Below are 144,179 nucleotides of genomic sequence, written 5' to 3'. Positions count from 1 at the left end.
AGGGAGATTATTTTGGTATACCATTTTGAATAAAATTACTCCTAATGAGGACTGGTATGGCCTCATCTTAGCATTTATATTTAATGTAGTAATTTTAGTAACTATCACATCTAAGGCTGAATCTGCTGGGTCTGTTTTTGTCTGTATTGTGTCTTGATATATGTGTGTATAGATTGAATTATTTTAACTTCTGTCTAATAAAATTTATATGTGTATTAAATTTATGGGTCATATATGCCTTCTTAGTGCTCTATAGGGGATGTGTTCTATCTATTTGAAGGGACCCTATCTATATAGTGTGAGGGCATCTTTATGGTTATACTATATTTGCTCATTTTGTTTTTGTTCTAGGCTTTGTCTGTTAATGGCCACAGTGTGAATGTGCACCTAACAGGTGTGGCGGCCCATTATGCAGCTTTGCTTTAGTTCTTTGTACATATAGGGGCTTGACCGCTCCTTTTTGGGCTGTGCATCTTGTTTATATAGCTTTACACAGGCAGATGTGAAACAGTCAGGTCTGTGTCCTGCTTTGCCCCTGTCTATTTTGAGGTCTTCTGACACATAGCTATATGAACTAAGAGTTAGCATTCATCTTGATTGGGTCCACCTTGTCATGGTGGGATGGCTCTTACGATTTTTTTAATTAAAATAGTGTAAACTAAGTCCCCTATGTTATTTACATGTAATATTACTATTTGTTAATTTATTTATTTAGCGCAGGGTATTTCAGCATTGCTTTTATATTGGGTTTTGACTATTAATGGTCACAGTGTGAATGTGCACCTAAACATTGCAAATATACCAACTGGTGTGCAATTAGGAAACAAATAACTTACTCTTCCTCATTATAACAGATGTGAACAAATTGAATAAAACCTTAATTATAATTCTGATCAAGTGCAAAATTTATGTTCTTCCATTTCTACATAAATTTCAGATTGTCAGATGGCTGAACAGGCCACCTAGGAATTAAACATTATACTTATTGATACAAAGAACACTGATTTAAACAAGACATCATGCAGTCATATTAAATATTACATTAAATTAATTTGCAAATAAAAAATAAAATCAATATTACATACAAAAGCATACTTCAAATTTGTTGCAGAAATCTAGAAATGTACCACCAATATGGTAACAGCTAAGGACACAAGTGCACAGCAACCTGTGCTTACCTGAAGAAAAAAAAGTAAACAAAGAAAAACAAAATAGTATATTGCTGCAAATAACATACAAACATGACAAATAGAAATGATCAAATCTCTCAAGATTTGAATTTGCCAAATTGCATGAATTTTATAAGAAAATTTGAAGTTATTTGTTGCAAATTGAATTTTTCTTTTATTCTCTGGGGGCTTTTCAGACTCCAGAGCAAAATAAACATAGGAGACATGAAAGACTGGATGGCAGGCTGCATGGGCAGTGAGAATGGTCAGCAGTGAGGTATTATCATTAGTATTTTTTTTAAATGTTTGCCTGGAGAATATGATTTTTTGTAAAATCCGAGGAGAATTCAGTAACACTGAAATAATCAAACGACTAACCAATAAAAATCAATGTAAGAGAAGTTATAAATACAAATATTTGAATGGGTTTTCAAAAAAATCCTGTCCCCCAATTCAGTTTTTTTTTTTTTTAAAACAAACAAACAAACTGTGGTTTCCTCACCATTCCCGGGTCCAGCACTGAGTCTCTGCCATTGCCCTGGTATTTGTTGATTGGTTAATCTATAGGTTATTAGCGTTCTGATCCTGCCCTGTGCTGGCACTTAGACCCTTGCTGCTGGGGGGAAATGAACTTAATTCCTCCCGGTAGCGTTCCGGTTTCAGTCATGTGGATGGTGCCTGTTCGGGGGGCTAGAGCTGTCGATCTCTATACACAGACACACAAAGCTGTGACTGAACCTTACCACCCCTGTAACTGAAGCTGGAATGCTTCCAGGGGGAATAAAGTTCAAGTAGGTCAGCACGTTGGCTCAGTGGTTCGCACTGCAGTCTTGCAGCGCTGGGGTCCTGGGTTCAAATCCCTTCAAGGACAACATCTGTAAGGAGTTTGTATGTTCTGCCCATGTTTGTGTGGGTTTCATCCCTCCCAGACTTAAAAATAGGTATCATATACTGTTTTTTTTGTTATGAATTTTATATTTTTGAATAATATCTAAAAATATACAAATATATACTGATACATTGATATTTTACATGAATATTTTATGTTTGTATTTTATGTTGATGACACATGGAATTAATTTTGTTAGTCAAGTTTGGATGTATCGCTAGAATAGCTTTTCCTATAGCTGTTTGATTGTCATAGGTAACAACACTAGATTACCCCAGTGACCCCATCGCTGTTTATTGAAGATTTCTTCAGGTATTGCTTTGTTTAGAAAGACTGATGTATTCAGGCTTCTTACTCCTAGTGTAGAACTGATGATTCCCAGATGGCAAAGCAGAAGCATTATTTTTTTTGGATATCTGTCTGGACAACAAAAGTAAAAGAAAATGTGGTGAATCATGTAAGAGAGGTGTCATTTGGGGTGAAGACCTCTGGGAATGCCAAATATTTCAAAGACAGACTTAAAAAGTTGAGTAAAAAATGAAGACTTTAGGCTGAGAGCTGAAAATAAGAGTAAACATTAAGCCAGATTATTTATTATGAGTAATTAAATGTTACTTCATTTTGTTATTCCCCGGCCTCTCCTCTCTGTCAATCTCTTCACTGGCTCCCCATTGCCCAGAGACTCCAGTTCAAAACCCTAACCATGACATACAAAGCCATTCACAACCTGTCTCCTCCATATATCTCCGACCTAGTCTCCCGTTACATACCTGCACGCAACCTCCGATCCTCACAAGATCTCCTGCTCTACTCCCCTCTTATCTCCTCCTCCCACAACCGTATACAAGATTTCTCCCGTGCTTCCGCCCTACTCTGGAACTCTCTACCCCAACGTATCAGACTCTCGCCTACCGTGGAAACCTTCAAAAAGGAACCTGAAGACCCACCTCTTCCGACAAGCCTACAACCTGCAGTAACCACCGCTCCACCATACCGCTGCACGACCAGCTCTACCCTCACCTACTGTATCCTCACCCATCCCTCGTAGATTGTGAGCCCTCGCGGGCAGGGTCCTCGCTCCGCCTGTACCAGTCGCTGTCACATTGTGTTCAAGATTATTGAAATTGTTCTTGTATTATACCCCCTTTTTCACATGTAAAGCGCCATGGAATAAATGGCGCTATAATAATAAATAATAATAATAATAATAATTTTGTGAGTGAACTATTATTACATAGTAAATAAAGAGTGGTTGAATTACCTATTTAAATGTACTTTAGAGAGAATATGTAACCCCTTTTAAAAATGCATAGCCTATAGTGTTGAGTGAGCATGCTCGACACTGCTCGGTACTTGCCCGAGCATCTCACTATTCGGGATGTTCGGCGAGCACCGAGCACTTTCGGGTTACTCGGGCGGGAGCTCGGTTCTCTGCCCTGCATGTTTGGCGCTCTTTACAGAGCCAATGAACATGCAGGAATTGCCAGCCAGTCACTGTAATGCCGCAGCCATGTTGGTTGTGGGAATTACAGTGATTGACTGGCCGCACAGCGTCACCTCGAGTATTTAAAACCGGGCGCCGCCATCTTGGACACAGTCGCTCCGGATCAGACAGTGTAGGGAGAGTGCTGCTGAGCTAGGGAGAGATTTATACTGCGAAAAAGGTAGTATAGGGTCTCTAAAGCCTGCAAAATCAAACGAACAGTCCTTCTGAGGACTAATATCCATCCCAGATATCAGGCAGGCAGGATGTTAAGGAGACGCAGTGGTTATACCAACAAACACTGCATTACAGTCCTGTGTGCTGCTGTTGCTGAAATTGCTAGACTTAGCCCCAGGTCTCAGAGGCCAGGAAAAATCCTTTTTTTTTCATCTAAATCCTCTTTTTTTTTTCCTCAGTCAGACTGTACAAATACCAGTCATATTAACCTTTTGGTATCCCCCCCCCCCAAAAAAGAAAAATTGAGTGTGTCTGTGAGTGTTCAGACACAAATATATCTGTTTAAAAGAGTCTGGCTTCGGCCAGATAACTAGAACTGTGGTTTTGCAGTTCCACAGTTCAAATCTCTGTATTATCCACTTTTTTGCCTTTTTTCCATAAAAAAAAAACAGTTTGAGTGTCTCGCTGACTGTTCAGACACAAATATATCTGTTTAAAAAAGTCTGGCATATGCCAGGAAATTAAAACTGTGGTTTTCCTCTTCCACGGTTCAAATCTGGGTGTAATCCACCTTTTTGCCTTTTTTACATAAAAAAAAACAGTTTGAGTGTCTCGCTGACTGATCAGACACAAATATATCTGTTTAAAGGATTCTGGTGTAGGCCAGAGAACTAGAACTGTGGTTTTCCTCTTCCACGGTTCAAATCTGGGTGTAATCCACCTTTTTGCCTTTTTTTACCAAAAAAAAAACAGTTTGAGTGTCTCGCTGACTGTTCAGACGCAAATATATCTGTTTAAAAGATTCTGGTGTAGGCCCGAAAAATAGAACTGTGGTTTTGCAGTTCCACGGGTCAAATCTCTGTATTATCCTACTTTTGGCATTTTTTGCGGTAAAAAAAACTGTAATAGTGTCTCCCTGACTGTTCAGAAACAAATATATCTGTTTGAAAGATTCTGGTGTACGCCACATAGCTATAACTGTGGTTTTGCAGTACCACGGGTCAAATCTCTGTATTATCCTGCTTTTGGCATTTTTTGCCATAAAAAAAAGTGTACTAGAGAACTAGAACTGTGGATTTCCTCTTCCACGGTTCTAATCTCCTTTTTATTACCCTTTTGTCATTGATAGTGCGAGTGTAAGCTATTTTACTTAATTTACAATGGGCAAGGCGCGTGGCAAGGGACGTGGAACTGGACGTTCTGGTGATCGTGCGTGCAGAGGACGGGGCCGTGGCCAATGTGAAAATGTGCCACAACCAACAGCCACATCTTCTCGCTCCCAGTTCTTGACCGAATTACTAGGGAAGCACACAACAACAGCACTATTGCGAACTGATCAGTGTGAACAGGTTATTAATTGTATAGCAGATAATACTTCCAGTCACCTGGGCACCACCACCACACGGTCAAGTCTTAGTAGCCATGAGTCTCGACCGCATACTCCTCCTCACCCTGATGCTCCTTCCTCCCACCATGCCGAGCGTCATCAGACAGCAACTGATCCCACAGTTGGACACTCTGAAGAGCTGTTCACTGGTCCATTTCCATATTTGGGCCCCTTGCCTGCTCCGCTTGAAGTGGTGGAAGAGGAGATCCCATGTAGCGATGGCCAAATATTTGAACAGCCACGGCCACAGGAAGGCGACTTTGGCAATTTGTCACAAAAGGTGTATGATGACGAGACACAATTGCCACGAAGTGAGGAGGAGGACCGTGGTGCGGAAGTGGAAAAGGAGGAGGTGGTGGATGATCTAGCAACTGACCCAACATGGCAGGACGCCAGCAGCACACAGGGGGAGGGAGGCAGAGAACCCCAACAGACAGGAAGAAGCAGTGTGGTGGCCGCAGACAGAAGGCGGTCAACTGTTCCCCGTAACACCAACACGAGGGACGTTGCCAGTAAAACCCGTAGGTCTTCCAGAGTCTGGAATTTTTTTAAAGACTCTGCTAATAACCCCAAAAAGGCCATTTGTACCACCTGCCAGGCCAGCATCAGCAGGGGTGACAAAACTTCCAGCCTGACCACCACCAGCATGATCAGGCACCTGTCAGCAAAGCATCCGACTTTGTGGGGCGAACCCCAGGGTCCATGACCAGTGTCAGCGCGTGTCACCACTGCTTCTTCCGCTGTTGTGCGTGTAAGAGAACCCCCTGTTGTGTGTGTAAGGCAATCCCCTGTCCATACTGCATGCAAAGATGCCCCCTCCTCTCAGTCTTCACTTGTTATGGCAGTTTCTCAAGAAACAGCATCAACGTCCACGTCCCACCGCAGCGTTCAATTGTCCATATCCCAGACCTTTGAACAAAAGCACAAATTCGCAGCCAACGCCCCACAGGCCACAGTCCTAAATTTGCACATTTCACGACTGCTTGCGTTGGAAATGCTGCCTTTTAGGCTGGTGGAGACGGAATCCTTCCGCAACCTTATGGCGGTGGCCGTCCCTCGGTACTCGGTCCCCAGCCGACACTATTTTGCCCGGTGTGCTATCCCCGCACTACACAAGCACATGTCCCAAAACATCTTGCGTGCCCTCAGCAACGCAGCTACTGGGAGAGTCCACCTGACAACGGACACGTGGACAAGTGCTTGTGGGCAGGGATGGTACATCTCCCTGACGGCACACAGGGTAAACATAGTGGAAGCCGGGACCCAGTCGGACCTTGGGACAGAACACATCCTCCCCACACCAAGGATTGCGGGCCCTATATCAGTCAGAGTTGCCCCCACAGTGTACAGCTCCTGCGCATCATCCTCCTCCTCCTCCTCATGTTCAGCCTCCATCTCAGCTATCACCACATCAGTTACAAGCTGGAAGCACTGCAGTACTGCCTCAGCCAAGCGGCAACAGTCTGTGCTGAAACTCATAAGCTTAGGTGATAAACCTCACATTGCTTGTGAGTTGTGCACAGCTGTGAAAGAGCAGGCAGATCTGTGGCTGAGACCGCTGAACCTACATCCAGGCATGGTCGTGTGTAACAATGGCCGTAACCTGGTGGCTGCTCTGAGGCGAGATCACACATGTACCATGCCTGGCTCATGTGCTTAACCTTGTGGTTCAGCGGATTCTTAAATCGTACCCCGAGTAGCCAGATCTGCTCGTCAAAGTACGCCGCCTGTCAGCTCATTTTCGGAAGTCAGCTACAGCTTCCGCCGCCCTTGCTGTGTTGCAGCTGCGTTTGCAGCTTCCGGCACACCGACTGGTGTGTGATGTCCCCACACGTTGGAACTCTACCCTCCACATATTGCAAAGGATTTGTGAGCAGAAGAGAGCAGCTGTGGAGTACCAGCATCAACAAGGCCGTCGGTATTCAGTTCAGACTTCACACATAAAACCTCAGGAGTGGACCTGTATGTCTGACATATGTACCATCCTGACAAACTTTGAGGAGTTCACCAAGAGGTGAGTGGTGATGACGCCATCATTAGCGTCAGCATCCCACTTGTCTGTCTTTTGCAACGCTCTCTGCAGAGAATTAAAGAGGAGGCATTGCAGCCAGAGTATGATCAGATGGATCAAGAAGCTATAGCGGGCGATTACACACAGCCCAGCCTCATCTCATCCCAACGTGCATCGGGGGACAATGAGGGAGAGGAGGAGGAGGAGGAAGAACAGGAGCTGGTATCATGCGCTGTAGACGGTAGTACCTGTACAACTGTCATTCCATCGGTTCAGCGGGTGTGGCCTGAGGACAGGGGGGAGGAGGAGGAGGAGGAGAGCATGGTCAATCGTCATCTTGGTGAGGACACGGAAGTCTTTCCCGTTACCAGTCTGGCACACATGTCTGACTTTATGTTAAGCTGCCTTAACCGTGACCCTCGCGTTGTCAAAATGTTGGGTGACAGTCATTACTGGTTGGTGACACTTTTAGACCCCCACTACAAGGAGTACTTTCACTCTCTTATTCCTGAGGTGGAGAGGTCTACAAAAATGGGGCAGTCCCAAAAGGCCCTTGGTGCAGAACTGTTAAAAAAATTCCCATCTGAACACTCTAATGGCAAAGGTCACAGTTCGTTGCCCAACCAAGACGTACAGGTGAGAGAGACGCAACTCCAATACAGCAGAGGCAGGGGAACACTATTAACGTTCTGGGACAGTTTTCTGAGACCCGCCCAGCTTACAGGCCCTGAGGCATGGGATACCTGGTGAGGGAGTACCTTGCCGACCGCACCAGCATCCTCCGTGATTCCTCTGTGCCTTTTAATTATTGGGTATCCAAGCTGGACACTTGGAATGAACTCGTTCTGTACGCCTTGGAGGTCCTGGCCTGCCCTGCTGCTAGCGTGTTATCAGAGCTTGTTTTTAGTGCCGCTGGGGGAATTATAACTGATAAGTGCACTCGCCTGTCAACTGACAATGCTGACAAGCTGACCCATATCAAAATGAACAAGGGCTGGATTGGGGCAGACTTCTCATCACCACCAAATGACAGCAGAGTAACATAAAGTCAAATCCACTGTGTTATTTTGGGAAGTGTATTCCCATGCACCGCTTCACACCCACACATGGGTATACGCTTCCTCATTTCGGCTGTTTTTTGCTCTTCTCCTTATCCTCAGCCACCACCACCACTATACCACCAGGGTGACCATGGTCCGTGTTGCCAGCATTGCATGTTCCTCCATCCTAATTTTTGGCAGCTTTTGCTTGGAAGGCATAGGCAAAGACTATGGGAGACCCACTCCCCAATAATGGGAATAATGTTTTTAATATGCTGTGCTGCATGGCTCTTGTAAGGGACATTGCAAGTTCCTCTGTCCTAATTTTTGGCAGCTTTTGCTTGGAAGGCATAGGCAAAGACTATGGGAGTCCCACTCCCCAATAATGGGAATAATGTTTTTAATATGCTGATTTGCATGGCTCTTGTAAGGGGCATTGCAAGTTCCTCCGTCCTAATTTTTGGCAGCTTTTGCTTGGAAGGCATAGGCAAGGACTATGGGAGACCCACTCCCCAATAATGGGAATAATGTTTTTAATATGCTGTACTGCATGGCTCTTGTAAGGGGCATTAAAATCGTCTTGTTAAGCTACTGTGACCTCCACGTCTCTTCCAAGGGGCATTGATATTCTCGTTTTATTCCACTGTGACCTCCACGTCTCTTCCTAGGGGCATTAAAACTATCTTGTTAAACCACTCTGAACTCCACGTGTCTTCCAAGGGGCATTAAAATCGTCTTGTTAAGCTACTGTGACTTCCACGTCTCTTCCAAGTATCATTGATATTGTCTTTTTATTCCACTGGGACCTCCACCACTCTTCCAAGGAGCATTGACATTGTCTTTTTATTCCACTGCGACCTCCACCACTCTTCCAAGGGGCATTGATATTGTCTTTTTATTCCACTGTAACCTCTGCCACTCTTCCAAGGGGCATTGATATTGTTTTTTTATTCCACTGGGACCTCCACCACTTTTCCTAGTAGCAGTGATATTGTCTTTTTATTCCACTGAGACCTCCACGTCTCTTCTAAGGGGCGTTAAAACCGTCTTGTTAAGCTACTATGACCTCCACAGCTCTTCCAAGGGGCATTGAAATGTTGTTTTTAATTACCTTTAACCTCCACGACTCTTCCAACGGGCATTGCATTTCCTGCTAATTTTAGTCAGCTTTTGCTTTTCAATGCATAGCCGAACACTAAGGGAGACCCACTCCCCAATAATGGGTAGAAGGTTTTTAGTACGCTGTAATCCACGTCTGTTTCAAGGGGCATTGCAGTTCCTCATAATTTTTCGAAAGCCTTCCATTCTCTGCTTAGGCCAACAGTGCACAGGAGACCCAGTTACTATAAATGGAAAAAACGGTTTAGTTAAGGCCCTCTGACCTCCATGTCACTTCCAAGGGGCATTGGAGTGCCTCGAAATTTTTGGTAGGCATTGCACTCACTGTATGCCCTATAACTGTGTAGCCGAACCACTCCTTTTGGTACAGAAACATATCCTACAAGACATGTGTAGTTCGGGGTGTGTATCTGCCTGATGGAGCGCTCCCAGGGTCACAAGGAATGATTATCCTAAAAAGGATTTTCTTCTTCAAAAGATTTATTCAAGTTCATAAATAGATAAAACTGATATATAAAACAACGCGTTTCGGCTATTACAATAAAATATATATAGCCTTCCTCAGGTCTAATGTAAGAGAGTCAATAGTGGTGGTTATATATTCACTGCAAAACCTACCTAATGAAATAATTATCATAATCACATGTAAATTGGTTTTAGTTGGAACACCCAAGTCCCATTCTATAGAGACTCAGCTTTCTCAGAGTTAGGATTTTCCAACATTTCCCTCTGATTGTAAAATAAACACATTGTGTAAAATATGTTGATTGTAAAACAGCTAAACTTGTCATAATAAAATTTTAGTAGGTATTATACTTTCTCCTTCCCTTTCTTTCATTTCCCTTTCCCTTTCTTTCCCTTTAAAAGGGGAAAATAAATGCATTGGTAGTTTTTTTTTTACGCGTTTTTTTTATGCGTTTTTTTTTTTTGCCTTCCATTCTACTACCTCTAGCATACATATTAATGTGAATGAAACTCCCCTTATATCTGGCTTTATGAATAGATCCTTTTATTAATATACCTATTGAATGAAACTCTTCTTATATTTGGGTTTATGAATAGATCTTTCTACCAATGCATTTATTTTCCCTTTTTAAAGGGAAAGAAAGGGAAAGGAAAGAAAGGGAAGGAGAAAGTATAATACCTTCTCTACTAAAATTTTATTATGACAAGTTTAGCTGTTTTACAATCAACATATTTTACACAATGTGTTTATTTTACAATCAGAGGGAAATGTTGGAAAATCCTAACTCTGAGAAAGCTGAGTCTCTATAGAATGGGACTTGGGTGTTCCAACTAAAACCAATTTACATGTGATTAGGATAATTATTTCATTAGGTAGGTTTTGCAGTGACTATATAACAACCACTATTGACTCTCTTACATTAGACCTGAGGAAGGCTATATATCTTTTATTGTAATAGCCGAAACGCGTTGTTTTATATATCAGTTTTATCTATTTATGAACTTGAATAAATCTTTTGAAGAAGAAAATCCATTTTTGGATAATCATTCTTTGTGACCCTGGGAGCGCTCCATCAGCCGGATACACACTCCGAACTTTACTCTTACGGACTCCAGCTGGGAGATCCTTTTAATCCGGATAGAAGCTGCATACCGGTGGGACCAGCTATCCACATTAGACCAGAATTGGTTGATAAGCCTTGGTACAAGATCTGCTAAAGGTGACCAGTTCATTTTTCTTCTGTTCCCATATATATATACACATCTACACTTAGATCTGCGCATGTTTTTTGTTTCTTCCCCCACTAGACCTACAGCCCTGGGGTCAAATACATTGAATCTACAAGACATGTGTGGTTGACTGGCCTACTATTGATGTGAATGGTCTCTGTTCCTCCTGCTCTTTCTCCTTTGCCACCACCTCATCCATCATTCATCAGCTGAAGCTTTGTTTTAATGGGAGTCATAGAACTGGGATAATAGCAGGAAAACATCCAGCAATCCTCAGAGGAGGTAGAATATGCGCCAAAACGTTGACCACCTCAGGCCTAGCCGCTACTACATACATGCGCTTGCATTCCAAGGAACAGAAAGCTAAGGAGATGGATGGCCTCATGATCATGAATAATTTACTAGTTGTGTTGGAGGCCGACCACTGCTGCTGTCTACCTTCTGAACTTTGAGTTGAAGCCTGATTGACCCAGGACCCGCAATCCTCTATGTCTGGAGGACGTGTTGCATCCCAGTGTCCAACTGTGTCCCGGCTTCCACAATATTAACCCAGTGTGAAGGCGTCAGTGAGATGGACCATCCCTTGCCACATTCAATTGTCCACGTGTTTGTGGTTAGGCTGTCCTTCCACTAAATGCATTGGGGAGGGCACAGGTAATGTTTTGGTATGCACGCTTGTGTATAAGGTGCATCGGGACTAATAGGGGCGGCTGGGGACCGAGTATGGACACCCGGCCGCCCCCAGGTGGCTGGGGACTGAGTGTGGACACCCGGCCACCGGGTGGCTGGGGACTGAGTATGGATAACAAAGAAAATGATGGCACTTCCACTTCAAGAAATAGGTGTGAACAGGTGCCTACTAAGAGGAGCTACGTCCATACACAATGAACAAATAACGTAGCACACTGTAATACTGAGTATGTAAATATGAAATATGAATAGAATAACTGCTGTAAAAAATAGAAATAAATGAAAAATTTTTTGAAAAATTTTTGGCGCATGAAAATATGAAGTATGAAATATGAATAGCATTGTTGCTGTAGAAATAAATGAGAAATCTTAGCGCATAAATTGGCCAATTCATGTGTACCTGACAGCCGCGGTAAGGCGTTTCTCAATGTCAGGACCTAACAATGTGAATACCTCTCTAAGAGACCTCCGTCTGCTTATGTGTGGGAAAGTCAGATCCTGATGCATTTAAAACCACCTGCGGCATGGGGGTGGGGGTGGAGTGCTCAGTCAATGCTAAATCTAGTAACAAAGAAAATGACGGCACTTCCACTTCAAGAAATAGGTGTGAACAGGTGCCTACTAAGAGGAGCTACCTCCATATACAATGAACAAATAACTTAGCATACTGTAATACTGAGTATGTATATATGAAATATGAATTGCATAACTGCTGTAAAAAATAGAAATGAATGAAAAAATTTTTGACATTTTTTTGGCGCATGTAAATATGAAGTATGAAATATGAATAGCATTGCTGCTGTAGAAATAAATGAGAAATCTTAGCGCATAAATTGGCCAATTCATGTGTACCTGACAGCCGCGGTAAGGCGTTTCTCGATGTCAGGACCTAACAATGTGAATACCTCTCTAAGAGACCTCCGTCTGCTTATGTGTGGGAAAGTCAGATCCTGATGCATTTAAAACCACCTGCGGCATGGGGGTGGGGGTGGAGTGCTCAGTCAATGCTAAATCTAGGAATGGGGGAGGTACAATTGAACACTGCCCTGGGACAAGGACTTGCACGGGGATAGTTGCAAGCCTGCATATTCTGATGCGGCAAGGATCACTTCTGATGGGCACACTTTTAGGCAGTGATCTGGGTGTCAGAGAAGCTTCTAGGGGTCTTCCCCAGGCTGTTCCCATGTCTTTTCAGCACTATATGCATGTGTCACACAACACATGGCCAGATAAGGTTGTAAAATGTTAAAATGACATTTCCCGGTGAATGCATTTGTCACGGTTGAAAGCAATACAAAAGTGCAAAAATGCATAAAAAATGCTACTTGTGAGCATAGCCCAAGGTGTGGAGGAGTATTTTTGTTTTTGGTTATTTATTTTACCTTATACACAAGTCTTTTAAGGTATTTTACCTTATACACACCCTGCAAAGGATGTTCCTTAACATATTTCACAGGAAAACAGTTTCAGTTTCGTTTTTGAACGTTTTATTGTGAGCCCGTAAAAGTGGCTTAATACCTCTGACCACGTTGTTGACAGCAGTGACCTGGGGGGCAGAAATGCTTCCTGGGGCGATCCCCATGCTGTCCCCATGTCATTTGAGCACTGTCACTATCGTTTTGGGCATTTTTTAAGCTTTCTACAGACTGCCGGGGGTGCCGCCACAAAAATGCTCGGGTCTCCCATAGTCTAACATTGGGCTTGTTGCTCAGGTCGAGCACCCGAGTATCACGGTGAGCTCGGCCCAAGCTTCGAGCACCCGAGCATTTTAGTGCTCGCTCAACACTAATAGCCTATATTAGAAAAAAGTACCAATAATATTTCAACAAATGCCAAGGAATACCATATAAATGCTTGCCAAAAGCAATGTACTCCAAAAAAGAGGCAAAACAAATATTGAATATTAAACAAAATAACTTTATTGCTAAAAAAGGCCAAAATAAAAAACATAAGCACAAAAATACATGATTAAAATGTTAAAAGTGGGAGGAGCAGACTATGCCATGATTGTATTAATTTAAATCAACTTAAGGGAGAAATATTAGGGCAATGAAATAATGGTCTTTGTGAAAAAACAATTAACAGTACAGACCAAAAATTTGGACACACCTTCTCATTTAAAGATTTTTCTGTATTTTCATGACTATGAAAATTGTACATTCACACTGAAGGCATCAAAACTATGAATTAACACATGTGGAATTATATACTTAACAAAAAAGTGTGAAACAACTGAAAATATGTCTTATATTCTAGGTTCTTCAAAGTAGCCACATTTTGCTTAGATGACTGCTTTGCACACTCTTGGCATTCTCTTGATGAGCTTCAAGAGGTAGTCACCGGAAATGGTCTTCCAACAATCTTGAAGGAGTTCCCAGAGTTGCTTAGCACTTGTTGGCCCTTTTGCCTTCACTCTGCGGTCCAGCTCACCCCAAACCATCTCGATTGGGTTTAGGTCTGGTCACTGTGGAGGCCAGGTCATCTGGCGTAGCACCCCATCACTCTCATTCTTGGTCAAACAGCCCTTACACAGACTGGAGGTGTGTTTGGGGTCATTGTCCTGTTGAAAAATAAATGATGGTCCAACTAAACGCAAACCGGATGGAATAGCATGCCGCTGCAAGATGCTGTGGTAGCCATGCTGGTTCGGTATGCCTTCAATTTTGAATAAATCCCCAACAGTGTCACCAGCAAAGCACCCCCACACCATCACACCTCCTCCTCCATGCTTCACGGTGGGAACCAGGCATGTAGAGTCCATTCGTTCACCTTTTCTGCTTTGCACAAAGACACGGTGGTTGGAACCAAAGATCTCAAATTTGGACTCAGACCAAAGCACAGATTTCCACTGGTCTAGTGTCCATTCCTTGTGTTCTTTAGCCCAAACAAGTCTCTTTTGCTTGTTGCCTGTCCTTAGCAGTGGTTTCCTAGAAGCTATTTAATCATGAAGGTCTGCTGCACAAAGTCTCCTCTTAACAGTTGTTGAAGAGATGTGTCTGCTGCTAGAACTCTGTGTGGCATTGCCCTGGTCTCTAATCTGAGCTGCTGTTAACCTGCGATTTCTGAGACTGGTGACTCGGATAAACTTATCCTCAGAAGCAGAGGTGACTCTTGGTCTTCCTTTCCTGGGGCGGTCCTCATGTGAGCCAGTTTCTTTGTAGTGCTTGATGGTTTTTGCAACTGCACTTGGGGACACTTTCAAAGTTTTCCCAATTTTTCGGACTGACTGACCTTCATTTCTTAAAGTAATGATGGCCACTCATTTTACTTTACTTAGCTGCTTTTTTCTTGCCATAATACAAATTCTAACAGTCTATTCAGTAGGACTTTCAGCTGTGTATCCACTAGACTTCTGCACAACACAACTGATGGTCCCAACTCAATTTATAAGGCAAGAAATCCCACTTATTAAACCTGACAGTGCACACCTGTGAAGTGAAAACCATTTCCGGTGACTACTTCTTGAAGCTCATCAAGAGAATGCCAAGAGTGTGCAAAGCAGTCAACAAAGCAAAATGTGGCTACTTTGAAGAACCTAGAATATAAGACATATTTTCAGTTGTTTCACACTTTTTTGTTAAGTATATAATTCCACATGTGTTAATTCATAGTTTTGATGCCTTCAGTGTGAATGCACAATTTTCATACTTATGAAAATACAGAAAAATCTTTAAATGAAAAGGTGTGTCCAAACTTTTGGTCTGTACTGTATATAATAGAAGGGCTGTAAATATAAGGGCAGTGAAGTATTAGTCATTGTGAGCAAACAATTAATTCAAAGGGATATAAAAAACAAGCAATATTGAACCTTGTAATATTGTTATTACATAGATGTTTATAACGACTCTAATATTTATTGCTCAAATCCAAATAATGTAGTGAAATATTGGTCAAAATAAGTAATAAAAAACAATCTAAACTTTATACTGACCAATGGATGTAACTGGCAAAGCTGCTCCTTTCCTTTAGTCTTATGAGCTTTCTGCATTAGCTTCTTCGTGGAGTGAAAAAAAAAATGAAAAACTGTATTCTTAAGATGCCATGAAACGCTCTAAGATGCATTTTACCACTTAGCCAGTCAGTCTGAATGGCAACTTAAATGGATTCTGTCAACTCATTCTACCCCCTGACCAATTACATGTCTGTAGGTTTTTAGAACACAAGTGGATCTATAGCTTTATTAACCAAAAATGGTGCACTGTTGCAGTGCCATTCTCCACCAAACATCACCTTCCTTTAGGCAATTGAGAGTACTGCTGTGGCATGTCAATAAGCTAGTGGAGGATGGAGTTAAGCCGAGGTCACCTGAGCGTAGATTCTCTCATATGAGAGAATCTGATCAATTATGTAAATGACACTTGGATCAAACTCTTATCAGTTTCAGCCAAGTGTTAGCCTAATGTGCACCGATTTTCTCGGCTGAGAGAATCATAGCACAGGTGAGGAGAAGATGGAGAACAAGATTTTTTAATTTTCTCCAGTGTGTGAGTCCGTGGAAATTGGATGTCATCCAAATGCAGTCCGATATTTTCCAAGCACCCATAGGCCTTAATGGGTGCGTGCTATCCAATTTGTGCATCAACTTGAAGCATGCTGCAAATTAGCATGAGAAAAAAACGCTGATCAGCGCTGCCCCATACAATAACATTGGTCTGAGTGCTATCCGATAAAAGATCACATAGCGCTTGGCCGATGTATACGCTCAAGCAAGAGAGCCCATAGGCTGAGAATGGAGCTGGGAGCTGAGGCAATGGAAGTGCTCCCTCCCACCCAGAGCACTTGCAGACTCATATGCATATCACTCCTGAAGTGTAGCACCCAGCAGCATATCAACATTTTTGATTAATAAAGATACAGATTCATTTGTGTCATAACTTACAAACACATGTTTGGTAGAGCAGAATGAGTTGACAGGTTACCTTTACTTTGCCTATAACACTCGGAACAACTGTTCAGGTGATGTGATGAAACATTTTTGTTACAATTGACAGTATTTGGCCAGTATATGTAGATCACACCTACAGTATATGGGTTTGTTGTATATCTCATTCCAAACCTCAGGATGTTAATATGGAGTTGATTCTTCTTTGGTGACTAGAAGAAAATCAATTGTGAGATTTTGGACTGGTATTGGACAAGAAAATTGCCTTTACAATTTATCCTAAATATGTTCTATCATCTATGAAGTTGAAGTCAGGGCTTCTGGAGGCTACTCCTAAATGCCAAACTCATCAAACCATAGCTATATGGACTGTTCTTTATGCACAGGGGTGCAATCAAGGAATGGGAAAGTGTGAATACATGCAATTGTCCTAAATAATTTTGATGCAATGGCAGTTGTGCAAAAATGTTTGCAACATTTATCATTTTTATATCAGCTCTGTGCAGCCTCACACACTTTTTTAAAAGTCGATGTAGTTAAGCAAGGGAGGAGTGGCTGAGTACAACTATCAAATTTATAATAATAGATGCACAAAGAAATATATCTCAGTCTACGAGTGGGGTCCATTTTTTATGATGATGTACAATAGCTGAAAGACAGGTCAAATTCTGCCTCTTAATGAATTTGGAGCTTTTTTCTCCAACAAGCTCAACATCAAGACTAGCAAAATAGAGGATTGGGTGCTCACTGAATTATTGGTGCTCAGGAGTATAAATACGTGAATACAATAGTCTATAGTAACTCCGGCACTCAAGGTGATGTAGTTCGATTATTTTATTCAAGAAATTGAAAGAATAAATCAGACCCAAGTGGAAACAGATACGTAAATCAACGTTTCAGCCTGTGATGGGCTTTTTCAAGGTATCTTGTGGCTGCTTGGTCCTGTTATGTGGAAGTGCGGTCTCTGAAGATGCAGTACTTTAGAGACCGCACTTCCACATAACAGGACCAAGCAGCTACCAGATACCTTGAAAAAGCCCATCACAGACCGAAACGTTCATTTACTTATCTGTTTCCACTTGGGTCTGATTTATTCTTTCAATTTCTTGAATAAAATAATCAAACTACATCACCTTGAGTGCCGGAGTTACATCAAGACTAGCATCATTCTTGATGAATCAAGGCCTAACTGTTTTTCAATTTTTATAACAATCCTTATTTCATTAATGTAAATCTGCTCTTCTTCAATAAAAAATTGGAAATTCCCTTTCCTAATGTTCTATGTGATATTTGGTGAAGTATTACACACCTAATTTTAAGGACCAAACTCTGTAGATTTACAAACTTCAGATAAAAACAAACTAAAAGAAGTACACTGTTGCCAAACATCTTATGTCTAGTGAGATAAAGTACCAGGAATGTTTAAGTCCAACAATATGATCTTTCTCTTTCCCAATATCTATTATTGGTGAGAGTCATGAGGCCCCGAAACACATCTGATGGTCAGATAGTGGGCTCAGCCAACACTAGTTTCTATAATATAACGCTGCAAGCGTCCCTCTGTCTGAAGCCTCTACAGACTGCGCATGCGCGACGCGCAGTCTGGCTCCAGACAGAAGAATGCATGGAGTCGTTACAGGTAAGAGGAGTGTATGGCGCGGGAGATCGTGGTATGCGTAATCACTGAACGCATACCGCGAGCTCCGGCGCCATACTTACATACTTGCCTGACCGGGAGGAGCATTGCCGCGGCGCCTCTCTTCTTGCCGGAGACCGGGGCAGGAGTGAAGGCGTCAGAGTAGGCGCATGCGCATAGTGCTATCCAGCGCAGTGTGTCTTCAGCAAAATGGCGCCAGACAGCACGGTATGGGCACATTCGTACTCCTGCGCCACACTCCTCCCCCAGCCTCCAGCAGAACAGGACACAGCAGCGCTGAAGCACAGGGAAGAAAGGTTGGTATAAGTGTTTTTTTTTGTATTGTGCAGCGTGAAAGGGATGAGGGGTACCATACATACCAGGATTAGGTGATGAGGGGGCCACACATGCTAGGATTAGGGGATGACGGGGCCACACATACCAGGATTGGGGGATGAGGGGGTCACACATACCAGGATTGGGGGATGAGGGGGTCATACATACCAGGATTGGGGGGTGAGGGGGCCACACATACCCGGATTGGGGGATGAGGGGGCCACACATACTAGGACTCGGGGATGAGGGGGCCACACATACCAGGATTGGGGGATGAGGGGGCCACACATACCAGGATTGGAGGATGAGGGGGCCACACATACCAGGATTGGGGGATGAGGTGGCCACACATACCAGGATTGGGGGATGAGAGGACCATGTATACCAGGATTGGGGGATGAGGGGACCATGCATACCAGGATTGAGGGGTGAGGGGACCATGCATACCAGGATTGAGGGATGAGGGATGAGGGGTGCCATGCATACCAGGATTGGGGGATGAGGGGTACCATGCATACCAGGATTGGGATGAGGGGTGCCATGCATACCAGGATAGGGATGAGGGGTACCATGCATACCAGGATAGGGATGAGGGGTACTGTGCATACCAGGATTGGGGGATGAGGCGGCCACACATACCAGGATTGGGGGATGAGAGGACCATGCATACCAGGATTGGGGGATGAGGGGTACAATGCATACCAGGATTGGGGATGAGAGGTGCCATGCATACCAGGATTGGGGATGAGGGGTGCCATGCATACCAGGATTTGGGATGAGGGGTGCCATGCATACCAGGAAAAGGGATGAGGGGTACCATGCATACCAGGATAGGGATGAGGGGTACCATGCATACCAGGATAGGGATCTGGGGGGGGCATGCATACCAGGATTCGGAAGAGGGGCCATGTATACCAGGATAGGGATGAGGGGTACCATGTATATCAGGATGAGGGATGGGGTGCCATGCATACCAGGATAGGGATGAGGGGTACCATCCATACCAGGATGAGGGGTAACATACATACCAGGATAGGGATGAGGGATGGGGTACCATGCATACCAGGATTGGGTATGAGGGAGCCATGCATACCAGGATGAGGGGCGCCATGCATGCCAGGATTGGGGTGAGGGGTGCCATGCATACCAGGATTGGGGATGAGGGGTGCCATGCATACCAAGATTGGGGATGAGGTGTGCCATGCATTCCCGGATTGGGGATGAGGGGTGTCATGCATACCAGGATTGGGGATGAGGGGTGCCATGCATACCAGGATTGGAGATGAGGGGTGTCATGCATACCTGGATTGGGGATGAGGGATGCCATGCATACCAGGATTGGGGATGAGGGGTGCCATGCATACCAGGATTGGGGGTGAGGTGTGCCATGCATACCAGGATTGAGGGTGAGGCGTGCCATGCACACCAGGATTGGGGATAAGGTGTGCCATGTATACCAGGATTGGGGATGAGGGGTGCCATGCATACCAGGATAGGGAAGAGGGCAGCACATAACAGGATGGAGGAACAGGATTGGGGAGCACAAATACCAGGATGGGGGCAGCACAAATACCAGGATAGGGGCAGCACATACCAGCATGGGAGACCATATACCAATAAAAATGCTTGCCACACAGGCGTAGAACGGGCTCAATAGCTAGTTATCTATAAGTAAGGAAAAAGTTGATGAAAATTGACAATTTTAACCAAAGTAATCATTCATTGGGTTAAACCTAACAACAAACAGTTATTTTACCAATGACAGACTAGCATCATCTGGAAAGAAGTCAGCCATGTCTAAAAACATCAGTTATCCTTCAACTGCTGTCTTTATTTGTCAGTTTTATTGAATTTAATGGCCAAATTTAAACTGAAAGTGTATAACTGTGTCAGCAACAAGGATTGGCTGGAAAATTTTAGCTTGGAGGCAATCACACAAATTAAGGTAGCCCATCTTTAGTCTGCTTCATATGTAGCATGGCATTTAAATTAATGGTGGCTGTTGTTGTTTCCATATTGGAACTGCAAACACGTATGCAATCGTAGATATACCAAACTATAAAGCTCTTAGTAACATCATTATCATATAGGAGGACCAAAAATAAGCATTGTTACTTTTTTGCTTTCGTTGTAGGTAGTGCACCATATTTCAGTGACATAAGACCATAATAACCCAATTACTCATTGTCTGTCTCAATTATGGAACATCAGCATCCCAAATAAAAATCTAGTAGTCGACTATAACAAATTCAATATATCAGATACTATATAGAATTATATCTATGAGATCTGATTCTTACTACATAGATACGGGAACAGAACCAAGGTTACTACATAAATAAGGGATCTGAACCAAGCTTAATGCATACAACAAGCTTACTATACATACTGTATATGGAAACACTAAACATGTTAATGATATACAAATTAGGGAAAAATGGAAACATAATTTTCAAAATATCTCGATTTAGTCAGTATTGAGTATTGAACATGTTATGGTTGAAAAAAGACCTATGGTAGGTCAAAACGTTGCATTTTATGGCAGAATAAAAAAGTTTAGAATTTTCTTCACCCATAAAAGGACACTATCTAGTTTTAGTGCGTGTCCTGGCAGTTGCCATTTTTACAATTCTGGCAGAGTGCAATAGATAAAGCATACCTTTTTGCTAAATAAAAGTATTTAGAAAAATGTTAAATATTTAAATGTGTATTATTTATTTTATTACATTTCATGGAGAAGCCATTTAATGTGCAAAATGTATCTGTTAACTAAAGATGCAAATTGAAGCAGAGGGATTCCATTAATTATTATGTGTCCACCTGGATTCTGTTATTTGTTCATTTTTACAATGTAGAAAAAAAAAAGTTGTGCACACAGAACTTTTTCTCCATGCTAAAAACTGACACGTAACAGGTCAAGGCAGACCTGATAATAATTTGTGGGATCCCTATGCTTCCTTTGCTTCATTATGCAGCAGATCCATTTTGCACATTAATTCCACTTCTCTGTTCCTAAACAGAAAATACAAATGAAGTTCCTTAATACAATTGGAAAAGAGCCCTTACAGATTTAGCAAATATGCCCTAAACATCTGAATATGTTTTTACACATGCACTTATACCTACTTTCATACACCACTGGACACTTTTACATACAGACACAGATGCACACCTTACAAACACATATGCTAACAATGACACGTACGTATACTGTACACTTGGAGAATGGACCAACCAGCTACACGGCACTAACAAATTCCCAAGTCTCCTGACTGGTCCATACATTTGAAGATCTTTTCCAGCGGGTACAGGCAGTGCCAAGCGCACTGTGTGGTGCCACTTCAGTAGACACAGCAACGCACAGTATGCTGGGCTGTCTTGTCTGCTATACTATGTTGCAACCAGCCTGCACATCCACTTATTTAAAGGCACAGTGCCAGTTTGCGGCTTCTAAGGCGACCGGGCAGCCTTAATCAGCTGCTGGGGGACCATATAGCCCTCTGCTGTCAGGTCAGTCCACCCTTTGTCAGCATAACCATCATTCAGTCATTTGTTCGAGCTGATATATGGCACCCTTAACCACACTATCATTATAACCAAAGGATAACCAGCACGAATGTTATGATGCCATTCATTATTTGTAATATTACTTGCTTTAAGCATGCTCTGTAATTAACGTTAGAGATTCTTTCCAAAGTCTTGGAACCACTAGAGCCTGCACAGCAGAAAAAAAGAGTTCTTCATGGTGCTGCTGTGTCTGTTTTCTGTAAAAAAAATGTATAACATCTGCTGTGGTCATTTTCCACATGCATACCTGGACTCCATGAAGACAGAATGTACGATTGTACATACATCTCCATGGTGAAATTTATGACATTTCATGGATGTGTCATGGTCTTAAATTCCAAATTAGACGATGGATATGGTTATTTGACTTAAAAGGGAAACCAGTGAGATTCTTTTTGTACAAATTTCCTTTACTGACCACTTTCATGCTAATCACATATTTCGTTACAGTTATTTTCTCTGCAGTAGAATGATGTATATTCATCAAGCCTGCACAGTCAGTGTACACGAGTTTATTGCTTTATACAGCTGTGTTTCTATTGATAAACTTCAGAAATCCTTGAGCAAAGTGTATTAAACTGTAGAATTGGCAAATAATATGAAGATGATATATTTGCTCATATGTGTGTCACAATTAATCCAGTGTTAGAGATGAGTGAATCAATCAAAATTTGAATTCGCCTGTTCGCTTGGATTTTAAAAGGAAATTCAATTCAATAACTTCTCTGCATATATAATGTCCCTTGTTATGCTCTGTGTCATAAAGAAAAATGTAAAAATCCATAAATACATCTCCGGAGAGGGGACACATTACTCTCACATTGAATATATGGGATTAATTATAACTGGGGAAGTGAGAAAGAGCTGACACTTTAACCTCCATTTAAGTAGGACCTCCTGCCCTGAACAGGTAATAACTACAAGGGATTTGATGAAAACCAGCCAACAAGCCTAGGGTCCGTGTACTCTGAGGCGGAGAAGTACAGGGGCTTCATCTGTTCAAAGGAATTAGCTTCCTCTGTTCAAAGGAAGGGTCCCAGACTATCCGGAGCCAGTGGTCAGTGATGGATATTGGGGTTTACATCAATTTGATATCTATGGGAGATTTATTTACAACGTTGTAGCAAAGGGATGAACATAACACATTCACTCACATCACCGTAAGGCCGGCCAACCACCTCCAACATAATATCGAGAGATGGATGATGCTATCCATGCCGTGTTTCATCTCTATAGAAAGGTAAAATTTTGATAGAAAGCATGACAACAATATCTCCCACCTGGGACCTCCAGGGTTGAAGATTTCCTGAAAGTTAGGGATCTCATCAAGGGGAGGTATGTGGGCGTAACCTTGATCTAATAAAAGTCAGAGTTTGGTTTCTGTCATTTGTCAGTCCTGGAAGGTACAGCTTGCTGTAGTTCTGTCCATTTTCCTAAGGAGCACCTCCCTCCGCTAAGTTCTGATCCATTTTCATAACACAGATTTTGTACTTTTCTTTTGTTATCATTTTTATTCTATGTATTTGTATATATCACATTGTTTTGTTCCCATTTTGTATCATCTTTGTATATTTTTTATAAACACTGTCTACCTTTCTGGATTAAATATATAAAATGTAATAGCTCTGCTCCTCTTGATCTGTAATCTGCACCCCTGAAGTCATACGCTACCTGTAAGGGATGTCCAATCGGCCTGTATAAACGATTGATGGTGGCAGCTAGTAGTTTCTTTTGTTATTATGGATTTGGCAGTGACCATAACAGTATATATATAAATATATTGTGATTCAATGAGGGAAATCATATATGAGGACCACTATGTCTCTGCGGATGTGCATAGAGGCACACTAAACAAGCTGGAGTGCATTGTGATTACAGCAACGTGTGTGGTTCTAATGCAGGATAAAAGAGTGTTGATTTTAGGAAAACCCGACAATGGCTTTTATCTTTTTAGATATTGCAGGTTTGGTAGTGGGGTGAATTTCTCCCTCCACTCTGTGTTTTGGGAGTAGCCCATGTCCACTGAACCCATTTAAGCTTTCAGCTCAGGTTTGGGTGTGTCAGTGTTTTGTTTGCAAGCTGCAGAGCAGGAGGCGCTATGCAATATGTGAGGTTAAACACAAAGCCAAGGAAAGCAAAGCGTCTTATGCACCTAAGGGTGATACGGCGGTGCAGTCGCCCATGGCAATGGGTTTTGATATGGACTGTTTGGACGACCCGGCTGCAATTCGGAGGATAACATTTTCCTTTACTTTGTGAGTTTTAAAAATAAAGACATTTAAGTTTAACTTTCTTTGGGTCACTGCCTTTTCACTGCACTGTGTGAATAACTCTAAACTACAATATATAAATATATATATTACATTAATTGAAACCAGAGGGGTATATACCATACGCTCACTGTGAGTTCCCCAGTAACTTGCCTAGTTGTGGAAACAGCCGTGGCCTCGTTCATCACTCGTCAATCAATTGTGTAAAATTCCTGAAGATTGGAGACAGTGGAGTTGCATCCTCTGACAAACTGGTGGCAGCAGTGGAATCTATGTGATTCCCACTGCTGTTATCCGTGACACTCTGGGGTTTATCTAGACCCCAAAGCATAACAAACTTCTGTCCATAATATCTGTCCATATTCATACAGTATACTTGTAAAACATGCTATGTGTAGTAAAACCTTTTATAGTAAGTCATTCTGCCACTGGTAGGTACTGTTTTATTAACTCTATATCACCTAGTATGATTTTGAGTGTGCTGTACTATTCATAATGAGTTGCTACTTTTGCTAATTTGAAAAGGATTTTATGTATTTACTTAATATTTTTATACTTTAATGTATTAAAGGGGTATACAACAGACCATTTGGCTTGACGCAAAAGGCTGCTGTAAATATAGACACAATATCTGTAGAGGATGTAAACGTGTAGTAATTGAAAAATATTTCAAATCATTAGCAAATGGTAAAAGTTTCAATATAAAGTAGTAGTAGAAATGCTAGTAATCCAAGTCATGTCTAAGCATTTTGGCATTTTGTACAGCGTTATAATGGTGACGTTGTTTTGCTCCATTTCATGAGAATAGAAAATGCAGGAAGATCTTCGCTAGCTGCTATTCAGCCTTCAGACCTTTTGTTTTTTTTAAATTTGGGAACAAGATACTGAATGTGGTAGGTCTAAACCTTAGATATGATATTTTGACTTGACATGTCCATATAACGTGTTTTGTTATATATGGGACTCTTTATGTTTGACTTTTCGATATTAGTAGAAATGAACAGATCTTTTGAAAATCAAAGTTGGTGGCAATAAATAAATTATTGTTCTTCCGTCATTCTCTTTGCATTTTGGTGAGTGTCTTGTTTCCAAAATAAATATGAGGGAAACGACATTGTTGGTTCCACAGTTATCCCTGTTGACATATTTTTGCCACCTCATTGAAGAGCTTCAGAATTGTCTGGCGGCAACATACACAAAAGCTCTTCCAATTTTTCTTCAGGAAACTTGACCTGCTGTGGAAGGAATCAGTTCAAAGTGAATCAAATTCAACATGAATTTCCAGAAACCTAAAGGTCCTATTGAATTTGAACAGTGAGTGATTTGATTGTGCAAAAATGGTCTTCATTTTATATGCTGAAGAATATTGCTTGAGTCACAGGCTGCAATGGTAGCCGTGCACATCATGTGGTATAGTACCACGAAACAGGAGAGTCTATCATACATTATAATCTGGCAGCCAGCATTGCATGCTGTGGGTGCAAATTTTATGCATTGCTTGCTGGGCACTCTTTCTCACTGTCCTCTCTCTCCTTTACGTTAAAGACATTAAAAAGAGTGGCATACACTCAGGGTACTTGACAAATCTTTTGAGGACAATTGAACTACCTGCAATTAAATTTTTTACAAAAATTTGACGCTGGCGAATTCAAATTTCATAAGGATTGATCATCTCTAGCGCTGTGTAAATAATACTTAATGAGTAGAAAGGGGATCCAGCTCAATGCGTTTCTGGTGGCTTTTGCTCCATGACATCATGAATAATGGTGCAGAGGGCACTAGAAAAGTGTTGATGTTTTGATATTCTATTTTACGGAATACAGATGCATGTGAATATGTTTAAACAATGTTTTAATAAAATTGAAGATTTTTCTTATACGTTGATCTGGATCCCCTTTCTACTCATTTTGATTGCTATTGTTTTCTCCATAGTCTGGAAGGATCAAGCAGATACGGTGAGCTGGCTTTTCATATTTTACTCTACACGGATCAGAAGTTGGTAACATTGGAGACAAATAAGTTTGCATCAGACCTGCATACTCAAAACAGTAAAACACTTTTGATCATTGCTATTCAAAAAGTTGCTTTACCTCTTTTTAATACATTGTAAGAAAGAAAAATAGTTGTAAAGGTATATGTATCTTAAAATGCATATTGATTGTCTGAAAAATAAGTGTTACTCTCATCACATCAAAACCCAAACCAACAGACACCTTCGCATGTCATATTTTCCCTTGAACTTTTAACAAATTCATTCTTGTTGTAAATTAGCATCTCATCTAGTCTGTCTTGATTAATAATTTAATTCTGACATTAATCATCATTACTTGCAACTGCAGATGGTAAAAATAGTCGCTTGTGGCTCTGTCATGTGACTGTGTCCAAAGTGTGCATAATTGTTTAAAAAGGTAAAAAGACTATTATTGTTAAGCAATGAGTAGAATCAAACTACTAATTTCTTAGAACGTGTTTAATGTGCCAGTTAAGTAGTGGTAATTACCAGCAGCTGTTCATTGAAAGCAATGGTTATATACTTAACTAGACCGTAATGTGTTTAATGGTGCGGTGGCAGGTTGAATGGTGTGCATTTATAAAGTGTGAGCAAGCAAATGGGCAAATGATATGCGGCAGATGAAAGGCCTATGTCAGCAACAGGTTTAAACCATGTTGTAAACTTTTATAGATACCTAAGAAAATTAATAAAAATATCAAATATACAAGAAAGTCTTTTAGTGGATACCAAGTTACGATGAGGTCATCCACATTAGAGCGCTAAATCAAAGCTCTTTACCGAGTCTCACTTCATTTTCACTATAGGCTTTAAACATAATAAAAGAATGTCTGTTCATAAATTTCATCCATAAAATCTATTGTAGATATTATATAAATTTCTTGGATTTGCCATGAGTTGAATTCACGTCAAAGGCAATCATTTTAATGGCTTGATGTAAATGGGTCACACGTTTTCTCTGACACATGGTTTGGTTAATAGGATGAATGATGGCTACTTTGTAGTGCTGATACAGTTTTGGAGATCGTAGAATACCTGTCAATAAGTTTGTGACTACAACTCAATATTTGGCATTTTACAATTGATATAATCAGTTACAGACTTTCAAGTTTATAATTTTGCCTTGCATGATGTAGATGCTAGTTTAGTTACACAGCACATTATCATAATTGCATAAAAGAATAATACAATATTTTGACCGCACAGAGACATTCTAGGAAATAAGATATTATTATTTAATATACTAGGAAACCAACATGGCAATTATTATATAGATGTTGGAAAAAAATTTTTTTTAAGTCAATATGATCAGAAAAAAAAAACTTATAGTTGTTTGATTTTCAGCTCAGCTATCTATTGCATTTTTTATTTCAAAGAGGAGCATTGCATGGCCTATAAGTCTCCTTACACTGTCATGTCAGGCATGTTACCCTCCACAAGGAGAGATGACACCCCTTAGATCCCAGTCAGAAGACTCTCATATGGCCAAATCAGATCTCTTGCTTTGCACTGAGGAGGGGTAGCACCCCGAAACACGTATCTGCAAATAGAAATTCTGGTTTGGCTTTTATGCTAAGTCATGTGGCAAGGCTCGTTAAAGGGTCAATATTGACTTTTAGAATTTCTACTTTCAATAGGTGGCACTAGACTCCAAGTCCTCTTCCTCTTTGATGAGGCAATTTTCGCAGTTCAGATATTTCATTTGTTTTTGAGATAGCTGTGTCAACCAATGGTGCCTCCTTTATAGTTTCTATAGCTCTTCCTGTGACTGTAGATTTTAAAACTTGTGAACTAAATATATAACACAACATAGAATAAAAAGCACTTTTACATGTTTTTGATAAAAAAAACTTAACTTATGTAACCTATGTTTTTTACATGTGTTACTATTTATTTACTGCAATGTACCTAGGCATAATGGTTTAATTTTAGGCTATATTTGTTTGTTAAAGGCCACAGTGTCAATTTGCACCTGTATATTACATTTATATTAACAGGTGTGCTGAACCTTGGATTTGGTTTTGCTTTAGTGTCTTAAACTCAATGAATTTGGGGGTATAGCCCCTCCCTGGGCTGTGCATCCTATCTACACAGCTTTTCAGAAGCAAGTATTAAACACAGTCTGGTTCTGATCTTGCTCTGCCCCCTAATTAGTGGGAATCCCCATAATGCCCTGCAGCTATGATATCTTTCAAATTATCATACCATGTATTAAGAGAGTCAGTACCTGGACCGTCTGAGATCACAGATAAGTACAATTTGTATAGTCATTTTCCATCTCCATTGTCACTGGCTAAGTCTCTCTCCCCTGTAGAGTGTAAACTCGTCTGGTTAACAGGGTCCTCCTTTTTTTTCTCATGTAGAATGTAAGCTCTTATGGTCAGCATGGTCCTTTCTCTCTCTCTCCAGTAGAATGTAAGCTCTTATGGTCAGCAGGATCATCTATCTCTCTCTACTGTAGAGTGTAAGCTCTTATGGTCAGCATGGTCCTTTCTCTCTCTCTCCAGTAGAGTGTAAGCTCTTATGGTCAGCGAGGTCTTCTCTTTCTCTCTCCTGCGGAGTGTAAACTCTTGTAGTTAATGGTGTCCGCTCTCTCTCACCTGTACAGTGCAATCTGTTATGCTCAGAAGGGTTCTCTGTCTCTATCTCTCCTCTCCCACTCATGTATTTTCCAAGTAATTACAGGATTTCCAGTAATAAGAAATGCTTGCAATTGCTTATTACACTTTTACTAGCAGATGTGCTGGCCCTTTTTTTCTCTTTTTCTAAATATATAATAATATTAGCACTAATGATTCATTTGTTTTAGGTGATTTTTTTATCTGGAAAATATTGTACTTTAGAAATGCCAGTGGAATACCTTCTCCACCTTTGGAGTCATTGCAAGCAATATATTAAAGAGCTGAATGATTGTCAATTCTCTGAATAATATCACAAATGAAATGTACAAAAGTTCATGCACTTGCTTGGTAGACCTATCACTATTATATAAGCTGGCATTTATTGTATCATATCTTAAGTGTCATATCCTCTTTTCCTACTGCTGCTTTAGAGTGCCTGGATGTCTTTGTTTGAGAAAGGAGAACTGTTGCACGGTGGGGCTATTATCTTGGTGGTTCTAAGAAGGTATTGTCCAGATGGAACAAAATTTGTAAAGAAAGGTTGCTGTCAACAACGTTTCATCTCGACAATTTTGAAAAATTAAAATTTTCAAAGTGTGTACTTTTTGGAAATTTATATGGTTTGCTTTAGGTAAAATTCATCTAACTGTGTATGTTTCTATTTTCCTAGTCTGATTCAGAATTTTATTTATTACATGTAAATTCCAGTCAACATAGATTTTTCTACCTTTTTTGGGGTTCAGAGGGGGGAGGGGTTGTTTTTGAAAATGTATACATTTACATGCTTTTTTGAGTTGCAGGGAATCTCATAAGGAAATATTTCCACAAATATTTTTTCCACGCCAATGAATTTCCTGGTCCATAAATTTCCTCCTAATTCCTGTTGGCATGTATTTAAAGAGATATGTACACCAAAATAAGAAAAAAATGTTTCCCATCAAGAAAAAAACAAAAGTTCATTAGAAGAACAACTCCTAAGCTATATGCATAGGGAGGCAATTTTGAAAGATTATTTTATGCTGATCATTTTATTCACACATGTTTTTGGCTAACTATTCAGCTACATAATTGACTAGTTGCTTATTGTAATGTATTGCTTTGTTCAAGAGCAAAAAAAAGTAAGATTTTTTTAAGTTTGCCATTAGCATTGAATGCTGGTAAGACCTAGCCGTCTCCAAGTTTTGGCTGGTAATGCCTCAGTATACATAGCTAGAAATGCTTTGCTTTAGTCAGCACTTGGGGGAGATGCGAGCACTTTTCTGTTTCCTTTACTTTCACAAATTATGCTTGAAGGAGGTTATAGCAAAAAAAGAGTGCCAGCCCTTGTCGGTGCTTAGCCAACGGCAAGATAAAGTCCCCTATTTGTCATGTGATTTGCTAAAATGCATGGTGTGATAAGTAGTGGCACATGTCTGTTCTTGTCTTTTATAAGCATAATTTTCATTTACAATATTTTTAACGTCCAATTTACTACTGCTTGGTAGAGATGAGCGTTGTTCTACTCGAACTGTTCGCCAATCTCAAATTCGAGCTGTTTTGGGCGGTGTTCGAGCCGTTCGGCGAACACGAACAATTTGAGAAAAATTCGGCTGTTCGAGGTTATGTTCGATAACTGTTCGTGCACCAAAATCATAACTGGATTTTTTCTCAGTAATGATGAAAATTAATGTTAATACGCAGTTTGAGTGTACAGCGGGGTGGGGGGAGGGGCAGGGGATGGATCTCTGCAGGAACAATGAAGATCTCCATTTTTTTTTTTCTTTCCCGCATTTGCAGTGGGGAGGTGCAATCTGTCAGCCTATCAGCAGCGCACACACGGAGCGAAGTGCTTTTTTTCACACAAGCAAGGGCATGTGTCATTGGCAGTGTATGTCACATGTCCTTGCCCTATAAGACCAAGCCATTTTCCCCGTCCCCACCATTTTCTCACTGCTGCAGCTGCGTGTTAGACGGCACCGCTGTTGCTGTGTGCGCTATACCTTGTTAATTTCAAGCCAATTTTCGCACAAATATACAGATAGCTTGGGAGTAGGGAATAGTTGTGATTGCAGTCCTTTTAAGGACTAGGTTACAGCATTTCCTACGACTTTTATCAGGGAGGTCTGTGCTCTTAAATAGATAGGTTGTGGGAGTAAAGACTAATTGTAATTGGAGTCCTTTTCAGGACTAGGTTACATCAGTTCCTATCAGTTTTTGCCAGGCAGGTCTGTGCCAGTGCTGTGCAAGTTTTTTTCACAGCATTTGGCTGAATCTAGCAAAGCTAATCCTTTTTGGCCTATTGCAGAGTGTGTTAGTCAGTGGAGTAGCCTATCTGTGTTGCAAGATATACCACCTGTGTATAGAATACCAATTTTTTTACTGCACCTAGTGAAGTAAAATCTTTTGGGCATAGCATCATTCTATTAGTCCATCTATACTGACCTCCATCAGGTTGAAAATTAAAACAAATTTTTATCTGCATCTACAGTACCTCTGAAAAAATATTTGGGCTTCTACCTGTGTGTGGGACTTGTTGTATTAGTCCATCTATACTGACCTCCATCAGGTTGCAAACTGAATATATTTTTTTCCTGCATCTACCTCTGAAAAAATATTGGGCTTCTAGCTGTGTGTGGGTCTTGTTCTATTAATCCATCTATACTGACCTCCATCAGGTTGCAAACTGAATATAATTTTTTTCTGCATCTAGCTCTGAAAAAATATTTGGCCTTCTAGTAGTGTGTCGGACTTTCTCTATTAGTCCATCTATACTGACCTCCATCAGGTTGCAAACTGAATATAATTTTTTTCTGCATCTAGCGCTGAAAAAATATTTGGCCTTCTAGTAGTGTCGGACTTTCTCTATTAGTCCATCTATACTGACCTCCATCAGGTTGCAAATTAAAACTAATTTTTATCTGCATCTACAGTACCTCTGAAAAAATATTTGGGCTTCTAGCTGTGTGTGGGACTTGTTGTATTAGTCCATCTATACTGACCTCCATCAGGTTGCAAACTGAATATATTTTTTTCTGCATCTACCTCTGAAAAAATATTGGGCTTCTAGCTGTGTGTGGGACTTGTTGTATTAGTCCATCTATACTGACCTCCATCAGGTTGCAAACTGAATATATTTTTTTCTGCATCTACCTCTGAAAAAATATTGGGCTTCTAGCTGTGTGTGGGTCTTGTTCTATTAATCCATCTATACTGACCTCCATCAGGTTGCAAACTGAATATAATTTTTTTCTGCATCTAGCTCTGAAAAAATATTTGGCTTTCTAGTAGTGTGTCGGACTTTCTCTATTAGTCCATCTATACTGACCTCCATCAGGTTGCAAACTGAATATAATTTTTTTCTGCATCTAGCTCTGAAAAAATATTTGGCCTTCTAGTAGTGTGTCGGACTTTCTCTATTAGTCCATATATACTGACCTCCTGCATCTACCTCTGAAAAAATATTGGGCTTCTAGCTGTGTGTGGGTCTTGTTCTATTAATCCATCTATACTGACCTCCATCAGGTTGCAAATTCAAAATAATTTTTTTCTGCATCTAACCCAGCCAATAGTTTTGGCCTAATACCACAGTTTGGCCACTCAGCTCTGCTCGGTTACCATCCATTGTTTTTTTTGTGCAAACAACTCCAGAGTTGTGAATTAGTTAACCACCAAAATGAGTGGAAAAAGGCCTGCTGCTCGTGGAAAGGGGAATAGGTGTGTTGGGAAGGGGAAAAAAGGTTGTGTCCGTGGGGTAGGTGTTAAAGCAACAGTAACATCTGCAGAAGAAAGACCATCTTCCAGCCAAACTAAAATGTCTACTTCTTTTAGCGGACAATGTGATAAGATCCCTTTCTTACGGCCACGCCAATCGCTACAAATTCCAGATGAGGCACAAAAACAGCAGGTGCTTCAACGGATATCAAGTGCTCCTTTAAGTGGGCTCTCCTCCACATCAACTTCAACATCACAAATACTCCAGTCCTCAAAGGTGTCACCCAAATCGCACTTGCTTCCTCACAGCTCCCAAATCTCCAGCTGCCCGTCTGAGTATGAGGTAGAACAGATGGTTGAGTCTGCAGAGCTGTTTACTCATACTATAGCCTGGGAATCAGAGGTCGACTCCAGCGCTTCTGTGAATCCAGACGAGGAAATGATCTGCACTGATGCCCAGAATCTTTATGAGTCGGATCCAGGACCAGACGCAGAAGGTTCTGACCATAATGTAGACCCTCATTCCCAAACTGTAACTCCTGTTGGTGGAGACAATGAGGAAGACGATGATAAGACTCAAATACCTGATTGGAGCGACAATTTTAGTTTTTTGTCAGGGCAGGAACAGGTTGGCTCTGAGGACGACGGGTGTGATAACGCACAGGGTGATGATGATGAGGTCGGAGATCCCACTTACTGTCAACCCACAGTCAGTTAAGAGATGAGGTCAGCAGAGGAGGTGGAGGAAGATGCTAGTGACGACGAGGTCAGGTTGCGCCTTCCTGGACAGAGACGTAGTACTGGAAGCACGTCAACAACTGCATCCTCAAACACAACTCTTCCTCTCACCACAAGTCGAGGTGGCTCTTCAGGTCGCATGGGTGCTAAGCCTTGCATAGCCTGGGCATTTTTTCAGATCGATAAAGATGACCCAACTCGTGTTATCTGTAACATTTGTCAGCAAAAGCTAAGTAGAGGCCAAAAAATACATAGTTTGAGTACTTCATGCATGAACCGGCACATGGACATGAAGCATAAGTTGCAGTGGGAAGCTCAGTGTGCAACAATGCGGCCTAGCCGGCCGGGCCAACCACCGTCTGCCATATCTTGTGCATCCGCGGCCTCTTCATCCTCTGTGACTGGGGGGACAGCAGTCACACCTGTTTTGGGGCGCAGACCTGCCACCTCTTTACCCGCAACAGCCAGCGTGATTGGCAGGTCATCATTTTCTTTGGAGGTGGTAACACCAGCTGGTGTTGAGCGCTGTCCGACATCGATAGCACCACCTTTGGATCAAGGCAACCTAACATGTCCGCCTGCATCTTCCTCACAGACCGGCAGTTTGCCGGGGACACCCTTATCAACCCCGTCTAAGCACAATAGCCAGCCCTCGGTCCCTCAGATGTGGACAAGTAAAAGACCATTTCCTCCTAGCCATGAGAAAGCTAAGAGGTTGAATTTCACCATCTGCAAGCTCTTGGCTACAGAAATGCTGCCTTTCCGCCTGGTGGACACAGAGGATTTTCGAGACCTTATTTCCGTAGCAGTGCCCCAGTACCAGATGCCCAGTCGGCACTACTTCTCAAAGAAAGGTGTGCCTGCGCTCCACCAGCATGTCGCACATAACATCACCGCTTCTTTGAGAAACTCTGTGTGTGACAGGGTGCATTTCACCACAGACACTTTGACGAGTAGGCATGGACAGGGGCGTTACATGTCGCTGACTGGGCACTGGGTAACTATGGTGACAGCAGGACAAGGGGCTGCTGTCCAAGTCTTGCCGTCCCCACGAGTTGTGCGTCAATCCTCTTTATGTCAAAGTTCCTCCACTGCTTCTGCCTCCTCAACCTCCTCTCGGTCTTCCACCTGCACCCAAAGCCTGTCTGGTCATGCCACAAGCTTTCTAACTGCGCAGAAGGGATCCTGCACACCTCCTTACTATGCTGGCAGTAGGGCTCAACGTCATCAGGCGGTTTTTACATTGAAATGTCTGGGAAATGTGAGTCACACAGCTGAGGAGTTGTGGTCAGCTCTGCAGAACCAATTTCATGAATGGTTGTCTCCACTGGACCTGAAACCAGGGAAGGCCGTGTGCGACAATGCTGCAAACCTGGGTGCGGCCCTTCGCCGGGGCAATGTCACACACGTGCCTTGTATGGCTCACGTGTTGAACCTGGTTGTCCAGCAATTTTTAGCCCACTATCCCAGACTAGATGGCCTTCTGCAGAGGGCACGGTCGCATCCCGCAGCTCAGCGACTTACATCTCTACAGAAGTCGTTGGGCCTGCCACTTCACCGGCTAAAATGCGATGTGCCTACCCGGTGGAATTCAACTCTGCACATGTTGCAGCGACTGTGGCAGCACCGACAAGCCCTGGTGCAATACGTTCTGACGTATAGCCTGGGCCAACGAGATTCAGAGGTGGGGCAAATCACGCTGGAGGAGTGGTCTCAGATCAGGGACCTATGCACCCTTCTGCACAGTTTTGAAATGGCGACGAAGATGTTTAGTGCTGACGATGCCATTATCAGCATGACTATTCCGGTGATTTACATGCTGGAGCACATGTTAAACAGAATTCGGAGTCAGGTGGTGGCACAAGAGGAGGTGGAGGAAGTAGAGGAGGAGGAGTTGTATGCGGAAGGGCTAACATCTGCAAGGTCCAGACGGTCGGCAGCACCAAGGCGGCAGGCATGTGAGGGTGGGGGAGATGGTTTTACCAGGGCGCATGGTAGCAGCCAAACTAGTGAGGAAGGTGCAGGAGCCCAGGAAGAAGTGGAGGACGAACTGATGGAAGACTCATCAGATGAGGGAGACCTTGATCACATTTCTGTTGTGCGAGGTTGGGGGGAGAGGACAGAGGAAGGAAGCATGATTGTTACCTCGCCACCAACACAACAGGGACTTGGTGCTCCTGGATGCGCAACACACATGAGTGCCTTCTTGCTGCACTACCTGCAACATGACCCTCGAATTGTGAGAATTAGAAATAATCCTGACTACTGGGTTGCCACACTGTTAGATCCCCGGTACAAAAGTAAATTTGCAGAAATTATTCCTGCCATAGAAAGGGATGCACGCATGCAGGAGTATCAGCAGAGACTGTTGCAGAATCTTACATGTGCTTTTCCACAAAATACCAGTGGTGCACGTAGTGAATCTCACAGTTCCAACTTGCCAACCGTGGGACCGTCAAGTGTTCAGCACTCAAACCGTAGCAGAACCACAGTATCTGCTGGTAACATCAATTTTGCGGAATCATTTCACCACTTTTTTAGCCCATCCTTTGCAAGGCCACAGGAGACAAGAAGTCTGACACATAGTCAACGCCTAGAGACGATGGTACAGGAGTATCTCCAAGTAAACATTGAAGCCAGGACTGTGTCACTGGACCCTTGCTCTTTTTGGGCTTCCAATCTGGATAAATGGCCGGAGCTAGCCACTTACGCCTTGGAGATCTTGTCATGCCCCGCAGCCAGCGTTCTGTCTGAACGTGTGTTCAGCGCTGCTGGTGGTGTGCTGACAGATAAGCGCACGCGGCTCTCCACTGATAATGTAGACAGACTCACGTTCATAAAGATGAACAAATCATGGATCCGAAACGACTTTTCTACCCCTGTGTCATCCTGGGGAGAGTAAAAGCTTGATGATTGGTTAAAATCACCCTACCAACCGTTTTAAGCTTTCAAATTACTAATCATGTTTATCTGTATCTTGACTGGAAAATAATTTGAGCTTTATAGCAGTGTGCAGCACTGATCCTATTAGGCCATCTATACTAAAGCTTCACCAGATTTAAAATTAAAAATAATTTTTAGCTGCATCTAGCCCGGAAAATAATTTTGGGGCTCCGAGATGCACAAGGCACATAAGTGCCTTCTTGCTGCACTACCTGCAGCATGACCCTCATATTGTCAGAATTCTAAGTAATCATGACTACTGGGTTGCCACACTCTTAGATCCCCCAAACTTTTCGATCAACCTTTTCATTTTAATAAAGACCAAAAAAATGGTCATTTTTGAAATTATAAGCATTAGCAGGTTGTTAGAAACTGAAATCAAACAGTTTTCAACTCAAAACTTTATTCTAGGTGATGTTACATTTTCACATAGCACCCCTTGTTCGAAAGGAGCTTCTGAACTCTCTCGTCCATTGAATTTGTCAGGTTTTGGATGGTTTCTGCTTCAATTGTTTTGCATGAGGACAGAATACCCTCCCAGAGCTGTTGCTTAGATGTGAACTGCCTCCCGCCATCATAGACACTCCTTTTAATGATGCTCCAAAGATTCTGAATGGGGTAGAGGTCAGGGGAGCATGGGGGTCACACCATAAGTTTGTCCCCTTTTATGCCCATATCAGCCAGAGATGCAGATGTTTTATGTGCAGCATGAGATGGTGCATTATCATGCAGAAAAATGATCTTGCTGTGAAATACACGGTTCTTCTTCTTGAACCATGGCAGGAAGTGCTGTTTGAGAAAATCCACATACATTATGGAGTTCATCTTTAGCGCCTTCAGGGATCCTAAAGGGGCCGACAAACTCTCTCCCCATGATTCCAGCCCAAAACATTACTCCACCTCCTCCTTGTTGGCGCTGTAGCCGTGTTTGCGTGGGGTGTCCATCAACCAGCCATCCTCCACTCCATCCATCTGGACCATCGAGCGCTGCACGGCACTCATCCGTGAACAAAACAGTTTTGAAATCAGTCTTCATGTAATGTTTGGCCCACTGGAGCCGTTTCTGCTTGTGTGAAGTGGATAGAGGAGGTCGACAGGATGGCGCATGCACAGCTGCAAACCTCTGAAGGACCCTGCATCTCGTTGTTCGGGGGACGTTGGAGGCACAAGCAGCTTCAAAAACTTGTCTGCTGCTATGACAAGGCTTTTTTGCCGCTGCTCTTGCAACCTGACGTAATTGCCTGTAGGAAAGAGTCCTCAATTTGCCCTTATCAGCACGCACACGTGTGTACTGTGAATCAGCTACATACTTCTTGATTGCCAAGACACTTCATCCTGATCATCGCACAATGTTGATTGTAGTCATGCCTTGACCTAAACACTCCACAATTTGTTGCTTCTCAGCAGCCGACACATCCTTTTTCTTTCCCATTTTGGCAGAAAATGTAGGCTGCTTAATAATGTGAGAGAGCCTTCTTAAGTAGTCTTGCCTTTCATTGGACACACCTGCCAAACTAATTAGCACAGGTGTCTGCAATTGCTTACAGTGATATAAAGAGCCCTGACACACATCACCATCAATGAGTTTAACTGACAAACAAACAAATTCTTCCCTTATCACTCCTAAACACTTTTTGCATAATAATTTGGAACGCAGTGTACATGTGCTTTTCCACAAAACACCAGTGGTTCACGTAGTGAATCTTACAGTTCTAACTTGCCAACCGTGGTCTGTATGGAGTTGTTCAATAAAGGGCCCAAAATTAAGATAACATAGATGGGAGAGGTCTCTATGAATAGGAATTCCTAAGTATTTGATACCCTGTGAGGGCCAGGCAAAGGGAAAGTTGGACTGGATGGAATCCTATATGGATTTGGGGAGGGAGACATCGAGGGCCTCAGACTTCGCTGCATTGATTTTAAAATTTGACCATGTAACAAAGTGATCTATTTCAGCCATAACAGCATGGATGGATATATGTGATTGAGTGATATATACTAGGACATCATCAGCAAATAGAGAGCACTTGTACTCGGTGCCTCCCACCTCAATCCACCTAATATTGTGGTTATGGTGAATTGATGAGAGCAGGTGCTCCGTCACTAGGATGTATAAGAGAGGGGACAGAGGACATCACTGCCTTGTCCCATTGGTGATTGTGAAAGGTGATGAAAATGTTCTGACGCACCCCCTGGGCCTTGGGACACCCGGAGCCGGACCCTTTTTGGTGGATGCTGGTGGTTGTAGTCTTCGTGGCGGCGACCCGGTTCCGTGGCTCAGGGCGGTCAAACCAGTGGCGGAACTATTTATGTGGTTATGATGTTTAAATGTCCGACTACGCCACCCGTGGATTGCGGTCAGAGTGAACCGCCGCTACAGGGCAGACCGCTGAGGCTGGTGTTGTGGGTGCAGCAGAGCGTAGCATAACTCCCCACGGGAGGAGTATAGCCTCAGGGCAGTGTATGCGGAGGATGGGGGTGATGGTGCAGGGCAGCAGCAGTAACGACACGGAGTCAGTGATGCAGTCCAGGGCCTTTACTCACAGTTCTTATTATCCAGACCACGTCTGCAGGTAACGGCTGCCCACGTCGTACTGTGCTCACCAGGTGAGGGGCTCAGACAACTCCCAGATAACTTTGGAGCACTTCACAGGACCCCCTTTGTGTGTCCTTTGTCTGGCCTTTCTTACCAACACTTCTGTCCGGCTGCCTCGGGCCTCCTCTTAGTAAACTTGGCGCCAGTTTCCCTGACCCTATGTGGTGCCTTCCTAGCGGGTGTAGCGAGGGGCTGCGCCACATAAAATGTCAGAGCCTCCGGTTTCTAGCTGAGGGTCGTTTCCTGCCTCCACTAGTTCGGGGACCGGTCTCCCCCTTTGGCCTGACCCCTCCACGCAGGTGGATTCGGGCGTGCGGTGGCGACTCGCCCGACCGCACCGCTGGGATCCCTTCATTCCTCGTTCCTGGAGCCTTCTCCGCTCCTCTTCCTTCCTTCTCCCTCTTCCAGGCCTGGGCCTCTGTTACTAGGCCCGCCTCCGGAGCAGAGCTCATGCAGAGCCCCTGCTCCCTGCCACTTCTGCTCAGACTTCTCTGCACTGAACTAAGATGGTGCCCACCTTTTATACTCCCTTCTCAATGCACCCAGGAACTGCTTCCTCCCTGCTCCTGCACTACAGGGTTCCCCTTCCTCAGTGTTCCCTCCCCCCACTCCAGCCAGGGACAGGGACTGTCGTGCTCATCTCAGGGGCATATTGGTCGCCCTGCCCCACGGCAATGTGGTGTAATGCATGCAGGTGTCGGGTCCTGATCCACACTCCATCCTTACCTGAGAGTGAGATATCACACCTCTGGGTGAGGTGCAATACGTCTGTAGCAACCGAGCCCTCAGGGTGCTACAGTTCCATTTATCTTCAGCCTAGGTGACGTATTGCGATACAGGGCCGTGATTTTGGCTATAAAAGGGTCCCCTAGACCCCTACCCCAAGCTTTTTAAGAGAATCATATATGGCGTGCCAGGAGACTCTATGGAATGCTTTCTCAGCATCCAACGAGAGTATCTAATTACAAATTTTTAACTGCATCTAGCCCAGGAAATACTTTGTGCCTAGTAGCAGTGTCTGCTAGTCAGCGGATTATCCCGGCTGTTAAGCAAGCTGCACCACCTGTAGTTTAGACACTTAATTTTTTCAAAGGAAATGCTTCGGGACCATGGGATACTTAGTGAAGAGCATCAGGAGGCACCCCAAGGCATAGGGGCTGGGACTGGCAGTAGGATGCCTTGCGGTGGACAGCCGAGCTCGATCCTTATAAAAGCTTTTTAACTGCAGCAGCTTTAGTGGACGCTACTGGAGCTGGAATTACCGCGGCTGCTGGCATGAGACTTGCCCTCCAATAGATCCTTGTAAATGGATTTAAAGTGTATTCATTCAAATTAGAGAGACAATTTAAATTAAAAAGCATAGAGCTGCCTCCACCACAGGGGGGCTCGCTCGACCCACCAGCGGACAGGCACCAGTATTGGGAGAGGGGGGCTGGCCGTCAGGGTTCACCGCGGCTCTGGCACAAACCCGGCGACACGGAGGTGACACGGGCAGGAGCGGACTGGCCGTGTCGGCTTCTCACTTTTTGGATTTTAGAAGGGCATGACATGCCTATATCTGTGTCTCCCCCTCCTTTTACTCCTCCACCTCTTTTATTTTCACATGACTATATGTACTTGTCACTTTTCCATGTGTTAGTTATGTCTTCTGAGCAGTTTGTCAGCTTTTGGACACCTTTGAAGGTGTTTTCTATGTGTTTCTATGTGTTTTTGTTTGCCTGCCATTGGTTTTAACGGTGTTCGAAGGTGTTCGACGAACAGTTCGACGAACAGTTCGGCGAACACACGGGTGTTCGACGAACCGAACCGAACTCGAACACTACGGGGGTGGCTCAACACTACTGCTTGGAACAACTCGTAGGAGATAAATTAAGAAACTCACTGTTCCATTTTTTACCACTACATTAAAAGCTTTAATGCATATCTACACCTTCATAAGAACTTCATTTGCGAATTTTGCTCATATTTGCAGTACGGACTAGTGTTGAGCCACCCCCGTAGTGTTCGAGTTCGGTTCGATTCGTCGAGCACCCGTGTGTTCGCCGAACTGTTCGTCGAACACCTTCGAACACCGTTAAAACCAATGGCAGGCAAACAAAAACACATAGAAACACATAGAAAACACCTTCAAAGGTGTCCAAAAGCTGACAAACTGCTCAGAAGACACAACCAAAATCATAACTGGATTTTTTCTCAGTAATGATGAAAATTAATGTTAATACGCAGTTTGAGTGTACAGCGGGGTGGGGGGAGGGACAGGGGATGGATCTCTGCAGGAATAATGAAGATCTCCATTTTTTTTTCTCTTTCCCGCATTTACAGTGGGGAGGTGCAATCTGTCAGCCTATCAGCAGCGCACATACGGAGCGAAGTGCTTTTCTTCACACAAGCAAGGGCATGTGTCATTGGCAGTGTATGTCACATGTCCTTGCCCTATAAGACCAAGCCATTTTCCCCGTCGCCACCATTTTCTCACTGCTGCAGCTGCGTGTTAGACGGCACCGCTGTTGCTGTGTGCGCTATACCTTGTTAATTTCAAGCCAATTTTCGCACAAATCTACAGATAGCTTGGGAGTAGGGAATAGTTGTGATTGCAGTCCTTTTAAGGACTAGGTTACAGCATTTCCTACGACTTTTATCAGGCAGGTCTGTGCTCTTAAATAGATAGGTTGTGGGAGTAAAGACTAATTGTAATTGGAGTCCTCTTCAGGACTAGGTTACATCAGTGCCTATCAGTTTTTGCCAGGCAGGTCTGTGCCAGTGCTGTGCAAGTTTTTTTCACAGCATTTGGCTGAATCTAGCAAAGCTAATCCTTTTTGGCCTATTGCAGAGTGTGTTAGTCAGTGGAGTAGCCTATCTGTGTTGCAAGATATACCACCTGTGTATAGAATACCAATTTTTTTACTGCACCTAGTGAAGTAAAATCTTTTGGGCATAGCATCATTCTATTAGTCCATCTATACTGACCTCCATCAGGTTGCAAATTGAATATAATTTTTTTCTGCATCTAGCTCTGAAAAAATATTTGACCTTCTAGCAGTGTGTTTGACTTTCTCTATTAGTCCATCTATACTGACCTCCATCAGGTTGCAAACTGAATATATTTTTTTCTGCATCTACCTCTGAAAAAATATTGGGCTTGTAGCTGTGTGTGGGACTTGTTCTATTAATCCATCTATACAGACCTCCATCAGGTTGCAAACTGAAAATAATTTTTTTCTGCATCTACCTCTGAAAAAATATTTGGGCTTCTAGCTGTGTGTGGGACTTGTTCTATTACTCCATCTATACTGACCTCCATCAGGTTGCAAATTGAATATAATTTTTTTCTGCATCTAGCTCTGAAAAAATATTGGGCTTCTAGCTGTATGTGGGACTTGTTGTATTAGTCCATCTATACTGACCTCCATCAGGTTGCAAACTGAATATATTTTTTTCTGCATCTACCTCTGAAAAAATATTGGGCTTTTAGCTGTGTGTAGGACTTGTTCTATTAATCGATCTATACAGACCTCCATTAGGTTGCAAACTCAATATAATTTTTTTCTGCATCTAGCTCTGAAAAAATATTTGGCCTTCTAGCAGTGTGTGGGACTTTCTCTATTAGTCCACCTATACTGACCTCCATCAGGTTGCAAATTAAAAATAATTTTTATCTGCATCTAGCTCTGAAAAAATATTTGGGCTTCTAGCTGTGTGTGGGACTTGTTCTATTACTCCATCTATACTGACCTCCATCAGGTTGCAAATGGAAAATAATTTTTTTCTGCATCTAGCTCTGAAAAAATATTGGGCTTCTAGCTGTGTGTGGGACTTGTTGTATTAGTCCATCTATACTGACCTCCATCAGGTTGCAAACTGAATATTTTTTTTTCTGCATCTACCTCTGAAAAAATACTGGGCTTCTAGCTGTGTGTGGGACTTGTTCTATTAATCCATCTATACAGACCTCTATCAGGTTGCAAACTGAATATAATTTTTTTCTGCATCTAGCTCTAAAAAAATATTTGGCCTTCTAGCAGTGTGTGGGACTTTCTCTATTAGTCCATCTATACTGACCTCCATCAGGTTGCAAACTGAATATAATTTTTTTCTGCATCTAGCTCTGAAAAAATATTTGGCCTTCTAGCAGTGTGTGGGACTTTCTCTATTAGTCCATCTATACTGATCTCCATCAGGTTGCAAACTGAATATAATTTTTTTCTGCATCTAGCTCTGAAAAAATATTTGGCCTTCTAGCAGTGTGTGGGACTTTCTCTATTAGTCCATCTATACTGACCTCCATCAGGTTGCAAATTAAAAATAATTTTTATCTGCATCTAGCTCTGAAAAAATATTTGGGCTTCTAGCTGTGTGTGGGACTTGTTCTATTACTCCATCTATACTGACCTCCATCAGGTTGCAAATTGTATATAATTTTTTTCTGCATCTAGCTCTGAAAAAATATTGGGCTTCTAGCTGTGTGTGGGACTTGTTGTATTAGTCCATCTATACTGACCTCCATCAGGTTGCAAACTGAATATATTTTTTTCTGCATCTACCTCTGAAAAAATATTGGGCTTCTAGCTGTGTGTGGGACTTGTTCTATTAATCCATCTATACTGACCTCCATCAGGTTGCAAACTGAATATAATTTTTTTCTGCATCTAGCTCTGAAATAATATTTGGCCTTCTAGCAGTGTGTGGGACTTTCTCTATTAGTCCATCTATACTGACCTCCATCAGGTTGCAAACTGAATATAATTTTTTTCTGCATCTAGCTCTGAAAAAATATTTGGCCTTCTAGCAGTGTGTGGGACTTTCTCTATTAGTCCATCTATACTGACCTCCATCAGGTTGCAAATTAAAAATAATTTTTATCTGCATCTAGCTCTGAAAAAATATTTGCGCTTCTAGCTGTGTGTGGGACTTGTTCTATTACTCCATTTATAATGACCTCCATCAGGTTGCAAATTGAATATAATTTTTTTCTGCATCTAGCTCTGAAAAAATATTGGGCTACTAGCTGTGTGTGGGACTTGTTGTATTAGTCCATCTATACTGACCTCCATCAGGTTGCAAACTGAATATATTTTTTTCTGCATCTACCTCTGAAAAAATATTGGGCTTCTAGCTGTGTGTGGGACTTGTTCTATTAATCCATCTATACAGACCTCCATCAGGTTGCAAACTGAATATAATTTTTTTCTGCATCTAGCTCTGAAAAAATATTTGGCCTTCTAGCAGTGTGTGGGACTTTCTCTATTAGTCCATCTATACTGACCTCCATCAGGTTGCAAATTAAAAATAATTTTTATCTGCATATACCTCTGAAAAAATATTTGGGCTTCTAGCTGTGTGTGGGACTTGTTCTATTACTCCATCTATACTGACCTCCATCAGGTTGCAAACTGAATATAATTTTTTTCTGCATCTAGCTCTGAAAAAATATTTGGCCTTCTAGCAGTGTGTGGGACTTTCTCTATTAGTCCATCTATACTGACCTCCATCAGGTTGCAAACTGAATATAATTTTTTTCTGCATCTAGCTCTGAAAAAATATTTGGCCTTCTAGCAGTGTGTGGGACTTTCTCTATTAGTCCATCTATACTGACCTCTATCAGGTTGCAAACTGAATATAATTTTTTTCTGCATCTAGCTCTGAAAACATATTTGGCCTTCTAGCAGTGTGTGGGACTTGTTCTATTAGTCCACCTATACTGACCTCCATCAGGTTGCAAATTCAAAATAATTTTTTGTCTGCATCTAGCTCTGAAAAAATATTTGGCCAACTAGCAGTGTGTTGGACTTTCTCTATTAGTCCATCTATACTGACCTCCATCAGGTTGCAAACTGAATATAATTTTTTTCTGCATCTAGCTCTGAAAAAATATTTGGCCTTCTAGCAGTGTGTGGGACTTTCTCTATTAGTCCATCTATACTGACCTCCATCAGGTTGCAAACTGAATATAATTTTTTTCTGCATCTAGCTCTGAAAAAATATTTGGCCTTCTAGCAGTGTGTGGGACTTGTTCTATTAGTCCACCTATACTGACCTCCATCAGGTTGCAAATTCAAAATAATTTTTTGTCTGCATCTAGCTCTGAAAAAATATTTGGCCTTCTAGCAGTGTGTGGGACTTTCTCTATTAGTCCATCTATACTGACCTCCATCAGGTTGCAAACTGAATATTTTTTTTTCTGCATCTACCTCTGAAAAAATATTTGGGCTTCTAGCTGTGTGTGGGACTTGTTCTATTACTCCATCTATACTGACCTCCATCAGGTTGCAAATTGAATATAATTTTTTTCTGCATCTAGCTCTGAAAAAATATTGGGCTCCTAGCTGTGTGTGGGACTTGTTGTATTAGTCCATCTATACTGACCTCCATCAGGTTGCAAACTGAATATATTTTTTTCTGCATCTACCTCTGAAAAAATATTGGGCTTCTAGCTGTGTGTGGGACTTGTTCTATTAATCCATCTATACAGACCTCCATCAGGTTGCAAACTGAATATAATTTTTTTCTGCATCTAGCTCTGAAAAAATATTTGGCCTTCTAGCAGTGTGTGGGACTTTCTCTATTAGTCCATCTATACTGACCTCCATCAGGTTGCAAATTAAAAATAATTTTTATCTGCATATACCTCTGAAAAAATATTTGGGCTTCTAGCTGTGTATGGGACTTGTTCTATTACTCCATCTATACTGACCTCCATCAGGTTGCAAACTGAATATAATTTTTTTCTGCATCTAGCTCTGAAAAAATATTTGGCCTTCTAGCAGTGTGTGGGACTTTCTCTATTAGTCCATCTATACTGACCTCCATCAGGTTGCAAACTGAATATAATTTTTTTCTGCATCTAGCTCTGAAAAAATATTTGGCCTTCTAGCAGTGTGTGGGACTTTCTCTATTAGTCCATCTATACTGACCTCCATCAGGTTGCAAACTGAATATAATTTTTTTCTGCATCTAGCTCTGAAAAAATATTTGGCCTTCTAGCAGTGTGTGGGACTTGTTCTATTAGTCCACCTATACTGACCTCCATCAGGTTGCAAATTCAAAATAATTTTTTGTCTGCATCTAGCTCTGAAAAAATATTTGGCCTTCTAGCAGTGTGTGGGACTTTCTCTATTAGTCCATCTATACTGACCTCCATCAGGTTGCAAACTGAATATTTTTTTTTCTGCATCTACCTCTGAAAAAATATTTGGGCTTCTAGCTGTGTGTGGGACTTGTTCTATTAGTCCATCTATACTGACCTCCATCAGGTTGCAAATTGAATATAATTTTTTTCTGCATCTAACCCAGCCAATAGTTTTGGCCTAATACCACAGTTTGGCCACTCAGCTCTGCTCGGTTCCCATCCATTGTTTTTTTGTGCAAACAACTCCAGAGTTGTGAATTAGTTAACCACCAAAGTGAGTGGAAAAAGGCCTGCTGCTGGTGGAAAGGGGAATAGGCGTGTTGGGAAGGGGAAAAAAGGTTGTGTCCGTGGGGTAGGTGTTAAAGCAACAGTAACATCTGCAGAAGAAAGACCATCTTCCAGCCAAACTAAAATGTCTACTTCTTTTAGCGGACAATGTGATAAGATCCCTTTCTTACGGCCACGCCAATCGCTACAAATTCCAGATGAGGCACAAAAACAGCAGGTGCTTCAACGGATATCAAGTGCTCCTTTAAGTGGGCTCTCCTCCACATCAACTTCAACATCACAAATACTCCAGTCCTCAAAGGTGTCACCCCAATCGCACTTGCTTCCTCACAGCTCCCAAATCTCCAGCTGCCCGTCTGAGTATGAGGTAGAACAGATGGTTGAGTCTGCAGAGCTGTTTACTCATACTATAGCCTGGGAATCAGAGGTCGACTCCAGCGCTTCTGTGAATCCAGATGAGGAAATGATCTGCACTGATGCCCAGAATCTTTATGAGTCGGATCCAGGACCAGACGCAGAAGGTTCTGACCATAATGTAGACCCTAATTCCCAAACTGTAACTCCTGTTGGTGGAGACAATGAGGAAGACGATGATGAGACTCAAATACCTGATTGGAGCGACAACTTTAGTTTTTTGTCAGGGCAGGAACAGGTTGGCTCTGAGGACGACGGGTGTGATAACGCACAGGGTGATGATGATGAGGTTGGAGATCCCACTTACTGTCAACCCACAGTCAGCCAAGAGATGAGGTCAGCAGAGGAGGTGAAGGAAGATGCTAGTGACGACGAGGTCAGGTTGCGCCTTCCTGGACAGAGACGTAGTACTGGAAGCACGTCAACAACTGCATCCTCAAACACAACTCTGCCTCTCACCACAAGTCGTGGTGGCTCTTCAGGTCGCATGGGTGCTAAGCCTTGCATAGCCTGGGCATATTTTCAGATCGATAAAGATGACCCAACTCGTGTTATCTGTAACATTTGTCAGCAAAAGCTAAGTAGAGGCCAAAAAATACATAGTTTGAGTACTTCATGCATGAACCGGCACATGGACATGAAGCATAAGTTGCAGTGGGAAGCTCAGTGTGCTACAATGCGGCCTAGCCGGCCGGGCCAACCACCGTCTGCCATATCTTGTGCATCCGCGGCCTCTTCATCCTCTGTGACTGGGGGGACAGCAGTCACACCTGTTTTGGGTTGCAGACCTGCCACCTCTTTACCCGCAACAACAAGCGTGATTGGCAGGTCATCATTTTCTTTGGAGGTGGTAACACCAGCTGGTGTTGAGCGCTGTCCGACATCGATAGCACCACCTTTGGATCAAGGCAACCTAACATGTCCGCCTGCATCTTCCTCACAGACCGGCAGTTTGCCGGGGACACCCTTATCAACCCCAGCTAAGCACAATAGCCAGCCCTCGGTCCCTCAGATGTGGACAAGTAAAAGACCATTTCCTCCTAGTCATGAGAAAGCTAAGAGGTTGAATTTCACCATCTGCAAGCTCTTGGCTACAGAAATGCTGCCTTTCCGCCTGGTGGACACAGAGGATTTTCGAGACCTTATGTCGGTCGCAGTGCCCCAGTACCAGATGCCCAGTCGGCACTACTTCTCAAAGAAAGGTGTGCCTGCGCTCCACCAGCATGTCGCACACAACATCACCGCTTCTTTGAGAAACTCTGTGTGTGACAGGGTGCATTTCACCACAGACACTTGGACGAGTAGGCATGGACAGGGGCGTTACATATCGCTGACTGGGCACTGGGTAACTATGGTGACAGCAGGACAAGGGGCTGCTGTCCAAGTCTTGCCGTCCCCACGAGTTGTGCGTCAATCCTCCTTATGTCAAAGTTCCTCCACTGCTTCTGCCTCCTCAACCTTCTCTTGGTCTTCCACCTGCACCCAAAGCCTGTCTGGTCATGCCACAAGCTTTCTAACTGCGCAGAAGGGATCCTGCACACCTCCTTACTATGCTGGCAGTAGGGCTCAACGTCATCAGGCGGTTTTTACTTTGAAATGTCTGGGAATTGTGAGTCACACAGCTGAGGAGTTGTGGTCAGCTCTGGAGAACCAATTTCATGAATGGTTGTCTCCACTGGACCTGAAACCAGGGAAGGCCGTGTGCGACAATGCTGCAAACCTGGGTGCGACCCTTCGCCGGGGCAATGTCACACACGTGCCTTGTATGGCTCACGTGTTGAACCTGGTTGTCCAGCAATTTTTAGCCCACTATCCCAGACTAGATGGCCTTCTGCAGAGGGCACGGTCGCTGTGTGCTCACTTCCGCCGTTCGCATCCCGCAGCTCAGCGACTTACATCTCTACAGAAGTCGTTGGGCCTGCCACTTCACCGGCTAAAATGCGATGTGCCTACCCGGTGGAATTCAACTCTGCACATGTTGCAGCGACTGTGGCAGCACCGACAAGCCCTGGTGCAATACGTTCTGACGTATAGCCTGGGCCAACGAGATCCAGACGTGGGGCAAATCACGCTGGAGGAGTGGTCTCAGATCAGGGACCTATGCACCCTTCTGCACAGTTTTGAAATGGCGACGAAGATGTTTAGTGCTGACGATGCCATTATCAGCATGACTATTCCGGTGATTTACATGCTGGAGCACATGTTAAACAGAATTCGGAGTCAGGTGGTGGCACAAGAGGAGGTGGAGGAAGTAGAGGAGGAGGAGTTGTATGCGGAAGGGCTAACATCTACAAGGTCCAGACGGTCGGCAGCACCAAGGCGGCAGGCATGTGAGGGTGGGGGAGATGGTTTTACCAGGGCGCATGGTAGCAGCCAAACTAGTGAGGAAGGTGCAGGAGCCCAGGAAGAAGTGGAGGACGAACTGATGGAAGACTCATCAGATGAGGGAGACCTTGATCACATTTCTGTTGTGCGAGGTTGGGGGGAGAGGACAGAGGAAGGAAGCATGATTGTTAGCTCGCCACCAACACAACAGGGACTTGGTGCTCCTGGATGTGCAACACACATGAATGCCTTCTTGCTGCACTACCTGCAACATGACCCTCGAATTGGGAGAATTAGAAATAATCCTGACTACTGGATTGCCACACTGTTAGATCCCCGGTACAAAAGTAAAGTTGCAGAAATTATTCCTGCCATAGAAAGGGATGCACGCATGAAGGAGTATCAGCAGAGACTGTTGCAGAATCTTACATGTGCTTTTCCACAAAACACCAGTGGTGCACGTAGTGAATCTCACAGTTCCAACTTGCCAACCGTGGGACCGTCAAGTGTTCAGCACTCAAACCATAACAGAACCACAGTATCTGCTGGTAACATCAATTTTGCGCAATCATTTCACCACTTTTTTAGCCCATCCTTTGCAAGGCCACAGGAGACAAGAAGTCTGACACATAGTCAACGCCTAGAGACGATGGTACAGGAGTATCTCCAAGTAAACATTGAAGCCATGACTGTGTCACTGGACCCTTGCTCTTTTTGGGCTTCCAATCTGGATAAATGGCCGGAGCTAGCCACTTACGCCTTGGAGATCTTGTCATGCCCCGCAGCCAGAGTTCTGTCTGAACGTGTGTTCAGCGCTGCTGGTGGTGTGCTGACAGATAAGCGCACGCGGCTCTCCACTGATAATGTAGACAGACTCACGTTCATAAAGATGAACAAATCATGGATCCGAAACGACTTTTCTACCCCTGTGTCATCCTGGGGAGAGTAAAAGCTTGATGATTGGTTAAAATCACCCTACCAACCGTTTTAAGCTTTCAAATTACTAATCATGTTTATCTGTATCTTGGCTGAAAAATAATTTGGGCTTTGTAGCAGTGTGCAGCACTGATTCTATTAGGCCATCTATAATAAGCTCCACCAGATTTAAAATTACTAATCATGTTTATCTGTATCTTGGCTGGAAAATAATTTGGGCTTTGTAGCAGTGTGCAGCACTGATTCTATTAGGCCATCTATACTAAGCTCCACCAGATTTAAAATTAATAATAATTTTTAGCTGCATCTAGCCCGGAAAATTATTTTGGGGCTCCGAGATGCGCAAGACACATAAGTGCCTTCTTGCTGAACTACCAGCAACATGACCCTCATATTGTCAGAATTCGAAGTAATCATGACTACTGGGTTGCCACACTCTTAGATCCGCCAAACTTTTCGATCAACCTTTTCCTTTTAATAAAGACCAAAAAAATGGTCATTTTTGAAATTATAAGCATTAGCAGGTTATTAGAAACTGAAATCAAACAGTTTTCAACTCAAAACTTTATTCTAGGTGATGTTACATTTTCACATAGGACCCCTTGTTCGAAAGGAGCTTCTGAACTCTCTCGTCCATTGAATTTATCAGGTTTTGGATGGTTTCTGCTTCAATTGTTTTGCATGAGGACAGAATACCCTCCCAGAGCTGTTGCTTAGATGTGAACTGCCTCCCGCCATCATAGACACTCCTTTTGATGATGCTCCAGAGGTTCTGAATGGGGTAGAGGTCAGGGGAGCATGGGGGTCACACCATAAGTTTGTCCCCTTTTATGCCCATATCAGCCAGAGATGCAGATGTTTTATGTGCAGCATGAGATGGTGCATTATCATGCAAAAAAATGATCTTGCTGTGAAATACACGGTTCTTCTTCTTGAACCATGGCAGGAAGTGCTGTTTGAGAAAATCCACATACATTATGGAGTTCATCTTTAGCGCCTTCAGGGATCCTAAAGGGGCCAACAATCTCTCTCCCCATGATTCCAGCCCAAAACATTACTCCACCTCCTCCTTGTTGGCGCTGTAGCCGTGTTTGCGTGGGGTGTCCATCAACCAGCCATCCTTCACTCCATCCATCTGGACCATCGAGCGCTGCACGGCACTCATCCATGAACAAAACAGTTTTGAAATCAGTCTTCATGTAATGTTTGGCCCACTGGAGCCGTTTCTGCTTGTGTGAAGTGGATAGAGGAGGTCGACAGGATGGCGTATGCACAGCTGCAAACCTCTGAAGGACCCTGCATCTTGTTGTTCGGGGGACGTTGGAGGCACCAGCAGCTTCAAAAACTTGTCTGCTGCTATGACAAGGCTTTTTTGCCGCTGCTCTTTTAACCTGATGTAATTGCTTGTAGGAAAGAGTCCTCAATTTGCCCTTATCAGCACGCACACGTGTGTACTGTGAATCAGCTACATACTTCTTGATTGCGAAGACACTTCATCCTGATCATCGCACAATGTTGATTGTAGTCATGCCTTGACCTAAACACTCCACAATTTGTTGCTTCTCAGCAGCCGACACATCCTTTTTCTTTCCCATTTTGGCAGAAAATGTAAGCTGCTTAATAATGTGAGACAGCCTTCTTAAGTAGTCTTGCCTTTCATTGGACACACCTGCCAAACTAATTAGCACAGGTGTCTGCAATTGCTTACAGTGATATAAAGAGCCCTGACACACATCACCATCAATGAGTTTAACTGACAAACAAACAAATTCTTCCCTTATCACTCCTAAACACTTTTTGCATAATAATTTGGAACACAGTGTACATGTGCTTTTCCACAAAACACCAGTGGTTCACGTAGTGAATCTTACAGTTCTAACTTGCCAACCGTGGTCTGTATGGAGTTGTTCAATAAAGGGCCCAAAATTAAGATAACATAGATGGGAGAGGTCTCTATGAATAGGAATTCCTAAGTACTTGATACCCTGTGAGGGCCAGGCAAAGGGAAAGTTGGACTGGATGGAATCCTATATGGATTTGGGGAGGGAGACATCGAGGGCCTCAGACTTCGCTGCATTGATTTTAAAATTTGACCATGTAACAAAGTGATCTATTTCAGCCATAACAGCATGGATGGATATATGTGATTGAGTGATATATACTAGGACATCATCAGCAAATAGAGAGCACTTGTACTCGGTGCCTCCCACCTCAATCCACCTAATATTGGGGTTATGGCGAATTGATGAGAGCAGGTGCTCCGTCACTAGGATGTATAAGAGAGGGGACAGAGAACATCCCTACCTTGTCCCATTGGTGATTGTGAAAGGTGATGAAAATGTTCTGACGCGCCCCCTGGGCCTTGGGACACCCGTAGCCGGACCCTTTTTGGTGGATGCTGGTGGTTGTAGTCTCCGTGGCGGCGACCCGGTTCCGTGGCTCAGGGCGGTCAAACCAGTGGCGGAACTATTTATGTGGTTTTGATGTTTAAATGTCCGACTACGCCACCCGTGGATTGCGGTCAGAGTGAACCGCCGCTCCAGCGCAGACCGCTGTGGCTGGTGTTGTGGGTGCAGCAGAGCGTAGCATAACTCCCCACGGGAGGAGTATAGCCTCAGGGCAGTGTATGCGGAGGATGGGGGTGATGGTGCATGGCAGCAGCAGTAACGACACGGAGTCAGTGATGCAGTCCAGGGCCTTTACTCACAGTTCTTATTATTCAGACCACGTCGTACTGTGCTCACCAGGTGAGGGGCTCAGACAACTCCCAGATAACTTTGGAGCGCTTCACAGGACCCCCTTTGTGTGTCCTTTGTCTGGCCTTTCTTACCAACCCTTCTGTCCGGCTGCCTCGGGCCTCCTCTTGGTAAACTTGGCGCCAGTTTCCCTGACCCTATGTGGTGCCTTCCTAGCGGGTGTAGCGAGGGGCTGTGCCACATAAAATGTCACAGCCTCCGGTTTCTAGCTGAGGGTCGTTTCCTGCCTCCACTAGTTTCGGGGACCGGTCTCCCCCTTTGGCCTGACCCCTCCACGCAGGTGGATTCGGGCGTGCGGTGGCGACGCGCCCGTCCGCACCCCTGGGATCCCTTCATTCCTCGTTCCTGGAGCCTTGTCCGCTCCTCTTCCTTCCTTCTCCCTCTTCCAGGCCTGGGCCTCTGTTACTAGGCCCGCCTCCGGAGCAGAGCTCATGCAGAGCCCCTGCTCCCTGCCACTTCTGCTCAGACTTCTCTGCACTGAACTAAGATGGTGCCCACCTTTTATACTCCCTTCTCAATGCACCAAGGAACTGCTTCCTCCCTGCTCCTGCACTACAGGGTTCCCCTTCCTCAGTGTTCCCTCCCCCCACTCCAGCAAGGGACAGGGACTGTCGTGCCCATCTCAGGGGCATATTGGTCGCCCTGCCCCACGGCAATGTGGTGTAACGCATGCAGGTGTCGGGTCCTGATCCACACTCCATCCTTACCTGAGAGTGAGATATCACACCTCTGGTTGAGGTGCAATACCTCTGTAGCAACCGAGCCCTCAGGGTAATACAGTTCCATTTATCTTCAGCCTAGGTGACGTATTGCGATACAGGGCTGTGATTTTGGCTATAAAAGGGTCCCCTAGACCACTACCCCAAGCTTTTTAAGAGAATCATATATGGCGTGCCAGGAGACTCTATGGAATGCTTTCTCAGCATCCAACAAGAGTATCTAATTACAAATTTTTAACTGCATCTAGCCCAGGAAATACATTGTGCCTAGTAGCAGTGTCTGCTAGTCAGCGGATTATCCCGGCTGTTAAGCAAACTACACCACCTGTAGTTTTGACACTTAATTTTTTCAAAGGAAATGCTTCGGGACCACGGGATACTCAGTGAAGAGCATCAGGAGGCACCCCAAGGCATAGGGGCTGAGACTGGCAGTAGGATGCCTTGCGGTGGACAGCCGAGCTCGATCCTTATAAAAGCTTTTTAACTGCAGCAGCTTTAGTGGACGCTACTGGAGCTGGAATTACGCGGCTGCTGGCATGAGACTTGCCCTCCAATAGATCCTTGTAAATGGATTTAAAGTGTATTCATTCAAATTAGAGAGACAATTTAAATTAAAAAGCTTAGAGCTGCCTCCACCACATGGGGGCTCGCTCGACCCACCAGCGGACAGGCACCAGTATTGGGAGAGGGGGGCTGGCCGTCAGGGTTCACCGCGGCTCTGGCACAAACCCGGCGACACGGAGGTGGCACGGGCAGGAGCGGACTGAACGTGTCGGCTTCTCACTTTTTGGATTTTAGAAGGGCATGACATGCCTATATCTGTGTCTCCCCCTCCTTTTACTCCTCCACCTCTTTTCTTTTCGCATGACTATATGTACTTGTCACTTTTCCATGTGTTAGTTGTGTCTTCAGAGCAGTTTGTCAGCTTTTGGACACCTTTGAAGGTGTTTTCTATGTGTTTCTATGTGTTTTTGTTTGCCTGCCATTGGTTTTAACGGTGTTCGAAGGTGTTCGACGAACAGTTCGATGAACAGTTCGGCGAACACACGGGTGTTCGACGAACCGAACCGAACTCGAACACTACGGGGGGTAGTTATGAGCAAAAATCGCTGAAAGACTAATTTAGAAAAATTATTCTGCTTAGTCCTGAGCTATAATAATTTTCTCGGGAAATTATAAGGATTGTTTAAAATAGAAACATGGGACTATGATTGACTCAGTCCTATTCTTTAGCATTTTTATAGATTTGGAAACATTCTTGCATCCATTCCCTTAATTTTCAATAACTCTTGTCTAAGACAGCATTTATTTGTCATCATGATGTCTTTTTTTCAAAAAAAGCTATTGGACTTTACAAATTTAGATGTATCTGTTCCATTTCTTAAAACACTATGACTCGTCTGATGTGACTTCTGCATGCCCAGGCCAATTATACAAATTGACTCTTCAGAGAGAAAGAGGACTTGAACTCTATAGTGCCACCTATTGGAAGCAGCAATCCTACAAGTCACAATCGACCCGTTAATGAGACTTAAGATAATAGCCAAATCAGAATCTCAATTTGCAGACACAGTGTTTCGGGCTATTTGCCCTCATCAGTGCAAAGTATGAGAACTGATTTGGCTAGATGAGGGGCTCTGGACTGAAGTCTAAGGGGTAACGTTTCTCCTTGAAGAGAGTGACATACCGCCTCTGGCATGCCAAGTTAAGGTTTATTCGCCGTGCAATGCTCCTCTGGAAAATTTAATATGCAAATTGCCTCTTCAGAGAGAAAGAGGACTTGAACTCTATAGTGCCACCTAATGGAAGCAGCAATCCTACAAGTCACAATTGACCCTTTAGCGAGTCTTGCAATAGTACTTAGTTTAATAGCCAAATCAGAATCTCAATTTGCAGACACAGTGTTTCGGGCTGTTGGCCCTCGTCAGAGCAAAGTATGAGAACTGATTTGGCTAGGTGAGAGGCTCTGGACTGAGGTCTAAAGGGTAACGTTTCTCCTTGTGGAGAGTGACATACCGGCTCTGGTGACTTCTAAAACCATCTACATGCTACACTTAAGCAGTTCTGGATTTTTTCAGAATTTTATGAACAATCATTCTCATGAAAATAAAGATTAATTGTGCTGCGTGAAACAAATCTCTAAACAGGGATGTGAATACTTTTTACCTGTATGTTTTAGAGCTTGTGCACATGACTGTATTTTCAATCCAAGTACTATCTTAAAAAAACTGATCACACTCGGACCAATGTTATTAATTGGGGAAGAGCAGATGAACAATTTTTTTCACTGACTAAATCTGCATGTGAAAAAATCGCATCATACAGATTTTCCTCTGAAAATTGGATGAGACTCACTCATTCAAGTATATGGGTGTGAAAAAAAATCGGATACCATACGGAGCCACAGTATAAAATCTGATTTTAATGATACATTGCAATTCTGTAACATAGGAAACTGTTAATGGTCTTGTAAATGATTAACCCAAGGTGGTTTGCACGTTAATGAACAGGCCAATTTTTACAATTCTGACCACTGTCACTTTATGAGGTAATAACTCTGGAATGCTTCAACGAATCCCCCTGATTCTGAGAATGTTTTTTTGTGACATATTGTACATCATGATAGTGGTAAACTTTCTTCGATATCACTTGCGTTTATTTGCGAAAAAAAATGGAAATTTGGTGAAAATGTTGAAAATTTTGCATTTTTCAAACTTTTAATTTTCATAGCCTTAAATCAGAGATATATGTAACACAAAATAGTTAATAAATAAGATTTCCCACATATCTACTTTACATCAACACAATTTTGGAACCAACATTTTTTTTTGTTAGGGAGTTATAAGGGTTAGAAGTTGACGAGCAATTTCTCATTTTTCCAACAAAATTTACAAAACCATTTTTTGTAAAGTCACATTTGAAGTGACTTTGAGGGGCCTTTGTGACAGAAAATACCCAAAAGTGACACAATTCTAAATACTTCACCTCTCAAGGTGCTCATAACCACATTCAAGAAGTTTATTAACCCTTCAGGTGCTTCACAGGAATTTTTGGCATGTGGAAGAAAAAAATGAACATTTAACTTTTTTCACAAAAATGTTACTTTAGACTCCAATTTTTTTATTTTTGCAACGGTATCAGGAAAAAATGGACCCCAAAATTTGTTGTGCAATTCCTCCTGAGCACACCAATACCCCATATGTGGGAGAAAACCACTGTTTGGGCACATGGCAGGGTTCGGAAGGGAAAGAGCGCCATTTGACTTTTTGAATGTAAAATTTGCTTGAATAATTAGCGGACGCCATTTTGCATTTGGGGAGCCCCTGATGTGCCTAAACAGTGGAAACCCCCACATGTGACTCCATTTTGGAAACTACACCCCTCAAGGATTTTATCAAGCGGTATAGTGAACATTTTGAACCCAGGGGTACAACACAGAATTTGTTAACATTAGGTCATCATATTGAATAAGTTGTCATTGGTCTTGAGTGCAAGTGCTCACTACTTGAGTATGCATCGAGTTCTCGGGTATGCACCAATATCGCGGGTGCTCAAATGACATGCTCTAGTCCCCACCCGCATGTTTCACGGTTGTTAGACCCAAAAAAACATGCGGGGATCGCTCCTGCTTGGCAGGCAATCCCCACAAGGTTATTTTTGGCTGTATAACAGCTGCAAAACATATGGGGTGGAGAGTTGAGCATGTCACTCGAGCACCCGCGATACTCAGTGCATACCCGAGTACCCGATGCAAACTCAAGTAGCGCTCAACACTAATCGCCATATTGTCATCATTTTTGTTTCTTTACTTCTGAAAAACATCCTAACCCCTACACAACCCTAACCCCAACCCTAATACAACCCTAACCCTAGCACAACCCTAATCCTAGCACAACCCTAACCCTAGCACAACTGTAACCCTAGCATAACCCTAGCCTAGCACAACCCTAACCCTAGACCAACCCTAACCCAACCCTAACTCTAGCACAACCCTAAACTTAGCACAACTCTAACCCTAGCACAACCCTAACACAACCCTAGCCCTAGCACAAACCTAACCCTAGCACAACTCTAACCCTAACCCTAGCACAACCCTAACCCTAACCCTAGCACAACCCTAACCCTAGAGTTTATTTTTTATGCTGTTCTTCATGCGATATAAGTGATTAGATGACTTTATTCAGGTTTTTATGAATGACAGCTGTCACACTCTAAAAAACAATTTTTTTTGCAAAGACTAGTTTTTGCATCACCATATTTTGAGAGCTATAATTTTTCCATATTTTGGCCGACAGAGTCATGTGACAGCTTGTTTTTTGAAGGACAAGTTAACGTTTTTATTGGTACCATTTTCTGGCAAGTGACATTTTTTGATCGCTTTCTATTCCGACTTTTGGAAGGCAGAATAAACAAAAAACAACAATTCAGGAATTGTTTTTTTTTTTATGCCGTTCCGCGTGTGGTAAAATTGATAAGGAAGCTTTATTCTTTGGGTCAGTATGTTTACAGTGGTGCCACATTTATATTTTTTTTTATGTTTTGGCGCTTTTACACAATAAAAACTATTTTATTGAAAAAATAATTGTTTTTGCATCGCTTTATTCTGAGAGCTATAACTTTTTTATTTTTCGGCCGTTGGCGTTGTATGGCAGCTTGTTTTTTGCAGGACAAGATGACGTTTTCAGCGGAATAGTTTTTATTTACATTTGTCTTTTTGATCGCGTTTTATTCCATTTTTTGTTTGGCGGTATGATGATAAAGCATCGGTTTTTTTTTTGTTTTTGTTTTTTTTACCATTTTCACTAAAGGCGTTAACTAGTGGGACAGTTTTATAGGTCTGGTCGTTCCAGATGCGGCGATACCAAATATGTGTAATTTTAATGTTTTTTTCATGATAATATGTATTTATGGGTACATTATATTTGTATTTTTTTGATTATTTTTTTCATTTTATTTTTATATTTTTACAATTTTTTTTTCTTTTTCACTTTCTGACGCTTTTCTTACTTTTACACATTTTCCCACTATGGGACTTTCACTCTTTACATTCTGATCGGCTGTATAGCAGAGGAATGCAGCACCATCCCTGTGCTATATAGCCTGTCATGCACTGCGCATGACCAAAGTAACTTATTGCCTCCTGGTGACTCGGATGTTGTCATGATGACATCGGATCACCATAACAACATCCGAGACCTGGCTCAGACACCGCGGGACGCTGGAGAGGAGGTAAGTATCGGCGCTTACCTCCCGCAATGCTGCGATCGACTTCCATGGCAGCATTTTGGGGGTTAATGTGCAGGGAGCGGTGCGGCACCACTCCCTGCACATAGTACTGGGTGTCAGCTGGACAATCAGCTGACACCCAGCAACAATCGTGCCTGCCCAGACTCTGTGCGGGCGAAATCGCCAAGCGTACTAATACGTATCTGGCCTATAAAAAACTGACTAGCTGAATCCTTCTAAACTCTATGTAGAAACAGGAGGTCTCTTTTCCCTGCATAAGCCCTCATTGCAAAAGTCCCTGGCAGGGGGGAGGAGGGAGCAGCAGGGTCAGAAGTTGAAGAGGGGGATGCCTCATGCAGGGAAAAGAGACCTCCTGTTTCTACATACAGCAGGGAAAATAGAAGAATTAGCTGAGTAGAAAGGCAAAATGAGCAATTGTAAGTACACAGTGCTATATAATATAATGACTGCAATATATTAAGAGGATAAAAACTTTGATGACAGTGCTTCTTTAATAGCTGCTCAGTAAAAAAACGGATTGCATACAGGCTGCACACAGATGACAAATGAGAAAAAAAATCCCACTTTTCTGAATGCAACTCTGAACATTTTTTTTTTATACTGCCATGTGAACCTACCCTTAAATGAGCATGTAACCAAGTTAGAACTTATACATACCATGCACATTAGACATTTTTATAATCTTTTGCAATATTAAATGTATATTTTCTTTAGTTAAGCACTTAGTTTACTGACAATGTATTCTTGGGATAATTAATAGGCAGACATTTTTGGAAGTTTCTTGGCTATGAATAGTAGGTAGGCATTTTCTTTTTTATAGTTCTTATGCACTCCTATCAATATTCCTGTGCTGACAGCACTTTTAATCTGCACGCCTCGGTTAATGGTTTTGTTTTCCAGGTACTTATGCACATTTTTTTATGTTTATGGTTATGAAGGGAAGTATATTATGTATCTTGCATTTATTGATTATTTATGTAAGCTTATTTCTAATTATTATCTTAACAGAGTGTACGAGGATTTTATTAGTGTTTAAAATAAATATTATTTACAACTATAATATGTAGAAAAGTTGCCATGCTGAAAGGTAATCAAACATAGAAATATATTTTGGCAGAAGATTATAGTAAGTGGATTGTCTTTTGCATGTGCAAAAGCTGAAAAACAACTCTAAACCACACACCAAAGGAAAGATATTAAGAGGAACATTTACTGCTACATTGTACAAAAAGAACTCGGTAACTGGCATTTCCACCACTGCTTCAGAAATGACTTCAATATATCTGTCGGATCCAAGTGAACACACAATTATTGTAAGCATTAGCATATTTTCTTGGGTGCTTTATAAAGACAATAAGCTCACGATCTTGGCTGCAACCTAGGTAGTGCTTGACACAGACACTTTCCAATGTGGTCAATACTTTTCAATGTGCAGCCACCATGCCATATTCAATAGTGTTTGGCTGGTACTCTATGCTAATCCTCTGACAGTAATTTGTATGCATGATTATGTTACTTTGCCCTGGAAAATGATCTTTTTTGTGTAAATGCCACATGAAGTAAACATTTACGTAATATACCGAACAAAAAAAAAAAAAAAAATCAGTGTTCTTAACCCTTTCATGTCCATTGTTTTTTACAGTTTTGGACTATATATTTTTCATATCTTAGAAAATAATTTGGCATGCATATAGAAAAGAGACTTTCACGTGATTTTTTCTAAATAGCAATTTCTGCCATTTCTGCAACACGTGTTCACAGGAGTCAATAACTGGGTATCAGTACAAATATGAAAATGTCACTATGCATTGGATAACCCTTGTAATCCTTTCACTGCCATTGCAGCTCTCATAATTTTGAGAAACTCAAATACAAGTTAAATTACAACGTACAAAGCATCATATCATACCCCATGGTCATATATTTTATGAAAGTGCACATCTGACACATTGTTAAAATGCCACCCAGTATTTTACAGTCAGTGGCGCTTTCAGGAAATTTTGTATCAAAGTGTATGGCTTTATTAAAAAAAAAGTATAAAAAGTCGAGATGAGCGGGTGTTTTTAAATTCAAATTTATTAGTTTTTCTGACTGTTTCAAAACATTAATCAAAGCAATTCAATGAACACTGGGTAGACAGAATGATGTGATCCCAAATGGGTAGACTAGTTACCACCATCAGGGAGCATATGGAAGGCTCCGTATCCTTCAAGTTTGTGCTAGTAATTTTAGCACTCTCCTTTGAAGCACTACCTCATAGGAGACAAAATTCTAGCACAATACAGTACAAAAGTAATTAAATAGTTAAAAAATATAAAGTTTAAATATTAACAAAAACATTTACATTTACAACAGCCCTCTTATTCAATTTGTTAAAATAAAACATCTATATATATATATATGTGTTATTATATTGCTGTGTCTGTAAAAAAGATCATTGGAAAAAAAAGCCCAAACTCCAGTCTTTTGGTCACATTCTCTCTTTAATAAAATTAAAAGAAAAAACAATATTTCAAAACATATTGAAAACAAGTCCTCTGTTGGAAGTATGACTAATAGAATGAATAATGGAGCATTTGCCAAAAGTAGGGATTTTTTCTTAATTTGCTTCCGGGTGGATTCAGCAAAGTGGCAGCAACAAGCTGCAATTTTTATGACCTATATTATGCAATCAAACGGTTAAAAAAATCCTTATACACACGTCCCCTCTCTGGCAACTCCGCTACTTACTGCCACCTGTCCAGTCCTTGCCACATCTTATGATCTCCCGCCACTCGCAAGTGGAATCCTTAGGACTCTGGCACTGTGCCAGACTTCCAGCTGTCATGGTGACTGGGAGGATTCTGCGCAAGCATATGGGAGGTAATCAGCAACATTTTGACATCATGATGCAGTTGACCTCTCGTACACTTGCACAGAACCGTTACAGGCAATATGAAAGCCGGAAGTCTGGCACACTACGAGAGGCCGAAGGATTCCATAGTGAATAGCAGTGATCAGAAGATGCAGCGAGGACCAGGCGGGTGGTGGTGAATAGGAGAGGGACCAGACAGGTGAGCGGAGCGTGAGTATAAATATTTTTTTGAATTATGCTCTAGAGTCTGAAGAGACCTCAAAGCTTCATAAGGGACATTAGATTTGTGGAGAATAACTTCTCCACCAATCAAATTTCCTGGGAAAATCAGTACAAACAGGCAAATAAAAATTTTGCCTGATCTCTAATGAATATTCATAAGTCATCATTTATGTAGCATATTTATCACAGAATGTATTAAAAGTAAACTGTGTTTACAGTGTATATTAACCCCTTAACCCCCGAGGGTGGTTTGCACGTTAATGACCAGGCCAATTTTTACAATTCTGACCACAGTCAATTTATGAGGTAATTACTCTGGAACGCTTCAACGGATCCCCCTGATTCTGAGAGTGTTTTTTCATGACATATTGTACTTCATGATTTTGGTAAAATTTCTTCGATATCACTTGCGTTTATTTGTGAAAAAAATGGAAATTTGGCAAAAATTTTGAAAATGTTGCAATTTTCAAAATTTCAATTTATATGCCCTTAAATCAGAGATATGTCACACAAAATACTTAATAAATAACATTTCCCACATGTCTACTTTACATCAGCACAATTTTGGAACCAAATTTTTTTTTGTTATGGAGCTATAAGGGTTAAAAGTTGACCAGCGATTTCTCATTTTTCCAACAAAATTTACAAAACCATTTTTTTAGGGACCACATCACATTTGAAGTCACTTTGAGAGGTCTTTATGACAGAAAATACCCAAAAGTGACACCATTCTAAAAACTGCACCCCTCAAGGAGCTCAAAACCACATTCAAGAACTTTATTAACCCTTCAGGTGCGTCACAGGAATTTTTAGAATGTGGAAGAAAAAAATGAACATTTAACTTTTTTCACAAAAATGTTACTTTAGACCCAAATTTTTTATTTTCTCAGGGGTAACAGGAAAAAATGGACCCCAAAATTTGTTGTGCAATTTCCCCTGGGCACACAGATACCCCATATGTGGGGAAAAAACACTGTTTGGGTGCACGGCAGGGTTCGGAAGGGAAGGATCGCCATTTGACTTTTTGATTGTAAAATTTGCTTGAATAATTAGCGGACGCCATGTTGCGTTTGGAGAGCCCCTGATGTGCCTAAACATTGGAGCTCCCCCACAAGTGACCCCATTTTGGAAACTAGACCTCCCAAGGCACCTATCTAGATGCATAGTGAGCACTTGGAACCCCCAGCTGCTTCACAAATTGATTAGTAAAAATGAAAAAGTGAAAAAAAAAACACTTTTTCATTTTTACGAATCAATTTGTGAAGCACCTGGAGGTTCCAAGTGCTCACTTTGCATCTAGATAGGTGCCTTGGGGGGTCTAGTTTCCAAAATGGGGTCACTTGTGGGGGAGCTCTAATGTTTGGGCACACAGGGACTCTCCAAATGCAACATGGTGTCCGCTAACAAATTGAATGGAAAATCGGCTCAAATTGTTAGCAGACACCATGTTGCGTTTGGAGAGCCCCTGTGTGCCCAAACATTGGAGCGCCCCCACAAGTGACCCCATTTTGGAAACTAGACCCCCCAAGGCACCTATCTAGATGCATAGTGAGCACTTGGAACCCCCAGGTGCTTCACAAACTGATTTGTAAAAATAAAAAAGTGAAAAAAAAAACACTTTTTCAGTTTTATGAATCATTTTGCGAAGCACCTGGGGGTTCCAAGTGCTCACTATGCATCTAGATAGGAGCCTTGGGTGGTCTAGTTTCCAAAATGGGGTCACTTGTGGGGGAGCTCCAATGTTTAGTCACACAGGGCCTCTCCCAACGCGACATGGTTCCAATTTTTCATTTTTACAAATCAATTTGTGAAGCACCTGGGGGTTCCCAGTGCTCATTATGCATCTAGATAGGTGCCTTGGGTGGTCTAGTTTCCAAAATGGGGTCACTTGTGGGGGAGCTCCAAAGTTTAGGCACGCTGGGGCATTCCAAACGCAACATGGCGTCCGCTAACAATTTGAGCTGATTTTCCATTCAATTTGTTAGCGGACACCATGTCGCATTTGGAGAGCCCCTGATGTGCCTAAACAGTGCAGCTCCCCCACAAGTGACCCCATTTTGGAAACTATACCCCTCAAGGATTTTATTAAGGTGTATAGTGAACATTTTGAACCCAGAGGTATGACACAGAATTTGATAACATTAGGTCATCATATTGAATAAGTTGTCATTAGTCTTGAGCGCAAGTGCTCGCTACTTGAGTTTGCATCGGGTACTCAGTCCCTGCCCAGATGTTTCACGGTTATTAGACACCCAAAAAAAACCATGGGGGGATCGCTCGTGCATGGCAGGCAATCCCCGCAAAGTTTTTTGGGCCGTGAAGCATATGGGGCGGAGACTCGAGCATGTCACTCAAATACCCATGATACTCAATGCATACCAGAACACCCGATGCAAACTCAAGTAGCGAGCACTTGCGCTCAACACTAGTCGCCATATTGTCATCTTTTTTCTTACTTTTGAAAAAAATCCCAACCCCATCACAGCCCTAACCCCAACCCTAACCCCAACCCCAGCCCTAACCCTAACACAACCCTAAGCGTAGCACAACCCTAACCGTAGCACAACCCTAACCCTAGCACAACCCTAACCTGAGAGTTTATTTTTACGCCGTTCCTCATGCGGTATAAGTGATTAGACGACTTTATTCTTCGGGTCGGTGAGACTACAGCAATACCAGAATCATATGGGGTTTTTATGACTGACAGCTGACACACACTAAAAGACGCATTTTTTGTAAAATCTAGTTTTTGCATCGCCATATTTTGAGAGCTATAATTTTTCCAGATTTTGGCAGACAGTCATTTGTCAGCTTGTTTTTTGCGGGATGAGTTGACGTTGTTATTGGTGCCATTTTCAGGCACGTGACAATTTTTGATCGCTTTCTATTCCGATTTTTGGGAGGCAGAATAAACAAAAACCAACAATTCAGGAATTGTTTTTTCTGTTTTTTTTTTATTCTGTTCCGCGTGTGGTAAAATTGATAAGGCAGTTTTATTCTTCGTTTCAGTACATTTACAGCGGTACCACATTTATATCGTATTTCTATGTTTTACACTTTTACATAATAAAAGCAATTTTATTGAAAAAAAATATTTTTAGCATAGCTTTATTCTGAGAGCTATAACTTTTATATTTTTCAGCTGATGGAGCTGTATGGCAGCTTGTTTTTTGCGGGACGAGATGACGTTTTCAGCGGTACCATTTTCATTTATATTTGTCTTTTTGATCGCGTGTTATTCCATTTTTTGTTTGGCAGTATGGTGATAAAGCATTGTTTTTTGCTTCGTTTTTTATTTATTTTTTTTACCGTGTTCACTGAAGGGGTTAACTAGTGGGACAGTTTTATAGGTCAGGTTGTTCCGGACGCGGTGATACCAAATATGTGTACTTTTATTGTTTTTTTTTTGCTTTTTTTTATAATAATATTTATTGATGGGTACATTATATTTTTATTTTTGGTGGATTATTTTTTTTATTTATTTTTTTATATTTTTACAATTTTTTTTAATTTTTTTTTTCACTTTCTGATCGTTTTTATACTTTATTACTTTGTACCACTATGGGACTTTCACTTTTTTTTCTCTGATCGCCTGCATGGCACAGGAATGCAGCACCATCCCTGTGCCATGCAGGCTGTCAGCGCTGGACAGGGAGAAGATTGTTTGGAGATGCACTGCGCATGTCCAAAAAATTTTCCTGCTGCCTGGTGACCCGGATGTTGTCATGACGACATCGGGTCGTCATGGCAACATCCTGGAAGCCACGGCAGACAGCGCTGGAAGCCAGAAGAGGAGGTGAGTATCTGCGATCACCTCCCCTTGCCACCGCAATGCTGTGATCGACTTCGATCGCAGCATCGCGGGGGTTAATGTGCTGGGAGCAGTGCGTGACCGCTCCCTGCACATAGTACCGGGTGTCAGCTGTGACAATCAGCTGACACCCGCCTGCGATCGCGCCCGCACAGCCTGTGTGCGCGCACGATCGCCATGACTTACTAATACGGGTCTGGCTCTTAAGTCCCAGGGCACAGACGCGTATTAGTAAGTCTAATGTTGTTAAGGGGCTATATTAATCAGAGTAAGCTAATGTTCAAAATTAAAGAGTTGTAAAAGGTTTACAGTATTGAAAAATTCTGGATTAACAATTTCTGAAGATTGGTGTGCAACGCACTAGAGTTTCGATGCAATTAGGAATAGTCATAATTTACAAACCTTTACAGTTGGTGAAAAAGCATGTAGATTGCTAATTTGTGTCACACAAAGTAATTAATAATCGTTTTGGCTTTCTCAAAACTTGTTCACACTTATCATAGTAAGAAGAAGGTATAGGAGTCATAATCTGTATTAGCAGGGTGCGTCTTCTTGAAAAGCATGTATTAAAGGGAACCTGTCACCAGAAATAAAGCTATTAACCTGCAGATATGCGGTTAATCTGTAGGTTAACAGCGTTATTATGCTGCCCAATGCCTGAACGCAGCTGAATGCAGCGGGGAGAAAATTAACTTTATCCCCCCCCCCCAGCATTCGGTTTCAGTCATGGAGGCGGGGGCGCCACGGGTTCCGTAACTGCTCTGAGAATAAAGAAGCCGCTGTAACCACACCCCTGGCCCTGACTGACACTCCCTCTGCATTGGGGCTCTGCAGTCAGTCAGGGCCAGGGGCGCAGTTAAAGCAGCCGCTCTGTATTCTCAGAGCGGTGACCGAAAATGCGCCGCTTGAACCTGTGCCGCCCCCACCCACATGACTGAAAACGAATGCTGGTGAGGAGAATAAAGTTTATTTTCTCCCCACTGTATTTGGCTGCGTGCAGGCGCCGGGCAGCATAATAACACTGTTAACCTGCAGATTAACCGCATATCTGCAGGTTAATATCGTTATTTCTGGTGACAGATTCCCTTTAAGAATTTGCACCAAGAGCAGCTACTTTGTCAATATAGATTGTGACTTGTACCTGTTTTTCAGTGCTTCTTCTCACTGTAGTGGTTGCTGCAAATGACGTTTAAGGGGTTGTCCACTACTCAGAATCCCTATTTTCCCCCCCAGTAAATGAATAACACTTAAACTCACCTCCAAAGTCTGCACCATTCCAGCGGCGTTAGCAATTGTCTCGGGGATCGTGTGACTTTTTATATCACACAGTTTTATTATGCGAACCTTGTGATGAATCAGTGTTGGCTTCACTCTTATGGACATAATTGACATCCAGAAGAAATGAAAGCTGTGGCTGCTCTCTCACTTCCTCTGGTTCTCTTGATTTGTCCAAATGAGGAGAAAGTTAGACCAACTCTGATTGGCTGCATTGCTATGTTACGCGATCCCTGGGAGAGACAATGCTGACTCTGGTGGAAAGGTGCCCGCAACGTAGATGAGTATAAGTATTCTTATTTTAAGGGGGGGAAACTAAGGGATTCAGAAATGTCCACTAATCAGACACCTCCTTTAATATTACCTGGATGTCATTTACATAAATCGATGCACTGAAGGGGTAGAATGTGATAGTTGTTTTTATGTAGCATCTCTAAAGTCTGGATCATACAGGAGGAACCCCAACATGGGCTGACTTCATAAGACAAACCTTTTACTTTTGTGTAAATTGTAATATTTGTAATATGGTATTCACAGCTTTACACACTTAATATGTAAATGTGCTTTAAATTTTAATTTGTTGTTAGAATTAATTTTGATACAGTTGTTTCTCATCAGTGCAGGTGGCTGTCTCATAGAAGAGCCAACATACTGCAGTTTTGGGGAGTTTTAAGGAAGTGAGATGGCAAAAAAATAGTTGAATTTTTAGTGTTGTTGGAATTAAAATCAGATGAAGCATAATTCAAAAATGATTATGGTTGTAATGATGAACATATATATTCTGGAGCCATAATTAATTTGCATATAATTAAGCTGTGGCTTTAACTAGGCATCACGATGGCTTAGTGGATAGCACTGCAGCCTCATAGCGCTGGGGTTTTAGGTTTCCTTCTGGTACTCCAGTTTCTTCCCACACTCCAAATACATAATCATAGGGAAATTAGATTGTGAGCCCCAATGGGGACAGTGCTGATACTGATGTAACTTTAAAGTGCTGTGGATCTTATGACACGATAAAATCAAGTAAAAAAATAATAAATATAAGAAGTAACCAATTTGTATCAATTTTTAAACTTATTTGGCTTACACTTGCAGTAAATGAGAAGCATATAAAAGTCCAGTCACTGTGAATCCTGATGTCTTCTTGTATTGTTTGACAGTTAATTCTTTGAACGACTGTAAGCATCAATGAAATGTGCCAAAAAGATTTTGTTTTTAGATAGAAAGGACTCATTATATATTTTAGAAAATCTTGTAGTAATAGCAGCTGACCCTTTTTATGCATTCTTGGACACATGTGCTATGATTGCCAATGTTCATTCCAGGTCAAGTGGCAATTGCGAATTGTCAAAACAACTTGCATAATATATTTCTCACTCTGCATGGCTTGATAGAGGACAGGTGGAAGACTCAGTGAATTGATGGTTACTTCTAATTAATTTCACTGCAATGATCTCTGCAATATTTTGATATTTCCGCCAAGCAGATACTTATAAAACCTAAATTTTAAACGGTTTGTCCAATCAAAACTGGAGATTTGCCGGTTTCAGAACTGGGAACCTCTGATTTACATACCCCCGGCCAGTGGGCATGGCCTCGCTCTCCATACACTTGTATGGAGAAAGGCAGCGCCCTTTAGTCTGCCATGCCCACTGGCCGGTCGCATCACTAGACAGGGTGCGGCTTTGGCTCAATACAAGTGTATACCCCCACTGGCCGGGGGTATTATAACTCATACATACCCTCTGGTCCCAGATCTGAAACCGGCAAATTCCCGCAGCACACATTGCTTGCACTGGGGGGTATTCATAAGTCTGCAGTCACACAGATTGACTTCAGACTTATCGGTTTGGACTGGACAACCCCTTTAATTTCAATTCATTATAAAACAGATACTGACTCAGGTATGACTCAGGTATGACTGTACAAGTTAAAAAATCCATATTCTTTGTCCAGAAGGTCGGATACAGTGTGGTTCTCTAATATCATCCTGCATTAAAATGTGTTCATATCTTGGGATTGGGAGTAAGGAGCTGATTAAAAAGTCTGAATAGTCGCAACAGTTTATGAGCCACAGGGACCAGGAAAAGAAAATCAAGCATCACATTCTCAAACTATTTACAAAAGACAATTGACAATCCCACAACAAATCTCTAAACTCCTCTAATGACTGTTCTACTCTAACTAATCCGCTATCTTTTGGATAACTTTCTTCTTAACCCTTTACAATCTGATTTCAGCCCTTTTCACACTTTATACACTATAGATATTGTCCTCATCAAAGTTTCAAATGAACTATTGATGTCAAAATCAAATGGGAACAACTCTCTCTGATTCTGCTTTCCGTAGTGTTTGACCCAGTAGATCCACAGCTTCTCTTTGCTACGCTCTGCTTTATTGGTCTAAAGGATACCGCTCTCTCTTAGTTCTCCTTCTACTGTACCTTCAGTTTCTTATTTTCTTCCACGTCTTCCTCTTTTCTTCCTCTCACTGTTTGGTTTCCTTTAATGCATAGAAAAAAGCCAATTATACTCACCTTCCCTCTGCTCCCCCGCCGTACAGCATTCAGTGCTGAGGCCGGCAGGTGACTTCAGTGTGCAAGTCACATGCATGCTGTCATCAGCTGCTGGCCTCTGATTGGCCGGCAGCATGTATTGCTGTGCAAGAACCCGTTATGTTTGTTTTTGCTGGTGTCTGCGGACTGCTCACCCGCGCAGGCCCGGTCGCGGTTGCGACCTCTGCTATCGCAGTTGTTATGTCCCTGCAAGTCATTGCAGTGGTTCCCTGTGTTCTTCAGAATACATTATAAACCCACAAAGCTTTACACAGTGCTGAACCATTCTGACATCTCCTCCCTTATTTCTGTCTACCAACCTGCCCATGCTCTCCCTTCAGTTAATGATTTAAGACTATCGTCCACTGTATTTTGAACCTTCCACTGCTATTTCCAAAACTTTTAATTTGCTGCATCAACTTTATGCATTGCACTACCGCAGACAATAAAGTAAATTTTGTAAGTACTAAAAACATTTTTTTTTGGCAAGTCTACTCAGGGCTGGGGATAGGCAAAGCAGGCACCCAACTAGAATGCTACCTCTTGCCTCCCCAAAGGGGGCGCACTTTAAAAAAAAACAAAAAACAACATTGTTGAATGCCTGCGGCTGCCATGGCCTTTCCAGCCGAAGGCATTCAGCACACTGATGCCCAACATCACATTACTAATTAGCCCAAGCGCAGGTCTTTCACAAAGGTTGAGCCTGCCGGCTCAAGAAGACATCGTGACAGCATGCATGGATCCTCAGAGAGTGGTCCACAGTGGTCCACAGCCTGCAGTGCCAACACGCTCTGATGCAGCACTGTCTATGGTTTCTGATCAGGATGCTGTTAATATCAGTTTACTGCCAGCTCTGCCTCAGGTTAAACAACTCTGACAATCAGGGTTGCTGCCATTAGCCTAACACCAGTTACAGCATAGCCAATCAGTGTTAGTTTTGCTTGTGTTACATCTGGAACTCAATTCGCAGCTCGGGAAAGGAGCTGTGCTGTGATTGGTTGCCTGCCCCTACACTTCAATCTGGCATGTGCTGGTGGAGGTGCAGAAGAATATTGATGGCTCCCTGCTGGCATCAGCTTTATTCACTGGAGTAAAGTGTAAGGAAAATGTGCCAAATCAATCACCTCCCACTTCCCAACCCCAGCACTGTCAGTAAATGCCCTAAGGCAATTAGGTTTAACACACTGCAGTAGGGTCTATCAAGCAATTTGGAGTAATACAGACTATTAAGGATGACAGCGAGGAAGGGGGCTGTATAGGGGGCTATAGAGGACCTACTGGCGTCTGTGATGTCCATACTGTGTTGGGGTCTGTTGGAAACCTTATATTGGGGCTGTGATGACCATAGTGTATAGGGGCTGTGGTGGACATCATAATATATATTGGGGGCTGTGGTGGACATCAGTGTATATTGCAGGCTGTTGTGGTTATCATACCATATGGGCAGCTGTTGAGGTCATCATACTGTATAGGGGACAGTGTGAAGTGGGGAGTACAGTTTGGAGAGGGCATATGGAGCGGGGCCAACGTGAAATGGGGGCAATGTATGGAGTAGTCATCTAGTTAAAATATGGAAACTAAATGTGATCCATTATAATTAATCTACATTAGTTTCCGTGACTGTCCTTGGGTCTGACATTATAATATAGGATGTCAGAGATGAATATTTGTCCCTTGCATTTTGTAAATGGTCCACAAACAAAAATTGTAGTTTGTTTTATTTTGGTTGTATATTTTGGTGAAAAAGGTAACAATTCTAGTGAAAGTGGTCATCAGATCTTCTTGCCTGAGCCATTTTTGCTTGAGGGCTGAGAGGGGGGGGGGAGGGGCGGCGCCATTGGCTTTATCTGTCTAGTGCACCAAAATTCCTTGTCCCAGTCATGGCTATACTGTATCACCTCACTTGTCTAAGATATCTCAGTTCTCTCTTCCTGAATTTTTTTCATCATAATCTGGTTCATTTTTTTTTAAATGTTTTACCCTCCCTGCATAGATTCCATGGCATGCTCCATTGCACTCTGTTTGTCCATATGTATGGAGGTATTGTCTGCTAGAAACATTGATTCTGGGGGTGAATATTTCATACACAATTCGTCTAATGTAGCTTGTATAGAAGTGCGCAGAGGGTATATATCATCATATTGAATATTTACTTTATACAAATTTTCTTTATTGCACTTCTTCTACCCTCAACAATTATTATGATGTGATAAATGATGAGGCATTGTCTATTCACTTTAATGCATCTGACTTATCAGTGATCTTAATTCGTATAACCTTACGTGTCCATTTTATGCACTATTGTCCCATACAATGGTTATATTGATCTACAGTAACTAGTTTCTTATAAGCTGGAAAGGTGATTTGGCTTTGGAGAATAGTTTACATAATATATCTTTAAAGAAAGGTTATCCATGACATTTCGGCTGATTACTTCTATTATCTTATTTTACTAGTAGAACAATGCTTACGATGTATGTTTGCAGTTAATTAGCGAGTGCAGCAAAGTTCATCAATAATAGATCTTGTGGCGGCTTCTGATTGCTTGCTCACAGCGGGTGGGAAAGGGCTTGTAAATCAGTCTGATTGATTGCAGGCCACTCTACTTTTTCCAGCAGTAATTTAAAGCAATTAAAACGCCTCCCTCAGAAATTAACAAGGTAAATAATGCACTAGTATAGAAACATACAGCATAAAATTTCTGTTGGCAAACAGAGGCAGCCATGGGTGAGCAGACAGTAGACAATGATTTCCAAACCACTGATTTTTCCACAAATTGTTGATGAGTGAAAGCAAATAGACTGTTCTGTGCTGTTTAGTACCCATGCGGTGCTATTCAATATGTTTTTCCCACTTCTTACCAAGCAAGAAAAATAAAATTTTATCCAAACTTTGTGTGCTTTTACATTGTTTGCACAATACAATTCAATTCCTACCATGCAATGTTTTGTGTATGCATTGATTTAACCCCTTTAGAAGTGTCCTATCTTGGGTCCTTAGGATGGAGCTTTTTTTATTTAGCTTATTTAATTGTCATGTTTTATTTCGCTTTCAACCTGCTTGCAAGCAGATGTTTTTTTTGGGGATGAGGCATAATTATGGGGTATATATAATGTGTTGATTAATTTTTATTACCTTTTAATGGGGATAGGGGAATAGAACAGGTGAAATTTATTTATTTATTTTTTTAAATTTTTAGATTTATACCATAAGACCATGTAATTTGACAGGCCCCAGAAGAAGCTGAGTGAAACGCGCACTGGTGTGGAGGGACACAGGGCCTGTTACATCTTTGCAGCAGAAGTTCTACCTTACATTGTATTATTTCCTATATACAGTATAAATGTGACTATTATGTATGCTGCATACATACTAAGGTTTTGATATTATGTAGATAGATGAAATGATGACAAAATTGGTGCCTACCTATCCCTTGGACTTATCCCTATCTCACTGTCTATATTTTACATGTATATCTATATATGTATGTTTATATACATATACAACCCCTGGCAAAAATTATGGAATCACCGGGCTCGGAGGATGTTCATTCAGTTGTTTAATGTTGTTGAAAAAAAGCAGATCACAGACATGGCACAAAACTAAAGTCATTTCAAATGGCAACTTTAGGGCTTTAAGAAACACTAAAAGAAATCAATATTAAAAATGTGGTACTCAGTAAGGGTAATCTTTTTCAGACTAAGCAGAGGGAAAAAATTGTGGAATCACTCAATTCTGAGGCAAAAATTATGGAATCACCCTGTAAATTTTAATTTCCAAAACTAACACCTGCATCAAATTAGATCTGCTCATTAGTCTGCATCTAAAAAGCAGTGTTTTATTATTGGCTTATTTAAAATTATACATTTTTTGAAGGATCTTTGAGTTCACTTCTTTTTTTCCTTGGACATATTATCTAATTTTTTTCCCCTTTTGTTTTGAATTTTTTGACCATGTAATAGTAAAAGATAACAGGTAATAGCATAATAATGTGATTACAGGTAACAACATAGTAAAGTTATTCCTTGGGTTGTTCAATTATGGAAATAGAAAGTATATATAATCATATGTTTTACTACTATTGCACATTAATATAACTGTCATTGGAAAAAATGGCCTTGTTCCAAGTGAAAAAACTTTTATATTTTTCACTCTATGTAGCCATATGTTGGCATATTTGTTTTTAATATGAAAAGCAATTCACTGAAAAGAACATTAAATCCAAAAAAACAACACAGAAAAATACCATTACCAATATTCTGATGAACAACCACTCCCACGATTTTTATAAGGAGCTAGTCACACAGATAAATGTAGTGTACCATACTGACTTACATCCTGTTAGGTGGGCTGCCCAGCACTTTATACATGCACTCCGCAATGTCAGACAACCATTCTCCACCACCAACACTTCAGGGTCTGGCTGCATTCTGCAATTTATTTGCTTTTGTTTTAGGTTTTTGTACTTCATTCAAACAGGGGAGTGGCTCCTCCTTTTTTGGGCTGCTTATTTGGTTAAGGGTATGTGCGCACGTTCAGGATTTGAAGCAGAAATTTCTGCAGCATTTCTGCATCTCCTTGGCAGGAAAAATGCTGCGGAAAAGATGTGTGGTTTTGCTGCGTTTTTGATGCTTTTTTTTGTATGAGTTTTTTTCAGCAGTTTTTGAAGCGTTTTGTAAATCAATGAATGCTTTTTGGAGCCAAATAAAGTTATATGGTGGGACATTGCTTTAACCCTTGGATTTCCGTCTGAATTGGGGTGAGTGTATTGGTTAATTTAAATGATTAAAGAATGTGTCTGTTGTATTTCAAATAAAGTGTTTACTCTGTGTGTGTTTATTTAACTCTTTACTTTACTTTAATTAGGTTTGGTGACAAAAGGGTTTGATTGACACCTTGCCATCACCAAACAAAAGAGCTAGGAGTCAGCTAATCCCTTTTACCAAGTCTTCATTAGCATTCCCATTCATGTAATTTGTGGGACAGCTGTGATCTGCTATTTTTAGCCTACAAAGGTGCTATTAGGCAAACATGGTCCCTGGCTATTACTAACAGCTCACAGCTGTTTCGCTAGCCGCTATGTCCCCCTCTGAGGCTGTGAATCACCCGTGGACACTGACATGCGGCGCTTCGTTCAGGACCGCAGCATGTCAATTTCTCTTGCGTAGTCGCTAGTAGAGATGAGCGGTGTTCGACTAGAACTGTTCTCCAATCTCAAATTCGAGCTGTTTTGGGCGGTGTTCGAGTCGTTCGACGAACGCGAACGATTTGCAAAAAATTCGGCTGTTCGAGGTTATGTTCGATAACTGTTCCTGCACCAAAAGCGTGTCCTGCATGTCTGGCGCTATTTAGAGCACCAATCATGCAGGGATTGTCTGCCACTCACTGTAATGCCACAGCCATGGTGGTTGTGGCATTACAGTGGTTGCCCAAATCGATGGGAACAGTGCTCACAGTGAAACATGAAAAGCCGGCAATTCAGCAGCGGCATACACCGGTACCCAACAATTTAGAACAGAAAGAATAGAGCATCACACATAGATTAGATAGATAGAAACATGTCAGTCACATATATAAGAAGTACAGTGACAGTGTTGGTTACTGTACTTGTCATTTAGTGTTAAAGGATTTATTAAAAAAAAATAATAGTGTTTTCATGCACCCGTCTCTTTAAAAAAGCCGGCCGGCAATTCAACATCTGTACCCGACAATTTAGAATAGAAAGAATAGAGCATCACACATAGATTAGATAGATAGAAACATGTCAGTCACATATATAATAAGCACAGTGACAGTGTTGATTACTGTACTTGTCATTTAGTGTTAAAATAAAGGATTTATTAAAAAAAAAATTGGCGTGGGGTTCCCCGGAATTTTAATCTCTAGCGGAGGTTAAGCAGACGGCTGGGGCAGATGTTTGAAGCCTGGGAAGGGGGTAATATTCACGGAGCTTCCCAGGCTACTAATATCAGCCCCCAGCTGAATGCCTAGCCTTTACTAGCTATTAAAATGGGGGACCCCCCCAAAAAATGACGTGGGGTTCCCCCTATTTTAATAGCTAGCAAAGGCTAGGCAGACAGCTGGGGGGTGATATTAATAGCCCAGGAAGGGTGCCATGAATATTGGCCCCCTCCCAGGCTAGAAACACCAGCCGTCAGCCGCCCCAGAAATGGCGCATCCACAGGAGCTATTTAAAGCTGTGGTTTGTCCGTCACATGGAACATATATAAATGTGCTGAAAATACTGTCATTTCTGGCCTCCATTAAATTTTTTTTCAGTGTGTCAGCAAAGTTTTTGACACCGGTTTGCTGCTCAAAATAGTAACCTACACGCCAGGTATTTAAAACTGTGTTTTCTCTGTCACATGGATCACATATACGTTTTCAGAAAATACTGCCATTTCAGGCTTCCATTAAATTTTTTTTCACTGTGTCAGCAAAGCTTTTGAAACCAGATTGCTGTTCAAAATAGTTACCTACAGGCCAGGTATTTAAAACTATGTTTTCTCTGTCACACGGATCACATATACATTTTCAGAAAATACTGCCATTTCTGACCTCCATTAAAACTTTGTTTCAGTGTGTCAGTGAAGCAATTAACACTAAATTGCTTTTCAAAATAGTTATCTACATGCCAGGTATTGAAAACTGTGTTTTCTCCGTAACACAGTTCACATAAACGATTTCAGAAAATACTGCCATTTCTGGCCTCCATTAAAAATTTGTTTCAGTTTGTCAGTGAAGCAATTGACACCAGTTTGCTGTTCAAAGAGTTACCTACAGGCTAGGTATTTAAAACTGTGTTTTCTTCGTCACACGGATCACATATACGCTTTCAGAAAATACTGCCATTTCTGACCTCCATTAAAAATTTGTCTCAGTGTGTTAGTGATGCAATTGACACCAGTTTGCTGTTCAAAATAGTTACCAACAGGCCAGGTATTTAAAACTGTGTTTTCTCCGTCACACGGATCACATATACGTTTTCAGAAAATACTGCCATTTCTGACCTCCATTAAATTTTTTCATTGTGTCAGTGAAGCAATTGACACCAGTTTGCTGTTCAAAATAGTTACCTACAGGCCAGATATTTAAAACTGAGTTTTCTCCGTCACACTGAACACATATACGTTTTCAGAAAATACTGCCATTTCCGACCTCCATTAAAAATTGGTTTCAGTGTGTCAGTAATGCAATTGACAACAGTTTGCTGTTCAAAATAGTTACCTACAGGCCAGGTATTTAAAACTGTGTTTTCTCCGTCACACGTAACACATATACGTTTTCAGAAAATACTGACATTTCTGGCCTCCAATTAATTTTTTTTCATTGTGTCATCAAAGTTTTTGACACCGGTTTGATATTCAAAATAGTTACCTGCAGGCCAGATATTTAAACCTGTGTTTTCTCCGTCACACGGATCACATATATGTTTTCAGAAAACACTGCCATTTATGACCTCCATTAAAAATTTGTTTCAGTGTGTCAGTGAAGCAATTGACACCAGATTGCTGTTCAAAATAGTTACCTACAGGCCAGGTGTTTAAAATTGTGTTTTCTCCGTCACATAGATCACATATACGTTATCAGGAAATACTGCCATTTCTGACCTCCATTAAAATTTTATTTCAGTGTATCAGTGAAGCAATTGACACCGGTTTGCTGTTCAAAATAGTTATCTACAGGACAGGTATTTAAAACTGTGCTTTCTCCGTCACACGGATCACATATACGTTTTCAGAAAATACTGCCATTTCTGACCTCCATTAAAAATTTGTTTCAGTGTGTCAGTGAAGCAATTGTCACCGGTTTATTGTCTAAATTAGTTACCTACAGGCCAGGTATTTAAAACTGCGTTTTCTCTGTCACATGGATCAAATATACATTTTCAGAAAATACTGCCACTTCTGACCTCCATTAAAAATTTGTTTCAGTGTGTCAGTGAAGCAATTGACACCAGTTTGCTGTTCAAAATAGTTACCAATAGGCCAGGTATTTAAAAAATGTGTTTTCTCCGTCACACGGATCACATATATGTTTTCAGAAAATACTGCCATTTCTGACCTCCATTAATAATTTGGTTCAGTATGTCAGTGAAGCAATTGACACCAGTTTGCTGTTCAAAATAGTTACCTACAGGCCAGATATTTAAAACTGTGGTTTGTCTGTCACACGGATCACATATAAGTTCACTCCAAATTCAGTCATTTGTAGTGAGTGTGGAAGATATTGTCTTTCATTTAAAATGGACAAGGCACGTGGCAAGGGACAGGGAACTGGACGTGATGGTGATGATGGTGCATGCAGATGCCGAGGCTGTGGGCAAGCTTATATTGTACCTCAACAAACACCCACATCTTCTCGCTCGACCTTCCTGTCCCAATTAATAAGGGACCGCAGAACACCACTATTGAACACAGAGCAGTTTGAAAAGGTTATTGGTTGGAAAGCAGATAATGCTTCCAGTCATTTAGCCACCACCACCACCTTGTCTTCCACATGGTCAAGTCTCAATAGCCTGGACCGCATATTCCTCACCCTGAATCTACTTCCTCCCACCATGCCGAGTGACAAAATCAATATCAGCCTTCTCTATATAAAATTTCAGTTTGTTATTTATTTTCCAATGAATTTATCATATACATTGGTAATCTGGGACATTGTTTTCATTAACAAGTTTATGGACTATAAGCTTTTTTCTTGGTTGTTGTACATATTTGCCACGTTTTGTGAGCGAATCAGTGTTGTTTTTGTCTCTTTTCCTTCCTTTTTCTTGATCATGATTTATGTTTTTTTTTTTTGATTATTTTTCCATTTTTAGCCTATATACGTTGATTTGATTGGGATGGCATTGATGCTGTCATTTTCTAATTGGGCCTATTATGGTACTGGTCTATCCATGATACTTTGGCTGATTACTGATATAAATATGGTTATTAGCTATTCAGTATGTATCACTTTTTTGTTTCTAATAATCCCTCCTTTTTGAGAATTCAAAAATATGAGAACTTTCACTTGAGCGATGGTTTGCAATTGTCTCCTCTATACTTTGTTTGCTTTTTATAACCGTATGTCACGCAGTGCTGTAGTAAAAGTAACTGGTACGTGGATTGAGTACCCTTCTTGGTGAATTGTGTTACCTACGCAGCCGGATTTTGAGCTATACGCAACATCCGGAACAATAAGGAACGGAGTTTACGTAGTCCCCTTAGTTGTCTGTGGTGTCTGCGTAACCGGAAGTTACGTTTAGCGTAACTTCCGGAAATGATATTGAGCTGCGTGCGGTGGATATCATGGAACACTGTTTGCGCTTCAGGAGGTAAAGTAACCATGCTATTAACCGCAGGTGTTCTGCTTGATGTAATATGGGCTTCAATTAAGGGAAGTATATATATAAAGAGACCATTTGTATTAGTCCACATATGGTGCTTTTTGAATTATGGAAGCACACATTGGTTGTGCACCTACTATGGGCTATCTCATCTGATATTGTCTGTCCCCTGATGAGCCCCATACTGAGGAGGGGGTGAAACGCGTAGGGACTATGTGGACGGGACCTCCTGTTTGGCATATGACTTTGGGACAATCTCTGATGGACTTTCCCTGGATAAACCTGAATGGATGTACCTGCTGAAAACTTCCTATTGTGAACCTTCTTTGGCTGGATGATCTCCATGGTCCCATTAGGAGTATTGCCTGGAAAACATCACTTGTCACCTCAGAAGAAGCATCCTTAAGATAAGTCCATTTACATAACTTTTGCAACTACTTTGATGGGATATGCGGCATTAATGCTGATGCTGGGATGTTATGAATGGACATTTCGTTATTTTTTCTGAGGGACTATCAAAAAACTGCTGCATAATTGTTGATGCTGGGACATTATGAATGGACATTTCGACTCTTTTTTTATATATTTTTTCTGAGGGGCTACTAAAATTGGAGACATTCACTGATAACCTTCTACTAGTGATCTATTTTTTGTCATCTTATTATGGCCCCATAGGAAGTAATACTGAATCAGAAGAATCATTCTACATTAAGTTCATTTTGCATTAAGTCTATTTATCCAAATTTATCTTTAATATCCTAATCAGTACTTTATGCCTTGAATTTCTCTAGCATTTGACTATAGATGATTATCTCTTTTATGGTCCCATAAGGAGTATTGCCAATAAGTACTAGCTGATGCCTCAAAAAAATGGGCTATTTATAATTGAGTCCCTTTCTGATATTGTATGTGATTGGCATCTTGCTACTTGTAACGGGCTATTTATAATTGAGTCCATTTCTGATATTGTTTGTGATTGGCATCTTGCTACTTGAGGTCCCATAAGGAGTATTGCCAATAAGTACTAGCTGATACCTCAAAAAAACGGGCTATTTATAATTGAGTCCATTTCTGATATTGTATGCGATTGGCATCCTGCCACTTGTAACGGGCTATTTATAATTGAGTCCATTTCTGATATTGTATGTGATTGGCATCTTGCTACTTGATCTGACGTTTTGTAATTTTATATTAAGGCAATTCGTTTTTCTATTTGTATATTTATCACTTGTCTGTCTATGGAGATATAGGGAGAGGTTAGTTATACCCACCGATGAGCGGGGACACCACTTGAACCCCTAGGGTGAATAAATACTCGGCTATTAGGTAGGATATTATCTGCTACTAGGGTTAACCTAGGGCAAATTTTGATTGTGTTTATACATCCCTCCCCTTCTAGGATTATTTAAATATATCAAAATATATATCTCCTTTTATGTGTAAACTCTGCTGCATAGGTACTATTGAGTACAATTTTTAAAAAGATTTATTAAAGGTATTTTTTTAAAGGTTTTTTTGTGTTTGGTTGTTTAGTTTTGTACCCTGGTTCTCCAACTTTGTTGGTTGTTGCTTTATGTCTTCAAGAGTGACAACTGGCCCCACACTTGGACACTCCAAAGAGCTGTTCACTTTTCCATTTATAGATTCGGGCCTTTCTCCTGGTGCACTTGAAGCGGGGCAAGAGGAGATTGCATGTAGCGATGCCCAAATATTTGAGCAGCCACGGTCACAAGAAGGCGACGGTGGAAAAGTGTCATAAGAGCTGGACGTTGATGAGACACAATTGCCAGGAAGTCAGGAGGAGAACAAGAGTGCGGAAGTGGAAGACAAGGTGATGGATCATATAGTAACTGACCCAACCTGGCAGGAGGACATGCAGAGCGAGAACAGCAGCACACAGGGGGAGGGAGGCAGAGCACCCCAACAGGCAGGAAGAAGCAGTGTGGTGGCCGCAGACAGAAGGCAGGCAACCGTTCCCCGTAACACCAGCACGAAGGAAGTTGCCAGTACAACTGTTAGGTCTTCCCGAGTCTGGTTGATTTTTAAAGACTCTGCTGATAACCTCAAAAAGGCCATTTGCACCACCTGCCAGGCCAGCATCAGTAGGAGAGGCAAAACGAGCAGCCTGACCACCACCAACATGATCAGGCACATGGCAGCAAAGCACCCGACTTTGTGGGCCAAACCCCAGTGTCCAGGAACAGTGTCTGCGGGTGGCACCATCGCTTCTTCCGCTGTTGTGCATGCAAGCCAATCCCCTGTCCATGGTGCATGTGAAGATGCCTCCTGCCCTGCACCTGTCGTTGCACACTCTCAAATAGCAGCATCAGGAAGCACGTCCATGTAATTGTCCCAGCGCAGCGTTCAGTTGTCCATACCCCAGTCCTTGAAACGCAAGTGCAGATACGCAGCCAACGCCCCACAGGCCACACTACTAAATTCCCCCCATTTCGTGACTGCTTGCGCTCGAAATGTTGCCTTTTAGGCTCGTGGAGGCAGAAGCATTCCACAACCTGATGGTGGCGGAATACTCGGTCCCCAACCGCCACTATTTCTCCCGGTGTGCCGTCCCCGCATTACACAAGCACGTGTCCCAAAACATTAGCTGTGCCCCCTCAAGAACAGATTTACCGGGAAAGTCCACCTAACCACGGACACGTGGACAAGTGCTTATTGGCAGGGACGGTGCTTCTCGCTGACGGCACACTGGGTTAACATAGTGGAAGCCGGGACCCAGTCAGACCTTGGGATGGAACACGTCCTCCCGAAGCCAAGGATTGTGGGCCCTAGGTCAATCAGGGTTGCCCCCACAGTCTACAGTTCCCTCAACTCACCCTCCTTAGCCTCCTCCTCCTCTTCAGTCTCCATCTCTGAAATGATCACATCAGTCAAAAGCTGGAAGCACTGCAGCACTGCCTCGGCCAAGCGACAACAGTCTGTGATGAGGCTAATATGCTTAGATGACAAACCGCACAATGCTGAAGAGTTGTGGATAGCTCTGAAAGAGCAGGCAGATCTGTGGCTCACACCGCTGAACCTACCGCCAGGCATGGTCGTGTGTGACAATGGCCAGAACCTGGTGGCGGCTCAGAGGTGAGGCGAGCTCACATACGTACCATGCCTGGCCCATGTGCTTAACCTCGTGATTCAGCGGTTTCTCAAATCCTACCCGGAGCTGTCGAATCTGCTTGTTAAAGTACGCCTTCTGTGTGCCCATTTTAGAAAGTCACCTACAGCTTCCGCCGCCCTTGTCGTGTTTCAGCAGCGTTTGCAGCTTCCGGCTCACAAACTGGTATGTGATGTCTCCACACGTTGGAACTCTACACTGCAGATGTTTGGAAGGATTTGTGAGCAGAAGAGGGCAGTTGTTGAGTACCAGCATAAACAAGGCTGTCAGTATTCATTTCAGACTCCACACATAAGACCTCAGGAGTGGACATGGATGTCAGAGATATGTACCATCCTCCAAAACTTTGAGGACTCCACCAAGATGCTGAGCGGCGATGACGCCATAATTAGCGTTACCATCCCGCTTCTCTGTCTTCTGAAATGCTCTCTGCTCATAATAAAGAGGATGCATTGCAGGCGGAGCACGATGAGATGAAGCAGGGAACCATACAGGGTGATTACACAAAGCCCAGCCTTATCTCATCCCAACGTGTATTGGGTGGCAATGAGAAAGAGGAGGAAGAACAAGGGCTAGTTTCATGCACTATAGATGGTACTACCTGCACAACTGTCATACCGCCTGTTCAGCGTGGTTGGCCAGAGGACAGAGAGGAGGAGGAGGAGAGCATGGTCAGTGATCCTCTTGGTGAGGACACAAAATTCTTGCCTGTTAGCAGTCTAACACGCATGGCTGAGTTTATGCTACACTGCCTTTCCCATGACCCTAGCTTTCTCAAAATTTTGGATGACAGTCATTACTGGTTGGTTACACTTCTAGACCCACGCTACAAGGAGAACTTTATATCTCTTATTCCTGAGGCGGACCGGTCTACAGAAATTGGGCAGTACCAGAAGGCCCTTGTAACGGAACTATTAAAAAATTCCCATCTGAAAACACTGGTGGCAGAGTTCACAGTTCATTGGACAACCAAGGAGTACAGGCGAGAGAGACACAAATGCAATCCAGCAGAGGCAGGGGAACACTATCAAAGTTCTGGGACAGTTTTCTCAGACCGCATTACAAGTATAGGAGACCCGCTCCTTTCTAATGCGAACATTTTTTTATGAGGCCCTTGAAGTCTCTTCCAAGGGGCATTGGAGTGCCTCCCAATTTTTGGCAGCCCTTGCATTCACTGCATAGGCCAACACTATGGGAGACCCTCTTCTTTCTTATGGGAATTGGTCGTTACTGTGGCCCTGCTCTATGTGTCTTTAAATTCTTTGTGGGGTTTTTCCTAAATTTGGTCAGCCGTTGGACTCACTGCATACCCTATAACTGTTTAGCAGAATCTCTCCTTTCTATTCGGAATTTGTCATCACTGTGGCCCTGCTCTATGTGGCTTTAACTTCTTAGTGGGGTTTTTCCTAAATTTCATCAGCCGTTGGACTCCATGCATACCCCATAACTGTATAGCAGACTCTCTCCTTTCTAATGGGAATTTGTTGTTACTGTGGCCTTGCTCTATGTGTCTTTAAATACTTCGTGGGGTTTTTCCTAAATTTGGTCAGCCGTTGGACTCACTGCATACCCTATAAATGTATAGCAGACTCTCTAATTTCTAATGGGAATTTGTCATCATGGTGGCCCTGCTCTATGTGTCTTTAAATTCTTAGTGGGGTTTTTCCTAAATTTGGTCAGCCTTTGGACTCACTGCATACCCTATAACTGTATAGCAGAATCTCTCCTTTCTAATGGGAATTTGTCGTTACTGTGGCCCTGCTCTATGTGGCTTTAACTTCTTAGTGGGGTTTTTCCTAAATTTGGTCAGCCGTTGGACTCACTGCATACCCTAAAACTGTATAGTAGGCTCTCCTTTCTAATGGGAATTTGTCGTCACTGTGGTCCTACTCTATGTGTCTTTAAATTCTTAGTGGGGTTTTTCCTAAATTTGGTCAGCCATTGGACTCAATGCATACCCCATAACTGTATAGCAGACTCTCTCCTTTCTAATGGGAATTTGTTGTTACTGTGGCCCTGCTCTATGTGTCTTTAAATTCTTAGTGGGGTTTTTCCTAAATTTGGTCAGCCGTTGGACTCACTGCATACCCTATAACTGCATAGCAGACTCTCTCCTTTCTAATGGGAATTTGTCGTCACTCTGATCCTGCTCTATGTGTCTTTAAATTCTTAGTGGGGTTTTTCCTAAATTTGGTCGGCCATTGGACTCACTGCATACCCTATAACTGTATAGCAGACTCTCTCCTTTCTAATGGGAATTTGTCGTTACTGTGGCCCTGCTCTATGTGTCTGTAAATTCTTAGTGGGGTTTTTCCTAAATTTGGTCAGCCTTTGGACTCACTGCCTTCCCTATAACTGTATAGCAGAATCTCTCCTTTCTAATGGGAATTTGTCGTTACTGGCCCTGATCTATGTGGCTTTAACTTCTTAGTGGGGTTTTTCCTAAATTTGGTCAGCCATTGGACTCAATGCACACCCCATAACTGCATAGCAGACCCTCTCCTTTCTAATAGGAGCATGTCGTACTCATTACTGTGGCCTTGCTAAATGTGTCTTTAAATTGTTAGTGGGATTTTCCCAAATATTGGCAGCCCTTGCAGTCACAGCATGGGCATTACCACTCTAGGAGACCCACTCCTTTATAACGGGAACACTTTTTTTACTGAGACCCTCCTCTATGTCTCTTCAAATGGGTATTTGGTTTCGTCCGAATTTTTGACAGCCCTTGCAGTCACGGGATATGCAATAACAGTATAGAAGACCCACTTGTTAATTATGGGAACAACAAAGCATAACCAGCTGATGACTCTCTAACAATAGCGAGGGCCGACTGCTGGCCTTTTAAGAATAGTAAGGGCTGCCTGATGGCCCTAAAAAAATAGGCTTTGTGACTTTCAGAGTCCCTCCATCATAAATTAGACAGGATGTGTCTGATGATGTGTCATACACCACATTGCCAGATAAGGTTGTAAAATGTAAAAATTACATTTCCAGGTGAATGCATTTGTCTTAAAAAATAACGTAAAAAAACAAAAAAAAAACAAACAGTAGGATCTTTCTTTAGTATTAAAAACAGAGTCGCCAATGTAACCTCAATGTAATCACATTGTTCAGCTACTGCACCTCCTCCTCCATCTCCGAAATGACCACATCAGTCACAAGCTGAAAGCACTGCAGCACTGCCTTGGCCAAGAGGCAACAGGCTGTGCTGAAGATAACATGCTTAATGCTTAGGTGACAAACCGCCCAGCACTGCAGAGTTGTTGAAAGCTGTAACACAGCAGCCTGATCTGTGGCTCTCACCGCTGAACATACAGCCAGGCATGGTCGTGTGTGACAATGGATGGAACCTGGTGACAGAGAAATGACAGCCGCAGTAGATATGTTTTTCCTCTATGCCAGTCCTTTCACCGAGCTAAAGAATATGGCTGTGGTGAAATACAACTCCCACTGAGAAGCTGTTTCAGATTTAAAAACATTGTGCCCACCAGAGGATTTGATTCTGAGGGCTCACCTTTCTCCCTTTCTCAAAAGCCCCATAGCAGCTGCCATGTTAGTGCTATCATGAACTCTCCTGATGTAGAAGCCAGGGCACACCAGACGATTCTCTGGTGGAACCGTCCAACCCTGCCGAGAAGCAGTCCTGGCTAATAAAAGTGTGTGGGAAGGTTCCCAGACACCCTATTGCTGCTTTTTTTACTGAGGTAGAAACCCACGCAAACACGGGGAGAACATACAAAGTCCTTGCAGATGTTGTCCTTGCTGGGATTTGAACCCAGGGCTGCAAGGCTTCAGTTCTAACCACTGATCCAATGTGCTGCCATTCACCCTCTAATATCTAACAGGCTTGAGAAATTGCACCTACAGCTACTCTATCTTCAGCTCCTTTGTGAGAAACTAATGTATTTGGGCAGCCAGTCAGTCTACTAAATAAAATTCCTGAGGAGGAAATTGGGAATGGCTTCGCTACTGGTACTCGGGGCAGTGCTAATACCATGGCGTCTTACCATAGTTTACTTGAAATATTCCAGGCTGGTAGGAGGCAAGCAAATTCCCACAGAAAAGTACCAGCCGTAATGTTCAGGGACCCACGCTTGTAGAAGGCGGAGACAACACCGGGAGAAATAGTGACGGCTGGGGACTGAGTATGGACACGAGGCATGAGGTTGTGAAAAGCTTCCGCCTCCACAAGCCCAAAAGGCCACATTTCAAGTGCAAGCAGCTGCCCAGAAATCTGGCAGTTTAGTATTGCGGCCTGTGGGTGGGTGGGTGAGTGGCTGCATACTTGCACTTGCATTCCAAGTAACAGAAAACTAAGCAGATGGTGGCCTCTATCATCATGGCCTCACCACGGCACTATGAACTCTCCTGAAGGAGAAGCCAGGGCCCACCGGAGGAGTCTCCGGTTTTCTGGTGGGTCCTACCAAAACTGCCGAAAAGCAACCCTGGCTAAGAAAAGTGGGGGGGGGAGGTTCCCGGACACTCTATGGCTGCTTTTTTAATGTGGATCGGACGTGCTTACGCATGTTATTTCTCAAACCGCATTGCAGATCAGGCCATTGCCCAACTCTGTAGTCATGAAATTAAGTGCGCAAAGAAAGATGTTTGTATGTCAAAGCAACACCGACAAGTGCGAGTTGATGTTGGACGGGCTGCCATTGCTTCTATAACAAGCTGCATTAGAGGACTTCCTGGGAGAGATGACACCCAGAGTAGATACGGTTTCCCTCTATGCCAGTCCTTTCACCGAGCTAAAGAATATGGCTGTGGTGAAATACAACTCTCAGCAAAAAAAACTGTGGACTGGCTCCGTACCATCCCTGGCCACATTCCCCTGTCCACGTGTTTGTAATTAGGCGGTCCTTCCCAGTAAGTGCACTGGGGAGGGCACGGGAAATGTTGAGGGACCCATGCTTGTGGAAGGCGGAGACAATACCAGGAGAAATAGTGGCGGCTGGGGACCGAGTATGGACACCTGGCTGCCGCCGGCATGAGGTTATGAAAAGCTTCCGCCTCCACAAGCCTAAAAGGCCACATTTCAAGTGAAAACAGCTTTAGAGGACTTCCTGGGAGAAATGACAGCTGGGTAGATATAGTTTCCCAAGTCCTTTCACCATGCTAAAGAATATGGCTGTGGTGAAATACAAAGCTGTGGACAGGCTTCTTACCGTCCCTGGCCACATTCACCTGTCCCCGTGTTTATGGTTAGGCGGTCCTTCCCAGTAAGTGCACTGGGGAGGGCACTGGTAATGTTGTGGGACCCGTGCTTGTGGAAGGCGGAGATGATACCGGGACAAATAGTGGCGGCTGGGGACCGAGTATGGATACCCGCCGTCATAAGATTGTGGACAGCTTCCGCCTCCGTGAGCCTAAAAGTCCACATTTCAAGTGCAAGCAGCTGTCAAAAATTTGGCAGTATAGTATTGCAGCCTGTGGGTGGGTGGCTGGCTGCATACTTGCGCTTGCATTCCAAGGAATGGGGTAGGGATAACGGAATGCTGCACTGGGACAAGGATGGTGATTGTTGCAAGTCTGCAATGACAGGTGCATAGCAGGAGGCATGTGCCAAGGATCTCTTATGATGGGCACACTTTATGCAGTGACCTGGGAGTCTGAGATCCTTCCAGGGGTCTTCCCCATGGTGTTCCCATGTCATTTGAGCACTGTTCCCATCGATTTGGGCAATTTTTAGGCTCTCTGCAGACCGCTTAGGGGAGCCACCTGAAAAATGCTCAAGTTTCCCATAGACTTATATTGGGCTCGTTGCTCAGGTCGAGCACTCGAGTTTTCCAACTTGCTCGACCTGAGCAACGAGTACCAGAGCATTTTAGTGCTCGCTCATCACTAGTTGTCGCTAGTCTCCGTAACAGAAATTTGACCACTAGAAAGTATTGAATGCGATTAATCCGCATGGTTCAGTAAACACATGCGGATTTACTTGCGTTCAATGGAATGCAACATTTTGAATGCAGCAAAAATATGCGTACAAAATGCTGCTACGTCCAGATCATGGGCGCAAAGCCTAAAATTTAAAAAGAAAATGAGGTGGGCTCCTGCGTCTTTTTTATAACCAGCAAAGGGAAAGCTGACCGCTGGGGGCTGATAATAGTAGCCAGGGAAGGGGCCATTAGCCAAAAATGTTCCCTGGCTATTATTAACAGGTCACAGCTGTTTCGTTAGCCACTACGTCCCCCCGAACAGCACTCAGCAGCGCTTTGGACGCAGCATATTTTTGCTGCTTCCAAAATTCGGTGTTCTAATGCCGCACTTTTGTTGTCAGTACATGTGAATCCACAACATATAATGACACTTCAATCGGTAAAAATCTGCAGAGGAGACTAGCGTGTCCGCTGCAGAAATTGACATGCTGCGGGTAAGTTTGGATATGTGGCCACAATCAGGAGCCTCTGAAGGTTTGACGATACATGTTTATACAGCGTCAAACCCGTAGCGTCCAGATGTTACAGTATTGTGGATGGGATCTCTAGAAATCCCATGTCCACTATGCGTGCATCTGAGGCTGCGAATCACCCGTGGACACTGACATGCGGCGCGCCTTTCTGGACCACAGCATGTCAAATTCTCTTGCGTAGTTGCTACTCCCGTAACAGAAATTTGACCACCAGAAAGTATTGAATGCAATAAATGCGCATGGTTCAGTGAACGCATGCGGATTTACCTGCGTTCAATAGAATGCAACATTTTGGACGCAGTAAAAATATGAGTCCAAAATGCTGCTACATCCAGATCATGAGCCAGAGAAAATTTAAAAAGGAAATGGCGTGGGCTCCCCCGTCATTTTATAACCAGCAGAGGGAAAGCTGACCGCTGGGGGCTGATATTAGTAGCCGGGGAAGGGGCCATAAGCCAAAAATGTTCCCTGGCTTTTAATATCAGCCCACAGCTGTTTGTTAGTCTTTACTGGCTAGATTATAGGGGGACCCCAGAAAAAAATTGATGTAGGGTCCCCCTATAAAATCTAACCAGAAAAGTCTAAACAGACACCTGAGGGCTGATATTAATAGCCAGGGAACAGGCCATGGATACTAACCCCCTCTGTGGCTAATATTATCATCCCTCAACAGTCCCAGAAATGGTGCATCTATAAGATGCGCCAAATCTGGCGCTTAGCCTCCGCTCTTCCCACTTCCCTCTAGCGGTGGCAAGTGGGTTAATGGGGTTGGGGTTCACGTCAGCCTTGTATTGGCGGCTGACATGAAGCCCAGGTTAGTAATGGAGGGCATAAATAAGACGCCCCCATTACTAACTGCGTAGTAAAGTGGTCGCCGCTTTTTCAATAAATACATGGCCAGAATAAAGTATTTTAATGAAATTAAAAACATGGTTCTATTTATTTTTTCTTATTATACTCTCAGTTCCCGAATCCCACGATCTACTAAAAAAAAAGTAAAATAAAAAACAACCATACAGTGGGGGAAATAAGTATTTGATCCCTTGCTGTTTTTGTAAGGTTGGCCCCTGACAAAGACATGAACAGTCTATAATTTTAAGGGTAGATTAATTTTAACATTGAGAGATAGAATATCCCAAAAAAAATGACCAAAATCACATTGTATAAATTAGATAATTTTTTTTGCATTTTGCAGTGAGAAATAAGTATTTGATCCCTCTGGCAAACAACACTTAACTTAGTGGCAAAACCCTTGTTGGCAAGCACAGCAGTCAGACGTTTTTTGTAGTTGATGATGACATCAGCAATCACTGATGTCACTGCTGTAGAAGACAGCAATGTACACTGACAGGGGTGTAAAATCACTCCTGTCAGTGTACATGTTGCTGCAGGAGTGCGTTCACTGGGGTTCATCAGCTGATCAGCCTCGGTGACCTCAGCACAAGTACTGGTGGGAACATTCTTCAGAATGTTCCCACGCAGCACCAGTGCCATAAAGTGAGGTCACTTGAGCTCTCTACTGATCTTCAGCTGAGAGCTCACATGACCATCACGTGACCGCAGGTCCTGGCAGAGCTGTACACTGCTGGGAGTGAGCACGCTCCCGGCAGTGTTTTGCCGGCTGCCGGGAGGATAACATCGCAGGACAGGTGAGAATAGTGTTTTGGTTTTTTTTTACTTTTTTTTCTTTTCTTTTACCACGAGTGGTTCCCGGCTCGGCTGAGGAGACTACTGCGCCCCTCAGCCGCACCGCTCTCGCTGTTATCAGTGGTAGTGGCAGTCGAGTGAGAGGAGTAGTAGTCCTCCTCTGCCGACCCGGGTACCACTCGCAGTATTTCCGCAGCGTTTCACCACCCATTGACTTTAATTGAAATGCAGCAAATCCGCAATTAAAGTCAATGGGCAAGAAATGCTACGGAAACGCTGAATAGAAATGACATGCTGCGTTTTTTTCTGCAATAGCTGGCAGACCAATTACCAAGCGTTTTCGCTGCGTTTCCGTGGCGAAAAACCACCTTAAAAACTCATCAAAAACGCTACGTGTGCACTTAATCTTATATAGCTTTCCATGGGCAGGTGTCTGAAGAGTCAGGACCCAGGTCCTACTATGCCCTTATCTATTTTGATGTCTGCAGACACATAGTGATGTGAACTACAAGAGTTAGGTACCATGCAGATTGGGTTTGCCTTTATTGTGATGAGATTGCTTTTATGCTTATTTTTATTAAAACAATGTTAACTAAGTATCCTATGTTATTTACATGTACTATTTCTATATATTTATTGACTTACTAAAGGGTATTTGCACACTTTGTTTTTCTCTTACATTCCTTCCTCTCCCAGAGGAAAAAAAAAAGCATGAGGTATTACTTGATATTTTGGCCAACATACACAAGCTCACAATCCACATTAAGGGTCTTCATTATCTTATGAGTCCCTACAAACTAAAAGCATTTCACTGAAATTGATATATAAGCCTGCTGCAGTATATTGGTAATCTTACAGGTATTGTCCTTTTCTTCTGTTATGCTTTTATAAATTGAAACATTTTGGAACACTTATAAAATTATAATTAACGTTTATTCTTTTTGGTAGATGGAGAATGGAAAAAATAGCAATTTTGTTGTGGTTCTTCACATTTTATTTTTACACCATTAATCACAATTACTATGAACATTTGGCGTAACTGTTGCAGTGATGCCATATATACATACAGCTCTTTGGAAAAGTATTCATATCCCTTGAACTTTTCCACATTTATTCATGTTACGCCCACAAACTTAAAGTGGTTGTCCACTGCTAGGACAACCCCTTCTTAAACTGTTTGGTCCCGATAAAATAAAAACACCTATACTCCCATCCCAGGCCGGCTCTGTTCCAGCGGTGTCTGCCCTTGCGGTCCCGGGGCTGTGATGTGGTGGAATGACACGTGATGCCCAGCCCCCAATCAGCCCTGGAGTCACTGTCCCCACCTTCAGACAAAGTAAACCATTACTAACCCACTAATCAAAAAATAAAAACACACACAGAAAAAATACTGTATTTTAATAAAGACACTATTCCTCAATCAACAATTTATTGAAAAAAAAAATTCCATGCAGGTCCAAGGAATTCAACAAATCCGAAGTAGTCCAGAAAAGAATACCTGACAGAAATAAAAAGACAGAAATAAAGTCAATAGACACTGCCTCGTTCACCATTTTATTACACAAAATGTTGCCACGCAGGTCTGATGTAGTCCGCGTTCCTCGATTCTGTCTCCGGCATCTGTGAATAGCAGTAAAGTGACTGCTATTCGAAGGGACATGCCAGCTGATCTGGCAGGGAGATGACCTTGGCTGTACCTATAGGTCCAAGGTTTTAAAGGGGTTAAAGGGTATATTTAATTAATTCATGTTTTTAATCTAATATGCCCTGTTATGTATTATTGATAGGTGGGTATCTGGGCTTTAGACTCCAATCAATTGCTCTAAAAACAGCTCTGAAGGACACTGCAGAATGCATGAACAAAAAAATGTTTTGGGGTCTCAACAGAAGGTTTATCAGACCATGCACAAAGTGGTAAACAGATCTATAGACTTTCTATTGCGCCCATGCACCACACTGTGCAGCTGATCACTTCAGAATTCTTAGTAGTGCACTGAGAGCAGTTTTTGAATGTGGGGCTCGATACCTGGAACCCTACTGAACATAAGCATGTGTAAGGAGGAATTATATACATGCTCATAAATTAATAATGGTAGGCATTTTTGTGAAGTAGATTTGAGTGGTTAGTGGCATGCAATAAATATGTATTTAGAGGTTTAGACTCATGAATGGGACCAGAGTCCGAGCTGAGAAGAGACTGGGAGTTCCAGATTGAGGTCTCCAAACAGCTGCTGCATTTCACAATGGCCTGAATTTTCTATACAAATATATGTCCCCCAAACAGCATAATACAAATGGAGGTAAAGGAAAGAACCTCTTAGATAATATTGTGAGACCTAAGTTGTCTATCTATTTTGGTATTACCTTCAGTTTAAGAGGAAGAGACTATCTTTGGGATTTTCCAAAGAATTACATTATCCTTGTTCTTACTGCTGCTAGGAGAAAAGGACCGACTAGTAGCGATGGGCGAGCACTAAAATGCTTGGGTGCTCGTTGCTCGGGTCGAGCACATTGTAATTCTCAGGTGCTCGACCCGAGCAACGAGCCCAGTGTAAGTCTATAGGAAACTAGAGCATTTTTCAGGCGGCTCACCCCAGCGGTCTGCAGAGTGCAGAGGGCCTAAAAATTGCCCAAGTGACATGGGAACAGCATGGGGAAGACCCCTGGAAGCAGTTCTGACTCCCAGGTCACTGCTGTCAACAATGTTGTCAGAAGTATTACGCCACTTTTACGGACCCACAATAAAACATACTAAAACAAAACCAAAATGGATTTTCCTGGGAAATATGTTAAGGAACATCCTTTCCAGGGTACTGACTTGTATATAAGGCAAAATAAATAATCAAAACCAAAAATACTTCTCCACACCTTGGGCTATGTTCACACATAGCGTTTTTTATGCTTTCAACCAAGACAAATGCATTCACCGGGAAATGTCATTTTAAACATTTTTCAACCTTATTTGGCCATGTGGTGTGTGAGACATGATCAGACACATCCTGTTTCATTTATGAAGGAGGGACTCTGAAAGTCACAAAGCCTATTTTTATAGGGCCATCAGGCGGCCTTTACTATTATTAAAGGGCCAACAGTCGGATATGCTTTGTTGTTCCCATTACTAAACAGTGGGTCTCCTATACTGTTATTGCGTATGCAATGAGTGGCAGGGCTGCCCAAAATTTGGACGCACCCCAATACCCCTTTAAAAATTTGGATGCACCCCAATACCCCTTTGAAGAGATTTAGAGGAGGGCCTCCTGAAAACAGTGTTCCCATTATTAGAAAGTGGGTCTCCCATACTGTTTGACTATGCAGTGAATGCAAGGGCTGCCAAAAATTTGGACCTACCTCAATGCCCATTGGAAGAGACGTAGAGGAGGGCCTCCTGAAAAACAATGTTCCCATTATTAGGAAGTGGGTTTCCTATCGTGTTTGCCTATGCAGTGAATGGAAGGGTTGCCAAAAATTTGGAGGCACTCCAATGCCCCTTGGAAGAAACGTGGAGGTCAGAGGGCCTCTTGAAACAATATTCCCATTATTAGGAAGTGGGTTTCCCATTGTGTTTGCCTATGCAGTGAATGCAAGGGTTGCCAAAAATTTGGAGGCACTCCAATGCCCCTTGGAAAAGACGTAGAAGGCCTCATGAAAAAATGTTCCCATTATTAGGAAGTGGTTCTCCCATTGTGTTAGCCTATGCAGTGAATGCAAGGGCTGCCAAAAATTGGGAGGCACTCCAATGCCCCTTGGAAAAGACGTGGAGGAGGGCCTCTTAAAAAAAGTTCCCATTAGAAAGGAGCGGTTCTCCTAAACTTGTAATGTCCATGCACTAAGTGTATGGGCTGCCAAATATTTACCCCTGGGGGGTATACATGAACATACTGTATAAAATTTTTTTTACGGGCATAATAAACACCCTTTAAAAAAATTAAGTGGGTGTTGCATCACGGACCACGGTCACCCTGGTGATATGGTGGTGCAGGATGAGGATGAGGAGAAGGCGATGGACAAGAGCAAATAGCCAAAATCAGGAAGCGTATACCCATGTGTGGGTGTGAAAAGGTGCATGGGAATACACCTCCCAAAAAAGACACTGGATTTGAGTTTATGTTATGCTGCTATCATTCGGTGGTGTTGAGAAGTCTGGCCCAATCCAGCTCGTGTTCATTTTTATAAGAGTCAGCCTGTCAGCATTTTCACTTGACAGGTGGATGCGCTTATCAGGTATAATTCCACCAGCGGCACTGAAAACCCGCTCTGATAAAACACTAGCGGCAGGGCAGGCCAGGACCTCCAAGGCGTAGAGAGCCAGTTCATTCCACATATCCAGCTTGGATACCCAATAATTATAAGGCACAAAGGAATCACAGAGGACGTTGGTACAGATGGCAAGGTACTGCCTCAGCATCTTCCTAAACTTTGCACTCCTTGTGAGAGTACCCCACGCCTCAGGGCCTATGCGATGGGAGGGGCTGAGAAAATTCTCCCAGAACTTTGACAGTGTTCCCCTGCCTCTGCTGGATTGGAGTTGTGTCTCTATTGCCTGTAGTCCTTGGTTGTCCACTGAACTGTGACATCTGCCGCCAGCGTTTTCAGATGGGAATTTTTTAATAGTTCCGCAACAAGGGCCTTCTGGTATTTCCCCATTTTTGTAGACCTGTCTGCCTTAGGAATAAGAGATATAAAGTTCTCCTTGTAGCACGGGTCTAGAAGTGTCACCAACCAGTAATGACTGTCACCCAAAATTTTGAGAACGAGAGAGTCATGGGAAAGGCAACATAACATAAACTCAGCCATGCGTGCCAGACTGCTAACAGGCCAGACTTCCGTGTCCTCACCAAGAGGACGAGTAAACATGCTCTCCTCCTCCTCCTCTCTATCCTCAGGCCATCCATGCTGAACAGATGGTATGACAGTTGTGCAGGTAGTGCTGTCTATAGCGCATGAAACTAGCTCCTGTTCTTCCTCCTCCTCCTCTTCTTCATTGTCACCCAATCCACATTGGGATGAGATGAGGCTGGGCTTTGTGTAATCACCCTGTATGGTTCCTTGCTCCATCTCATCGTGCTCCGCCTGCAATGCATCCTCTTTGATTGTGAGCAGAGAGTATTTCAGAAGACGGACAATTGGGATGGTGATGCTAATTATGTTGTCATTGCCGCTCACCATCTTGGTGGAGTCCTCAAAGTTTTGGATGATGGTACATATGTCTGACATCCATGTCCACTTATGAGGTCTTATATGTGGAGTCTGAACTGAATACCGATGGCCTTGTTGATCCTGGTACTCAAAAACTGCCCTCTTCTGCTCACAAATCCTTCCCAACATCTGCAGTGTAGAGTTCCAGTGTGGAGACATCACACACCAGTTTGTACGCCAGAAGCTGCAAATGCTGCTGAAACACGGCAAGGGCGGTGGAAGCTGTAGGTGACTTTCTAAAATGGGCACACAGGCAGTGTACTTTAACAAATAGATCCAGCAGCTCTGGGTAGGATTTGAGAAACTGCTGAACCACGAGGTTAAGCATATGGGCCAGGCATGGTATGTGTGTGAGCTCGCCTCGCCTCAGATCTGCCACCATGTTCTGGCCATTGTCACACACGACCATGCCTGATTGTAGGTTCAGCGGTGTGAGCCACAGATCTGTCTGATCTTTCAAAGCTGTCCACAACTCTTCAGCATTGTGCGGTTTGTCACCTAAGCATATTAGCTTCAGCACAGCATGTTGCCGCTCAGCCGAGGCAGTGCTGCAGTGCTCCCAGTTTGTGAGTGATGTGGTCATTTCGGAGATGGAGGCTGTAGAGGAGGAGGAGTCTGAGGAGGATGAGGTGCAGGAGTTGTAGACTGTGGGGGCAACCCTGATTGACCTAGGGCCCGCAATCCTTGGCATCGGGAGGACGTGTTCTGTCCCAAGGTCCGACTGGGTCCCCGCTTCCACTATGTTAACCCAGTGTGCCGTCAGCGAGATGTACCGTCCCTGCCCACAAGCCCTTGTCCACGTCTCTGTGGTTAGGTGGACTTTCCCGGTAACTATGTTGTTGAGGGCATGGCTAATATTTTGGGACACGTGCTTGTGTAATGCGGGGACGGCACACTGGGAGAAATCGTAGAGGCTAGGGACCGAGTAATGAGGGACAGCTGCCGCCATCAGGTTGCGGAATGCTTCTGTCTCCATTAGCCTCAAAGGCAACATTTCGAGCGCAAGCAGACGCGAAATGTGGGATTTAGTAGTGTGGCCTGTGGGGCGTTGGCTGCATAATTGCACTTGCGTTCTAAGGACTGTTGTATGGACAACTGAACTCTGCGCTGGGACAAGGACATCGACATGCTTCCTGATGCTGCTACTTGAGAGTTTGCAGCGACAGGTGCAGGGCAGGAGGCATCTTCGCATGCAATATGGACAGGGGATTGGCTTGCATGCACAACAGCGGAAGAAGCAGTGTTGACACCTGCAGACACTGTTCCTGGACACTGGGGTTCGGCCCACAAAGTCGGGTACTTTGCTGCCATGTGCCTTATCATGCTGGTGGTGGTCAGGCTGGTAGTTTTGCCACCCCTGCTGATGCTGGCCTGGCAGGTGGTGCAAATGGCATTTTGGGGTTATCGGCAGAGTCTTTAAAAACAACCAGGCTCAGGAAGACCTTACACTTGTACTGGCAACTACCTCCAGGTTGGTGTTACGGGGAACGGTTGCCTGCCTTCTGTCTGCGGCCACCACACTGCTTCTTCCTGCCTGTTGAGGTGCTCTGCCTCCCTCCCCCTGTGTGCTGCTGTCCTCACTCTGCCTGTCCTCCTGCCAGGTTGGGTCAGTTACTATATCATCCACCTCCTCTTCTTCCACTTCCGCAACCTGGTCCTCCTCCTGACTTTCTGACAATTGTGTCTCATCATCGTCCATCTCTTGTGACATTTTCCCACCGTCACCTTCATGTGACCGTGGCTGCTCAAATATTTGGACATCGCTACATGCGATCTCCTCTTGCCCCGCATAAAGTGGACCGGCGAAAGGCCCGAATCTATAAATGGAAAAGTGAACAGCTCTTTGGAGTGTCCAAGTGTGGGATCAGTTGTCTCTGGGCACTCAGCAATGTGGGAGGAAGGAGGTTCAGGGTGAGGAATATGCGGTCCAGACTCATGGCTACTGAGACTTGACCGTGTGGAAGACACGGTGGTGGTAGCTAAGTGACTGTAAGCATTATCTGCTATCCAACCAATAACCTTTTCGCACTGCTCTGTGTACAATAGTGGTGTTCTGCGGTCCCCTATTAATTGGGACAGGAAGGTTGAGCGAGAAGATCTGGGTGTTTGTTGTGGCACAATTTCAGCTTGCCCATGGCCTCGGCCTCTGCATGCACCATAACCATCACGTCCAGTTCCCCGTCCCTTGCCACGTGCCATTCCCATTTTAAATGGGGGACAATATCTTCCACGCTCACTACAAATGGCTGAATTTGCAGCAAACTTAAATGTGATCCGTGTGACGGACAAACCACAGTTTTAAATAGCTGGCCTATAGGTAACTATTTTGAACAGCAAACCGGTGTCAGAAACTTCGCTGACACACTGAAACAAATTTTTAATGGAGGCCAGAAATGGCAGTATTTTCGTAAAACGTATATGTGATCCGTGTGACAGAGAAAACACAGTTTTAAATACCTGGCGTGTAGGTAACTGTTTTTAACAGCAAACTGGTGTCAATAGCTTCACTAACACACTGAAACAAAATTTCAATGGAGGCCAGAAATGGCAATATTTTCAGCACAATTATATTTGATCTATGTGACGGACAAACCACAGTTTTTAATAGCTGGCCTGTAGGTAACTATTTTGAACAGCAAACTGGAGTCAATAGCTTCACTGACACACTGAAACAAAATTTCAACCGACGTCAGAAATGGGATATATTTTCAGCACAATTATACGTGATCCATGTGACGGACAAACCACAGTTTTAAATAGCTGGATTTTTAGCGCTGTAATATGGAAAGGACTTGGCTGTATTCTGCAGTGCCAACAATCAAATGGCACAGAAAAACGGTGTTCTCTGGATTGCTTTTTAAGCAAATAATGAGGATTGAGATAAAAAAACAAATTATTCCTGGCCCCTGAGTCCTGGGCCTATGTCTAGAAATATCTAACAGGAGCAGCATCAGACAGAACTGAAATGGAGCCTCTTGTGCTATTTGCACTGCAGTCTGCTATATTCCCAGCCTGCCTATATACACTGCCTGCTGATATCTCTGCAAATGGATTAGTCCTCAGAAGGACTGTTTGTGGAGATGGATTTGTGTAATATACTTCTGTTCTACCTACACTACCTAATAAACAAGCAAATCTCTCCCTAGCTCAGCAGCACCTCTCCCTACACTGTCTGATTCTGGAGTGACTGTGACGAGCACGGGGGCGCCAGGTCTCATATAGACCTGCTGTCGCTGTGCGGCCAGCCAATCACTATAATGCGACAACCAACATGGCTGCGGCATTACAGTGAGTGGCAGGCAATCCCTGCATGTTCATTGGCTCTGTTAAGAGCGCCAAACAAGCAGGGATGGGACCCGAGCTCCCGCCAAGCAACCCCGGAAATACTCGGCGAGCGCCGAGCATCTCGAGCAGTAAGATGCTCGGGCGAGCACCGAGCAGTAGCAAGCATGCTCGCTCATCATTACTGACTAGTTGTGACAATCCATCTGAAACTTACAGGGTTGTATATGGTCATGGGCACACTGCTGAGGGCAGCAGTTGGTGGGGATTTCCTTGCTGCTACCAATTAAACAAAAACTGGCAAAACCAGGCCACTTTCTCTTGATCATGTAGAACCTTCTCTTCATGCACCACTCTTGACTGTTAGCTACGGTGGCCTCATAGATTATGCCAGGAAAATGGTCTTAAAGGCATTCTGCCAGTGTAACACTGACAGGTGGAACGCAGCAGAAAGCTGCCATTCAGCTTGCCATGCCGCAGACACTGAGAAGGACAGGCATGCTTGCGCTCCTCAGTGTCTGGCTGTGACGGCATCCAGATGAGCCGAGTTCATGTCCAATGAACTCAGCTCACCTCATGCACGTAACTGACAGCGTGGGAGAATTCTCCAGCTCATGCGGTGCCGGCAAATGACATCACCGCTTGAGCAGGAGAATTCTCCCACGCTGGGATGGCATTGATATGGCAGGCTGAAAGGTAGCAGAACGCTGCCATCGAGCATGCCATCCTTCAGAGACATTGCCTGCGCTCCGCAGTGTCTCTGAAGGATGACAAGCTGGATGGCAGCGATCTGCTACCATCCAGCCTGCCATCTCAATGCCATCCCAGCGTGGGAGAATTCTCCTGCTCAAGCGGTGATGTCATTTGCCGGCACCGCATGCGCAGGAGAATTCTCTCATGCTGTCAGTGACGTGCATGAGGTGAGCTGAGTTCATTGGACATGAACTCAGCTCATCTGGGTGCCGTCACAGCCAGACACTGAGGAGCTTCACTGAGGAGCTTCTCAGTGTCTGTGGCATGCAAGCTGAATGGCAGCGTTCTGCTACGATTCAGCCTGTCATGTCAATGTAGCAGTGCTGGAGCCATCCTGGGAACCATGGAAAGGTAAGGATGAGGTTGGTTTATTATTTTACTTTTATTGCAGAAGATCATTGACTTCAACTGGAATGGGCGTGACGGTAAGTAGAGTTTAATTTTGAACATTAAAGTATTGTGCCTTTATTTCAATTAAAGGGCTTTATTCTGGGTGTTTGTGTTTTTTTTTAACTTTCATTAAGGGGTTAGTAATGGGGCGTCTTATAAACGCCTCTCCATTACTAACCTGGGCTTGATGTCAGCTGGCATTATAACCCTATTACCCCACTGCCACCACTACAGGGCAGTGGGAAAAGTGCTAAGTGCCAGAATTGGCGCATCCTGGTGTTTCTAGCCTGGGAGGGGGCCAATATTCATGGCACCCTTCCTGGGCTATTAATATCAGCCCCCAGCTGTCTGCCTAGCCTTTGCTAGCTATTAAAATAGGGGGGACCCCACGTCATTTTTTTTTTGGGGTCCCCCATTTAAATAGCTAGTAAAGGCTAGGTATTCAGCTGGGGGCCGAGATTAGTAGCCTGGGAAGCTACTTGGGTATTACCCCCTTCCCAAGCTTCAAACATCTGCCCCAGCCTTCTGCTTAACCTCCGCTAGAGACTAAAATTACGGGGAACACCCACACCAATTTTTTTTTTAATAAATCATTTATTTTAACACTAAATGACAAGTACAGTAACCAACACTGTCACTGTACTTATTATATATGTGACTGACATGTTTCTATCTATCCAATCTATGTTTGATGCTCTATTCTTTCTATTCTAAATTGTCGGGTACCAGTGTATGCCACTGATGAATTGCCGGCATTTTTAAAGAGACGGGTGCATGAAAATCAGAGGGCACTAGTGCGTTCCAAGTTCCCTGCTATGTTTTTCATGCACCCTCCTATATACCCTGCCTGCCTGTCTGCCTATATATTGTGCCTGCCTGCCTGACATTTAATTGAGCACTGTTCCCATCGATTTGGGCAATTTTTGACCTTCTGCACACCGCCGGGGGGGACAGCCAGAAAAATGCTCGAGCTTCCCATAGACTTATATTGGGCTCGTTGCTCGAGTCGACCACCCGAGTATTCCAATGTGCTCGACCCGAGCTTCGAGCACCCGAGCATTTTAGTGCTCGCTCATCACTAATTATTTTGACTCCGAAAGAGCGGAATAGAAAGCGTTGCTTGTACAGAGATAACCATATGACGTGACTTTAAGGCTGCATTCACATGTTGTGAGTGACCACCTTGCATTTTTACACTAAATGTGGCAAAAAGAAATTCAACATGGTTGAAATGCAAGAAGACAGCTTTAAAGCACATTTCCAAGTGTATGAGTTTTTGGATTAAAAATAGCATAAAACGTCCTCTAGAAACTGACAATGCAGCATCCTAACAAATTTCTTTAAAGTTCCTGTTTTTCCTTTAATTTCACCATTGCAAAAAACACAATAAACTGTGTTTTTATTTTTATAAAATGCAAAAATACTGAGCTACGTGGTAAGTAGTATCCTTAAAAGTACTGCAGAAAAATAGCAGTTCATGAGATTCTATAAGCCATGATCTAAATAAAGCATCCTTGCTATACGAATCTTGTGCAGTATTAGTGCTGCAGATTCTGTGAGTTTAATTGCGCAGTCTATCAATTCTTACTCTGGTATAGTATAAATACAAGTTACATCACCCATGAAGGGTGATTATCTTTTATGAGTGTGAAAGACCCATAACTCACATAGTACAACTAGAAGAAAGGAATATGAAAAAGATAATCATTCTTCATGGGTCAGACATTCTATTTATTGTAGAAAAATACTATTTCCAAACTGGAAATATACTTTTTGATTGAAACACATTGTCAATAAAAGTTTCTGTTCAAAGAAAAATAAAACTGATCTTTAAATATTCTTCAATACAAATTTATTTCTAGAAAGTTTTTCATCTATTTTTATGCAACACCCTATATACTGTATAAATAACATGGAGTATTCTTGTAAATTTCAATAAACCATTATGACATTGATGTCCTGTTTTAATGCACAGTTTTTAAAATGATTTTAAAACATTTGTTTTGGAAAAAAAAGGCATATAGACTTCAAAGAAGGGGTTACCCCATTATTTCTATACTTTGTGGAACAGAGACGTGAGTCACTAACGTAAGCCCTGTCAGTTGTAATGGAGCTGGCCCATCCATACAGTATGAAACACTGATGGCTTTTCATTTTAAAGGCCACCATATAATAATATAGTTCCTTGGTTGCGAAAAGGAAATTCTATGGCTGTCGGAGCAGATTTTCCCCAGTGAAAACAACTGACCTCTAGAACTTTCAGAAACGTAATTACAGAGTTCAGCTGTTACCAGAACGGCTTGCTAACAAAAAGGGATTATCTTTGTGATGCAACATGTTTAATGTACATGGTAAAAGGAATCTGTCACCAGAAAAAAACGCTATTAATCTGCACTACAGATATGGGTTTAGTCTGTATGTTAATGGCGTTACTAACCTGCCCGGTGCTAGCACTTAGCCGAACACTGCGGGGAGAAAATGAACTTTTTTCCACCCGGCAGCGCTCCGGTTGTAGCCATGGGGGCAGCACTGGCTCTGGTTCAGTCACCGCTCTGAGTATACAGGGCAGCTTCTGAAACCGCGTCCCCGACACTGACTGACAGCTGGCTGGCCGAAATGCAGAGCAAGTATCAGTCAGGGCCGGAGGAGCGGTTACAGCTGTGGTCTGTATACTCAGAGCGGTGACTGAACCAACACCGGCACCCCCCCTGTGACTGAAACCGGAATGCTGCAGGGAGAATAAAGGTAATTTTCTCCCCGCAGCGTTTGGCTAAGTGCGGGCGCTGGGCAGGTTAGTAATGCTATTAACCTGCAGATTAACCCCAAACCTGCAGATTAATAGAATTTTTTGTGGTGACAGGTTCCCTTTAAGTTAACCAGTTGTAAACAAGCTTTACAAGGTCATTGTACTTTTAAGTAACTTTCCTGAAAAAAATGCCATGTGGGTACATAAGAAATATGAACATTATATGATTTCTATCCTGCATTTTCCCCACCTGCTGGTTGTATCTCTTAATTTGCAATCCACAGTGAGCTGATGTAAGGAGAGTAGCTGCTATGATCTCCTTGCTAAAAAATAATTTCCAAATATTGTAAGAAATCTGTGTAACTCAAGCTTCATTTAAACTATATGTCATTTTATGATGATAGCTTTCCTTTAAACAAAACGCCTTACCTCCAAAAACACTGTTTACCTAAAGATTTAATGGTAATCTGTAGAAAAATAGCATTTAAACATTGTTAGGCTGGTCTACTGGAAGCATGGCTACAGTGAGAAAATTAAATTACATTCTCTCTGCAGCCACTCGCTTCCAGTCATTGGGGAAGTGCAAGGGCCTATAACAGTCATGAACCCAGCAAAATCCAACTAATTTTTAGAGGTTACATTTAATTAACATATTTTTTCAATTTATTATGTCTCTTACGTGTTATTGATTGGTAGGTTTCTGGGCTTAATACCATAACCAACTGCTCAAAAAACAGCTCTGAAGAGCACTAAAAAGGAGGCGCGCACAAAAAATGGTTTTAAGTCTCAAAAGGGAGTCTATCTGCCCTTGCACAAAGTGGTTTACAGATATATGGACCCATAGACCACAACGTGAAGTTGAACAAACAGTGATCAGCTGTTTTCCAAACCTGCTTGCTTGGAAAAAGGAATTATCTTTATGATACAACCTGTTTAAATGAAAATGTTAAAGAGTAACTGTCATGTAGCACAGACTTAGAAGCAGAATCAGCATGGAGGACAGTATACAGCAGTCTTGAGCTGTCTGAATGTGAATCAAGTTCTGATGTGAGGTAAAGGACTTTTTTGAAAGCTCAACACAATTTTTTTGTGTCTCCCTCAGCCTGTTTCCTCACCATGCTCCTCACTCCATTCCCCTTCCTCTCTTCATAGAGTATACTGGGTTGTGTCAAATGACACAAAAGTGAGTTTGCAATCCATCTTGTCTAAACAAAATACACTTAAGCTGGTTTTTTTCAGACTAGATGATGAGCTCAGGAGGAGGTGGTGAGAAGAAAAAGTGTCTTGTAAGTGGAGAAGGAAGATTTCTCTGATATATGTTACAAAGCTTTGTATATTCCTCTGCACAATTTATTTAGGCAGAGTTTGTGAAAGGACCAGCTCCATATAGAAAAAACTCTTTAACTTCACGACTTCTGCATGTTTTGTATTTTTTATGACATATTCTGGACTAAAATATACCAATAAAGTAAAATCTACATGAGGAATCCTCAGCATGTTAGTATAGAAATTAGTCTAAAATAGGGGGATTACAAAAGAGAAATTAGACAATTTCTCAGCCCATTTTCAGTGCTATTTTAGGAGCTAAAACTTAACTTTCTATTCATAAGCTGCAAAGCTACCTATTCACATAAGTAAGAGACTGACCGCAATGCAGCTGATGATCCACACGAACAGTCAAAATGCAAGACTAAGTTGGCCAAATAGCGGAAACTATTTTTCAGGTTTGATTCATAATCCATAATGCACATTGGTAAGACGAGGAATGAATGTTTCCAATGGCATGAAAAAGCCATGCAGAGAAATTTATAGATGAAAAACAGCTGACAAACATCCAACGTAGCCAATTACCTTTCAGAATACAATACGTCAGCCATCATAAATATACAATCATGGCAAAATGCAAAATACACTTTTATTATGTATACTTCCTCTTCTGCTTGCTATATATTACCTTGATGATTTTATGTTTCTTTTTTTGTGCTTGAGTTGATAACTGTACGGTTTGTTAGTTTTCCATAGTCATTTTTTATTTATTCTATATCATTCCTTTCTGTATAAAAATTAACTGATTGATCCTTTGAGAATCATCTATAACCTCTTAATGACATGACTATTTTCAGTTTTTTCGTTTTCGTTTTTTCTTCACCTTCTTCCAAGGGCCATAACTTTTTTATTTTTCCATCAATAAAGTCTTTTGAGACTTGTTTTTTGTGGGATGATTTGTAGTTTTGAATGACACTGTATATTTTACCATATAGTGTATTAGAACATTGGAATTGGAAGTGCATTAAAATTCCATAAAAAAGTGCAATTCCTCAATAGTTTTTTGAGTTTTTTATTTACCATGTTCACGATTTGGTAAACCTGATGATTCTCCAGGTCAGTATGAGTGCGCAGATAACAAACATGTATAGTTTTTTTTATTCAAGTAGTGAAAAAAAATTGAAATTTGTGAAAAAAAACAACAAATTTTGCTTTCGCAGCCATTTTCTGAGAACCATAACATTTTAATTTTTCAGGATATGGGGCTATGTGAGGGCTTATTTTTTTGCACAGTGAGCTGATATTTTTACTGATACCATTTTGGGGTAGATACAATGTTTTGATAACCTCTTATTGCAAAAAAACGTAATTTTGGTGTTTTGATTTTATTTCATTACCCCGTAATTTTGACATTTTGATTCTTTTTCTCATTATGCCATTTACCAATTGCATTAATTTACTTTATATTTTGATAAATTGGACTTTTATGAAGGCAACGATACCAAACGTGTATTTTTTATTTTGTGCTAATTGTTTTATTTTTAATGAGGCAAAAGGGGGATCATTTAAACTTTTGTATTTTTTTCATATTTTTAAAAACTTTTTTTTTCACTTTTTAATGTATTTCTAAGTCCCCGTAGGGAACTTGAAGCTGAGATCATCTGATCGCTTGTGCTATACATAGCAGTACATCAGCATTCTACGTATAGAGAAAATCACAATCTCCTATGAATGCCAGCCACAATCTGGCTTTCACAGGAGGATCATAATGACAGGCATATGGGTCTTCAGTAGTGTTGAGCGAGCACTAAAATGCTCGGGTGCTCGAAGCTCGGGCCGAGCTCACTGTGATACTCGGGTGCTCGACCCGAGCAACGAGCCCAATGTTAGTCTATGGGAGACCCGAACATTTTTGCGGCGGCTCCCCCGGCAGTCTGTAGAAAGCCTAAAAAGTGCCCAAAACGATAGTGACAGTGCTCAAATGACATGGGGACAGCATGGGGATCGCCCCTGGAAGCATTTCTGACCCCCAGGTCACTGCTGTCAACAACGTGGTCAGAGGTATTAAGCCACTTTTACGGGCTCACAATAAAACGTTCAAAAACGAAAGTGAAAATGCTTTCCTGTGAAATATGTTAACCCCTTAACGACCATGGGTCTTTCTGTTTTTGTGTTTTCCTTTTTTGCTCCCGTTCTTCCCAGAGCCAGAACTTTTTAAATTTTCGTTCAATATGGCCATGTGAGGGCTTATTTTTTGCGGGACGAGTTGTACTTTTAAACACCATCACTGGTTTTACCATATCGTGTGCTTGAAAATGGGAAAAAAAATTCCAAGTGCAGTGAAACTGCAAAAAAAATGCAATTCCACAGTTGTTTTTTGGGTCCTTTTTTTACCACGTTCACAGATTGCTAAAACTGACCTGCCATCATTATTTTCCAGGTCGTTACGAGTTCATAGACACCAAACATGTATAGGTTCTTCTTTATTTAAGTGGTGAAAAAAAAATCCAAAGCTTGCTAAAAAAACAAAAAAAAATGACACCATTTTCCGAGACCCTTAGCTTCTCCATTTTTCGGGATCTGGGGCCAGGTGAGGGCTTATTTTTTGCGTGCCAGGCTGACGTTTTTATTGATACCATTTTGGGGTAGATTCAATGTTTTGATCGCCCGTTATTGCATTTTATTGCAAAGTTGTAGCGACCAAAAAAACTTAATTCTGGCGTTTACATTTTTTTCCTCGTTACGCCGTTTACTGATTGTATTAATTCTTCTTTTATATTGATAGATCGGGCGATTCTGAATGCGGCGATACCAAATATGTGTATGTGGTTTTTTTATATATCTATATATTTTATTTTGAATGGGGCGAAAGGGGGGTGACTTAAACTTTTATATATTTTTTATTTTTTTTATTTTTTTAAAAACTTTTTTTTACACTTTCTGCTTGCTTCTATAGTCTCCAGAGGAGACTAGAAGCAGCAGTTGTCTGATTGCTTCTACTGCATACAAGCGATGAGCAGATCGCTTGTATGCAGGAGAAATGCTCACTTGCTATGAGCGCTGACCACTAGGTGGCGCTCATAGCAATTGAGACATGACAACCACAGGCTTCTGCTGCAGACCCTGAGTTGTCATGCTCACCCATTGGTGACCCGCGATCACGTGACGGGGTCACTGATGGGCGGGGCTTAGGACTCCCGGGAGCGCGAGTTAAATGTCACTGTCAGAGATTTAACATGTTAACAGCCGAGGGTGGATTGCGATTGCAATAATCAGCTGACATGTGCTCGCTTCAGTGCGGGCTCACCGCCGGAGCCCCCGCTGAACCGGCCTTCCCGACCTGGTGCGTACTATTACTGACCAGGTCGGAAAGGGGTTAAGGAACATCCTTTCCAGGGTAAAGACTTGTGTATAAGGTAAAATAAATAACCAAAAAGAAAAATACTCCTCCACACCTTGGGCTATGTTCCCAAGTAGCATTTTTTATGCGTTTTTGCACGTTTGTATTGCTTTCAACCGTGACAAATGCATTCACCGGGAAATGTCATTTTAACATTTTACAACCTTATCTGGCCATGTGCTGTGTGACACATGCATACAGTGCTAAAAAGACATGGGAACAGCATGGGGAAGACCCCTGGAAGCATCTCTGACACGCAGGTCACTGCCTAAAAGTGTGTCCATCAGAAGTGATCCTTGCCGCATCAGAAGATGCAGAATTGCAACTATCCCCGTGCAAGTCCTTGTCCCAGGGCAGTGTTCAATTGTACCTCCCCCATAACTTGCAATACAAGCGCAATTATGCAGCCTGCCACCCACCCACCCCCAGGCTGCAATACCATACTGCTAGCTTGCTTGCACTTGAAATTGGGCCTTTTAGGCATGTGGAGGTGGAATCTGGCGGCCGGGTGTCCACGCTTGGTCCCCAGCCACCAGGGGGCGGCCGGGTGTCCATACACAGTCTCCAGCCGCGTGGGGGTGGCCGGGTGTCCATAAAAGGTCCCCAGCCGCCCCTATTTGTCCCGGTGCGCCTTATACACAAGCGCGCATACCAAAACATTACCTGTGCCCTCCCCAGTGCATTTAGTGGGAAGGACAGCCTAACCACAAACACATGGACAAGTGAATGTGGCCAGGAATAGTCCATCTCACTGACGCCTTCATACTGGGTTAATATTGTGGAAGCCGGGACACAGTTGGACACTGGGATGCAACACGTCCTCCAGACATAGAGGATTGCTGGTCCTGGGTCAATCAGGCTTCAACACAAAGTTCAGAAGGTAGACAGCAGCAGTGGTCGCCCTCCTACACAACGAGTAAATTATTCATGATCATGAGGCCATCCACTTCCTTAGCTTTCTGTTCCTTGGAATGCAAGCTCATGTATGTAGTAGCAGCTAGGCCTGAGGTGGTCAGCGTTTTGGCGCATATTCTACCTCCTTCGAGGATTGCTGGATGTTTTCCTGCTACTATCCCAGTTCTATGACTCCCGTTAAAACAAAGCTTCAGGTGATGAATGATGGATGAGGTGGTGGCAAAGGAGAAAGAGCAGGAGGAACAGGGACCATTCACATCAATATCAGGCCAGCCAACCACACATGTCTTGTAGGATATGTTTCTGTACCAAAAGGAGCAGTTCAGCTACACAGTTATAAGGCATACAGTGAATGCAATGCCTACCAAAAATTTCGAGGCACTCCATGTCACTTGGAAGTGACATGGAGGTCAGAGGGCCTTAACTAAACCGTTTTTTCCATTTATAGCAACTGGGTCTCCTGTACACTGTTGGCCTAAGCAGGGAATGGAAGGCTTTCCAAAAATTATTAGGCACTGCAATTCCCCTTGAAACAGACGTGGATGACAGCGTATTAAAAACCTTCTACCCATTATTGGGGAGTGGGTCTCCCTTAGTGTTCGCCTATGCATTGAAAAGCAAAAGCTGACAAAAATTAGAAGGAAATGCAATGCCCGTTGCAAGAGTCGTGGAGGTTAGAGGTAATTAAAAACAACATGTCAATGCCCCTTGGAAGAGCTGTGGAGTACAGAGTGGTTTAACAAGACGGTTTTAATGCCCCTTAGAATAGACGTGGAGTTCAGAGTGGTTTAACAAGACAGTTTTAATGCCCCTTGGAAGAAATGTGGAGGTCACAGTAGCTTAACAAGATGGTTTTAATGCCCCTTGGAAGAGACGTGGAGTTCAGAGTGGTTTAACAAGACAGTTTTAATGCCCCATGGAAGAGTGGTGGAGGTTACAGTGGAATAAAAAGAGAATATCAATGCCCCGTGGAAGAGACGTGGAGGTCACAGTAGCTTAACAAGACGGTTTTAATGCCCCTTGGAAGAGTGGTGGAGGTCGCAGTGGAATAAAAAGACAATATCAATGCCCCTTGGAAGAGTGGTGGAGGTTAAAGTGGAATAAAAAGACAATATCAATGCCCTGTGGAAGAGACGTGGAGGTCACAGTAGCTTAACAAGATGCTTTTAATGCCCCTTGGAAGAGTGGTGGAGGTCGCAGTGGAATAAAAAGACAATATTAACGACCCTTGGAAGAGACGTGGAGGTCACAGTAGCTTAACAAGACGATTTTAATGCCCCTTACAAGAGCCATGCAGTACAGCATATTAAAAACATTATTCCCATTATTGGGGAGTGGGTCTCCCATAGTCTTTGCCTATGCCTTCCAAGCAAAAGCTGCCAAAAATTAGGAAGGGGGAACTTGCAATGTCCCTTACAAGAGCCATGCAGTACAGCATATTAAAAACATTATTCCCATTATTGGGGAGTGGGTCTCCGATAGTCTTTGCCTATGCCTTCCAAGCAAAAGCTGCCAAAAATTAGGACAGAGGAACTTGCAATGCTGGCAACATGGACCACGGTCACCCTGGTGGTATAGTGGTCGTGGAAGCTGAGGATAAGGAGAAGAGCAAAAATCAGCCGAAATGAGGAAGCGTATACTCATGTGTGGGTGTGAAGCGATGCATGGGAATACACCTCCCGAAATAACACAGTGGATTTGACTTTATGTTACTCTGCTGTCATTTGGTGGTGATGAGAAGTCTGGCCCAATCCAGCCCTTGTTCATTTTGATAAGGGTCAGCTTGTCAGCATTGTCAGTTGACAGGCGAGTGCGCTTATCAGTTATAATTCCCCCAGCGGCACTAAAAACACGCTCCGATAACACGCTAGCGGCAGGGCAGGCCAGGACCTCCAAGGCATACAGATCGAGTTCATTCCAAGTGTCCAGCTTGGATACCCAATAATTAAAAGGCACAGAGGAATCACGGAGGACGCTGGTACTCCCTCACCATCTTTTGAAACTTTCCACTCCTTGTGAGAGTACCCTGCGCCTCAGGGCCTGTAAGTTGGGCAGGTCTCAGAAAACTGTCCTAGAACATAGACAGTGTTCCCCTGCCTCTGCTGGATTGGAGTTGCGTCTCTCTCGCCTGTATGCCTTAGTTGGGCAGCGAACTGTGACCTCTGCCGCTAGCGTGTTCAGATGGGAATTTTTTTAATAGTTCTGCAGCAAGGGCCTTCTGGGACTGCCCCATTTTTGTAGACCTCTCCAACTCAGGAATAAGAGAGTGAAAGTTCTCCTTGTAGAGGGGGTCTAAAAGTGTCATCAACCAGTAATGACTGTCACCCAACATTTTGACAATGCGAGGGTCACGGTTAAGGCAGCGTAACATAAAGTCAGCCATGGGTGCCAGACTGTTAACTGGCAAGACTTCCGGGTCCTCACCTAGATGACGACTGATAGTGTTGAGCGATCACTAAAATGCTCGGGATGCTCGAAGCTCGGGCCAAGCTTACCGTGATACTCGGGTGCTCGACCCGAGCAACGAGCCCAATGTTAGTCTATGGGAGACCCGAGCATTTTTGTGGCAGCACCCCCGGCAGTCTGTAGAAAGCCTAAAAAGTGCCCAAAACGATAGTGACAGTGCTCAAAAGACATGGGGGCAGCATGGGGATCGCCCCTGGAAGCATTTCTGACCCCCAGGTCACTGCTGTCAACAACGTGGTCAGAGGTATTAAGCCACTTTTGCGGGCTCACAATAAAACGTTCATAAACGAAACTGAAACGGATTTCCTGTGAAATATGTTAAGGAATTTCCTTTCCAGGGTAAAAACTTGTGTATAAGGTAAAATAAATAATCAAAAACAAAAATACTCCTCCACACCTTGGGCTATGTTCACAAGTAGCATTTTTCATGCGTTTTTGCACTTTTGTATTGCTTTCAACCGTGACAAATGCGTTCACCGGGAAATGTCATTTTAACATTTTACAACCTTATCTGGCCATGTGCTGTGTGACACATGCATACAGTGCTGAAAAGACAAGGGATCAGCATGGGGAAGACCCCTGGAAGCATCTCTGACCCCCAGGTCACTGTCTAAAAGTGTGCCCATCAGAAGTGATCCTTGCCGGATCAGAAGATGCAGACTTGCAACTATCCCCGTGCAAGTCCTTGTCCCAGGGCAGTGTTCAATTGTACCTCCCCCATTCCGTGCAATGCAAGCGAAAATATGCAGCCAACCATCCACCCACCCGCAGGCTGCAATACCATACTGCTAGCTTTCACTTGAAATGGGGCCTTTTACTTTGGAGGAGGCCGAAGCTGGCCACTACCTCATGGCCGCTTCGGCAGCGAGGTATCCATACTCTGTCCCCAGCCGCCCGGCGGCCGGGTGTCCACGCTCGGTCCCCAGCCGCCAGGTGGCGGCCAGGTGTCCATACTCGGTCCCCAGCCGCCCTGATTTCTCCTGTCACCTTCCCCCACACTTTTCTTAGCCTGGCCTGCTTTAGGGCAGCATTGGACGAGCCCACCAGAGAACCAGACTCCTCCGGTGGGCCCTGGCTTCTCCATCTGGGGAGTTGAGAGTGCCTAGGTGAGGAGCATGATGATGATGATAGAAGTTAGCATCTGCTTTGTTTTCTTGGAATGCAAGCGAATGTATATAGTAGCGGCTAGGCCTGAGGTGGTCCGCGTTTTGGCGCATATCCTACCTCCTCCGAGGATTGCTGGATGTTTTCCTGCTACTATCCCAGTTCTATGACTCCCGTCAAAACAAAGCTTCAGGTGATAAATGATGGATGAGGTGGTGGTAAAGGAGAAAGAGCAGGAGGAACAGGGACCATTCACATCAATATCAGGCCAGTCAACCAGATATGTCTTGTAGGATATGTTTCTGTAACAAAAGGAGCGGTTCGGCTACACAGTTATAGGGTATACAGTGAGTGCAATGCCTACCAAAAATTTCGAGCCACTCCAATGCCCCTTGGAAATGACATGGAGGTCAGAGGGCGTTAACTAAACCTTTTTTCGATTTATAGCAACTGGGTCTACCGTGCACTGTTGGCCTAAGCAGTGAATGGAAGGCTTTCCAAAAATTATGAGGAACTGAAATGCCCCTTACAAGAGCCATGTATGGCACCCCAGCAGTCTGGTCACCACAGTAATAGAGATATTACGTCGGAGAGAAAGTGGGAGGTTTCCTGGTCAGGATCCCTTAAACATGCAACATCCTCCTGCCCCAGTCCTGGGAGGGGAGAATTCTGCCCTTATAAACTGAATCTGGGGCGGGGTTGAGTGAGTCAGAGAACAGTCAGAGTCAGAGTGAGAGCAAGGGAAAGTAACAGCAAGGAGCTCTGTAGAAGCTAGGAGCTAAAGACCAGGGGCTGGAAGCTGAGCAGAGCTCGCCCTGGCAGAAGACAATAGGAACCGGACACTGGAGTCCGAAGCTGTGAGGACTTATATATCCAGCAGCAGAAACCAGCCGGCAGGGGATTTCAGGTCCTCTGGCCATAGAAGCCCGGAGGCTCAGTCACAAGCAAGGGACCAGCACCGCCGTCGTGGAGCGGAGGCTAACAGAAGGCCCCAAGTCACCAGCCATACGGGTGAGCACTACACGGTACACTCAGGGACGTGGGCTACTTCTACCCGCTTACAGCAAGGTAGCCAGGAAGAGTGCAGACAGACGGGGAGGCCTACAACTCCACCTGGCCAGGGGAACTCCTGCTTGCTCACAGACTGACCAGGCCTCTTATGCTAGCCTGTACTCCCGGGAGGGTCTACCTTATAATCATCAGTAAAGACCCTGAACTGCACTGCAAAGACTCTGAGTCGTTCCTGCTGCGCTCGTGCACCATCACCCCCATCATCCACACTCACTGCCCTGAGGCTATACTCCTCCCGAGGGGAGTTATTCCATTCTATGCTGCGCACACAACACCAGCCCCAGCGGTCTGCCTCGCAGCGGTGGTACTCCCTGACCGCAATCCACGGGTGGCGCAGTCGGACAATTAACCTCAAAACCTAAGAAAGACTGCCACTGGTTTGACGAGCCTGAGCCACGGGAACGGGTCACTGCCACGGAGACTACAGACCCCAGAGACCCGGCACCGGGTATCCCACACACGTGTACACACGGCCCAGGGGGCGCGTCACATGCAGTACAGCATATTACAAACATAAGTCCCATTATTGGGGAGTGGGTGTCCCATAGTATTTACTTATGCCTTGCAAGCAAAAGCTGCCAAAAATTAGGACGGAGCAACTTGCAATGCCCCTTACAAGAGCCATGCAGTACAGCATATTACAAACATAAGTCCCATTATTGGGGAGTGGGTTTCCCATACTATTTGCTTATGCTTTCCCAGCAAAAGCTGCCAAAAATTAGGACGAAGCAATTTGCAATGCCCCTTACAAGAGCCATGCAGTACAGCATATTACAAACATAAGTCCCATTATTGGGGAGTGGGTCTCCCATAGTATTTGCTTATGCTTTCCCAGCAAAAGCTGCCAAAAATTAGGACGGAGCAACTTGCAATGCCCCTTGCAAGAGCCATGCAGTACAGCATATTACAAACATAAGTCCCATTATTGGGGAGTGGGTCTCCCATAGTATTTGCTTATGCTTTCCCAGCAAAAGCTGCCAAAAATTAGGACGGAGCAACTTGCAATGCCCCTTGCAAGAGCCATGCAGTACAGCATATTACAAACATAAGTCCCATTATTGGGGAGTGGGTCTCCCATAGTATTTGCTTATGCTTTCCCAGCAAAAGCTGCCAAAAATTAGGATGGAGCAACTTGCAATGCCCCTTACAAGAGCCATGCAGTACAGCATATTACAAACATAAGTCCCATTATTGGGGAGTGGGTGTCCCATAGTATTTGCTTATGCCTTGCAAGCAAAAGCTGCCAAAAATTAGGATGGAGCAACTTGCAATGCCCCTTACAAGAGCCATGCAGTACAGCATATTACAAACATAAGTCCCATTATTGGGGAGTGGGTGTCCCATAGTATTTGCTTATGCCTTGCAAGCAAAAGCTGCCAAAAATTAGGATGGAGCAACTTGCAATGCCCCTTGCAAGAGCCATGCAGTACAGCATATTACAAACATAAGTCCCATTATTGGGGAGTGGGTCTCCCATAGTATTTGCTTATGCCTTGCAAGCAAAAGCTGCCAAAAATTAGGACGGAGCAACTTGCAATGCCCCTTACAAGAGCCATGCAGTACAGCATATTACAAACATAAGTCCCATTATTGGGGAGTGGGTGTCCCATAGCATTTGCGTATGCCTTGCAAGCAAAAGCTGCCAAAAATTAGGACGGAGCAACTTGCAATGCCCCTTACAAGAGCCATGCAGTACAGCATATTACAAACATAAGTCCCATTATTGGGGAGTGGGTGTCCCATAGTATTTGCTTATGCCTTGCAAGCAAAAGCTGCCAAAAATTAGAACAGAGCAACTTGCAATGCCCCTTACAAGAGCCATGCAGTACAGCATATTACAAACATAAGTCCCATTATTGGGGAGTGGGTGTCCCATGGTATTTGCTTATGCTTTCCCAGCAAAAGCTGCCAAAAATTAGGACGGAGCAACTTGCAAAGCCCCTTACAAGAGCTATGCAGTACAGCATATTACAAACATAAGTCCCATTATTGGGGAGTGGGTCTCCCATAGTATTTGCCTATGCCTTCCAAGCAAAAGCTGCCAAAAATTAGGACGGTATGACACTTGTACAGGTACTACCGTCTACAACGCATGATAGCAGCTCCTGTTCTTCCTCCTCCTCCTCCTCCTCTCCCTCATTGTCCCCCAATGCACGTTGGGATGAGATGAGGCTGGGCTGTGTGTAATCGCCCGCTAAGGCTTCTTGATCCATCTCATCATACTCTGGCTGCAATGCCTCCTCTTTAATTCTCTGCAGAGAGGGTTGCAAAAGACAGACAAGTGGGATGCTGACACTAATGATGGCGTCATCGCCATTCACCATCTTGGTGGCCTCCTCAAAGTTTGTCAGGATGGTACATATGTCAGACATCCAGGTCCACTCCTGAGGTCTTATGTGTGGAGTCTGACCTGAATATCGACGGCCTTGTTGCAGCTGGTACTCCACAACTGCTCTCTTCTGCTCACAAATCCTTTGCAACATGTGGAGGGTAGAGTTCCAACGTGTGGGGACATCACACACCAGTCAGTATGCCGGAAGCTGCAAACGCTGCTGCAACACAGCAAGGGCGGCGGAAGCTGTAGCCGACTTGCGAAAATGAACTGACAGGCGGCGTACTTTCACGAGCAGATCTGGCAACTCGGGGTACGATTTAAGAAACCGCTGAACCACGAGGTTAAGCACATGAGCCAGGCATGGTACGTGTGTGATCTCACGTCGCCTCAGAGCCGCCACCAGGTTACGGCCATTGTCACACACGACCATGCCGGGATGTAGGTTCAGCGGTCTCAGCCACAGATCTGCCTGCTCTTTCACAGCTGTCCACAACTCACAAGCAGTGAGAGGTTTATCACCTAAGCTTATGAGTTTCAGCACAGCCTGTTGCCGCTTGGCGGAGGCAGTACTGCAATGCTTCCAGCTTGTAACTGATGTGGTGATATCTGAGATGGAGGCTGAACATGAGGAGGAGGAGGAGGATGCGCAGGAGCTGTACACTGTGGGGGCAACTCTGACTGACATAGGGCCCGCAATCCTCAGTGTGGGGAGGATGTGTTCCGTCCCAAGTTCCGACTGGGTCCCGGCTTCCACTATGTTTACCCAGTTTGCTGACAGAGAGATGTACCGTCCCTGGCCACAAGCACTTGTCCACGTGTCCATTGTCAGGTGGACTCTCCCAGTAACTGCGTTGTTGAGGGCACGGCAGATGCTTTGGGACACGTGCTTGTGTAGTGCGGGGATGGCACACCGGGCAAAATAGTGTCGGCTGGCAACCGAGTACCGAGGGACGGCCACCACCATAAGATTGCGGAAGGATTCCGTCTCCACCAGCCTAAAAGGCAGCATTTCCAATGCAAGCAGTCGTGAAATGTGCGAATTTAGGACTGTGGCCTGTGGGGCGTTAGCTGCGAATTTCCGCTTTCGTTCAAAGGTCTGGGATATGGACAATTGGACGCTGTGGTGGGACGTGGACGTGGACGTTGATGCTGTTTCTTGAGAAACTGCCATAACAAGTGGAGACTGAGAGGAGGGGGCATCTTTACATGCAGTATGGACAGGGGATTGCCTTGCACACACAACAGGGGGTTCTATTGCATGCACAACAGTGGAAGAAGCAGTGGTGACATCCGCTGACACTGGTCGTGGACCCTGGGTTTCGCCCCACAAAGTCAGGTGCTTTGCTGCCATGTGCCTGATCATGCTGGTGGTGGTCAGGCTGGTAGTTTTGTCACCTCTGCTGATGCTGGCATGGCAGGTGGAACATATGGCCTTTTTGGGGTTATCAGCAGAGTCTTTAAAAAAATTCCAGACTCTGGAAGACCTACCGCTTGTACTGGCAACGTCCCTCGTGTTGGTGTTACGGGGAACGGTTGCCTGCCTTCTGTCTGCGGCCACCACAGTGCTTCTTCCTGCCTGTTGGGGTACTCTGCCTCCCTCCCCCTGTGTGCTGCTGGCCTCACTCTGCATGTCCTCCTTCCACGTTGGGTCAGTTACTAGATCATCCACCACCTCATCCTCTTCCACTTGCGCACCACGATCCTCCTCCTCACTTCCTGGCAATTGTGTCTTGTCATCGTCCACCTCTTGTGACAGATTGCCAACGTCGACTTCCTGTGGCCGTGGCTGTTCAAATATTTGGGCATCGCAACATGGGATCTCCTCTTCCACCACTTCAAGCGTATCAGGCGAGGGGCCCAAATATGGAAATGGACCAGTGAACAGCTCTTCAGAGTGTCCAAGTGTGGGATCACTTGCTGTCTGACGACACTCGGCATGGTGGGAGGAAGGAGCATCAGGGTGAGGAGGAGTATGCGGTCGAGACTCACGGCTACTAAGAGTTGACCGTGTGGAAGGCAGACCGGAGGTGGTGGTGCCCAGGTAACTGGAAGTATTGTCTGCTATCCAATTAATAACCTGTTCACACTGATCAGTTCTCAATACTGGTGTTGTTCTGTGCTTCCCTAGTAATTCGGTCAAGAAGTGGGAGCGAGAAGATGTGGCTGTTGGTTGTGGCACATTTTCACCTTGGCCACGGCCCCGTCCTCTGCACGAACCATCACCAGAACGTCCATTTCCACGTCCCTTGCCACGCGCCTTGCCCATTGTAAATGAAGTAAAATAGCTTACACTTGCACTATCAATGGAAAAAGGGTAATAAAGAGTAGATTAGAACCGTGGAAGAGGAAAACCACAGTTATTGTTTACTGGGGTATACCACAATTTTTTAAATAGAGATATTTGCGGCTGAACAGTGAGCGACACACTCAAACTGCTTTTTTTTTAGATACCAAAAGCCCAAAACTGGATAGTACAGCGATTTGACCCGTGGAACTGCGAAACCACACTGGGATGTTGGGCCAACACAAGACTATTTTCAACAGATATATTTTTGTGTCACAACAGTCAGGAGACACTACTGTTTTTCTTTACGGAAAAAACTACCAAAACCTGAATAATAGAGATTTTTTACCGTGGGATGGCAAAACCACAGTTATTGTTTACTGGGGTATACCACACTTAATTAAATAGAGATATTTGCGGCTGAACAGTGAGCGACACACTCAAACTGCTTTTTTTTTTAGATACCAAAGGCCCAAAACTGGATAGTACAGCGATTTGACCCGTGGAACTGCGAAACCACACTGGGATGTCGGTCCTACACAGGACTATTTTCAACAGATATATTTTTGTGTCACAACAGTCAGGAGACACTACTGTTTTTCTTTACGGAAAAAACTACCAAAACCTGAATAATAGAGATTTTTTACCGTGGGATGGCAAAACCACAGTTATTGTTTACTGGGGTATACCACACTTAATTAAATAGAGATATTTGCGGCTGAACAGTGAGCGACACACTCAAACTGCTTTTTTTTTTAGATACCAAAGGCCCAAAACTGGATAGTACAGCGATTTGACCCGTGGAACTGCGAAACCACACTGGGATGTCGGTCCTACACAGGACTATTTTCAACAGATATATTTTTGTGTCACAACAGTCAGGAGACACTACTGTTTTTCTTTACGGAAAAAACTACCAAAACCTGAATAATAGAGATTTTTTACCGTGGGATGGCAAAACCACAGTTATTGTTTACTGGGGTATACCACACTTTTTTAAATAGAGATATTTGCGGCTGAACAGTGAGCGACACACTCAAACTGCTTTTTTTTAGATACCAAAGGCCCAAAACTGGATAGTACAGCGATTTGACCCATGGAACTGCAAAACCACACTGGGATGTCGGGCCTGCACAAGACTATTTTCAACAGATATATTTTTGTGTCACAACAGTCAGGAGACACTACTGTTTTTCTTTACGGAAAAAACTACCAAAAGCTGAATAATAGAGATTTTTTACCGTGGGATGGCAAAACCACAGTTATTGTTTACTGGGGTATACCACACTTTTTTAAATAGAGATATTTGCGGCTGAACAGTGAGCGACACACTCAAACTGTTTTTTTTATATGCAAATGGCCCAAAAGTGGATAATACAGAGGTTTGAACCGTGAAACTGCAAAGCCACACTTGTATTTCTCGGGCCTACACCAGACTATTTTCAACAGATATATTTGTGTCTGAACAATCAGGAGACACTATTTATTTTTTATGGCAAAAAATGCCAAAAGCAGGATAATAGAGATTTTTTCTGTGGAACAGCAAAACCACAGTTATAATTTACTGGTGTATACCAGGCTTTTTAAAATATATATATATTTGCGGCTGAACAGTGAGCGACACACTCAAACTGTTTTTTTTAGATACAAATGGCCCAAAAGTGGATAATACAGAGGTTTGTACCGTGAAACTGCAAAACCACACTTGTATTTCTCGGGCCTACACCAGACTATTTTCAACAGATAAATTTGTGTCTGAAAAATCAGGGAGACACTATTATTTTTTTTTTTTACAGCAAAAAATGCAAAAAGCAGGATAATAGAGATTTTTTACCGTGGAACAGCAAAAGCACACTTCTGTCTCTCTGGCCTACACCAGACTATTTTCAACAGATATATTTGTGTCTGAAAAATCAGGGAGACACTATTATTATTTTTATACAGCAAAAAATGCCAAAAACAGGATAATAGAGATGTTTTGCCGTGGAACATCAAAACCACAGTAATAATTTACTGGTGTATACCAGACTTTTTTAAATATATATATTTGCGGCTGAACAGTGAGCGACACACTCAAACTGTTTTTTTTAGATACAAATGGCCCATAGAACTGCAAAACCACACTTCTATTTCTCTGGCCTACACCAGACTATTTTCAACAGATATATTTGTGTCTGAAAAATCAGAGGCACACTTTTTTTTTTGGGGGGGGGGGGTGGACATCAAAAGGTTAATAAGATGGGTATTTGTACATTGTGAAGGAGGAAAAAAAAAAGAGGATTTAGATTAAAAAAAAGGATTTTTCCTGGCCCCCGGGACCTGGAGCTAAGTCTAGCAATTTCAGCAACAGGAGCAGCACACAGGACTGTAATCCAGCGTTTGCTGGTATAACCACTGCATCTTCTATACAGTCTGCCTGTCTGCCTGATATACCTGGGATGGATATTAGTCCTGAGAAGGACTGTTTGTTTGATCTGGCAGCCTTTACAGACCCTACACTAACTATTTTGCAGGATATATCTCTCCCTAAATCAGCAGCGCTGTTCCTACACTGTCTGATCCGGAGCGACTGTGTCCAAGATGGCGGCGCCCGGTTTTAAATACTCGAGGTGACGCTGTGCGGCCAGCCAATCACTGTAATGCCCACAAACAACATGGCTGCGGCATTACAGTGACTGGCTGGCAATCCCTGCATGTTCATTGGCTCTGTAAAGAGCGCCAAACATGCAGGGCGGAGACCCGAGCTCCCGCCCGAGTAACCCGGAAATGCTCGGTGCTCGCCGAACATCCCGAGTATCGTGATGCTCGGGCAAGTACCGAGCAGTGTCGAGCATGTTCGCTCAACACTAGTCTTCAGCAGACTCCCGACGGCCATGACAACCCATCTTCGCCCCACGGGTGTGCCGATAGGAGCGTAGAATGATGCGCTCCTTTGTTGGCATGAGTTAATTGTCATTGTCAGATATTGACAGCAGGAATAACAAGTTAACAGCTGCAGGCAGAGCTTTGCTTCATCTACGGCTGTGAAAGGCACATGATGGCTGATTAAATCAGCCATCATGTGAGAGGAAAGATGTAGCCTGCATCAAAGGCAAGGGCACGACATATGACATAAATGTACCCCATATGTCGTGAAGAGGTCAAGTCAAATTTCCTGAAATTTGTAAGTCCTTGCTAATTCAAACACTCTGAATTTTCATTCACAATAATTGTACCCCAGAAAAAAAGAAATACCCAGCGCCATTTCACACACTGATAAAGATTTAGGGAGCAGTCAAATAGCATCAGACATGGCTGCAAAGGTTTCTCCATAATATCCTGCAGTTATCACATCACATGGTCTACCATAGCTAATTAGGGAGGCTTTCACAGGCAGTATGAAATATGGGGGCTGACCAAGGAGCCACATTCTTTTCTTGTACAGTGTAGGAGGTTAGAGTGCACAGCTCATTCCACCCAAAGAAAAATACCTCATCTGATTGCAGTGTTGTACTTTTAGTGCTCAATCAGATTGAAAACCAATATCTATCATAGAACATTTTTATAACCCATAACATGAAAGTAAGGTTAATAATTTAACTTCCATTAAAATTGTTTCCCTTAAATTAGTTGATGCAAAAATGAATATGCCCCACATCAAACCAACTGCATCTAGTAATTTGTATGACCTCCATGATTTTTAAGGAGAGCACCAAGTCTTCTAGGCATGGCATAAACAAATTAGGGACAAATTAAAACATCTATCCTTTTCCATTACTCAAAGACTTCTTTAGAGCCTGGATGCTGGATGGAAAGTGATGCTCAACTTGCCTCTTCAGATTTTCCCATAGATGTTTCGGTTGAGTTCAGATCAGGAGACATACATGGCCACTGACTCACTTTCTCCCTGATCTTTAGTAATGCAACAGATGTGTGTTTTGGATAATTGTCATGTTGGAAAAGTACATGTCTACCAAGAGCATGGAGTGATGGTAGCATCTTCACTATTAATATAGATAGATAATGATAAGGTCCACTCATTGTCCACTCATGCTACCAGCATGTTTGACTGATTGTAGTCACCATGCCTTTAGAAAAATGCGCTACACTGTAGATACATGGAGCAGCAACTATTGGCAGGTACAATAAATGAGTTTCAAAGCTCACTGGGTTAATGTTTTTAGTAGCAGCGATGCACCCCAGCAAATGGGACAGGTGGAGAAGGCACTGTGAATGAAAGCGATATCTGTTTCCACTTCCAGGCCGCAGTTATCTTTCTCCTCTTACACATTCTCTATCTGCCAGTGCATTTCACTTCAGTAAGCAGATATGCACTGAATGAACAGCCAGGTTTATTTGTTTCTAGACTGTGCTCTTTCTCAGGCAGATACCCTAAGCCCCAATTCCATTGTCTTTTAAGTCAACATATTTGACTAGTTTGAAAGAGGCATACTGTCATGTATAACAGTCAATGTAATATCAGAGAGGTTGTACAACATGGCTGGTGGCTTTGTCTCCCACTAGGAGACGAGGATATATACTACAAGTGTGGAAAACCTTACATTTGTCCAAATGAACTAGGCACGGATCACTGTTGACTTTTATTCACCTACAGCTGATGCCAATAATTAAATTGAAATTCCATCTGCCTGCCTGTCTGTTGTTTGTCTTCTACACTGTGAAGCTGCTGCTAGTGCTTGTGGCCCACATTCAATCGGGCACCTACTCCCTGTCCATCATGTCATCTATACTCTAGGGCTGCTGCTGGGGCTGTCATTGCTGGGCCCAAAACTGCCCCACATCTTCCTGACAGCCCTGTTCTAATTCTCTGCTACTGCAGAGCCATGCCAGCAACATATCTCCTGGATGCCCACTGTATTTAATAGTACTAGTCTGTACTGCTGCTTTCAGGGCTGACATTGTGGCTCTTTCTCTGCTACACATATTCTTACCTATCTCATTGTAATTCTACTGTGAGTCTTCTGCCACTGCCCACTATGTTCTATAGTGCTAGATTATACCGCTGCTGCCAGGGCTGGCCCTATACTGCCACACATCTCTTGTTCTAATTGTCTACTGTGTGACTTCTTCCTATGTCACTGCAGCGCCATACCAGCTACACATCTCCTGGCTAAGATTTATAGTTCTCTACAGTACTAATGCACTAATGCTGCAACATGTACTCTCTTTGGGGTACAGAAATATGAAACATCTCCTAAAATATGGATCATTTTTTGAAAAGCTTGGTAGCAAACCATTGCTTTTTTGCTTAGAAAAGTTTTAAAGTAACATAGTAACATAGCTTTTAAGGTTGACAGATGACTAAGTCCATCTAGTTCAACCCATAGCCTAACATGTTGATCCAGAGGAAGGTAAAAAAAAACCATGTGGCAAACACTAAGCTCCCCATTGGGGAAAAAAATTCCTTCCTGACTCCATACGGCAATCAGACTAGTTCCCTGGATCAACGCCCTATCAAGGAATCTAGTATATATAACCTGTAATATTATACTTTTCAAGAAAGGCATCCATGCCCTTCTTAAATTTTAACAGTGAATCACTCATTACAACATCATGTGGCAAAGAGTTCCATAGTCTCACTGCTCTTACAGTAAAGAATCCGCGTCTGTGATTATGATTAAACCTTCTTTCCTCCAGATGTAGAAGATGCCTCCTTGTCCCCGTCTCTGGCCTCAGAGTAAAAAGATCCGTAGAAAGGTCTTTGTACTGTCCCCTCATATATTTGTACATAGTAATAAGATCACCCCTAAGCCATCGTTTTTCCAAACTAAATAACCCCAAGCATAATAACCTTACTTGGTATTGCAGACCCCCCAGTCCTCTAATAACCTTGGTCACTCTTCTCTGCACCCGCTCTAGTTCAGCTATGTCTTTCTTATACACCGGAGACCAGAACTGTACACAGTATTCTAAGTGTGGTCGCACTAGTGACTTGTATAGAGGCAAAATTATGTTCTCCTCATGAGCATCTATGCCTCTTTAATGCATCCCATTATTTTATTTGCCTTTGCAGCAGCTGGTCACCAAATGTGAGCTTGTCGTCCACCAATACACCCAGGTCTTTTTTAGTGACAGTTTTGCCCAGTGTTTTACAATTAATCATATAATTATACATTTTATTTCCTCTGCCCAAGTGCATTACCTTACATTTATCCCCATTAAAACTCATTTGCCATTTATCAGCCCAAGCTTCTAGTTTACATAGATCCTCCTGTAATATAAAATTGTCCTCCTCTGTGTTGATTACTCTGCAGAGTTTAGTGTCATCTGCAAATATTGAAATACTACTCTGTATGCCCCCTACAAGGTCATTAATAAATATGTTAAAAAGAAGGGGGCCCAATACTGACCCCTGTGGTACCCCACTGTTAACTGAGACCCAGTCTGAGTGTGTTCCATTAATAACCACCCTTTGTTTCCTATCACTGAGCCAGTTCTTAACCCACTTACATATATTTTCCCCTATCCCCATTGCTCTCATTTTATGTACCAACCTTTTGTGTGGAACCATATGAAAAGCTTTTGAAAAGTCCATATACACAACATCCACTGCATTTCCTTGGTCCAGTCCGGAACTTACCTCTATATAAAAGCTGATCAGATTAGTTTGACAGGAACGGTCCCTCGTAAACCCATGTTGATATTGGGTCATGATGTTATTATTCTTCAGATACTCTAGTATAGCATCTCTTCGAAAATCCTCCAGGATTTTACCCACAGTAGAGGTTAAGCTTAGTGGCCTATAATTTCCAAGTTCAGTTTTTGTCCCCTTTTTAAATATTGGCACCACATTTGCTATACGCCAGTCCTGTGGTACAGACCCTGTTATTATAGAATCTTTAAAGATTAAAAATAATGTTCTATCTATGACGTTACTTAATTCCTGCAGTACTTACAGGTGTATCCCATCTGGGCCCGGGGATTTGTCAACTTTAGTGATTTTTAGACGCCGCCGTACTTCCTGCTGGGTTCTTCATCAGGACAAACCATGATCTTGGTTTGTCCTGATGAAGAAGTTACATACTTCCAAACAAGCTGACAAATAAAACCACCATACATTGAGCTAGCATCCTTCATCTTTTCTCCACTGCAGTGCAGAATAACCCATTTGTTTCTCTAGTCCTATGCATCTCTACATCTATACATCTATATGCTGAAACATTTCTTAAGCTTAAATTTCTTTTTTTTAATTGAAGCTGGCACTAAAATGTACATTAGCTCCATCAATTATTTAAATATATACATAGTTCTGAAAAGGTATGAAGCATATACTCAGCAATCTGATTTGAAGGTTCATTAGCCTCCTGCTTCTACTTTGCCTTCTTTCTGTACAGCACGACTTCATCTTGCATGCACTGCTATTTTGAGCTCTAGCCACAGATTTTCAATGATGTTCAGATAAGGGGAATGTGAGGGCCATTGTAAAACCTTCAGCTTGTGCCTTTTGAAGTAGTCTATTGTGGATTTTGACCTGTGTTTAGGATCATTATCCACTTGTAGAAGCCATCCTCTTTTCAACTTAAGCTTTTTTACAAATGGTGTTATGTTTGCATCAAAAATTTCTTCAACTTTTTTAATCACATAGTGACATATTAATGTTGGTTGAATAAAGACCTAGGTCCATCCAGTTCAACTTTTCTCCCCCAATTGTAATCCCTACACTAACTTACTAACTTACTGGGACTAGGCCTCATAAATTTATTATTACCATTTTTATTATTGCTGCACTATTACAATTAAAATGAACATTAAAAATGAACCCATTTATAATTTTTTAATTAGTTTTATATTTTGTATTACTCTTGTGATTCTAACAATGGTATTACTAAAATCCCTATGCCTAAACCTGTTGATACAGAAAAAGGCAAAAACCCCAGGACAAATTCAGCTAATTTGCATCACTGGGAAAAAATCATTCTTGACCCCGAGAAAAGGAGATCAGTCCTAGAACCTTGGATCAAACCTAATAATGATACTAATTAAGTAATTACTATTATCATATTAAATGTACTACTATAGGTGTAATATTTTGTCTAATTTAACTGTAGCCCACAATGTTATGTGTATCGAGGAAATCGTCCAGCCCTGTTCACAATAACAGTAATTTTGACCAGGGCGGCCCAAACTTTTACATGCCATTGTATGTGTGCCTAAACTACTCTTTAAAACAATATAATATATCAATTATTTATTATATAGTGGTTTAGTATGGTGTGCACTTCTACCCTGGTAAATACATAGAATATGATTATAGCCCTGAACATGAAGTGTATAATGCACAGTGTAAATATAAGTATGATGCTCCAATTTAGGATGCTAGAATAAGTCTTCAACCAAATCTTCATTGTCATTATTTATCTTAACTACAGCAAAATAATTGCAATTGGGTATAAAGTAGCTTTTCACTGCTGTACTGCTAAATAGTCATATGAAAAAGGGCGGAGTCTCCATGTAAAGTATTATGTTTTAATTATTTTACATATTGATTTATTTGTTTCAGATTTTTTATTCAAACAGAATTTTTCACCAGTTTTAACATGATAAACTGGCCACATTATGGAATAGTACATACAGTGTTTACAGAAAGTATTCAGAGCCCTTTAAATTTTTCACTCTTTGTTTCATTGTAGCCATTTGGTAAATTCTAAAAAGTTCATTTTTTTTCTCATTAAAGTACACTCTGCACCCCATCTTGACTGAAAAAAACAGAAATGTAGAAATGTTTGCAAATTTATTAAAAAAGAAAAACTGAAATATCACATGGTCATAAGTATTCAGACCCTTTGCTCAGTATTGAGTAGAAGCACCCTTTTGAGCTAGTACAGCCTTGAGTCTTCTTGGGAATATTGAAAGAAGTTTTTCACACCTGGATTTGGGGAACCTCTGCCATTCTTCCTTGCATATCCTCTCCAGTTCCATTAGGTTGGATTGTGAACGATGGTGGACAGCCATTTTCAGGTCTCTCCAGAGATGCTCAATTGGGTTTAGGTCAGGGCTCTGGCTGAGCCAGTCAAGAATGGTCACAGAGTTGTTCTGAAGCCACTCCTTTGTTATTTTAGCTGTGTGTTTAGGGTCATTGTCTTGTTGGAAGGTGAACCTTCGGCCAAATCTGACGTCCAGAGCACTCTGGAAGAGGTTTTCATCCAGGATATCTCTGTACTTGGCCGCATTCATGTTTCCTTCAATTGCAACCAGTCGTCTTGTCCCTGCAGCTGAAAAACATCCCCATAGCATGATGCTGCCACCACCATGTTTCACTGTTGGGATTATATTGGACAAGTGATGAGCAGTGCCTGGTTTTCTCCACACATACCGCTTAGAATTATCACCAAAAAGTTCTATCTTGTCTCATCAGAACAGAGAATCTTATTTCTCCTAGTCTGGGAGTCCTTCATGTGTTTTTGAGCAAACTCTATGCGGGCTTTCATATGTCTTGCACTGAGGAGAGGCTTCTGTGGGGCCACTCTGCCATAAAGGCCCGATTGGAGGAGGGCTACATTGATAGTTGACTTTGTGGAACTTTCTTCCATCTACATACTGCATCTCTGGAGCTCAGCCACAGTGATCTTGGGGTTCTTCTTTACCTCTCTCACCAAAGCTCTTCTCCCACGATTACTCAGTTTGGCTGGACGGCCAGGTCTAGGAAGACTTCTGGTGGTCCCAAACTGCTTCCATTTAAGGATTATAAAGGCCACTGTGCTCTTAGGAACCTTGAGTAATGCAGAAATTATTTTATAACCTTGGCCAGATCTGTGCCTTGCCCCAATTCTGTCTCTGAGCTCCTTGGGCAGTTCCTTTGAGCTCATGATTCTAATTTGGTTGGACATGCACTGTGAGCTGTGAGGTCTTATATAGTGTTGAGCCACCCCCGTAGTGTTCGAGTTCGGTTCGTCGAACACCCGTATGTTCGCCGAACTGTTCGTCGAACTGTTCGTCGAACACCTTCGAACACCATTAAAACCTATGGCAGGCAAACAAAAACACATAGAAACACATAGAAAACAACTTCAAAGGAGTCCAAAACCTGACAAACTGCTCAGAAGACACAACTAACACATGGAAAAGTGACAAGTACACATAGTCATGCGAAAAGTAAAGAGGTGGAGGAGTAAAAGGAGGGGGAGACACAGATATAGGCATGTCATGCCCTTCTAAAACCAAAAAAGTGCGAAGCCGACACGGCCAGTCCGTTACTGCCCGTGCGACCTCGGTGTCGCCGGGTTTGTGCCAGAGCTGCGGTGGACCCTGACGGCCAGCCCCCCTCTCCCAATACTGGTGCCTGTCCGCTGGTGGGTCGAGCGAGCCCCCCTGCGGTGGAGGCAGGTCTAAGCTTTTTAATTTAAATTGTCTCTCTAATTTGAATGAATACACTTTAAATCCTTTTACAAGGATCTATTGGACGGCAAGTCTCATGCCAGCAGCCGCGTAATTCCAGCTCCAGTAGCGTTCACTAAAGCTGCTGCAGTTAAAAAGCTTTTATAAGGATCGAGCTCGGCTGTCCACCGCAAGGCGTCCTACCACCAGTCCCAGCCCCTATGCCTTGGGGTGTCTCCCCGATGCTCTTCACTGAGTGTCCCGGGGGCCCCAAGCATTTCCTTTGAAAAAATTAAGTGTCCAAACTACAGGTGGTGTAGCTTGCTTAACAGCTGGGATAATCCGCTGACTAGCAGACACTGCTACTAGGCACAAAGTATTTCCTGGGCTAGATGCAGTTAAAAAATTGTAATTAGATAATCTCGTTGGATGCTGATAAAGCACTCCATGTAGTCTCCTGGCACGCCATATATTATTCCCTTAAAAAGCTTGGGGTAGGGGTCTAGGGGACCCTTTTATAGGCAAAATCATGGCCCTGTATCGCAATACGTCACCTAGGCTGAAGATAAATGGAACATTTTCATCACCTTTCACAATCACCAATGGGACAAGGCAGGGATGTCCTCTGTCCCCTCTCTTATACATCCTAGTGACGGAGCACCTGCTCTCATCAATTCGCCATAACCCCAATATTAGGTGGATTGAGGTGGGAGGCACCGAGTACAAGTGCTCTGCATTTGCTGATGATGTCCTAGTATATATCACTCAATCACATATATCCATCCCTGCTGTTATGGCTGAAATAGATCACTTTGTTACATGGTCAAATTTTAAAATCAATGCAGCGAAGTCTGAGGCCCTCGATGTCTCCCTCCCCAAATCCATACAGGATTCCATCCAGTCCAACTTTCCCTTTGCCTGGCCCTCACAGGGTATCAAATACTTAGAAATTCGTATTCATAGAGACCTCTCCCGTCTATGTTATCTTAATTTTGGGCCCTTTATTGAACAACTCCATACAGACCACGGTTGGCAAGTTAGAACTGTAAGATTCACTACGTGAACCACTGGTGTTTTGTGGAAAAGCACATGTACACTGTGTTCCAAATTATTATGCAAAAAGTGTTTAGGAGTGATAAGGGAAGAATTTGTTTGTCAGTTAAACTCATTGATGGTGATGTGTGTCAAGGCTCTTTATATCACTGTAAGCAATTGCAGACACCTGTGCTAATTAGTTTGGCAGGTGTGTCCGATGAAAGGCAAGACTACTTAAGAAGGCTGTCCCACATTATTAAGCAGCCTACATTTTCTGCCAAAATGGGAAAGAAAAAGGATGTGTCGGCTGCTGAGAAGCAACAAATTGTGGAGTGTTTAGGTCAAGGCATGACTACAATCAACATTGGAAAGACACTTCATCCTAATCATCGCACAATTAACAAGTATGTAGCTGATTCACAGTACACACGTGTGCGTGCTGATAAGAGAAAATTGAGGACTCTTTCCTCCAGGCAATTACGTCAGGTTAAAAGAGCAGCGGCAAAAAAGCCTTGTCATAGCAGCAGACAAGTTTTTGAAGCTGCTGGTGCCTCCAACATCCCCCAAACAACAAGATGCAGAGTCCTTCAGAGGTTTGCAGCTGTGCGTAAGCCATCCTGTCGACCTCCTCTATCCACTGCACACAAGCAGAAACGGCTCCAGTGGGCCAAACAATACATGAAGGCTGACTTCAAAACTGTTTTGTTCACCGATGAGTGCCGTGCAATGCTCGATGGTCCAGATGGATGGAGTGGAGGATGGCAGGTTGATGGACACCCCACGCAAACAAAGCTACTGCGCCAACAAGGAGGAGGTGGAGTAATGTTTTGGGCTGGAATCATGGGGAGAGAGATTGTCGGCCCCTTTATGATCCCTGAAGGGGTAAAGATGAACTCCATAATGTATGTGGACTTTTCTCAAACAGCACTTCCTGCCATGGTTCAAGAAGAAGAACCATGTATTCCGCAGCAAGATCATTTTCATGCATGATAATGCACCGTCTCATGCTGCACATAACACATCTGCATCTCTGGCTGATATGGGCATAAAAGGGGACAAACTTATGGTGTGACCCCCATGCTCCCCTGACGTCAACCCCATTGAGAACCTCTGGAGCATCATCAAAAGGAGTGTCTATGATGGCGGAAGGCAGCTCACATCTAAGCAACAGCTCTGGGAGGGTATTCTGTCCTCATGCAAAACAATTGAAGCAGAAACCATCCAAAACCTGACAAATTCAATGGACGAGAGAGTTCAGAAGCTCCTTTCGAACAAGGGGTCCTATGTGCAAATGTAACATCGCCTAGAATAAAGTTTTGAGTTGAAAACTGTTTGATTTCAGTTTCTAATAACCTGCTAATGCTTATAATTTCAAAAATTACCATTTTTTGTTCTTTATTAAAATGAAAAGGTTGATTGAAGAGTGTGGGGGATCTAAGAGTGTGGCAACCCAGTAGTCAGGATTACTTCGAATTCTGACAATCTGAGGGTCATGTTGCAGGTAGTGCAGCAAGAAGGCACTCATGTGTCTTGCGCATCTAGGAGACCCAAAATTATTTTCCGGGCTAGATGCAGCTAAAAATTATTGTTAATTTGAAAGCTGGTGGAGCTTAGTATAGATGGCCTAATAGAATCAGTACTGCAATCTGCTACAAAGCCCAAATTATTTTCCAGCCAAGATACAGATAAACATGATTAGTAATTTTAAATCTGGTGGAGCTTAGTATAGATGACCTAATAGAATCAGTATTGCAAACTGCTACAAAGCTCAAATTATTTTCCAGCCAAGATACAGATAAACATGATTAGTAATTTTAAATCTGGTGGAGCTTAGTATAGATGGCCTAATAGAATTAGTACTGCAAACTGCTACAAAGCCCAAATTATTTTCCAGCCAAGATACAGATAAACATGATTAGTAATTTTAAATCTGGTGGAGCTTAGTATAGATGGCCTAATAGAATCAGTCATGCACACTGCTACAAAGCCCAAATTATTTTCCAGCCAAGATACAGATAAACATGATTAGTAATTTTAAAGTTTAAAACGGTTGGTGAGGTGATTTTAACAAATCATCAAGCTTTTACTCTCCCCAGGATGACACAGGGGTAGAAAAGTCGTTTCGGATCCATGATTTGTTCATTTTTATGAACGTGAGTCTGTCTACATTATCAGTGGAGAGCCGCGTGCGCTTATCTGTCAGCACACCACCAGCAGCGCTGAACACACATTCAGACAGAACGCTGGCTGCAGGGCATGACAAGATTTCCAAGACATAAGTGGCGAGCTCCGGCCATTTATCCAGATTGGAAGCCCAAAAAGAGCAAGGGTCCAGTGACACAGTCATGGCTTCAATGTTTACATGGAGATACTAGTGTACCATCATCTCTAGGCGTTGACTATGTGTCAGACTTCTTGTCTCCTGTGGCCTTGCAAAGGATGGGCTAAAAAAATGGTGAAATGATTCCGCAAAATTGATGTTATCAGCAGATACCGTGTTTCTGTTGCAGTTTGAGTGCTGAACACTCGACGGTCCCACGGTTGGCAAGTTGGAACTGTGAGATTCACTACGTGCACCACTGGGGTTTGTGGAAAAGCACATGTAAGATTCTGCAACAGTCTCTGCTAATACTCCTGCATGCGTGCATCCATTTATATGGCAGGAATAATTTCTGCAAATTTACTTTTGTACCGGGGATCTAACAGTGTGGCAACCCAGTAGTCAGGATTATTTCTAATTCTCACAATTCGAGGGTCATGTTGCAGGTAGTGCAGCAAGAAGGCACTCATGTGTCTTGCGCATCCAGGAGCACCAAGTCCCTGTTGTGTTGGTGGCTAGGTAACAATCATGCTTCCTTCCTCTGTCCTCTCCCCCCAACCTCGCACAACAGAAATGTGATCAAGGTCTCCCTCACCGGATGAGTCTTCCATCAGTTCGTCCTCCACTTCTTCCTGGGCTCCTGCACCTTCCTCACTAGTTTGGCTGCTACCATGCGCCCTGGTAAAACCATCTCCCCCACCCTCCCATGCCTGCCGCCTTGGTGCTGCCGACAGTCTGGACCTTGCAGATGTTAGCCCTTCCGCATACAACTCCTCCTCCTCTATTTCCTCCACCTCCTCTTGTGCCACCACCTGACTCCGAATTCTGTTTAACATGTGCTCCAGCATGTAAATCACCGGAATAGTCATGCTGATAATGGCATCGTCGCCATTTCAAAACTGTGCAGAAGGGTGCATAGGTCCCTGATCTGAGACCACTCCTCCAGCGTGATTTGCCCCACCTCTGGATCTCGTTACCCCAGGCTATACGTCAGAACGTATTGCACCAGGGCTTGTCGGTGCTGCCACAGTCGCTGCAACATGTGCAGAGTTGAATTCCACCGGGTAGGCACATCGCATTTTAGCCGGTGAAGTGGCAGGCCCAACGACATCTGTAGAGATGTAAGTCGCTGGGCTGCAGATTGCGAATGGCGGAAGTGAGCACACAGCGACCGTGCCCTCTGCAGAAGGCCATTTAGTCCGGGATAGTGAGCTAAAAATTGCTGGACAACCAGGTTCAACACGTGAGCCATACTAGGCACGTGTGTGACATTGCCGAGGCGAAGGGCCTCGCCCAGGTTTGCAGCATTGTCGCACACGGCCATCCCTGGTTTCAGGTCCAGTGGAGACAACCATTCATGAAACTGGTTCTCCAGAGCTGACCACAACTCCTCAGCTGTGTTACTCACATTTCCCAGACATTTCAAAGTAAAAACCGCCTGATGACGTTGAGCCCTGCTGCCAGTATAGTAAGGAGGTGTGCAGGATCCCTTCTGCGCAGTTAGAAAGATTGTGCCATGACCAGACAGGCTTTGGGTGAAGGTGGAGGACCGAGAGGAGGTTGAGGAGACAGAAGCAGTGGAGGAACTTTGAGATAAAGAGGATTGACGCACAACTCGTGCGGATGGCAAGACTTGGACAGCAGCCCCTTGACCTGCTGTCACCATAGTTACCCAGTGCCCAGTCAGCGACATGTAACGCCCCTGTCCATGCCTACTCGTCAAAGTGTCTGTGGCGAAATGCACCCTGTCACACACAGAGTTTCTCAAAGAAGCGGTGATGTTGTGTGCGACATGCTGGTGGAGCACAGGCACACCTTTCTTTGAGAAGTAGTGCCGACTGGGCATCTGGTACTGGGGCACTGCGATTGACATAAGGTCTCAAAAATCCTCTGTGTCCACCAGGAGGAAAGGAAGCATTTCTGTAGCCAAGAGCTTGCAGATGGTGAAATTCAACCTCTTACCTTTCTCATGGCTAGGAGAACATGGTCTTTTACTTGTCCACATCTGAGGGACCGAGGGCTGGCTGTTGTGCTTAGACGGGGTTGAGAAGGGTGTCCCCAGCAAACTGCCGTTCTGTGTGGAAGATGCAGGCGGACATTTTAGGTTGCCTTGATCCAAAGGTGGTGCTATCGATGTCGGACAGCGCTGAACACCAGCTGGTGTTTCCACCTCCAAAGAAAATGATGACCTGCCAAGCACGCTGGCTGTTGCGGGTAAAGAGGTATCAGGTCTGAGTCCCAAAACAGGTGTGACTGCTGTCCCCCCAGTCACAGAGGATGAAGAGGCAGCGGATGCACAAGATGTGGCAGACGGTGGTTGGCCCGGCCGGCTAAGCCACATTGTAGCACAGTGAGATTCCCACTGCAACTTATGCTTCATGTCCAAGTGCCGGTTCATGCATGAAGTACTCAAACTATGTATTTTTGGCCTCTACTTAGCTTTTGCTGACAAATGTTACAGATAACACGAGTTGGGTCATCTTTATCGATCTGAAAAAATGCCCAGGCTATGCAAGGCTTAGCACCCATGCGACCTGAAGTGCCACCACGACTTGTGGTCAGAGGCAGAGTTGTGTTTGAGGATGCAGTTGTTGACGTGCTTCCAGTACTACGTCTCTGTCCAGGAAGGCGCAACCTGACCTCGTCGTCACTAGCATCCTCCTCCACCTCCTCTGCTGACCTCATCTCTTGGCTGACTGTGGGTTGACAGCAAGTGGGACCTCCAACCTCATCATCATCACCCTGTGTGTTATCACACCCGTCGTCCTCAGAGCCAACCTGTTCCTGCCCTGACAAAAAACTAAAGTTGTCGCTCCAATCAGGTATTTGAGTCTCATCATCGTCTTCCTTATCATCTCCATCAACTGGAGTTACAGTTTGGGAACGAGGGTCTACATTATGGTCAGAACCTTTTGCGTCTGGTCCTGGTTCCGACTCATAAAGATTCTGGGCATCAGTGCAGATCATTTCCTTGTCTGGATTCACAGAAGCTCTGGAGACGACCTCTGATTCCCAGGCTATAGTATGAGTAAACCGCTCTGCAGACTCAACCATCTGTTCTACCCCATACTCAGACAGGCAGCTGGAGCCTTGGGAGCTGTGAGGATGCAAGTGCGATTGGGGTGACACCTCTGAGGACTGGAGTATTTGTGATGTTGAAGTTGAGGTGGAGGAGAGCCCACTTAAAGGAGCACTTGATATCCGTTGAAGCACCTGTTGTTTTTGTGCCTCATCTGGAATTTGTAGCGATTGGCGTGGCTGTAAGAAAGGGATCTTATCACATTGTCCGCTAAAAGAAGTAGACATCTTAGTTTGGCTGGAAGATGGTCTTTCTTCTGCAGATGTTACTGTTGCTTTAACAACTACCACACGGACACAACCTTTTTTTCCCTTCCCAACATGCCTATTCCCCTTTCCACCAGCAGCAGGCCTTTTTCCACTCATTTTGGTGGTTAACTAATTCACAACTCTGGAGTTGTTTGCACAAAAAACAATGGATGGGAACCGAGCAGAGCTGAGTGGCCAAACTGTGGTATTAGCCCCAAAGTATTGGCTGGGTTAGATGCAGAAAAAAATTATAATGAATTTACAACCTGATGGAGGTCAGTATAGATGGACAAATAGAACAAGTCCCACACACTGCTAGAAGCCTAAATATTTTTTCAGAGCTCGATGCAGAAAAAAATTATATTGAATTTGCAACCTGGTGGAGGTTAATATAGATGGACTAATAGAACAACTCGCACACACTGCTACAAGCTGAAATATTTTTTCAGAGCTAGATGCAGAAAAAAATTATATTGAATTTGCAACCTGATGGAGGTCAGTATAGATGGACTAATAGAACATGTCCCACACACTGCTAGAAGCCGAAATATTTTTTCAGAGCTAGATGCAGAATTTTTTTTAATTGAATTTACAACCTGATAGAGGTCAGTATAGATGGACTAATAGAACAAGTCCCACACACTGCTAGAAGCCAAAATATTTTTTCAGAGCTAGATGCAGAAAAAAATTATATTGAATTTGCAACCTGGTGGAGGTTAGTATAGATGGACTAATAGAACAAGTCCCACACACTGCTACAAGCTGAAATATTTTTTCAGAGCTAGATGCAGAAAAAAATTATATTGAATTTGCAACCTGATGGAGGTCAGTATAGATGGACTAATAGAACAAGTCCCACACACTGCTAGAAGCCTAAATATTTTTTCAGAGCTAGATGCAGAAAAAAATTATATTAAATTTGCAACCTGGTGGAGGTTAGTATAGATGGACTAATAGAACAATTCCCACACACTGCTACAAGCTGAAATATTTTTTCAGAGCTAGTTGCAGAAAAAAATTATATTGAATTTGCAACCTGATGGAGGTCAGTATAGATGGACTAATAGAACAAGTCCTACACACTGCTAGAAGCCTAAATATTTTTTCAGAGCTCGATGCAGAAAAAAATTATATTGAATTTGCAACCTGATGGAGGTCAGTATAGATGGACTAATAGAACAAGTCCCACACACTGCTAGATGCCAAAATATTTTTTCAGAGCTCGATGCAGAAAAAAATTATCTTGAATTTGCAACCTGGAGGAGTTCAGTATAGATGGACTAATAGAACAAGTCCCACACACTGCTAGAAGCCTAAATATTTTTTCAGAGCTCAATGCAGAAAATGTTTTTATTGAATTTGCAACCTGATGGAGGTCAGTATAGATGGACTAATAAAACAAGTCCCACACACTGCTAGAAGCCGAAATATTTTTTTCAGAGCTAGATGCAGAAAAAAATTATATTGAATTTGCAACCTGGTGGAGGTTAGTATAGATGGACTAATAGAACAAGTCCCTCACACTGCTACAAGCTGAAATATTTTTTCAGAGCTAGATGCAGAAAAAAATTATATTGAATTTGCAACCTGATGGAGGTCAGTATAGATGGACTAATAGAACAAGTCCCACACACTGCTAGAAACCTAAATATTTTTTCAGAGCTAGATGTAGAAAAAAATTATATTGAGTTTGCAACCTCGTGGAGGTTAGTATAGATGGACTATTAGAACAAGTCCCACACACTACTAGAAGCCAAAATATTTTTTCAGAACTCGATGCAGAAAAAAATTATATTGAATTTGCATCCTGGAGGAAGTTAGTATAGATGGACTAATAGAACAAGTCCCACACACTGCTAGAAGCCTAAATATTTTTCAGAGCTCAATGCAGAAAAAAATTATATTGAATTTGCAACCTGGTGGAGGTTAGTATAGATGGACTAATAGAATAAGTCCCACACACTGCTAGAAGCCGAAATATTTTTTCAGAGCTAGATGCAGAAAAAAATTATATTGCGTTTGCAACCTGATGGAGGTCAGTATAGATGGACTAATAGAAGAAGTCCCACACACTGCTAGAAGCCTAAATATTTTTTCAGAGCTAGATGCAGAAAAAAATTATATTGAGTTTGCAACCTGGTGGAGGTTAGTATAGATGGACTAATAGAACAAGTCCCACACACTGCTAGTAGCTGAAATATTTTTTCAGAGCTAGATGCAGAAAAAAATTATATTGAATTTGCAACCTGATGGAGGTCAGTATAGATGTACTAATAGAACAAGTCCCACACACTGCTAGAAGCCTAAATATTTTTTCAGCTAGATGCAGAAAAAAATTATATTGAATTTGCAACCTGATGAAGGTCAGTATAGATGGACTAATAGAACAAGTCGCACACACTGCTAGAAGCATAAATATTTTTTCAGAGCTCGATGCAGAAAAAAATTATATTGAATTTGCAACCTGGTGGAGGTTAGTATAGATGGACTAATAGAATAATGCTATGCCCAAAAGGTTTTACTTCTCTAGGTGCAGTAAAAAAATTTGTATTCTATACACAGGTGGTGTAGCTTGCAACACAGATAGGCTACTCCACTGACTAACACACTGTGCAAAAGGCCAAAAAGGATTTGCTTTGCTAGATTTAGCCAAATGCTGTGAAAAAAACTTGCACAGCACTAAAACAGACCTGCCTGGCAAAAAGTGATAGCAACTGATGTAACCTAGCCCTGAAAAGGACTGCAATTACAATTAGTCTTTACTCCCAACCTATCTATTTTAGAGCACAGACCTGCCTGATAAAAGTCGTAGGAAATGATGTAACCTAGTCCTTAAAAGGACTGCAATCACAACTCTTCCCTACTCCCAAGCTATCTGTAGATTTGTGTGAAAATTGGCTTGAAATTAACAAAGTATAGCGCACACAGCAACAGTGGTGCCGTCTAACACGCAGCTGCAGCAGTGAGAAAATGGTGGCGACGGGGAAAATGGCTGGGTCTTATAGGGCAAGGACAATGTAACATACACTGCCAATGACACATGCCCTTGCTTGTGTGAAAAAAAGCAGTTCGCTCCGTGTGTGCGCTGCTGATAGGCTGACAGACTGCACCGCCCCACTGTAAATGCGGGGAAGAGAAAAAAAAATGGAGATCTTCATTATTTCTGCAGTGATCCATCCCCTGCCCCTCCCCCCACCCCGCTGTACACTCAAACTGCGTATTAACATTAATTTTCAGCATTACTGAGAAAAAATCCAGTTATGATTTTGGTGCACGAACAGTTATCGAACATAACCTCGAACAGCCTTATTTTTTTCAAATCGTTCGTGTTCGCCGAACGGCTCGAACACCGCCAAAACAGCTTCAATTTGAGATTGGCGAACAGTTCGAGTCGAACACCGCTCATCTCTAGTCTTATATAGACAGATGTGTGCCTTTCCAAATCAAGTTGTATCAGTCTAATTAAACACAGCTGGACTCCAATGAAGGAGTAGAACCATCTCAAGGAGGATCACAAGGAAATGGACAGCATGTGACTTAAATATGAGTGTCTGAGCAAAGGGTCTGAATACTTATGACCATGTGATATTTCAGCTTTCCTTTTTTAATAAATTTGCAAAAATTTCTACATTTCTGTTTTTTTCAGTTAAGATGGGGTGCAGAGTGTACTTTAATGAGAAAAAAATGAACTCTTTAGAATTTAACACCAAATGGCTGCAATGAAACAAAGAGTGAAAAATTTAAAGGCATCTGAATACTTTCCGTACCCACTATAGTTTTTATTATTTTACTTTCACCAATCTGTTGCAGAGATATTAGTTTGTACAGTTTAGGTTATAGTTTATATACAAGTGCTAAAAATTAAAAAAAGTTATGGCACTTGGAAGAAGGTGAGGTACAAACAAAAGAGCAAAAAATTAAATATTCCCTTGTCCTTGAAGGTTTAAAGGGACTCTGACATCACAGAATGACTGTTCAAACTAAGTCCTGCCTCTCGAAGCTTCACAGCAAGGCCAGTCATTTCAGTGCTCCTTCCCACCTGCTTGTTTTCCCCTCAAACTCCTCCCCTCTTTTCTTTGATTGACAGCTCTGGTTTTATAAAGCCAAAGAAGGGCGGAGATAGATGGGAACCAAGCATGTGGTAAGGTGAATTCAAATGATTGGCCCCGCCATGAAGCTCCGAACTCCTGTACTTGATTTGAATAGTCATTGTTTGCTCACATAATTCCTTTAAAGACAAAACCAAAGAGCATTGTTGATTTTGTTTAAAATGCATTTATAACATGTGTCATTTAGAAGACTTTCACACAAAAAAAGTCAACAAATACCATAAAAAAACAATGATACTTAGAAAAAGCAAAAGAAAAATCAGGTCCATAGTCTCCTCCACTACTAGCTGAGACTGGATATTGTTGAAATTAAATGCATTCATTATATACCCAACACATTAATGCCAGGCAAATATCTACTGTAAAATGACAGTGCACTTATTTCCTTAGGCCTCTGAAGACTTCCTTTGTTCCAATAAAAAAAATTCTCTCTCCCCATTCTTACAATGAACCTGTTCTTTTTTACTGTTCCCATTATGACGACAGTGACAATGCTATGATAACTTGTGAGAGTAAGTGGTGGGGAAAGGAGCCAATAACTCTCGACCCCCATCTTAAATGTTAACTGTAACGGAGTCCTGAGGGCATGAGTATGGCTGAAAGTAGTTTTGAGTGCCCATTGCCAAGTCAAGATGCCCTTTGTTGACACTTATAGATGCTGGGAAAGGAAGTTGTTTCTGCGCTCTCTGGAGTCAGGACAAACCATTAGTATGGATAAAAATGTAAGTTTATTGTCTACGCATTTCAGGGTCCACCGAATCCTTCCTCAGAAGAACCATACATGGTTTGGTTATGTATGGTTGTCCTGAGAAAGGAGTAGGTGGACTCTGAAATGCGTAGACATTAAACCTACATTTTTATCCATACTAATGGTTTGTCTTGACTCCAGAGAGCGCAGAAACAACTTCCTTTCCCAGCATCTATCTCTGACATATCCATAGGAAGCTGCAACATTTGGAGTCCAGGCTTTATAGGTGTTGTATCCCACACAACTCTACTAGGTGAGTTGTTTTTGATACTTTTATGTAACATTCATTAATTGGATAAGACCCTATTGCGCTCTTGTATTTTTCCATAGCTTTGTTGACACTGGCCCATTTACTAGAATGACAAAATGGGCAGTCTAGCACTATACACACCAGTGTATGTTCCCTTAATATTTTAATGAATTCAGTAGACAGCTTATTATGTCCAATGAAGTCTTTCTTGGTGTTCTTGCATATAGGCTGTAGATACACTTTTATGACACTTGTCTGATTTCTATGTTCTCTTTCAGCTAAAAGTATTTCCCATCTTCGAGCAAGCCAAGCTCTGACCATCCTGAAGGAACCTGTTGCCATAGCCATGTTTATTAAGTTAGATGTTTTCTTAAAATGGGAGTGCAAGTACTTTCTATATAGAGCAAGCATGTTTCCTTCAGTATTTAATTAATGCAAAAAAATCAAAAATCTGAAACTTACTATTATTAGCTTATTTATATTGAAACGGATTCAACCTGGGGAGTCAGAGCCTTTCCAGGAGCGATTAGTTCACAGTAGGACACTATGGGAATGAAAACATTGTCTGAAACGTATTAATATCTAGAACATTTATGTTGCCTTTTTTAATGGTTCTCTATATTTGGAACACAATTTATTTAATATTTTTTTAGTTTTACATATGTGTGAACATTAGTTTTGAAATCACATTGCAATGTCTTATTTTCTATTTTCTTATTGCTTTCCAACATTCTACTTAATCCCGGTTGTCCTGCCATGATCCCTAAGTTTTACCAACAATTTACCGTACTTCACTTTTTGAATGTTTGAACACTGAGAAAATAGATCTGCAATAAACTGTAATGCAAACATACATGTATAGCTTTAAAAAGTCTTTCTATTCAACTACAAAAACTGGATATTGAATTGAACTTTTATGGCTATGCTGGTCATGTCACTGACTTGCAGCATCAGAAAAACTATTGATGTCAATCAGTGTGGGTATAAAAGTCAATGCTTGGCACAGAACTGTCAGTTATAATCTACCTGTGAGCATATTTTCAGTGTTTATATCCACTGTTGACTTATGTGGCTATTTCTGCCTTATCGAATATGAAGCCCAAAGTAATATTTTTGCTTTGAAAAATGTTCCTATATGAAAAAGTATCAAAATCAAAATTTTACAATTAAAATCAGTATTTCTTTTTAAATAATTAGAAAAAAATTCTTAAGCAATGAGATTCATTATTTTATGAACTATTACTGTTGATAAGTTTATTGTATATTAATTTTCTGCAGGTTCTTGCTTTTAGGTTATGTAACGGGTCTGGGAGGCGGAACCTCTGAGCTACTATACAAGGGGGCGGTCCTTGTAAGGGAGCGGGTGGCGACCAGGGAAGACGGGCAGGAAGTCACAGCAGGTGACCGGGACAGTCTCTGAGTGAACGGGCTGGAGGTCACGGCAAGTGACCGGGGCAGTCTCTGGAGGAACGGGCAGATGGTCACGGCAAGTGACCGGGGCAGTCTCTGAATGAACGGGCAGATGGTCACGGCAAGTGACCGGGGCAGTCTCTGGATGAACGGGCAGATGGTCACGGCAAGTGACCGGGGCAGTCTCTGGGTAAAGGGTTGGTACGACCTGTGGCGGCTGATGATAGACGTGAGCTCCCAAGTGAGCAGGCGAGAGTCTCTGGATGAACGGGTGGTCACAGCATGTGACGGCGGAGCCTCCAGGAAGACCAACAGACAGGCGGCAGATGAGCGCTCCCAGGTGAGCGGGCAGGAGTCACTGGACAGGCAGGTGGTCACAGCACGTGACGGCGGAGCCTCCAGGTAGGCTAGCAGGCAGGTAGCAGATGTGTGCTCCCAGGTGAGCAGGCAAGCTGGTCCATAGACAGACTGACAGGAGTTGGAAGGCAGACCGTCGGACCTCAGGCAAGCAGGCAGGTGGCTGAAGTGCGCTCCCAGGTGAGCGGACAGGCTGGTCCTTAGACAGACTGACAGGAGTAGTAAGGCAGACCGTCAGACCTCAGACTAGCAGGCAGGTAGCAGATAATCAGGCAGGAATAAGACAGCAAGCTGGCAGGAATCTGGCAGGTATCTGGCAGGTAACTGGCAACGGGACCTGAGGGCTGAAGCAGAGTAGTGAACAGTGCAACAACATTGCTCGGGCACCTCCATTTTGGAGGAGGTGCCTTATATATGGTGAAGTCCTCCGGCCATTGGCCGGGACTCCTTAGGACGGCGCGCGCGGCCCCTTTAAGAGGGAGGGAGAGCGCGCGCGTGCGCCCTAAGCACAGTGGCCGGGAAGGAGCGCGCGCTGCCAGCAGAGCGGGAGGAGGACGCCGGGCACGGAGCAGAGCGGTGAGGGGAACAGCGTCCCTGCCTAGCAGAGGGCAGGGACGCCGGCGCTACAGTACCCCCCCCTTTAGGCCCCCCCCCTTTTTAGGCCAGACAGAAATTTAGCTAGGATAAGAGGGGCATGGATGTTCTCCGGGGGCTCCCACGTTCTCTCCTCAGGACCAAACCCCTTCCAATCTACTAGAAAAAAGGTCTTTCCTCTTACCCTTTTAGTGGCAAGAATGATCTCTATCTCAAACTCGTCCTCAGCAGAAACCGGAGCAGGAGGCGTACCTGTAGACTTGGAAAAAGAGTTAAGTACCACAGGTTTGAGGAGAGATACATGGAAGGAGTTAGGGATCCGTAAGTTGGCCGGGAGTTTCAATTTATAGGCCACCGGGTTGATCTGACTGATGACCTCCAGAGGACCGATGAACCGAGGCCCTAACTTGTAAGAAGTATCTTGAGTCGGACATATTTAGATGAGAGCCAGACTTTATCTCCAGGACGAAATTGTGGAGGATCCAGGCGTTTTTTGTCAGCGTGTCTTTTCATCCGTTCGGACGACTGAAGGAGTGCGGATCGGGTACTCTCCCAAATGGAGGAAAATTTGCTAACGAGAGATTCCGCAGCCGGGTTGTCCACAGAGGTGGAGACAGGAAAAGGAATCCGAGGATGCTGACCGAAGACTACAAAAAACGGGGATTTGGAGGAGGATTCGCTCTCGTGATTGTTATAAGAGAACTCGGCCCATGGTAGGAGATCCACCCAGTCTGAATGATGGGCATTAGCGAAGTGCCGGAGGTAACTGGTCAGGTTCTGATTGATCCGCTCCACTTGACCATTGGACTGTGGGTGGTAAGCGGAAGAGAAGTCCAGGGTGACGTCTAGCAGTTTACAAGTGGCTCTCCAGAAACGTGAGGTGAACTGTACCCCACGATCCGACACGATGTGGAGGGGCAGGCCATGAAGACGGAAGATGTGGCGGATAAAGTCTTTAGCCAGCTCGGGTGCAGACGGGAGGGCTGGCAGGGGAATAAAGTGAGCCATCTTGGAAAAGCGATCCGCGACCACCCAAATGACCATACAACCGGCGGAGACGGGGAGATCAGTTATGAAGTCCATAGCGATATGCTGCCAGGGGGCAGCAGGCACAGGAAGCGGAAGGAGGCGACCGGCTGGCAGGTGTCTCAGGACTTTGTTGCGGGCGCAGGACACACAGGCAGAAACAAAGTCTATTACGTCCTTGTGCAGGGTAGGCCACCAGTAGTGCCGGGCAATAAGCTGGAGGGTCTTTTTCTGACCGGCGTGGCCAGCTAGTTTAGACGAATGGCCCCAGTGTAGGATCTTCTTCCGATCAGGTACTGAAACAAACGTCTTACCGGGAGGGAGACGATTTAGACTCACAGGAGCCACCTGCATTACTCTGGCGGGATCGATGATATGTTTAGGTTCTTCCTCGAGATCGGACACCAGAAAGGATCGGGACAAGGCGTCTGCTTTGACGTTTTTGTCAGCCGGGCGAAAATGAAGAACAAAATCAAAGTGAGCAAAAAACAAGGACCACCGGGCTTGGCGCAGGTTGAGTCTCTGGGCATGCTGGAGGTAAGCCAAGTTCTTGTGGTCAGTGTAAATTATTACCGGGTGAAGAGCCCCCTCGAGTAGGTAACGCCACTCCTCCAACGCCAGCTTGATGGCCAATAACTCTCGGTCTCCTATGGAATAGTTGCGCTCAGAAGAGGAGAAGAGTTTGGAGAAGAAGCCACAAGTTACCATCCTCCCGGAAGATGATTTTTGAGTAAGTACCGCTCCGGCTCCAGAGGAGGAGGCGTCAACTTCCAGGAAGAACTGCTTGTTGCCGTCCGGGCGGTGCAGCACCGGGGCGGAAGAGAAGGCCTGTTTTAGGGAAAGAAAGGCCTCCTCTGCTTCGGGCGGCCACTCTTTGGGATTAGTACCCTTACGGGTCAGCGCGGAAATTGGGGCAGTCCGGGAAGAGAAGTGTGGTATGAAGAGGCGGTAGTAGTTAGCGAAGCCCAGGAATCGCTGAATGGCCTTCAACCCCTCCGGTCGAGGCCATTTCTCGATGGCAGACAGTTTCTCTGGATCCATTCGTTGGCCGGTCTGAGAAATAATGTAGCCCAAAATCGGAAGCGAGGTCTGCTCAAAGAGGCACTTCTCGTATTTAGCGAAGAGGTGATTCTGCCTGAGCCTGAGCAGGACCTGACGAACGTCCCTCCGGTGAGTCTGGAGATCCGGAGAGAAGACCAAGATGTCGTCCAGGTACACCACTACGCAGGAGTAGAGAAGGTCCCGGAAGATGTCATTGACCAACTCTTGAAAGACGGCAGGAGCGTTACAAAGACCAAAGGGCATTACCAGATATTCATAGTGGCCGTCCCGGGTGTTGAATGCCGTCTTCCATTCATCCCCCTGACGGATACGAACCAGGTTGTACGCCCCACGGAGGTCCAGTTTGGTGAAGATTCTAGCCCCCCTCAGACGATCAAATAACTCCGGAATGAGCGGAAGGGGGTACTTATTCTTCACCGTGATCT

The sequence above is a fragment of the Phyllobates terribilis genome, unplaced genomic scaffold, assembly GCF_046119375.1.
Source record: "Phyllobates terribilis strain yellow unplaced genomic scaffold, ASM4611937v1 Scaffold_1__5_contigs__length_1240528914, whole genome shotgun sequence".
Taxonomy (NCBI): Eukaryota; Metazoa; Chordata; class Amphibia; order Anura; family Dendrobatidae; genus Phyllobates; species Phyllobates terribilis.
Note: the sequence above shows the minus strand (reverse complement) of the source record.